The sequence below is a fragment of the Sebastes umbrosus genome, chromosome 4 (assembly GCF_015220745.1).
Source record: "Sebastes umbrosus isolate fSebUmb1 chromosome 4, fSebUmb1.pri, whole genome shotgun sequence".
NCBI classification, from domain to species: Eukaryota; Metazoa; Chordata; class Actinopteri; order Perciformes; family Sebastidae; genus Sebastes; species Sebastes umbrosus.
In genome coordinates this window covers 12,736,137-12,879,023 of record NC_051272.1, presented here as the reverse complement: position 1 = coordinate 12,879,023, position 142,887 = coordinate 12,736,137, and the positions used below count along the sequence as shown (strand labels likewise).

Sequence of the window (142,887 nt, the reverse complement as noted above, 5' to 3'; positions counted from 1 at the left end):
AGAACATAATAAACAGGTTTATTAAGAACATATACAGGCATATTAAGAACATAATATACAGGCATATTAAGAATATATAAAGGCATATTAAGAACATATACAGGCATATTAAGAACATATACAGGCATATTAAGAATATATACAGGCATATTAAGAACATAATAAACAGGCTTATTAAGAATATATACAGGCATATTAAGAACATAATATACAGGCATATTAAGATCATATACAGGCTTATTAAGAATATATACAGGCATATTAAGAATATATACACTAAGAACATATACAGTATATACAGTATAAGATATATGATTGAGGTACTTTTTGTGTGAGAAGGTGTCGTATGAATTATCTATTTAAAAGTCTGATGGCCTGGGGGAAAAACTGATCATAATCATAGAGGGATTAAATTAAAGTTAGCCATTTAAAACATCAATGTATACGGACCACTATAACGACCATCATTTGCTTAGCTCACTGTAATTCTTTTTAATGTTTATTGTTTATTGTTTATTTGTTTAACACATATAAAACGACAATGAAATACAACTCACAGGAAAGAAAGGTAAAATATGTATGAGGGTGTGGTAGAAACCTATGATGGCTCATATAAGAAATCACACCCAAAAGGACATACAATAAGTACAAAGTGCAGTCCAACCAAAGGGTGGTTTTCATTCTCTTTTACTACAAGTACCAAGACAACGAAACCAAGCAAGCAAGTGCAAAAAGCAGTGAAGTGCATAGTAATGTATGTGAGTATAGTGGTATTATAAATAATAATCAACAGCAAGGTGTAGATATGAATATGCTAAGAAAGGCTACATACAGTATTAACCATTATGAACAGTGTGATATGAATGCACCAAGATGTAGAAAGACAAAATATGAACATGTGCAGCAAGTTGGCAAAAAACATAGTGCAGAAGTATAAGTAGTGCAGTTGTATTAATATAAGGTATGTACATGGACAGTAGTATATGTATGGGTTGTCAGAGCATATACGGTACAGGTGGTGAACTCACAGTAGTGTGGCAGTGGTAATAAGTATGAGCCAGCAGCCAGTGAGGCAGAGACAGTCTTAGTGCAAATGGACAGTCACTTTACAACAGATATATTATGCAGAATGGCAAAATAGTTTTGTCTGACACTAAACTTCTTTTATACGGTTTGAAGTTGACTTTGCCAATATACTGTAGCACAGTGGTTCTCAACCTTTTCGTGTCAAGGATCCCTAAATTGCTACACATTAGGTCAGGGACTCCCATTTGATAAGATTTTGTTTCAGGGACCTCCATCTGAAATGATTTTGTTAGTTGGATATGATTAAGACCAGAAATCTATAGTTGTCAACGTCAGTTGAGGAGTGGAGGAAGTGAAACCTATGATCAGAATAGTCCCTCTTATGACTCTTACTCACACTGGGCTGTTGCTGATTTCTACAAATTAAATAGTGAAAATATACTATTCCCCATTTTTCTGGGGACCCCCTGGAACTCCCTCAAGGACCCTTGGGGGGTCCCCGGACCCCTGGTTGAGAACCACTGCTGTAGCAGATGTCATGGCCAGCAAGGGTAAACACAACATAAAAGCATTCTAAGAAAAATCTACTGGTGTTGTCCGACTAACATTTATGACTACATGCTGTGGGGTCACGTTAACTTTGCTCCGATGTGATAACGCTGGTGTTTTTGTTTCGCAGTGGTGGACTGAGTAATCTGCTGTACCTGTGTACTCTGCCTGACTATGTGCAGTCTGTGGGAGAGGAACCTCGCCAGGTGCTCCTCAGAATCTACGGTGCCATCCTACAGGTTGGTCTGTCTAGTAGGGGTCCTCAACAACTTATTTGTTCAAGAATGTGTCTGGCTGTTTATTTATCAAGGGGAGAAATTTCTTTGACACCATTGTAGTCAATCTACTGTAGTCATTTTCCTTCACATGGAGGTGTGAACTAAACCAAAAACGGCATCAAACTGTGTCTGACTGTCTGTCTCTCTGTGACGCAGGGAGTGGACTCTCTGGTGTTGGAGAGCGTGATGTTTGCCATCCTTGCTGAACGAACTCTTGGACCAAAACTTTACGGCATCTTCCCTGAGGGACGCTTAGAACAGTACCTTCCGGTAATATGCACGCATAACTGCACACACACACACACACACACACACACTGTCTCTCCTGCTTCAGCCAAAGTGTTTAAACATCTGTTGTGTGTGGAGACACAGTTACACATATCCTTGACTTTCATAAAGATACAATTTGTATTCTTTTTATTGTGTAAAGCATTCAACATTCAGGGTTAAACTAGAATGTGTAGATTCTATTGAATACATTTTTTGTGCTTTGATTACAAAACATAATAGTTGTAGAAATGCATTCATATTGACACCATCAAATTTGTAGAGATTTAAAGATCCTAGTGTATTTACTTGATATTCTTCCTGATGTAGAGGAAGCATTTGTATCATCTGTATTTCTCTGTTTTCCCAGAATACCCGCATGCGCACAAATCAACTTTCAGATTCAGCCATATCAACTGAGATTGCCACCAAGTTGGCAAATTTCCATGAAATGAGCATGCCATTTAACAAAGAGCCTAAGTGGCTGTTTGGGACCATTGACAAGTAAGGACACCTTGAGATCTCTCTCTCTCTCTTTCTTTTACTAGAACTGTCTGTTTTTAAAATAATTGAATGTACTGTCTGTTTTTTTTCCCCTTCAGATACATGGATCAAGTGATGAAGCTTAAGTTTGTGCGTGAAGGACATGTGAAGAAGTACAACAAGCTGATGAAGTTGGACCTGCCTGCTGAACTGGAGAGCCTCCGGTGAGTTAGATCGCAGGCCTCAAATGCTGTACGGAGTGACTTAATACATTTGGTATGCTGTACATAAAGCCTTAAATGAAACCTCCCCTTGGGGGTGGGGGGGTCTGAACCGAACTGAAGTCCTCGGTTCGGTTCAGACCTCAGAGAGACCATAGTGTCGCTGTTTTGGTCCCGGTTTCAGAACCGTTACACCCCTACTGATAGCTGATAAAGTCAAGTCAGAGGATACATTATAACATAGATACACACACACACAATTCCATGTATTCACATACAAGCATACATAGACATATTTGCATATTTTCACATACTTGCGTATACGCATGTACAAGTAGAAAGAACATCAATACAATTTATATCATATTAATGTCATAGTTATCACCTCTAACAGTCAGTTTGAAAATGACTTTGGAAGCAAGTAGCACAACGATGATGCAATCACTATTGCTCAAGCCGAGTGCCAACAAGAGGTTGTTTGGTCAGAGCCATCTCATATTACCTACAGTAAACCAACGTGGGACAGCAAACTGTGTGTCCTGCCATCCAGCATATGCTCGGCTATATTCATTTATATTTCTCCAACTTGTCCGGGAGTCACAGTAAAAAGCCCAAAGGCTCGGTTGAGTTGTGGTCTTACTTTAGTTGTATTCAAACAAAATGTCAGTTTACAGCATTAAACATACCTTTTGGGATTTAAACATGATGTATACTGATATGAAAAGATTATATGTTCCACGAATAAGGCTATAAGGGTTATAGTTTGAGATTTGTTGCACAAAATAATTTTAACCTTGGGGACAGGACGAGCTGCATTTTTATTTACAGCCTAATGGCTGACCTTTGTCCCAGTGCCTCCACAACTCTACTGTTGAGTCCTCCAGGCAGCCAATAGAAACTCATCCCAGTGTTTATTGTCTCTGTTTATCTATGAGCTTGTCTGTTATCTTGTAGATACGCAGCCGTCTCTGCTGCAGTCATCTCAAGTCCTCAGACATATCTCATTTGATAACATCTGTTCTTTTTCTTACACAGATATAATACTTCAAGGTACTGTGTTCTTGGCTCGCTTTAGGAAGTTCAGTCAATCAGAGTGACATCTGGGTTTGGGTTTTTGTCCTTCCATTATATTCAATATTTCAGTTATATACTCCCAAGCTTCCAGAGAGTTGAACACCACTATTGCCACTTGTTCAATAAGCAGTTCTGGAGCTTTCTCAGTCATACACACTAAAAGCATATTGTGTAATCTAACTGAGTACATACAGCACGCAGATGCTTTGAATGGCTCAGTATATATCGCCTATGATGCCTCTTTATATACCTTCTATCCAGTACAAATAACCACACTAACCTATGGAAATGGAGTTAGGTGTTTATCTCATATATTGTTCCATGTACAGTACGTTGTCCACCAGTAAGAGTGAGATTGGAATGAATTTGATGTAAAGCAGCCTGCTTTGCTTGCAGTAAAATAGTGAGCGTTGTAGATAACATGCCATGTTTGTGTGTCATTACCTCAATGTATTTCCTCCTGTATGGTATCTGTATCTAAGACAGCTTTACTTTTTTTATTCTATACTCAATGGAATGTCTTGGCCTGTATGTGCAGGTTACACTACCTGCCGAATGCAACACTGACAAGCTCTTTCTCTCCTCTCCCGTTGTCCGTCATCACATGCTCCGTTCAACAGCGCGTTGCTGGCAGCGACTCCATCGCCAGTGGTGTTCTGCCACAATGACGTCCAGGAAGGTAAAAACATGTCCTGTCTCTCATCGCTCCCGTATTATCCTCACACCTCTAATTTTGGGCTGGGGTGAAGTTATTAATAGGAGCGGCTCACATTCATATGCATCATCCCGTGAATGAAAATGAGCCTCCGAAGTAGATGAGGTGTCAGTCAGAGATCTAGGTGTCTGAATGAATGGGACTGTCTCACATAACAGGTGAACTTAGCTAAGCTGAACTTGCATTCTTAAAAGTATGTGCACACCTGAACATTATACCCATGTGTGACTGTGATTATACCAATATATTTTATTCCACAACCATATGTTGTGCATTATTTTGCTGCTATAACGGCCTCCACTCATCTGGGAAGCTTCCCAGCTGTTCCGCTGTACAGGCCAGTCACACTTAACTGGGAAAACCACCTTTTATGGACCTGGTTTTGTGAAATGGAACATTGTCGTGGTGAAACAGAAAAGGGCCTTCGTCAAACTGTTTCCACAAAGTTTGAAGCACACTCTATGTCATTTATCATTATATGCCGTAGTGTTAAGATATGCCATAATTGAAATTAAGGGGCCAGAACCCAGAGCAAAAGTACATTTGGGCATTTAGCGTATTTATGAGATAGAAACTTCTCAATTACTCAGCATATATACAGTATGTATTCTACATTAGAGCTTTTTTATTGTACAAAGAAATGTGACTCAAGAAGTAGAAGTTGATATACGATGATATGATTAATATACTAGTTTAAGACAGAGAACAGTTCATTATCGGGCAATGGTGGAATAGTGTAGAACATTATATGAATAGTGTAGAACATTATATGACTTTTCATTTTTTATTTTTCTGTTCTCAAAAATGTGATATGGATGGAGTAAGCTATCCATCCCACTTTATTTGTGATTTTAGTGGATCAGTTGAGTGATTTCTTTTCTCAATTATGCAAGAGATTAAAAAAATCTTAAAATAAATAATTACTAATAATAATAATAATTAATTAATTAAAATGTAGAGCCATCAAATGTGTTAGATAGGCTTTTAGGTGGTGTTGGTTGTGTGTCTTAGTGGTTGTGTTATGTATTGTGTCATATTGTGAGTATGAATGTTACGGATGTGTATTTATGTATGTATGTATTTTCTTATTGAAGTATTGATATAATAAATATGAATGAGGACCCCAGGAAGTGTAGCTAACTGTTGCATTACAGTAGCTAATGGGGATCTAAATAAACTACCACTTTAAAAATAAAATATTATATTAAAATATCCACTTTATTTATACATGCATGCGCACACACACAGACCACTCACCAGTTAAGCTAAACTCTCCTCTGGTCTAAACCTGACCGTAGCAGCAGTAATTAGAGAGTGTGGATGGTGGTGGTCGTTTTCTCACCTTTGTTTTGCCGCTGCAGGTAACATTTTGATGCTGAAAGACGAGGACCACAACCTAACAGATCGACTCATGCTGATCGACTTTGAGTACAGCAGTTACAACTACAGGTAAAGTGTAAACTTTTTTAGCAGATCAGATGAGTTATACCTCAAACGTATTGATATCTTTTATTTCTAAATGAGTGGTTTTGGCTCCAGTTGTAGATTGTCCCCTTGTGTATTAATATGAATAATAGTATATTTTAATTTCTTTAGGGGTTTTGACTTTGGGAACCATTTCTGTGAGTGGATGTATGACTACACCTACAACCAGTGGCCCTTCTACAAAGCCATACCGGATGACTATCCCACCAGAGAGCAGCAGGTCAGTCTAAACCCCTTACAGCTAAAAAAAATAAACAAAGCAGTTTACCTTTCTTTGGCCCGATCCTTGCTCTTAATAGAGGCTCACAAGAAACAAACAGAATGACTTACATTATCTATTATTTATTGATGCTTGGAATAGAATTGCCACACTGCACTATAATGGTAAAACCTAATTTGTGTCAAAGTTAAAATACAAACCTTGAGTGAATATATATACAGAGAAATACTCTAAAGGTCAGAACTTATCATAACAGTTAAAACCTAATTGTGAACGATTAGAGAAAAGGTCAAATTGTGTAATTGCAGGTTAGCCTTTTGATGAAATATAAAACCTGCAGTTACTTTAATTAGAAGCATTACATGCATTAGATTGGGGGTAATGCAAGTTTTCCTGAATATTTACAGTCACGCAGCATCAACGAGTTCAACTGTTAAAACTCCATACAAATATTCCCAATTTTAGTATCACTCTGATAATTACTGTTTGGATGTAGTGTTGATTTTTCCCTGTGACACTCAGACAAATACTATATACTACAGTGCTGATGTTTAAACCTAAGATCTTAGTGATTCTTTTTTTGGCCTGTGTGAAAGCAAACACTGGCCATCTGGAGCAAGACCCAGGTAATCTCTTTAGGAAACAGATGTGACAAGTGCTCTGGTCACACAGGGCCATCTAGTGGGAAAACTTGTTAATGCAATTTTGAGTTCAAGAGACGGCTGTATCCAACGCTGTAGCACGAGAGGGAAATCAAATTAATCAAAATGTTAATTTACTTTTTCCCCTAAGAGGACAGTTTAAAGCTGCAGTGGGTAGAAATGGAGCAAATATGATTAAAAAAAGAAAAAGAGTTATTTTTATAACGCTAAACACTATATCCTGACAGTAGTGCATGAGACAGGTAATCTGAAAAAAATCATGTGCTTCTGTGTCCTCCGGTGCTCCTAACGGCATCTGCAAGATTTCACAGACCGGAGGAAAACAACCAATCAGAACCGAGCTGGAGCCTGCCGTCTCTGAGCAGCTGTCAATCACTCACCAACTCCGATCAAACAATCAAACTACGCAGCGCTGATCAAATATGAATCAATATTTTGTTACTGTAATGCCTATTTCTCGCCTCAAATGTTTTCAGAAACATCTTGTAGTGTACTGTTTCGCTGTAAAATGAGAAAGTTTATGACCCAACAGCCATGTGAGATCTGTTGAGGAAATACCAAGCACCGCCCACCAGCCTGAGCAAGCTTTCTCATTTTACAGCTAAACAGTACACTACAAGATGTTTCTGAAAACATTTGAGGAGAGAAATAGGCATTACAGTAACAGAATATTGATTCATATTTGATCAGCGCTGCCTAGTTTGAGTGTTTGATCGGAGTTCACGAGTGACTGACAGCTCCCTCCGTTGAATGAACAGCCAATAGGAACGCTCTCTCTCTGAAATGACCTGTGATTGGCTAAAGTCTCCCGTCACAGGCTACATTTTTTAAAGCCTGAAAACAGAGCCATGAGGAGGTGCTGAGGTCTAGTTTTCTCTCAGAACACTTGAATTACAATATGCTGAAAGGTTATTATGGAATTTTTGCCCAATGCTGCCAAAAACATTCTGCCTACTGCAGGTTTAAGTAATTGATTTGAACAAATCAATTAAAAAAAAACGAAAAAAAATATTTGGAATGGAACAAAACTAAAACAAATTTAGGGGTTATTTTCTTATATTCACCATTATGAAGGGGAACACGAAAGGCGTAAACAATAAGGATGTAATAAATCCTCAACAGACACTTTACTTCATTTATAAAACATATCACAAATCGTAATACTTTTTTTTTTTATTTCAGCTTCATTTTATCAGAAGTTATTTGGCAGAAAAGAGACGATACTCTGACATTTCCACGGACCAGACGCAGATCGAAGAGGACTTAATAATTGAAGCTAACAGGTAACACATGGTGTTTTATTATTATTATTATTTTTATTTGTTATTAAATGTTATAGCAGAATCACCACAACTCTGGTTTTGTTGTGTTGTTTTGATTTATAGGTATGCATTAGCATCACATTTCCTCTGGGGGCTGTGGTCCATCATTCAAGCAAAGATATCCAAGATTGAGTTTGGATACATGGTGAGGAGATTTATTTTCTTTTACAGTCTGATGCGAACATCTGCTGCATACTACATTTATTTCAATAAACACAATAATGTTGCATTTGAGTAAACCTTGCCTCATAGTCAACCATATTGTTTTGCAGGACTATGCCCTGTGTCGTTTTGATGCCTACATCAAGCAGAAAAAGCTCTTCTCCTGATCTCCACCACGTTTATCAGAATGTGACGTCTCTTTTTTTTGTGTAATTGAAACTCCAGTTCTATGCAGCTCTTCTTATGACAAGCAATGTTGGGTGAAAGAGAGACATTTACATTCGAACACAACGCAGGCAATCTGTTTTATCGACGCACTTTTCCCCATAGTGGGAAATTGAGTTAGAGCAGGTGTAGCTCTACAGCATTGAATGTTGTTGTTTATCATTTGAAGGGCTAAGTCAATCTGATGGTCAGCTATTATAATGGACAATGCTGGCTGCCAGATCATTCTTGTCTTTAAATTTCAGACTGTGAATCTCACTGTTTTTATCATTTTGGTGTACTAAACCAATAGTATTGAGTTCAGCATGGAAGGCTTTTTTTATACATCTCTTTGCTTTAGTGTATTTAGTCTTTCTACCTCACATCTTCAGCAGTAGGGTTATTCTTTCAAGGTCCAATAAAGGTAAGTTAAAGACGTACCCACATTCAGCAAATGATTGCATGAGGGCTATTTTATACACTATCACTGTAGTCAACAATACTGTTAATGTAACCATTACAACTGTTCTATCTACATTCTATGCTGATGGTATTCATTGTATTTGCTCATTTTTGCTATTTAGAATCATAACTTGGAATATCCAAACATGTGTCATTCTTGCCTATAGTATTAGGTTAACTAATACAGTCCATATGTGCACATGCATGTAACCACATCAACCTGAATTGCTTAAATTAGATCCAACAATTCAGATCTGTATTATAGTAAAGTGACATCATGACTTTCTCTTTTGCTTATTTGAATGTGAAGTTAGGTTTTGACATTTTCTGGAAGCTTTTTTTATTTTCTTTTTTTTGTAATTCTTTTACGATTCTTTTATTTATGTAGACTGTCTCCTGTATTTGACGGAATGTACTGCATTCAATTTACATCATGATATCCTTGTTTTACACATACTGTCTGTAGCTACGTCAATTTAAGTATGATAAGTAGCTTAACTAAACCTCATCAACTACCTGTAGCCATTATTATTGTTCCAGTACAGTTTCATTCTGTTAAAACTTCTCTGTATTATGTTTGTCCTCTTTGCACTACTAAAATAAAATTGAAAAGCTAATAAACATCTGTCCTTAGAACCTGTGTCACCTGCTTTTCTTATATATTACAATACATTTTGTGAAACATAATAGTTACTCTCATAACTGTGAGGCAACTTGATTGCCCCATGATGACGTCGAGAGCAGTAAAGTGAAGGAGGCCATGTTTCATCCCAGAGGGTTGACTGTTGTCCAACCTCCATGTGCCAAGAATAGACCAGCAGCCAGAAAAAAACCCACGCTGCTCAAAGATCGAGGGACACTTCTGAATCGACTGGATGTGTCGCAGAACAAACAGGAATTCTCAAGTTGAAGGTTTAGCATTGTGGTGCACCGCACTGTTTTCTTTAACAAGCTGTTTCTGTTGGCATGTGGTCTTAAATCTTTGCTCTCGGCTGTTTTGCTGCCGTCAAAGAGCACGTGACAGTGAGAGCTGCAGCAGGGAAAAGCAGACGGGAGACGAGCCGGTGGACTAAACTTATTGTTCTGTCCTCTTTTTTTCCATTTCACTGGCTGTTTGGAATTCTTCAGGAGACTTGTCTTCCCTTATTTGGTGACTTTGTGAATGTGTGATTGGAGCAGTGGTTGTGTGAGAGGTGCTTTGCATCTTTGGACATTTGGAGTTTTAATAAATAACATATGGCACCAGGCAGTATTAAAACTGTTATAACGGGCTAAACTTGGTCAGTGAGATGAATCCTTTCAGGCAACATTTTATGATACTATTAGAGTGGATAAACTTCTGGCTGAAATATGTTCTTACAAGACTTTGGGGAGATTTTCCAGCAGTCAAAAGTCAGATCGCATCCCCAGGTATCACAGATACGGAATCACTCAAAGCAGACTCAGATGAGTGGAAAACCAATGAGGCACTTCGCACATATCTCCCTGAAGATGGAGATGAAACCACTGTGATAGTCCAAACTAGCACATATGCCTTCCATGTAAGCATAAAATGAAACACAAATCTCCCAACCGTGCAGGTTAATCCAAAAACTAACTAGAAACTTTGGTCTAATAATTCATTATTTAAGGTGGACCTTGGGAGACTCTCGGAGTGCAGCGAGTACTTCCGAGCCTTGTCCCAGTCCAGAATGAGAGAGACCTCGGAGAGCCTCGTCCACCTAGACCACGTGTCCTCCTCCGTCTTCCACAATCTCCTTGAGTTCTCCTTCCATAATAAGTTTAAAGTCCCTCAGGAGGAGTTGTGCACACACATCCAGGTATGCAGACTTTCATATCTCCATGTATATTCATCCCTGTCGCTATCCAGCATCTTATCTCTTGTTTTCTCCCTATCCGACTCTGGAGGTCAGCAGCTATCTCCTGGCCGAGGCCTTCCTCTCAAAGTGCCTGTCGGTCCTCGCAGATGAACTCAACCCAGGTAACTGTTTGTCTTACCTGAGTCTGGCTCAGGAGATCTGCTGTGTGGAGCTGAAGACGACTGTGTTCACCTATTTGAGTAGAAACCTGCTGGAGCTGCCTCACCTCATCAAGTATGCAACACTGACATGAAATCTTTGGACTGTAATCAGGATTTCTTTCTAGTCCCCTAAAACTGATTCACCCCTCAGGTGTCTGAATGATGCAGAGAAGAAAAAAGTCGTCCACCTGAGGATACAAGGAGACCGACGTCTCTGCAGCCTCAGGAAAGAGAACCTGACTACTTGGAAAGACCCAGAAACGGAACATGCCCGACACATGTTCACCCTGAAAGGGTCGGAAGACAGCGGAGATTGGTGTCCAGTTACAGAGCTTCCTTTCAGGGCTGATAAGTGGTGCTTCACTACAGTGGTCCTGTATAACTACCTGTATGTAATAGGAGGCTACCGGCAGCCTGTGAAGAGAGGATGGGAGTTCAAGATGGCTTCCTTCAGGTATAATCCCTTTACTCATACGTGGGTCGCCACAGCTCCTCTGATTAAGGTGATACAGTCTGCTGTCTAACCCAAAATAAAACTTGCCTTCCGCAGTTTTTTCTATGACACTAATGAAAACTGTCACCATGTGTTGCGTCCACAGCGCAGAAGGCACTTCAGTGCAGTGGCCTGTGAAGGCTGTATTTACGCCGTGGGAGGCTGGTACTTGGACTCGCTGGTGACCCCAGACTCCAGCACAGCTCTTTATACAGCTGTGGAGCGCTATGATCCATGGGAGGACACATGGAGGTTTGTGTCCTCTTTATCAGTGTAGTTATGCTGGTATAGGTCTTTTGGGAGGACACTGAACAAAAATAGTTTCTAATTCTAATATATTTCACCTTCAGAAAAGCATCCTTCAATTATGTGTTGGTGTGTTAGTGACTGAATATAATCTCTGCCTCAGGTTTGTCTCCTCGCTGCCGCTCACTGACTTCCAGTTCACCGTGTCCCTGTCCCATGATGTGCCCCTTGTCACCAGCCTTGGACACTGTCTCTATGTGTTGGGGAGCATCCAGAGGACTGGAGAGAAACTGCTGCTGCAGTACAACACGAGGCAAGGTAAGGCCGAACAGCATAGCAAGTGTGTTTGGCAAGAGGAATATGTTTTTTTACAGCCTAAAGCTTAAGTTAAGACCATTTTCTAACACGCTAACCGGGACGTACGCTTCTGTATTCTCTCTGTCTATTAGACTCCTGGTCTGAGCTGCTTCCCACCCTTACCAGAGCAGATGCAGACCTCCCAACTCTTTACTTCCTGGGTGCCACCGACAGGCTGCTTGTGATTGGTGGGAACAACTCAGAGAATGTGGTGACATCATTCTGTTTGCGGTCTCAGAGATGGGGGCAGGTACGAAACAGATTCATTGATAAAAACAAAAACATCGCTATACTTCCTCACATTTAACTGAGTTATCTGAAGCACAAAGACAACTTTCATATTATAATATTTTTAAATAAAATAAAAATTGGTTTTATCCTCTTTAGGTGCACATGGCAGAGAAAGTGGCATTTGCAGGACAGGGGTCAGTTGTAGGTGACCATGTCCTGCTGCCAAGTATAGAGCACAACACTGTTGCAAGGATGGATCTCCAAACTCTCTCCCTCACAGTCCTTCCTCCTCTACCCATCCCCACCCGCTACGAAGCTGTCTTTTATCTTCACTTTTAATGTTATAGTTAGTTGTTTTTTTGCTTTACTGCACATATTTTGTGATTGTTTTTGTGACTGCTTAAGTCTTTCTCAAACATAAGGAGATCAATAGGTGGATTATCATTATATCTTGTGTTTAAAGCTTAGTCCTTTGGCTTAAAGTGAATTTGTAAGGGCAGATTACAGTTTGACTTGTTATTATTATTGAATATTGAGAACTTCAGAACTTGACTTCAATAAAGTATAAAAAAGATAACTGCAGTATAAAGTATAAAGTGTAAATTATAATTGCTTTTAACCATGGTTCTGTTTGGACTTTAGATCTTATTAGACCACTTTAGAAAATGGACTTGGTTCTGTACCTGTATATTCTGTATATATACAGTATAGTCTCTGCTTGTAAGAGATTTTTATTGGTTAATAAGGGTAATTCATGAATCTACATATGGTATCCTGAAATGTAAGACCCAATCCAAGACTGGCGTATAATGTCTCCCTTTCTCTATTCTTGATGGCATGATTTAAACTCTGTGCTTTGCAAAAATGTCACACAAGTAAGGCAACACATTTCGTTTTCTATCCTGTCCCATTTTGTAAACCCTCTAATCGAGGTAAAGTCAGGACACTTGAATCTGCGGATCATAATGTGACATTTGCATGCTGTTATGCTTATCACACCATCACATTAGCATTACCACAGTTAAATACTGCGTGCCACTCTCATCGAAAAGGAAAACGTGATATTGCTCTCGGTTGCGTCCTCATACAGCACTGCAGCAGATTCAGTTACACAGCAGAGACCTCAAGGCACATGGGGTTAGGCTCTGTCTATGTTTGGTGTCTTGTTACAAAAAGAAGCATGTCACGGGTGAGAGAGGGAGAGAGAGATAGAGAGAGAGAGAGTTGTGTTTGGGAAGGGGGAGAGGAGAGAGAGAGGGTAGTTTGAAAGCACAGGGGACAACAGCTCTGATCTCACTACCTGAGGAAAACCACACCAAGGGCACTGGAGTCACACAGATTAGCTATACAAGCCTGAGTTCAGAGGAATTTCACTGCCTCACTGACAGAAAGCAAAGTCACAGCTTTCCTCTGCCTGACTGGATTATACTGACTCTGCTCTGACAGGTAAAGTATGGCTCTGTCTTTTATTTATAAATCAGTTCTGCATGCACTTAGTTGTGTTAGCTGCTGAGGTTTGATACTTGTAAACTCCATGTTTTAATTACATGAGTATAATGTGAAAATGCTAAATTATTGAAATCTTTGAGTGTCTGTTGTGTTAAACCATGTGTGTAAAATATCAGGTGAAAATAATGATGGGGAAGTTGAATGACACAGTTAAGTACTGACTGATACATTTTCACTGTTTGTCCAGTTGTTCAGTAAAATAAATAATAATAAATGCTGATCTTTTAAAGTATCTAACAGCTTTTCACAGTGTTCTGTAATGCTGAAGGGATTATAGCGTTCTTCTGCTGGCTGTATACTCTTGTGTTTATATTTGCATGCCCATCTGAGGTCTGGCGCATGCTCCGCCGGTGTACTGCTATATCTGGCCGTTGAACTTTGTCCCACTTGGTGACTGTTCAGTCATATGACATGGAAAAAGAAATCCTAGACCTGTCAACCTGCCTATTACATTGAGAGGTTTATTAACCGCAAATATTTTAATTTAGAATTCCACAAGGGCATTGCATTTGAAAGACAATGAATTAACCCTGTCATATTTAATATATATATTAATAAATATAGAATATATATATTTCATGGTAAATCTGTGAATCCTATATCAATGACCTTCCCTATCACATTATGAGCAAACACTACAGACAGTGCAACTTTCCTTCAAATAATATGTGAAAGTCTACTGTATTTTGTTACTCTTTATGTTATAATTAGTAAATAAATAAATAAATAAAAATAGAGCTCACTCTTATTTAATAAGAGTGAATGAAATAGCAAAGGATTCTACAACTGATGTATGGCTCAATGGAAATTTTTCCAATGGGGAATTGCTGGTAATAAGAGCGTGCTCTTTGATTTTTAAATATATTATATATATTATTTGTAAATACACTATTATTTTTATTTTATTATTTTTTGTTACTTAACTGTTTTCTTAATGGAGCTTCCCAGCAAAAAGTATTTCACTGTATAACCAGTGTGACAATAAACATCTTGAATCTTGAAAATACTAGGATATTTGTAATATCTTGGGTGAACTATTCAGAGCTGACACAAAATTACATACTTTTACTATTTATTATGTGTTTTATTCGTCATAGTTGATTTGTATTTTTTTTTTTTATTATTATTGTATATTATTGCTTTCAATACTTGATTTCATTCCCTTTCATGTATCAACAACGTGCTCTGGATGGAATGACAATAAAACTTATTGATCCTTGATGATATAAAAACTTAACATTGAAATGTATCATTGAGAAGGTAAACAGTCTCTCATCACCATGAAGGGGGTTCTTTCACAACAATGACCCGCTATAGCTCTACATTATTACCCAACTACTTACTGAAGAAAAATCAATATATTGACACAAAAACAGTCCTCCAGAGTCTGACATCAGAGATGCGCCCATAGCAACGGTCTGGTATACATAGCAACGGTGTGATTGACCAATCAGAATCGAGTATTCAGCACAGCCATGGGATAAACAGTTGTTAATATTTCTATCACATCTTCCACTGAGCTTTTTATTTACTTTTCAGTATCATTATTTCCAGTCAGAGACCTGCTTCCCTTTGCTCTCCACAGTGCTGTTGAGAGATGGCTGAGGCGCATCAGGCGGTGGGCTTCCAGTTCACTGTGCGTCCTGATGGTGTGGACATCAAACTGAGCGAGGAGGTCATCAAGAACATCTACCTGTCTGGAGTCACAGCATGGAAGAAGAGAGCCATTCAATTCAAGGTACAGCAGCAGAGTAGCTTCACATCTGTCTTTGCTTGTCAGTGTTCAAAATGTGGAGTGACAATTTTATTGTCACTCAACAATAAGATCTATAAAGGTATTAACAATGTGGAGTCACTCAATAAGATCTATAAAGGTGTTATTAACAATAGCTGTGCATTTTTTAATTCATTCATTGTCTGAACAGAACATAGAAGATGATTGAAGTTAAGTTAAAGTTATGAAGATGAAGTTAAAGGTGCTATTGATGACATTCAGCCACTAGATGTCTCATTTTTCCATTTACATTGCATTCACTTCACAACAAGTAGTTGCCAGGCAACCGTCAATCTCAGCCAGTTACCTGTTTTTTCCACACTAACTGGCGACCCAGAGATACCACGTGATACCAACGATTGGCACACAAGCCTCATTAGAAGTGGGAACCAAACGTCAGATATCTTCCACAGATATAAACAAAACATTCATTTTGGAACCGCCAAAATTTTTTAAAGGTCCCATATCGTGCTCATCTTCAGGTTCATACTTGTATTTTGTGTTTCTACTAGAACATGTTTACATGCTGTAATGTTCAAAAACACATTATTTTCTTCGTACTGTCTGCCTGAATATACCTGTATTTACCCTCTGTCTGAAACACCCCGTTTTAGTGCATTTCAATGGAATTGCAACGGGATTGTATTGCTAGGCAACCGTTTGGGTCCATGTTTACTTCCTGTGAGTTGATGTTATTTACATACACTGAAACAGGAAATAAACTGGGACACATTTAGAGTGTTTACGTTTAAAACCGTGTAATGGTCTAAATATTGTATATTTGTGACATCACAAATGGACAGAAATCCTAACGGCTTGTTTCAAACGCACAATTTCTGAATAAGGGCTGTATGTATTTCTCCGTTTATTGACTGTTTTGATAGTTTAACAGTATTTATATAGCACTTAAACCTGCTTTATAATGTAAAAGACATGAAAATCTCACTTTTTACAACATGGGACCTTTAAAATGATTAATTCACAATCATAATAATTTTTTTCAGGAAAAGCCATACTTTTATTCGACACCTTTATAAAAGCTCTGTGGATGTTTTTGGGGTATTTTATTAATATTTGTCTACATAAAAATGTCATCAATAAGACCTTTTTAATATTGTTGCTTTTCATTCACAGAATGGTGTGTTGGCTGGAGTATATCCTGCTAGTCCGTCCAGTTGGCTGATAGTTGTGATCGCCATGATGAGTTCCTTGTATATCCGCATAGACCCCTCTCTAGGAATGATTGACGCCATCAAGGAAAACCTACCACACAGGTCAGAAATCTCCTGCAGCCAGTATTATGTCTTTCCTTGTTGTGGTTCAAGTGTTCTACTGGACCGTTAGATGCGCTATGCAGTAAGTCAGCTATTTAAAAACAAATTTATTCTACATTTTGTCTGTTTGATTTAAAACCCTATTGCTGACAGAGGCAGTGTTGTGCCTTTTCTGAGCAGAGACTATGTATCGGTGCAGACCCGAGCGGTGCTGAGTGCCATCCTGTTTGCCACTGGACTCTGGCTGTTCCTCATCTACCTCCTGAGATACACTCTCAAAGTCCTGCTCTCCTACCACGGATGGATTTTTGAATCCCATGGGAAGATGAGGACATCTACCAAAGTGTGGCTGGTACGTCTGTCTTTCACTCACTTTGTCTGAATCTTTAATCGTGCTATGCATGCCATTAAATTGTCTGACTACCTATTAAAGAGGACCTATTATGCTTTTTCCCTTTCCTTTAGTGTGTTATATAGTTTTTTGTGCATGTAAAAGGTCTACAAAGTTACAAAGCCAAAAGTCCACACCAAAGGAAGTTACTCTCCCCCACAGAAACACTGCCTGAAACGCCTTGATTGAAGTCCCGCCTTTTCTTCCATAACGTGATGATGTCAAGAAGTAACACATTTGCATAATACCCGCCTAGCGGCTAGTTTGGAATGCCCTCAAACAAAGCTAGTTACAGTGGAGCTGGAGTAAAGTGTTTTTTGAACATTAAAGCATATAAACATGTTCTAGTAGAAACCTAAAATACAAATATGCACCTTAAAATAAACATAACAGGTCCTCTTTAAACCTTTGCGTCCCTTGCTCAGTGCAGAGGGAATGGTTAATTCTTGTTATAATCTTTAATAAAGGGTCATCTAGTATACTATGATATGTGTATGTGATGTTGTCTGGGTGTTGTTTGTTTGTTACCAGAGCCTGGTGAAGATGTTCTCTGGGCGCAGGCCACTGCTCTACAGTTTCCAGGCCTCCTTACCCAGGCTCCCTGTGCCCAGTGTGGATGATACAATTCGCAGGGTGTGTGAATTACACAGTACACGACCACAAACACACAAGTGAATGTGGCTTCTTGAAATAAATGAAACACACTAAATGCATGCATATTATTTGATATCTAAACATCACCATTTCTCATGTTATCCCTTGATAATCTCAAAACGAATATCACATTTCTAACTTTATTTTAACTTCTAATGTTCACACTATACATTTAAGCCTATCTAGCACAAACCCATTTGTGCCCAAAGATTATATTTAGTATGTTAAGGACTTACTTACTTAATTACTGATTGGACAAAAGTCTTGAAATTTGTTACGGATATACTTTGGGCAAGTATCTAACAGTACAACGTTAATATTTTTAGATCACACGGAAAATCACGCTTTTAATAACAGTCAAAATAAGGATTTTTGAAAAATTAGAGAATGCTAATATTGTGTTCATTAAATGTTTTCCATATGAAATATTTTTTACAATGCATATGTGTGCATATCTTTGATATTCAACTCGTTATGAGTTCATAGATACCAAATACTTGATTGTATTCCTTGTAATTTCTGAGATAAAGCCATTTTCTTAATGTACTTTATTTAGTCTTTGGGCACACGGGACTACTGTTTTTTCCTAAAATATAGTGGAGTTTATTGCAAAAACAGTAGTCTCATGTGTCCAAAGACTAGACATAGTATGATAAGAAAAACGCACCTTTAAAAAAAATAAAAAATGTAAGTTGCGGGCACAAATGGGTTAGGTAAAACTTACACAATGAATTTGATGAATGTAGCTCATTAGACTATACAGACATAGTTCGACTGTACCTCCATCTACTGACCTAGCTCCCTTCCTGCACCCTGTGAAAGCTGCAGTAGTAGATAAAGATCTGCCATGCCCTCTTCTGTTTGTTTGTATCTCATGCTGCTCCATATCAGCTGTGTTTTCTACATAACACTGCTCCATTTTCCTGACAACACACGCCATGTTTTCTCCACAGTACCTGGAGTCGGTCCATTCCCTGCTGGACAGAGAACAGTACAACCACATGGAGATGTTGGCCAATGACTTTATAGACTCTAAAGCAGCCCAGCTACAGAGATGTCTGATCCTAAAATCCTGGTGGGAGACAAATTATGTGAGTAGTGTTTACAAGGGATGCAACATCGGAACTCAAATTCAATTGAATCATACAATAATAATGTGTTATCTTCTCCAGGTAAGTGACTGGTGGGAGGAGTACATCTACCTCAGGGGCAGGAGTCCCATCATGGTGAACAGCAACTTCTATATAATGGTAAGATAAACTGGCACAGCCTGTTATACTAGTGGCGTGTATTGGTAATGGTTTTTTTTTATAAAATCAATACATAAATTATACAGTAAACGGTGGGAAAAGAGTACGTAACATAGACAAGACTTTTTTTACGAGAAAAACTAATCAAACTAGGGCTTCTGTTCTGTTCTGTTGATTATTTTCTCGATTAAACGATTAGTTGTTTGTTGGTTATAGAATGTCAGAAAATAGTGAAACACTTTGATCAGTGTTTCCCAAAGCTCAAGATGACGTCCTCAAATGTCTTCTTCTGTCCACAACGCAAATATATTCAGCTTACTCTCATAGAGGAGTAAAGAAATCAGAAGATATTTACATTTAAGTTGCTGGAATCAGAGAATTTTTACTTTTTTTTTTCTTAAAAAAATGAGTCAAGTTGATTTACTGATTATCAAAATCATTGGCGATTAATTCAATAGTTAACAACTAATCGATTAATCGTTGCAGCTCTAAAACAAACAATAAAAACCTTTAATTCTTGGAATTTCACCTCGCTAAATGCCAGTAACCAAAATAATTATTAGATAATATTTGGAATAAATGTCTCTTTTGTTATGTGTGGTGTTGACTGGATGTGTCTGCTTTGTCTTCGTGGTGAATGTATAAGGACCTCTTGTACGTGACCCCGACACACCGACAGGCTGCCCGGGCAGGGAACGTGGTTCACGCCATGCTGCAGTACAGACGCAAACTAGAACGTGGTGAACACGCACCGGTAATGCTTGCCATGACTTTACTACCACTCTGCCATCACCCAATTAGGTTGTAACCTACATACATACTACACTCTTCTCTGTGATGATAGCTTTTTCTTTTTTCTTCTCAGCTGAGGGCTTTGGGAACCGTCCCTATGTGTTCCACACAGATGGAAAGGATGTTTAACACCACCCGCATCCCTGGGATTGAAACCGGTAAAAAACTGCTGCTCTGTACAGTTTAAAGGTTAAGTCAACACTCGGATGCATGGGGTAGACCTGGGTCGAAACTTGATGTCATAGCACATGTTTTCCATCGGCTGTTGAAAGTTAAATACCTGCTTTGACGTCATTAATTGAGGGTATGAACAGAAGTGCAAACTGGCCCCAGTCCAGAGTTGATTTACCCTCAAACAACTGAGATAAAAGGGAACATTCATCAATCTGTTTGTACAAAAGGGTTACGCCGGTTCGTAATATTCTACATTTTATCTTTGAGATTAGCTATCTGCAACTTCCCTCTTATTTCGTCCTGTGACCACACATGCTTCCTTTTCTTTCTTGTTGGCCCTTCCCTGCAGATATTGTTCAGCACCTGACTGACCGTAAGCACCTGGTTGTCTACCACAAGGGCCGCTTCTTCCAGTTGTGGCTGTACACTGGAGGGCGCCACCTCTTACCCAGTGAACTTGAGACACAGTTTCAAAGGATCCTCAATGATACATCAGAACCGCAGCCAGGAGAACTCAAATTAGCTGCCCTGACTGCAGGAAACAGGTATACAGTCACACACACGCACAGGACACATATGCATACGCAAAATAAGATGGACTTACTCTGACATCCCCTTCTAGGGTTCCATGGGCTCGGGCTCGGATTAAATATTTCAGCCAAGGAGGAAACAAATTGTCCCTGGACGCCATTGAGTCAGCTGCCTTCTTCCTGACACTAGATGAGGAGCCGCAGGGTTACGACCCTGCAAAGACCAAATCACTTGACAGTTACGCCAAGTCCCTGCTTCATGGAAAATGCTACGACAGGTAATAATAATAATAATAATAATAATAAATTTTATTTGGTGGCGCCATTCTGGACACCCAAGGACACCTTACAAGAATTAATTAAAACATAGACAGATAAAACAATATAAAAACAACAGGACATGACAGAGACATATTTGTACAGACACATAGGATGGGTGATGATGAGTGCTAGAGAGAGTATGCCAGTTTAAACAGGTGGGTTTTGAGGAGGGATTTGAATGATGTGATATTTTCAGACTGCCGGATGTGTGGGTGGAGTGAGTTCCAGAGCCTGGGAGCAGAGCAGCTGAATGCCCTGGCTCCCATGGTGCTGAGGCGTGAGGTGGGGGTAGTCAGAAGTCCGGCTGATGATGAGCGGAGGGAACAGGAGGGGGCGTACTCCCGGAGGAGGTCTGTGAGGTAGGTGGGGGCGAGGTTATGGAGGGCTTTGTAGGTGAGCAGGAGGTTTTTGTAGTCAATCCGGGATTTAACAGGGAGCCAGTGCAGCTGGATGAGGATGGGGGTGATGTGATCGGAGGATTTGGTGTGGGTGATGATCCGGGCGGCAGAGTTCTGAATGATTTGGAGTCTGTTGAGTAGTTTGATGGGAATGCCAGAGAGGACAGCGTTGCAATAGTCGATTCAGGATGTGACAAAAGCGTGAACCAGGATTTCAGTGCTGGAGTGGGACAGGGATGGGCGGAGTCTGGAGATGTTGCGGAGGTGGAAGAAGGCAGTCCGGGTGACGTTTTTTATGTGGGATGTAAAGGAGAGGGTGCTGTCCAGGGTGACCCCAAGGCTCTTGACGTGGTTGAGAATGGTACTGAAAAGCCATCAATGGTGAGGTTTTGAGCAATGGTGGGTTGAGATTCGGAGATGTTGTTTTTGGAGCCGATGAGCAGGTAGACAGAGAAGTCAAGGGAAGCTCTCTGGTTAGACTCTTAGTGGTTTGTTTCCCTAAAAAAAAGCTTTGTTCTTTCTTTTTTCACAGGTGGTTTGACAAGTCTTTCACCTTGATCTCTTATCCAAATGGAAAAATGGGTATAAATGCTGAGCATTCTTGGGCTGATGCACCAGTTGTAGGACATATGTGGGAGGTAAACAATACGTGCTGATGTTGTATTTCAAAACGAGGATTCAAAGTTTGCAGAAATCTTCAGCCAGCGTTTTCTGTCTTTGCAGTATGTCCTTGCAACAGACTGCTTCCATCTCGGCTACACGGAGGAGGGACACTGTAAAGGGGACGTGAACAAAGGCCTGCCTCATCCCACTCGACTACAGTGGCAGATTCCAAAGGAGGTAAAGTAGAGCCTTAAATCCTTTATTGGCATTGACCTGTTTGATTTACATTTAAAGCTGCAGTGTGTAGAAATGGAGCAAATATCATTTAAAAAAAAGTTATTTTTATAAAATGGTCACTATATCTGACAGTAGTGCATGAGACAGGTAATCTGAAAAAAATCATGTTCCTCTGTGTCCTCCGGTGTTCTCCGGTGGCCTCCGGTGCTCCTAATGGCATCTGCAAGATTTCACAGACCGGAGGAAAACAACCAATCAGAACCGAGCTGGAGTCTGCCGTTTCTGAGCAGCTGTCAATCACTCGCAAACCTAAATCAAACGGTCAAACTAGGCAGAAATAGGCATTACAGTAACAGAATATTGATTAATATTTGATCAGCGCTTCTAGTTTGACTGTTGAATGAGCAGCCAATAGGAACGCTCTCTCTCTCTGAAATGACCTGTGATTGGCCAAAGTCTCCCGTAACGGTTAGATTTTTTAAAGCCTGAAAACAGAGCCATGAGGAGGTGCAGAAGTCTAGTTTTCTCTCAGAACACTTGAATTACAATATGCTGAAAAGTTATTACGGAATTTTTGCCCAATGATGCTTAAAATAATCTGCCTACTGCCAGTTTAATGGTATTTATCTGTGTTTTCATTACAAAATGAATCCGAACATATTTCTGTTTTCCTCTTTCTTAGTGCCAACACGCCATTGAGACTTCGTACCTGTCAGCCAAGCAGATAGCTGATGACGTGGACTTCCACGGCTATCTGTTTAATGAGTTTGGGAAGGGACTGATCAAGAAGTGCAGGTGCAGCCCCGATGCCTTTATTCAGCTGGCTCTGCAGCTGGCACAGTTCAGGGTAAGGCTTCCCATTATCATGACATTATTGCTCATCTTTTGAAAGTTTGATGATATCATCCACCATCACTAAACGACTTCAATCCATCTGCTTTCTAGGACCAGGGAGTGTTCTGTTTGACGTACGAGTCCTCGATGACTCGTATGTTCAGAGATGGTCGGACAGAGACGGTGCGCTCCTGCACTTCTGAGGCTGTTGCATTCGTCAGAGCCATGGAGGACGCAGGTGCAACAGTAAGCAGAGCACAACAACAACAACACACAAATAAATCAGGAACACACAACATAAAACCAAAGAGGTCTGTTAAATTAAGTTTGATGCTCAATATGCTCATTTGTAGCAAGGGATCCACAGGTGAGTCCAGCAGGGTTGAAGACATTAAAACCCTTTACTGGAGTAAATGCTTAAAAAAATGACAGAATAATCTGACTTTGGACAAAGCTGGTGTCAAATGTGCGTTATCAGTGACTTGGTGTGTTATCAGTGACTTGGTGCGTATGGACACACTCGCTCTAAGTATGAAAGGTCACATTTTGAGAGGTCACATTGTGCTGCTCAGGACTTGGTCACCAGGACCTCGAGGCAATGTGTGTCTACTTGTTAGTGCCCTGGACTCTGAACTCTCTGATGTTCTGGCACGGTTAAATTGACACTTGCATTAACAGAAATAAGGTAAATATTGTATGATATTAATGTCATATACACGGAATAATGGGTGCTATTTGGTTTTGCCGCTTGTTTTTGTGACCAGAACGCCCAGAGACTTGCCCTGTTTCGGAAGGCAGCAGATAAGCATCAGAACATGTACCGTCTGGCCATGACTGGTTCTGGTATCGACCGCCACCTCTTCTGCCTCTACATAGTGTCCAAATACATCCGTGTGGACTCGCCATTCCTGAAGAAGGTTAGAACTATTACAATCTCTCTATCATTTTATTGGTTTCTGATTCACATTTTCTTCTCTTAACCTACCTGTCACAACCTTTCACATCTAGCCCTAACATTCAACGCCTTTGCTTCTAGGTGCTTTCGGAGCCCTGGAAGTTGTCCACCAGCCAGACTCCACAGCAGCAGCTCAATTTAATTGACATCAACAAGTTCCCGAAATATGTCAGTGCCGGTGGTGGATTTGGCCCAGTGAGTTAAATTGTTTTATTTTAGAGAGTTTACACAGTCCTAACGTTTCACCCTGTCCTGATCTGGAAGCGTGACATAAGAGCATTTCTTGTCTACCACCAGGTGGCGGATGATGGTTACGGCGTGTCTTATATCATTGTTGGGGAAAACCTCATCACATTCCACATCTCCTGCAAGTTCTCCAGCCCTGACACAGTAAGAGCACATTATGAGAGCGATGCATATTATAGATCCATTCTGTTTATCTTTCAAAACTCATCACTCTTTCTCTGCTTTTTTTTGTGTGTGACCTGCAGGACTCGTTCCGGTTTAGTCAGCACATTTGTAAGGCCATGGTGGATATCCAAGCGCTTTTCAAACAGCATGAAAACGATAAGAAGACGGTTGAGAACGCAAAGCATGTACAGTGGGAAAATGGGAAAAAGCACATATAACAGACCGTGTGGGGTTGTACTGTATGCTGGATTTGGCTCACATGCAAGTTCTGGTGACAGGTTGCACTGCTGACCTTTTTGGTCACATGATAAGAGCTGGTCATTCCACTCAGTCAGACCAGTTGTTACTTCTCTAATTTATTTCTTTATTTTATATTGTACCTTCCAGAGCGGTGTTGTTTTGGTGCTGAGGGAAAGATGTAATCTTTAATAATTTTGCGATGGTTGTTTCTCCCTCCTTTTTGTCAGTTTATGCCACAGAATGTATATAAAGCTAAAGTAATAAATCTAAATAGAATCTTTATATATGGTCTATGGTTTGTGCATATGAAACTTGTAAATATATCTGCTTATATTTGAAACTATAAATTCTTTGTTACATGCCAGTATTTATGAACTGCTGTTCACTTTAAGTTGTCATTTTCTGATTAAAATATTAATGATTACACATCTATTACACACAGCTCACCATCAGAATTTCTTGTTCAATTAAAATGTAGAAATATTTTCCATTCTTTGCACATTTAAACAATAGTATAAATAATTTTAATACATCAAAAACAGACAGAAAAACAGTCTATTATAAGAAGTTTATTTTAAGAGGTGGGGTGGAGGTCATATCTTGTTCCTGATATCCGTATGAACATTACAGAGGCCTCCCAGACTCATCCAGGCTATTAGGATAAACAAAAAAACATCTGGACTTTGATCAGCTGGAAGCTTCATAACAGTAAGTCAGACTGCTGGCAGCCACATTAAGAGAGCAAAACGAAATGTACCAGATCTTGAACAAAGGCGACAGACTCACGGATTAGAGTGCAATCCAGACTGCTTTTTTACAGTTGCACAATTATGTGACCATATAATGCAAACTCTGTATACACCATATTACCTTAAATATGATGACATATTGGGAATGCAGATGGTAGAGGGTTCATCTCCTGAGGAGGTATGCAGATCTCTTTTCATTTATGACTTAAAGTCAGTTTACAATGAAGCAACATGAAGTTTTATGACGCAGTAGATAATGTCACATTTTAGTTAATTCACATGAGTGCAGCTCCCAAAAGAGCGGGGCAAAAACAAACAATCTTTCTATTTGAATATTTATTAGTTTAGGTGTGGACAATACAAAAAGTCAAAGGAATAAAAAAACAAACCATTCTGGTCACACGGTTTCTTTCAAGGCATCGGTTACAGCAATGAACTAAAACTAGGCTTTATAACTGTACAAAGTGAATGGACAAACAAAAACACCGTCACGCGGTCCGCTTGCTTGATGAGAGCAATTTTAAAAGACCCAAAGAGGCAACAGACACCAGACTTGCTAAGATTCAAAATGAATCAACAGTATCACATTATTGTCTTGGTCACCATCATCACTCTCTTATCAGAAGCTGTCTGCCAATCACACACATTTAACATAACAGAACACAACAGACACGAAAGGCAAATGGATTTTAAGTATGCTCCAATTCTTACCAATATTTTTTAACATGGGGATACTGCAGGTTGAGTCCACTGGGTGATGACATGCCCCATTGGGCCACTGTGTGGGGCTGTTTCTCATGTAGATACACGCCAACCCAGTCTTTTCTGTGTACGTACTATTTTGTGTATATATTTCAACACTCTAGGATGGTTTTTGTAGTTTATGTGTGCTAAAAACACTCAGCAGAGCTTCGGGGTTCTGGTCTGTGATGCAGCAGAGGAGGAGGAGGAGGATTAAGAAGTTGCACCGGGAGTTGGGTTGACATTCTGCGTGGCTGCTTGCGGCGCCACCTCTATGATCCGTGGTTTGTCAATGATGCGAGCAGTGCGGTTTCCTTTCTCTACAATCCCGATGATCCACGCTTGGTGGCCCTCGCCGTATTTTGGGGATTTGATCTCTGCACAGAAGCGGGCGGCCTGCTCCCGAGGCAGACAGATGAGCAGGCCTCCTGGAAAGAAAAGGAGATTTGAGTCAGTCGAAAGGGTCTCAAATGATGTTTTTAATGTGTAGTGATGCTGGCGAGTGCTCAGTTGGATCTAAAGTGCTGCCTTTGATACTGATGCTCAGGCCGCAGGTGGCATTAGATTGAGCTGCAGTGCGGCGGGTCTCATTTATGTGTCTTTTTGGACTCCTCTTTGTGTCCCTCAGGGCTCAATTCTCAGTCCAGGTTGTGTTTTAAAATGGGGGTAGGCAGTATATTTTTGGTGTCATTGGGCAAAAATTCCATAATAACCTTTCAGCATATTGTAATCCAAGTGTTCTGAGAGAGACTTCTGCACCTCCTCTTGGCTCTGTTTTCAGGCTTTAAAATATCTAGCTTGTGATGGGAGGTCACAGGTCATTTCAGAGAGAGAGAGAGCGTTCCTATTGGCTGTTCTAGAAATATAGATGCACATGCACGTCCCTTTCAGATGGTGAAAGCCTGATTCAACGGCGGAACATCCTGCAGGAAAAGTTGCTATTCCAGTATTGACGACAGCTGCCTACACTGACAGACTTATCAAAAAGAGTCGGACAATATCGGTGAAGCGTTTCAGAGATGGAAAGAAAATGTCAGTAGCTACGGCAGTAGTAGCTTGGGGAATAGCATCATTTTCTCTCCTTCTCTCGCATAGTTTAGCCTTCTGCGTGAGCTCACAGCTGCGGCGCAGCCATGACGGTAACAGTTAGCAGAAGGCTGAACTATTCGCAACATTTTCTCTCCATCTCGGAAACGCTTCGCCGATATTGTAGCTCGCTACAGACTTGAATCACAGTATGTCACCTCAAAGGGCTTTACGGGCTCACAAGTTTGCAAAGAAAACAGGACGGTAACTCTTATTGAATTGCCGCAACTTTGCCTAATAACGCCAAAAATAAACTGCATCCTTTCGGTCCAACTTCAACCTTTACTAAGTCATATTCTTAGGAGGATATTACTATATCTTATATTTCTTTCTATTAAGGCCTGTTGTCTCTCTCCATGTTGTAAAGTTAGTCACACTCATCTTGTCGCAATTAGACTACTTAAACAAATTATGACCGGAGAAACTGCAGCTGAATCTTTGTTTTTGTGGCCCCCAGAACATGCGTCAGCTGTACATTGGTGTTTTGTTATGTTGAGCATTTTGTTTTTATTGACCTGTGAAGCACTTTGTGAGGCTCACGCCACAAATGTGCCTTTTACTGTAAATAAACTTAACATTCTACATATATAATGGTTAAGGAAGAAAGAAAACTACAACCATGTATACACACACACCTGATGTTTCAGGACAGGTGCCGTGCATGAGTCCAAACATGTTCCCACAGGCCTTGGACACGGCGGCCATCTTGGCGAGCACTGGGAGGTTGTGGATGACAAATGACACCTCGCTTCGTTGTTGCCGTGCCAACGTCTGAGCGTGGCCAAGGATGCCAAAACCTGTGATGTCGGTGGCTGCGTGAGCGTTGAAAGTGTGCATGAGACCAGCCGCTGGAAGGTAAGAGACAGAGAGAGAGCTGGGTGATTAATTGGTTGATGATGTTTGTGCACAACTCTGCTTTCATGGTTGAAGATTACTAAACGGTACGAACAAATATTGATTATTCAGTTTGTGCCGATATTCACAAAGGCTGTCACTCATTGAGGGCTAAACATTGTGCGCCGTCCGAAAAGCATTTTAATGTATTTTGGGTGTGTTGTAAACATGAAGCTGTAGTATGCAACTTCTGTCTCACATGGAACATTATCTTTTAGTATTTTAAAGTTATCCTGAATGTTTTTTTGGCATTATGTTTTGCATTATTAGCAGAAGCTACTTAGCCAGCGATGGTGCAAAACAGCTGAGCTGCTGCTGTTTACAAAAACATTCCCCCATTCAACATTTCTCTCTGCCCAACAGCTGATTAGTTATGACTGCAAATCACTTATATGGACACATTCTTAGAGGTTTTACCTGTCCTGTTGAGCCGAGCCATGTTCATCATGGCTTCATGGTAGGCCAGCTCTACATCCTCCTGGGTTACCACCAGCTTGATCTTGTTCCACTTCTCAGGCTGAGGGATAAAAAAACATATGCAGCCAATGGCGTTAGTGTGTATCCTACAAAAGAAGAAGTGTCCAGACAAAAGTGTGAAAAAGAGTGAGCAGGTGGACTTACAATATCTAGCCACTGGTGTACTGCAACGGCCACTTGTGTTCCAAGCGGCTTGGTCAACACTAACACATCTCCTGGCACGGCGTTGTCTGGCCTGAGGAATGCATCAGCGTGATTTTTTTTTGCGTTACAACAAAATGATAAATTATTCATAATTATGAAATAATTATTACGCAGTATTGAACTCCTTCCTACATGATAAATTCGTTGGGTTGGCAGACTGTTGTAGCAACTCCTCCCATCACCACCCAGGGGTTGAGCACCGTCTGTCCTCCTGTTACAGATGTGCCTGCCTCCTCTGATGCATCCTTGAATCCCTGGATGACCAGTGGCATGACTTTGTCTCTCTCCTGGAAAGACGAAGAACATTCAGATCAGAGACGGGGAGCGCAACGCAAAAAAAAGAAATAATAGAATATTTAATCGCGATTAATCGCATGATTGTCCATGATTAATCGCACATTTTTTATCTGTTCATAATCTACTGTAAAGGTAGATTTGTCAAGTATTTAATACTCTTATCAACATCGGAGTGGACAAATATGCTGCTTTATGTAAATGTATGTATATATTTATTATGGGAATCAATTAACAACACAAAACAATGACAAATATTGTCCAGAAACCCTCACAGGTACTGCATTTAGCATTACAAATATGCTCAAATCATAACATGGCAAACTGCAGCCCAACAGACAACAACAGCTGTCAGTGTGTCAGTGTGCTGACTTGACTATGACTTGCCCCAAACTGCATGTGATTATCATAAAGTGGGCATGTCTGTAAAGGGGAGACTCGTGGGTACCCATAGAACCCATTTTCATTCACATATCTTGAGGTCAAAAGCTAAGGGACCCCTTTGACAATGGCCATGACAGTTTTTCCCGCCCAAATCTAGCACAAGTTTGGAGCGTTATTTTACCTCCTTCCCGATAAGCTAGTATGACATCTTTGGCACAATGAATTCCTTAGGTTGCCTAGTTTCATAGAAGATACCAGTATCTTCACTGAGCAAGCTATCACCTCGGAAAGATCGATAGCGTTAATGCCTTGAAGAAATTAGTGGCGTTAACCTGATTTTGCGTTAACTTTGACAGCCCTAATAATAATAATAATATCTTTCTTAACACTGTTCCCTTTAATAACTGTTGAATAACATGGTTTGTTCCACCATTAACACAATTGGTTCTTCGCAGTTATTTACCAGAAACAAGATCCAAAAGTGAACGCATCAACTTACCTTCTCTGACATTTTGTTGCTGACTCCCAGAAGCATCAACATGTTGTCGCACTCCGTCACTCCCATGGCGTACAGGTCACTTAGAACATTGGCACAAGCAATTCTTCCCTAGACAATAGAAAGAGTGAAAATTAAGCACATCAAGGGTTGGTGTGTAAAGTAAGCCTCCATCACATCCAATAATACAGACAGAGAGTTATAATGGTAGCATCCTTCCAATTGTCACATGTTATGTATAATTAATAGGACCACAATGGGGCAAAAGTAATAGGCATAAAAGAGGAGATCCATACCATCATGTAGGGGTCATCCACAATGGGGTAGATGTAATCTGTTGTCTGGACCAGAGAAAGGCCTCCGTGTCTGAGGGGGATCACACAGGTGTCCATTCCTATGCCTTCAAAAAGAAAAGAAGAGCTTTATGTTCTGGTACTGTTCACACAAAAGCTTAACTAAAGAGTCTCACAGGGTTAAACACTTTGTAACTTAAGTTATTTGTTATCACATATATATATATAATATAGACTGTGCAATATGAAGATCATAATTACCTAATCGGGGCATAACTGCCCCCAGGAACTGTTCATCCTCTTGATAGTGGTTCTCCTGTAGGGTTTCTAGCAGCTTCTGTAACACATCTTGGGGCACCTGTGACCGAAGACAATAATTATCATTATCATGCATTTTTAATATATCTCTTTTCTTATCTGGCGAAATGCTTTTTAATTTGTAGAGCTATACTAAAACAATAATGCATCCAAGGCAGATTTTGATAAGGATAGCCAACCTTGCAGCCTGTGCCCTTGAGCTCAGCAAAGCGCGTGAGTCTGAAGTTCTTGTCCAGCTCATAGCTTTCGGGGTTAAAGGACTCCCTCACGGACATGTCTGAAGAAACTCAGGGTCTTCACCACTAGAATCACATCAGTGAACAGGACAGAACAAAAACATTGGTGATTAGAAACAGTTTGAATGTCCCAAGGGGCTAGAAGAATTCATTCACCACTCTGCAATGACATCTCAGATTATCCACATATGTGCTCCTTTGTGAATCATGACAAATGAGCTTCTGTACAATCAATGAATCCTTTATGTAGCTCATAATGTTATTTTTAAGACTGCCTCAGAGAGCTGTTGATTTAATTCTGCAGTCATCTTTAGGGCTGCTAACAATAACCAATAATTATTTAAATCATCAATTTATCTGCCATTTATATTCTTGATTAATCAATTAGGTTTTAGTCTATAAAATGTCAGAAAATAGTGAGAAAAGTCAGTAAGAATGTCATAAATGCACCTGCTAAAATAACACCTCTAAAGGTTTCTTGTTTTGTTTCTAACAAACAGCCCAAAACCTAAAAGATTTTCAGTTTAACATTCAGTTTACAATTATATAAAACAAGGAAAAGCAGCAAATCATCACATTTGAGAAGATGGAAAATAATTTAATCAATTAACAAAATAACTGCATAGAAATCTTCTGTGGATAAACTAATAAATGAATTGACTAATCGTTAATAGATTGACTAATTGTTTCAGCTCGTCGTCTTTTGTCCCAGTGACAGAAATAACTGCAGAGCTGAACCAACATTTAATAACATTAAGTAACAATGTTTACAATTAATCTAAATTTTATCTGAATCGTAATATGGCCTCCTGTAATTTTCAAATCGCAGTATCTATTAAAGTCGCAATATTTGTTAAAAGGCAAACTACCATTTTAAATTAAACATTGTCATGCTGCAGAGATGTCCTGACCTACACATCATATTCTACAGACTTAAGAAAACATCTTTGTTTGGTACAGATCCCCGCAAAAAAAAAAAATCACACCATCATCTTTTTTATATGTTTTTCAATGAAAATTAGAATAATGATATAAAATTATCATACCGTGTAATAATGCAAATCATATCGATTGCAATATCAGTCAAAATAATCACAATTAAAAAAAAAATTTTCAAAATCGTGCAGCCCTACTATTAGGTACACTTTAACAAAACAACCCAAAACATGGCCAGAATTAAATCAGCACCTCTCTGACATGTCGACATTAAATGAACAAATCACAAGTGTAGTGTTTATTTTTTTAGGTCTATTGTATTAGACTGAATTTGATTATCCAGATGTATGCATGTTTGGGGTAAAAAATTACATTGATAATGTTCAAATTAAGAAAAGAAAAATCAATTGCATGTGCAATTTCAGGCACAAGGTTTATTAAAATGTGTCAGTTTAGTAAGAAAACAAACGTTATGATACGTTACTAAAGTCTGAAGTGCACACTAATGAACTGTTGCAAAATTACAAAGCATCAAAACTCTTCAGTAACATCACTCTGTGCCTCACACATCACTGGCAACTTGCTCATATTTTTAGTTTAATCAAATGTAACACATGAATGACAGGAAAATGTGAAACACGACCATCTGACAGAGAAGCCAGATGAGTTATTGGTTACTTATAAACCTGGTTTGTTGTTTAAACTGCTGTAAGTTGCAGAAGGGGCCTCGTAATATCACAAATCATATCAATTGCAATATCAGTCAAAATAAACACAATTAGACATTTTTTTTCAAAATCGTGCAGCCCTGCCCTACTATAAGGTACACTTTACCAAAGCAACCCAACACCAAAACATGACCAGAATTAAATCAGCACCTCTCTGACATGTCGACATTAAATGAACAATGAACAAAATGGTAATTTTGTAGGTCTATTGTATTAGACTGAATTTGATTATCCAGATGTATGCATGTTTGTGGTGAAAATTACATTGCTAATGTTCAAATTAAGAAAAGAAAAATCAATTGCAAATGCAGTTTCAGGCACATGGTTTATTAAATTTTGTCAGTTTAGTAAGAAAACAAATGTTATGCTAGGTTACTAAAGTCTAAAGTGCACACTAATGAATTGTTGCAAAATTACAAAGACTCTTCAGTAACATCACTCTGTGACTCATATTTTTTAGTTTAATCAAATGCAACACATGAGACAGAGAAGCCAGATGAGATATAGGTTACTTATAATCCTGGTTTGTTGTTTTAAACTGCTGCAAATTGTCAACATTAAATGAACAATGAACAAAATAGTAATTTTGTAGGTCTATTGTATTAGACCGAATTTGATTATCCAGATATATGCATGTTTGGGGGGAAAATTACATATTAATAATGTTCAAATTAAGAAAAGAAAAATCAATTGCAAGTGCAATTTCAGGCACAAGGTTTATTAAATTGTGTCAGTTTAGTAAGAAAACAAATGTTATGCTAGGTTACTTAAATCTGAAGTGCACACTCATGAACTGTTGCAAAATTACAAAAACTTTTCAGTAACATCACTCTGTGACTCATATTTTTTAGTTTAATCAAATGCAACACATGACAGAGAAGCCAGATGAGTTCTAGGTTACTTGTAACTCTGGTTGGTTGTTTTAAACTGCTGCAAGTTGCAGAAGGGGCCTCTGTTAGTACACAGTGGGGGAGTGTTCAAGAGACCAAATGTTGCCAAGTTCATTCAACCCAGAGTGCACTGGCTGCTAACAACACCAGTGCTGCTAACCAGAGAGGTAAACTAGTCGGTGTATTGTACACCACATTATAAACGCTCATCTGTAAGACCATGTGAGCTAATAGTGACATCTTTCATGTTTGTGTTGCTGAAATCTCGCTTTGCTTGATCAATGCATGAGGTTGATGAGTGTGCAACACAAAGAGCTCAGTGTGTTTTGAATGCAGCGTTACTACATATTAAAAACACACATGTTTGCATACAGACTTACAGCTTAAATGTGACGCACAGCTGCAGAAACATAACACCAGCTAGTTGCACAATGTAAAGTTAAAAAGTTGCAGTAGAGAGCGCCACAGATAAAAATGTCGGCGGCGGAAAAAATTAACCCCTTCCTGTCCGCTCTGCCATGCTCTGTGTGCAACACCAGAGCTCCTATCAATAAAAACAACACTAAACACGACACTTGTGCAAACTTTGTGACGATACGGTGCAATAGAAGTGTTTACAAACGCACTAAATGCGATTTTAGGACCAAAGCGGAGTTATATTCGTGCAACATTTCCCCTTTAATTGCTCCGGTCCAGTTTATCCTTACCAGCTTCACGTTAGCGGAGGGATCCCGACAGAAGAGCGGGGGACGCGACCACAATGCACCGCGGACAGAAACGGGCGTCCGAGGAGAGCGCCTGACGAAAAGCGACACATAGTTGTGTTTTTAACTCGGAACTAGACGATGAAAATATAGCGCTGTCACGTATAGTTGGGTGTGATTTAGTAAATGTACGTATCCGACCACGATTCGTTGTCCTTAAATGATATATTGTTTGAAATACGATGAGGAATCTCGCTAGATCTCAAAGGGTCCTCTGGCTGAACAGTGGCGGCTTTAACATCCCCTTTAATGAGCTGTGAAGTCTGGCAACAAAATCTCTACAATGGAGTGTACCTTTAATTTACCGTTTTCCCTCCAATTGCACCTACAGAACAATTTAACATTACATGGCTGTAATACTAGTACAAAACAACACAACAAAGGCTGAGGCTCATACACTTACATTTATGAACTTATCTTTTGATAAGCCAAGTATACTGATGTATACTTTTGTTTAGTATATCTCTGATAAGTACAAAAAAAGGAAACTTAAAGTATACTCTCTTATTTTAAGTTAAAAAGAAGTATACTAATAGCACACAACAAATATTTTTGTTATAGTGCTTTTTTTTACATTAGAATAAAACTATGTTCATGTAGTCTAACAAAAAGTAAGTACAAGTATAAGCCAAGTATACTTAGACTTTTATACTTGTCAGTATGAGCCAAGTATACTGATGTATACTTTTGTTTAGTATATCTCTGATAAGTACAAAAAAAGGAAACTTAAAGTATACTCTCTTATTTTAAGTTCAAAAGAAGTATACTAATAGCACACTTGAATAAACTTCTTTTTGGTAAGGGTATTAATTTTAAAAAAATTGTAATTCCATCACAATATTAACAACAATAGCACAATAGATATGCATAGCCTTGAGATTATAATAATGAAAAGAACAAAAATATTCATAAAATACTGTATATTTTATATTTTGTACCTTTATACCTTTAATTTACCGTTTTCCCTCCTATTGCACCTATAAACAACATAACATTACATGGCTGAAATATTAGTACAAAACAACACAACAAAGGCTGAGGCTCATACACTTACATTTATGAACTTATCTTTTGATAAGCCAAGTATACTGATGTATACTTTTGTTTAGTATATCTCTGATAAGTACAAAAAAAGTAAACTTAAAGTATACTCTCTTATTTTAAGTTAAAAAGAAGTATACTAATAGCACACAACAAATATTTTGTTATAGTGCTTTTTTTTACATTAGAATAAAACTATGTTCATGTAGTCTAACAAAAAGTAAGTACAAGTATAAGCCAAGTATACTTAGACTTTTATACTTGTCAGTATGAGCCAAGTATACTGATGTATACTTTTGTTTAGTATATCTCTGATAAGTACAAAAAAAGGAAACTTAAAGTATACTCTCTTATTTTAAGTTCAAAAGAAGTATACTAATAGCACACTTGAATAAACTTCTTTTTGGTAAGGGTATTAATTTTAAAAAAATTGTAATTCCATCACAATATTAACAACAATAGCACAATAGATATGCATAGCCTTGAGATTATAATAATGAAAAGAACAAAAATATTCATAAAATACTGTATATTTTATATTTTGTACCTTTATACCTTTAATTTACCGTTTTCCCTCCTATTGCACCTATAAACAACATAACATTACATGGCTGAAATATTAGTACAAAACAACAAAACAAAGGCTGAGGCTCATACACTTACATTTATGAACTTATCTTTTGATAAGCCAAGTATACTGATGTATACTTTTGTTTAGTATATCTCTGATAAGTACAAAAAAAGTAAACTTAAAGTATACTCTCTTATTTTAAGTTAAAAAGAAGTATACTAATAGCACACAACAAATATTTTGTTATAGTGCTTTTTTTTTACATTAGAATAAAACTATGTTCATGTAGTCTAACAAAAAGTAAGTACAAGTATAAGCCAAGTATACTTAGACTTTTATACTTGTCAGTATGAGCCAAGTATACTGATGTATACTTTTGTTTAGTATATCTCTGACAAGTACAAAAAAAGGAAACTTAAAGTATACTCTCTTATTTTAAGTTCAAAAGAAGTATACTAATAGCAAACTTGAATAAACTTCTTTTTGGTAAGGGTATTAATTTAAAAAAAATTGTAATTCCATCACAATATTAACAACAATAGCACAATAGATATGCATAGCCTTGAGATTATAATAATGAAAAGAACAAAAATATTCATAAAATACTGTATATTTTATATTTTGTACCTTTATACCTTTAATTTACCGTTTTCCCTCCAATTGCACCTATAAACAACATAACATTACATGGCTGAAATATTAGTACAAAACAACAAAACAAAGGCTGAGGCTCATACACTTACATTTATGAACTTATCTTTTGATGAGCCAAGTGTACTGATGTATACTTTTGTTTAGTATATCTCTGATAAGTACAAAAAAAGTAAACTTAAAGTATACTCTCTTATTTTAAGTTAAAAAGAAGTATACTAATAGCACACTTGAATAAACTTCTTTTTGGTAAGGGTATTAGTCCTCAAGATGTTTCAGGAAGAAATCCAGCAATATGAAGACTTTTTCTCATTTCTTCTGTTGTTAATTTCACTGTCAAGCATATATATATACATATATATATACATATATATATGTATATATATATAAAACAACACAAAGACAAAATGGCCAGGAAACCATATTTAATGGTGGAAACAACTATTCATATGCACAGTGAGCAAAAATTTAAAAAAAAAATTTAATTCCATCACAATATTAACAACAATAGCACAATAGATATGCATAGCCTATAGAGATTATAATAATGAAAAGAACAAAAATATTCATAAAATACTGTATATTTTATATTTTGTACCTTTATACCTTTAATTTACCATTTACCCTCCAATTGCACCTATAAACAACATAACACTGCAGGGCTGGAATATTAGTATAAAACAAAGGCTGATGCTTATACATTTACATTTGTGAATTTATCTTTTGATAGAAGCATGTTAATGTTTCAACAAATATTTTGTTATAGGGCTTTTTTACATTAGAACAAAACTATGTTCATAGTCTAACAAAAAGTAAGCACAACTACAAGTCAAGTATACATTTCCGTAGTCCTATAAGGCAAGAATAATTGTACTTTTCTTAAGTATATCTCGATCAAATGATTAAGTAAAAGTATACTTAGACTTTTCTGTGTACTTGTCAGTATAAGCCAAGTATACTTAGACTTTTCTGTATACATGTCAGTATAAGCCAAGTATACTTAGACTTTTATACTTGTCAGTATGAGCCAAGTATACTGATGTATACTTTTGTTTAGTATATCTCTGATAAGTACAAAAAAAGGTAAACTTAAAGTATACTCTCTTATTTTAAGTTCAAAAGAAGTATACTAATAGCACACTTGAATAAACTTATTTTTGGTAAGGGTATTAGTCCTCAAGATGTTTCAGGAAGAAATCCAGCAATATGAAGACTTTTTCTCATTTCTTCTGTTGTTAATTTCACCTTCAAGCATATATAAATATAAAAACAACAACAACACAAAGACGAAATGGCCAGGAAACCATATTTAATAGTGGAAACAACTATTCATATGCACAGTGAGCGAAAATTAAAGAAAATTGTAATTCCATCACAATATTAACAACAATAGCACAATAGATATGCATAGCCTAGAGATTATAGTAAGGAAAAAAATATTCATAGAATACTGTATATTTTCAGTAAGTTATAGCCTATCAACATATTTTTGATTTGCAAAATTGGCCAAAAATACATTAGATATTTACTTCTGAATGTAGTATGTAATTACGCTGCACTGCACATTACACTCATTGAAGTACTGGTCACTTAAAAGGCACAATCCACAATGGAAAAACTTCCTGTAAAAAGTAATTTGTGCAAAATATACTGTTACAATACTTGGTCTTGTTTTCAACTCCTAGTAATGACATATGAGTACTAGGCAAGTTAAAGCTGTAGGCTATAATGTAAACAGTAAGTCACTTTTAAACATGAAAATGATCTGAGGTTTTTAACCACTGTATAGTTCAGTGTCTATTGGCATAAAATCCCAGATCTCAGCATCTGTCCAATGAAAAGTCCTAAGGACCACAAAAGGTGGAGCGTGTGTATGCATGTGTGTATGAGGATATAAGCAGGCTTCTTTTTCATTTGGTCCTATTGTTTTTTCCCTTTACATCCCTAACACAGAGCAGATTACAGCTGGTGGCATCAAATGCATCAAGTTAGAGAAGTAATGAAGGCAATCAACAGATCTGCTGTAAGGTCATCGTGGCAGCCCTTGAATCAACCAGTCATGTTCACCACCGTCCCCTCCACACTTGTAGGCTTGTTATAGTCGCAGCCTATAAAAGGAAAGAAGAAAATAATGTTAAGATATAAAATATCACCACCATAAAAGCCTCAGCGCATTTGTGTGCATGTAAAGAAAACTGCGTTCACACATTTGGTGGATTTTATATGGGCCATCCTTGAAAAAAAAAAAACCTGACAGCAGAAAGAGGCAGCGAGGGGAATAGAGAGGTGAAAGAGGGGATAAGGTGCATAGTGTGAACATAATTAGCTGACATTTTGGGAAGCTGTGAGAGAATGTCAAATGTCACAGCAACAGGGGGACAAAGACATATGAGCCAATGAGCGAGCCAGCAACGCCAGTGTGTGTGTGTGTGTTGTGACGGTGAAGTGGTGAGAGGTAAAGACACGGTGGGCTCAGAGGGGGGCTGATGGAAAGATGTTTGAGAGATTGAGTACAGTGGACAGTTACAATGAATAAATGAGTATAGGTGCAGTTTATATGAGGTTCATACTTGTGGAAGGTCCATTTAAGACTTCTTCTACTTCTGCAGCATCTGAGGAGTCAAAGGAAGAACGAGTTCACCTGACACGTTCAAAGAACTTTGTAATTGACTTTTACTAGTAAACTTAATTATTGCCTTAAAGGTCCCATATCATGCTCATTTTCAGGTTCATACTTGTATTTTGTGTTTCTACTAGAACATGTTTACATGCTGTAATGTTCAAAAAAACTTTATTTTCTGCATACTGTCTGCCTGAATATACCTGTATTCACCATCTGTCTGAAACGCTCCGTTTTAGCTAATTTCAACAGAATTGCAACAGAATTGCAACAGAATTGCGTTGCTAGGCAACAGTTTGGGTCCATGTTTACTTCCTCTCAGATGATGTTATTCACATACACTGCAACAGGAAATAAACAGGGACCCATTTAGAATGTTTACATTTAAAACTTTGAAATGGTCTAAATATTGTATATTTGTGACATCACAAATGGACAGAAATCCTGACGGCTTGTTTCAAAAGCACAGTTTCTGAATACGGGCTGTGTGCATTCCTCCGTATATTGAGCGTTTCAATACTTTCACAGTATTTATATAGAACTTAAACCTGCTTTATAATATAAAAGCCATGAAAATGTCACTTTTACAATATGGGACCTTTAATAATAATAAGTTAACTTCTTTTGACCATGCTCATACACCCTTTGCATAATAAAATCGGATTAGGTGGTTAAAATAGGATGCTAGACAAAATATAAGTATATACCGACTCTCAAAATGAGGTCCAGGGACCCCCGGGGGTCTGTGGGACTCTGTCAGGGAGTCTGCGAAATAATTTGCTATAAATTATAAAATTGTGCTGTATCATTGAAAAGTGCATATCTACAGATGGGGACCATTTGTGTATCCATCACTCTCACCCACGTTAGCTTTGGGCCAATATATAATGATGCCATATAAGGCCAACAAAATAATCTATAAATGCTGTCAAGTTGAGTCTAAATGCAATTTGAATAAAATCACCCTCTGTTTAAGGTATATGAGTGGAATTAACGTACTATAACATTGCAAATTTCCCTGTTGTGAGACTAATAAAGGATTATCTCATCTTATCTTAACATGATTCAAACCAAAATGTGTTTTTGTTTGTCACTATCAAACAGGTCTGAAATATTTAGGTTAAAAAGTTTTAGAATATGAATAGTTCCACTGGTATCTAAGTGTACAAATGGTAGTAAGCATATGCTTAATCTGTTTATTAGGGGGTCTTTGGAAAAGTTTCTCCCCTGTGAGGACTCCCTATAGCCCCAAAATGTTTGAAACCCCTGACTACTTCAATAAAAGAAAGATAATAGGGGAGAATTTACCTCTTTTCAGCCTCCTTCTGGCAAGTTTGATCTGATCTTGAAGGATCTGAACCCAGTCTCGTGGCCCGGGCAACTTCTCTATTCTGTGTTCAGTGCAGTATTTCTCTGTAAACACTGGACACAGTTCACACAACTACATTAATGTTTCATTTATCATTTCATTAATGTGTCATTATACTGTTGTACTCTGGTACAAAGAGACTGATTGAGTCTTTTTGTATCTTACCTTTAATGGCGCCCACAATGTTCTGGTCCAAGCCCTTACGGTTGTCATTGAGCCCTCTCTTCCTTTTACCATTTGGCAAGGAGTTAGCCAGAATAGTGTCGTCAAAGAAGGCACACACCTGAACACACAGTAGCTCCATGTTAAAACATTGTTGAGCCTTTTGTGATCTTAGCTTATTAGTGGAGTAAATTACTGGATGTTTGTTGTTGCTGCTGTTTTTAATCAAATGTAAGTAACCAGTGGTGCCACATGACTGCAAAGTTCACCACAATCAAAGGTCTCTTAAAAAACATATTGATGCGCACCAGTTTCCGGAACAGCAGGCTGCCGGAGCGTGTATAGTTGACCAGAATGGAGTCTAGCTGAGCCTTTGAGATATACACGTCATGATCCTCTGCAAGACGCACCTCAGACTGAAAAAGAATCCAATAACACATACTGTGAATTGTGAAGTATTATGGGAAAGTGGTAAATTAAAACACAAGATAAATTCAGTTTTTAGATGGAAAAAGAGAGGACACACAACCTGATCTACAGAAGTCATTGTCATGAGTACTGGCCTAATGTGGGTGTCATTGTAAAATAAAGTATGAGGATGATCGTGCAAAACTTAGTATCTCATACCTTCCCAAAATTATGATTTGAGATCCGAAAAGGTCAGGGGACACAAAGGTCCTCCTTAGCAACAAAGCATGTCACTTGGCAACGGCTTTTAATATATGCACATGAACTTAATGTATTTTAAATTTCTTAAATGGAGACAAACATGGTAGAGAGAGATGCTAAAGAGATCTATAATGTATCTCCATTAAAAGAAAATCTGGAAGAAATTGAAGGCAGCTTTATGTAGTTGGATGAATTCATGTGTATTTCCACCCCACAATTCTATGATTTTTAAGTTATAATACACGAATACTGTTTCTTTGGGAGTGCAGTACACTTAAATTGTAAATTAGAGCTACCAATTAAGCACAGAAAAAACGCATTCATGTACACTAACATGCAGATTACCTCTAACAACTGAGGTTCCCTTAGCTGGTTCAGGAGAGGGTTGTGTCTGCTGTTGACAGTTACTGGATTTTTCTGATGTGGCAGCACAGAAACCTCAGAGGAGACGGGATGACTGTTGGGTGTAGACGAGCCTCGCTCTTTCTCACATTCCTCCCTCTTTCCAGATTCTGCAGGTGCAGCTAGAAGTGGTGGTGACGCCTCCAGAGGGCCAAGAGCAGCTTTCCTAGCGCTAGACACAGTCAGTGGTGCCACCTTATAGATCGGCCTCCTCTTGCGGGGCCGACAGCGAGGAGCGGGGCCTGGACCGAGACGAGGTTGGCATGGTGACGCTGCCTCTTCTTGTCTTTCCAAGGATGCTAGAAAAAAGACGATAACACATTATAATTTGTCTTTCTCACTTTCTCACAGTGTGTGAGTGTTTGTGTTCATCCACTGACCTTTTTGAGTCTGCATCAGCCTCCTCATAGCACGCAGCTCCTGCAAAATAGCCTGCAAGGTGCCCTTACAGTTACACATACAGCAGGGGGCTTCTGGCGCAGCAGGAGGGACTACATCTGCTGGAGAGACAGTGTTGTGTTGGTAAGTCACTGACAACAAAGAGTGTATATGTGTGTGCATGTGTGTTTGACTGTCTAAGTGTGTGCCTTACACACAAATACCTCTATATATGTTTGTACCTCTACAACAAAAAGCTTGTCTGGTGTTCAGCACAAGACACTTTCTCCTCTCTGTTCTATCAGCATAATTTTTCTTGAAGAAATTAAAGTTGTGTTTCTCCTCGTCAAACCTGCTTTGGCACCCTACCGTTAGCATCATTCACTTTGATCAGATCCTTGGTATTGTTGAGCATCCTCAGGGCTTTGGAGCGGGTGCTGTACTGACCACAGCCTGGACCGTTGGGGATGGGGGTGGATATGGATGAAGGTGAAGGTCCCGGGTCCCCTGCAGAGTTCCAGCTGTTGCTCTGGTGATCCTCTGACACCAGAGATGACAGTGCAGGCTGATGTACCCAGGTCAGATGCCTATCCTGGGGCTCCTTTGTTAAGCTGTCCTGCTCAGTTACCACGCGCTGATACACCCTGCCGGTCTTATCACTCAGAAGCCTCATCATTCCTGTGATTTGCCTCTTGATCTCCACGCCCTCGTCCCTCAGCCAAACTACGTTGAGAAAGAAGGGTGTCGGTATAATAAGTGAGATCTGCCATGATACGTCATAGAAATTAATCCTTTACAATGGCACATACCATCAGGCAAAGCAGCATCTTTAGGCTCTCCATTGACATCTTTGCAGTTGGAATTCATCATATATGAAGCGGCGGAATCTGCAAGAAAAACAGCAAGGTTTATGTTTTGGTTATGTTAAGGTTATGAAATAGTTACAGCATAGCTGTGATGAAATTAAAATGTAAAGCTTCAGGAGGCAGAAAGTTTTTGGCATCATTGGGCAAAGATAACCTTTCAGCATATTGTAATTCAAGTGATCTGAGAGAAAACTAGACTTCTGCACCCCCTCATGGCTCTGTTTTCAGGCTTTAAAAAATCTTAAAAAGCCTGTGACGGGAGACTTTGGCCAATCACAGGTAATTTCAGAGAGAGCGTTCCTATTGGCTGTACTGCGGCAGGTGGGCGGTGCTTGGTATTTCCTCAACTGATCTCAACATGGCTGCCGGGTCACAAACTTTCTAATTTTACAGCTAAACAGTTCACTACAAGATGATTCTGAAAACATTTGAGGTGAAAAATAGGCATTACAGTAACAGAATATTGTTTCATATTTGATCAGCGCTGCCTAGTTTGACCGTTTGATCGGAGTTTGCAAGTGATTGACAGCTGCTCAAAGACGGCAGGCTCCAGCTCATCTCTGATTGGTTGTTTTCCTCCAGTCTGTGAAATCTTGTAGATGCCATTAGGAGCACCGGAGGACACAGAGACACATGATTTTTTTTTTAGATTACCTGTCTCATGCTCTACTGTCAGGATATAGCAACCGTTTTATAAAAATAACTTTTTTTAAATCATATTGACTCCATTTCTACCCACTGCTGCTTTAATTTTACAATAACACCATGATAGTTGCAGAAGGATGTTGTGGCCTTTTTTTTTTTTTTTTTTTTACAATTGCAATGATGAATGTTGTGCAGGCTGATAGAGACTGTGATGTCAACCAAAGCAGAACCACCCCCCACTCCTCCTCCTCCCATCCCATGCAGAAACCACCACCTGTAGGTGGTATGAAGAAGAAGTGTAGAGGTGGCTTAAAGCTTACTGCATATAGCTTCAGCAGAAAGTGAGATCTCAGCTGCATGTTATATGTTCATAATGCGCAACATGTTTTCATATTTTGGACTAATTTATTTATTCTTGAATCTATGTTGAGACTGAGGAAGGTTTTTTACATGTAAGACTTTATAATCATTAGCTTGTTGGTTATATATAATAACCGAGGCACACACAGACAGACTATGTGGGCATTGTGTCGTTGTGGCCGTCGCTTTTGTTTACAGAGTCGTCTCTGCTGGCTCACAGCAGCCAGACAAACACCCAGACACACACAGAGACGCGCGTCTTGCAAGGTCTCTCTCTCATTCATCCAGCAGCCTACCTTCATCTTCATCCGTGACCAGTTTAAAGCTCTGAGACTTCCTTCTCCTTTTCCTTTCACTAAACTCCATCTTCAGTAAGTCGTGTGCAGTCGCAAAATCGATCTTCAGATTCAGAGAGACGAAAATCAGTGACAATATGATCCACTGTCCTCCTGCTGCCTTATTAATCAGTTAAATGTCTCCTCAGGCTGCAGATTCCTGTCACCGTGTTATTATAAGCTTCATTATAAGGACCCTGATAATAAACTGCTATTGTGTCTATCTATACTCCCGTTGCTCAACAAGGATGCTGGTTCTTCCCTCTCTCCTCCATGTAAATAAATTAATGACTTTAATATTAAAAAAATCGTCACATATCCCTTTGCGCCACCTGATGGTATGTTCTCATCTCATAAGGTCGAGTCACACATTTGGTGTCCAAACAATAGACTGGCATTTGAACAAAGAGACCAGACTGCAAACATAAACTTTTTTTATTTATGGATTCTCAAATTAATAAAAAAAAAATAATAGTTAATTGTGCATTTATTGTTGTTAGGGTGACTCCTTATAATGAAAATAATCATATGACCACCTCTGATGTTGGACTGAGTAGCAGATGACTGAAACTCTTGTTCAGTTAATTATAATAGATATATTATGGCAGACAGGCAAGGCAAGGCAAGTTTATTTATATAGCACATTTCATAAACAAAGGCAATTAAAAGTGTTTTACATATATAAAAGCAAAATAAAAGAGCACAAAGTGCATAAGATAAAAACGAATAAAAGAATATAAAAGTATAAGTTAAAAGAAAAAAATTAAAAGGATAATAAAAACAATCAAAAGACAGTAAAGTGCAGCATTTGATCAATTAGGAAAAGCGTCTGAGAACAGTTTGGTCTTGAGTCTAGATTTACAGGAGTCAGATTGTATAAATGCTCTTTCTTTAGTGGATGTCTATATAAAAGCTTATGTTGTGCATCAATGGATGAATTTCCCCTCACTCCAGTCTTGACCTCACTTCAGGCAACAGTATAATTTCTGAGTCACTGGCAGAAAATAGGAGGTAGTGTTGAGTCACTTATGACAAGTGCAGTGCAGTGAAGTTGGTGCTACTTTTTTTCCATAATTTCATCATTTCTCCCTTCTCAACCTAAAATGATTTTAAAAAAAGATCTAATCATTTTCAATCCCCGTTCTTTGCTAGAAGTGACTCAAACACACTCTATTTGGTACAATTTTGTACCAGCTTGGAAATAGCCTCTTATTGCATTGAAATAAAGTGAAGCACCAGCAGTCAGTTTGCAATTTGATTTAGTCCTTTATATTGTAGAATAGATAGATAGATAGATAGATAGATAGATAGTAACTTTATTGATCCCGAGGGAAATTCAAGTTTCCAGCAACACAGTTCCATATTGCAAAACATGTTAGTAAAAAGGCAGTAAAAAAGTTAGTAGTGCAAAGTACAAAAAAAAAATACCAGATATAAAAATACAAGGAGATGAAGAAAACTGTTAAAACTGAATATAGTGCAGGGTATGGCTGTGATATAGGACTATTAAAAAAGTGAATATAGTGCAGAAGAGACTGTTAAAAATGAGTATAGTGCAGGGTAACTCCAGTAGCAGTCTATGAAAGTGCACTGTGTGCATTATTATCTGTCCTGCAGATATATATATATATATATATATATATATATATATATATATATACATACAGATATATTTATGCACCAAAATGTAGCAAAATGACAATGTCAGATCAGATAAACTTTAAATGTTCTGAGTATATAGGTATTCAAACAGTGCTTTAGCAAAACACATCTAGTCTAAAGCAGTATTTTTGTTGTTTTATTATGCTCAAAGGAGAGTTCTTGGTTTTGAAATGATAAGCTTGATATTGGTAGCTGTACTAAACTCTCTAAGAAGACTAAATGCTTAAGACACTGACTTAAATAATAATAATAATAATAATAATAATTATTATTATTATTATTATTATTATTATTATTATTATTATTATTATTATATTTATAATAATAATAAATTTTATTTATGGGCGCGTTTCAAAACACTCAAGGTCACCTTACAGGGCAGAGTAAAAATGGATAACAATGTAACAATAAATAATAAAATTAACAAAACAAATTTACAGTGTATGAAATCATTATTAAATCACTATGTACAGAGGATTCGTGGGACCAGATTGATAATGATTAAAGTGAATATGCCAGTTTAAAGAGATGTGTTTTGAAACCAGATTTGAAAGTGGAGAGAGAGTAAATGGTCAGTGAAACCAAGTTACATTTTATTATTATTTTATTTTGAAACGAACTCAAACAAAACAAAGTGATTCAATGGAGACTCTTATACTGAAATTCCGTGTTGGGCTTTTTAAAGTGAACTTCCGGTGGTTTAAGCGTTTTAGCTTGTTGTTGCTAAAGTCTTAACTACATGTGTTGATATCTGTCGAAATAAACCGAAATAAACGAACAACGACCACAGAAATGGACATACTGAAAGCTGAGATCGCGAGGAAAAGAAAACTCATCGAAGACAAAGAGCTTGTTGACGTGAGGAGGAGAAGTTCACTGTTTGTTAGCTTAGTTAGCTTAGCATAGCTAGCTAACTCGTTTCAGTTAGTGCTGCCTTTTCCAGAATCATCTTTGTTTGTTTGATTTACATGTATCGATACATACTAAGATATAGCAAACGTTAATGTCAAACATAGTACGACTAATAAAACATTTAGGTGAAGGTAATTAAACCAGCTGGCTGATAACGTAGTTAGCTTTAACGTTAGCTAGCCATCCTGTTTAAACTCATCATTATAACTTCAGCTGTGTTTGCTCTCCGCTGGTTAACACTGCCACCATAGAAATAGATTATAGTTTAATACATTAATATGTTATTTCTATGACTGCCACACATAGAAGAACATTCATTCAGTTAATCATCATCAGTGTAATGTCTGTCAGAACAGCAGGAGTGTTGACAGCCTTGTTATTTTAGGCAAACAATTCCCCCCTTGCAATGTTAACAGTCCCCCTATCTATCTATCTATCTATCTATCTATCTATCTATCTATCTGTCTATCTGTCTATCTGTCTATCTATCTACCTATCTGTCTGTCTGTCTGTCTGTCTATCTATCTGTGTATCTATCTGTGTATCTATCTGTGTATCTATCTACCTATCTTCCTACCTATCTACCTATCTACCTATCTACCTATCTACCTATCTGTCTATCTGTCTGTCTATCTATCTATCTGTCTATCTGTCTATCTATCTACCTATCTGTCTGTCTGTCTGTCTGTCTATCTATCTGTGTATCTATCTGTGTATCTATCTGTGTATCTATCTACCTATCTTCCTACCTATCTACCTATCTACCTATCTACCTATCTACCTATCTACCTATCTACCTATCTGTCTATCTGTCTGTCTATCTATCTATCTGTCTATCTGTCTATCTATCTATCTATCTATCTATCTATCTGTGTATCTGTCTATCTGTGTATCTGTGTATCTGTCTATCTGTCTGTCTGTCTATCTATCTATCTATCTGTGTATCTACCTATCTATCTATCTGTGTATCTGTCTATCTGTCTGTCTGTCTGTCTGTCTGTCTATCTATCTGTGTATCTACCTACCTATCTTCCTATCTTCTTATCTATCTATCTATCTGTCTATCTGTCTATCTGTCTACCTGTCTACCTATCTACCTATCTATCTATCTATCTATCTATCTATCTGTGTATCTATCTGTGTATCTACCTATCTACCTATCTACCTATCTACCTATCTACCTATCTACCTACCTTCCTACCTTCCTATCTTCCTATCTATCTATCTATCTATCTGTCTGTGTATCTATCTATGTATCTACCTATCTACCTACCTATCTATCTACCTACCTACCTACCTACCTTTCTATCTATCTATCTATCTATCTATCTATCTATTTACCTACCTACCTACCTACCTACCTACCTACCTACCTATCTAGGGGACAATGCAGTATTGTATATTTGTTCATCCTGTTATCAAACAAGTTGAACACAGCTTTGGACAGAGGACACAGACCCTAATGTGACAGCACATTTCATTCTTCTTTTATACAGATAAAATGTTGGAAACATTAGACTAATTCCTGTTTTCAATATACCATGTCTCTCTTTTACTCATGTTCTTCCTTAAATTTGAAATGGTAAATGGACTTGCATTTATATAGCAACCACTCAAAGCGCTTTACACTATATGCCAACATTCACCCATTCACACACTCATTCATACACTGACTGATGGCAGAGGCTGCCATGCAAGGTGCCAACCTGCCCATCTGATCTAAATAATCATTTACACATTGATGTCACAGCCTTTGGGAGCAATTTGGGGTTCAGTATCTTGACCAAGGACACTTGGACTTGTGGACTGAAGTAGCAGAGGATCGAAATGTCGATCATTTGATGTGGACGACCTGCTCTACCTCTGCAGCCGCACCACCTCTAACTCAAACCCACATTCAGTAAACTGTAAACTTCAAAATTGCTTGAAAACAATTAGATTTATTATATTAAACAACAAGATATTTTCTCACATACAGTACAGTATGCGGTCACATTCAGTCCAACTCAGAGGAAAGAAAAGAATAGTTGTGTTGTGGAAATTACTAGCTGTTTTATATAAAAGATAAACACACTACAATCATAGTAAAAGAGAAGGAAAAGGTTAGCATTATGTCATCTTTGTTGTGAGAGTGTTATGTTATGCCACTCTAGGCTTCACCACCAGTGTGATCTTTTCATTGTGTTTTCATTGAGTTTGATTAGAAATGTAAAACCATTCAATTATCTTTCTGCTTCCAGGACTCCAAAAAATTCTTCAAAAGGTCCGATCTTGCACGCAAGGAACAAGAAGACTACTTCAGAAGATGTGGATATAAGGTTGATGTCAAGATCACTCTCTTTCTCTTACTCTCTCACACAAACAGATATAAATAATTGCCTTTCTTCAGTTCAGTTTTATCTCATGTTAAGTATGACACTCTTAATACTGAAGTTAAACTTTTTTGCAAGGAAACAAAATAAGGTCAGGCTTTGATGCTCAGGTGTGCATTAGTGTTTGTGTTTGCTGTTTTTCCTTCAACCTGCCTCTGCTGCCTGCATCTGTAGGTTCAGAGAGAGACTCCTGAGAGCCAGGTATGGGATTGCACAGTGAAGTAGCTGACAGGATGCATGATAAAAGAATTAAACACGCTGTGTCCCAAAGGCTTCCACTTCCTTGTCACCCTTTCTGAAAGTTCAATATCTAAAGCCAGTGGGGATAAAAGCAGAAATAACATGGTGGAGGTATCTTTACTTTCCAGTGCAGGTTTCTAGAAATAACCCCATGAGGGCTGGGTATTTTGGTGAGATAAATGGAAAATGTAACCATCTCTCCTCTGTTTATTCAGCATGATACATTTAGTCTATTCATTTTTAATTTTGAAAAGTCATGTATTTTTCTTTTCTTTCATAGTCTAGCCAATTACAGAAAAGCATTTGAAATTATGAATTTATTCAAATTCACCTGCATTATATGAATTTGCTGAACCGCCTTGTGATTCCAATACGCCACCATTGTCAATATTTATGCTTTTAACAATTCATTTTTATATGCAGCAACCACTGTGACAACTAGACTACATGCTGCACCAGATATGTGTTACAAACTCAGTAACAGTCACTTGTCAGAAAGCAAGGGAACAAGGAAAGGAATCCACAAAGCCAAAATGGGACACAGACATGGTGTTGATTTCAGCATGGGATACTGAACTGAAATAAAAGATAATTCTGCTGCACTTCTTATATTATTTTGCACATAATCTGTAACAGCAGCTTCAATATTTAGACCAATTATAAGTTTCCCCTGGTTTTGTGTCTCTAGTTTGCATTGCCTTGTAACAGATGCTTTATGGAAAACTGCATTTCTGTTCTACTTTGTGCAAGGCTTAAAATGTCAAACGTATTAAGCTATTCTCTTTGCAGACATGCAGTATACTGTGTTTATTGAGCCATTGTTTGTTTGGAAGGCTTTTTGTAATCAGTTTCTGTTTGTTCTTTTAGATTGTGCTACTTATACCACAATCTAAGAGTGCTGAGATGCATGTGCCTATGAAAGCATGATCTAGAAGCATATTTTGAGTTTCTTTTTTGCAAAAAAAAAATGTTTTTCCTGTGATTAGGCTTTTAGGTGGTGCAGGCAGCATTCAAATAACACAAAATGAAATGAGATAAATGCTTGCTTCTATTGGTAAGTTATTGTGTGACTTGTCTTTATAGAAGAGCTGTAGGTATGACAGGGATGTGAACGTGTGCAGTCCAATGCATCATAGTGACACACATCCCTCTTCATTCCTGAGGTCTCATCTCATGAAGACATTGCTGATGCTTTTCACATATCCCAGTTGTATTTGTTTCACTTGCATCGACCCTGAAAGAGCAATCTTTCGATATTATCAAATTCTGGACCTTTAATAATCCCGTCAATAAGTATAATTATGTTCCCTCCATGTTGTCCGAAAGATTGCCAAGAAAGAAGAAGATGAGCCATCCACGTCAGCTAATCCAGTGTTAGAACTGGAACTAACAGAAGAGAAGCTGCCGATGACACTGTCACGACAGGAGGTGAGTCAGTTTAAAATATTAACGCTTCCCTCAAAGTATTTTTTTTTTCCATATTAAAAGTTAATGCGTCTTTCGCATCGCTGTGTTTTGTTTAGGTAATTCGACGACTCAGAGAACGAGGGGAACCAGTCCGACTGTACGCAGAGTCGGATTATGATGCTTTCCAGAGACTCAGGAAGATTGAGATTCTGACCCCAGAAGTGAACAAGGTAGGACTGAGTGTGTCTTGGAGTGGGACACATCATCCAGTAAATATATGCTGATTCAAGTCCATCCTATCTAGGAAAAACAATCACACAGTAACCTCTACATTGGAAGAATTGCATGTCACTACTATTTCGATGTACCTTAACCGTCACTTTTCTATGAGCCGTCACCAGAAGCAGATTTGATTGTGTTGCTTTCAACAAAGCTCCAGACAAGTTCTGTGAAGCAGTGAACATGAGTGATGTTGCTCTTGAGTGAATAAGTGATTCTTTTAATGGTGTCGGTATTGTCGTAATTTTTAAGCACAATATACTCATTGACTCTGTTTAACACTGTCTCTGCATCTAGGGCTTGAGGAATGACCTTAAAGCAGCCATGGACAAGATTGACTTGCAGTACCTGAATGAGATTGTCGGGGGAACAGAGCCAGGAGAGGTGGACACACAACACGACCTGAAAGTGCATGAAGAACACACCACGATAGAAGAATTGGAGGTACATTGCAAAGTTAACAGGGTTGAGTTTTACTGTTAGATCAAGTTATTTTTCATCAGGTACACAGATTTTAAAGTTAAGGTTATGATTAAGTTTATGTCTAATACTGAGACTCTCCTTCAGGTTCTCGGTAAAACTCTGGGCAAAGGAGATGACAATGGAGACCAGGATCTTATCGACAAGTTTTTGAGGGTAAGGCAAGAAAATCCTGCTCTACCTTTTGATCTAGAGGGAGCTGTTGGCTGAAAAAAATGTTTTACACTACTTTGGCTGCTATTCATGTTGTTGTTCTTCATTTATTTACTGTGCGTTGTCGTTAAATAGATGAGATGTTACGTGTTATTTTGATGATGGGATGTTTTGTGCAGTGTGTTTTTAAAGCGACCATTAAAAACGTCCAAGTAATCGTAATCTATCTAGTGTCTCTCACCATTTCAATCATTGGTAATATTTTTGTCAAGGAAAAAAGTTGCACACACGTAGCCACGATGCAATTATTTACCAATGTTTCAACATGACAGGCTTCTTCAGGGTATTGAGGGACAAAACAGCTCTTTGTTGAAAAGAGAGACTTGGCCTAGAATGGCCTAAATGTTGATTTTGATTTAAAACCCTTTATCTGACTTTGCATAGAGTTTATTGAAATGTATAAGTACATAGATAACTAGATGTCTTCCTGCTATCTTTCTATAATGGAATTGTTTTCTCTATGTAAAAAATGTTTCCCATACTAAGTTGTTTTTTTCTAATATGTTCATTCTACATCTACTGAAGATATTATGTTGATCCCTTGAGGTCTCTTCCTTAGGAACCCCGTCGGCGCCAGGGGTGTTTTAGTTTTCCCTTAAAATAGTCTCTCTTAATATTATGTGTCTTTATAAGGCTGTAATCTAGACACTTAGCTTTTTTCATATTTATAAGGAGACTTTTTTGATACATTGTGCAGCAACCCTTTATCAAATATACTGGGCCTATCTTATGTTTAGCTGTTTTTCGATAGTTACATAGATATGTTCTTTGATACACTGTACAACCTAAGCTTTTGATCACATTGCTTTACCAATGTGTTTTTTTTAAATGACATATGAATCAGGTAGCTACTTGCTCCTCCTACAATATGTACATGTAATTGAAGACATTCCTCCCCCTGAGAGAGCACACCTGTGTCTTATCCTCTATTTAATGTCTGTGGAGCTGTTTTGTCAATACCCTGAAGAAGACTGTCATCTGGAAACATTGATAAATTATAAAATGTGTTTTTTGCATCGTGACTATCCTTCATACCTGTATTTTCACAGCGGTCTGCATATCTCCAACACTGATGTGCATTCCTCCTTTCTCTCAATATTTTGTTAATATCCACATTTCCTGTTGTATTCTAGTTTCTTCTTGGTGTTTGGGCCAAAGATCTGAACAAACGAGAGGACCACGTGAAGAGAAGTGTTCAGGGCAAGCTGGCCAGCGCAACTCACTCACAGACTGAGTCGTACCTCAAACCTCTCTTCAGGAAGCTCAGGAAGAAGGTAACATTTGTGGAGACAGTAAAACAAGCTGCATGGATGTTGTTTATATGGTGTGGATTTTCTTTTTCATTTCTTACAGTTTTAATTTCTCTATTATCTCTTTTAGAATTTACCAGCTGACATCAAAGAGTCAATCACGGACATCATTAAATTCATGCTGGAAAGAGAATACGTCAAGGTATGTTATTATTAGGGCTGTCAAAGATAAGCACAGTTCATAGTATATTTGTGTAGGTATATAGAGCCTATATTGGATACCCTTTTCCTGCCTTTTAGTAAGAGATGTTGTGAATGAGGAAATAGAGTGATTTAATATGACATTTGTGCTTTTCCCTGATCCCTCATTGAAATTATTAATCGCATGATTGTCCATAGTTAATCACACATTAATCACACATTTTTTATCTCATCAAAATGTACCTTAAAGGGAGATTTGTCAAGTATTTAATACTCTTATCAACATGGGAGTGAACAAATATGCTTGCTTTATGTAAATGTATGTATATATTTATTATTAGAAGGTGTGTCAGTGTGCTGACTTGACTATGACTTGTCCCGACTGCATGTGATTATCATAAAGTGGATATGTCTGTAAAGGTGAGACTCATGGCCAAATGGCCATGGTAGTTATTTATCCTCCTTCCCGCCAAGCTAGTATGACATTGTTGGTTGGTACCAATGGATTTCTTAAGTTTTCTAGTTTCATATAATCCTAATACCAGTATCTCTTCTCAAGCTTTAAAACTCATTTGCTACAACCTAAAAATCGAAAGGTGTGTTAATGTATTAAAGAAATCAGTGGCGTTAAAACGGATTTGCGTTAATGCGTTATCCCATAAACTTTGACAGCCCTAGTTATTATCTGTATAAATGTGTTTCTGACCATGTTAGACAATTTTATTCTACAACAAATTGATCAACTTTATTCAACTTTTTGTCCAGGCAAATGATGCCTACCTGCAGATGGCCATTGGTAATGCTCCCTGGCCTATCGGTGTGACCATGGTGGGTATCCACGCTCGTACTGGGCGAGAAAAGATCTTCTCCAAGCATGTGGCCCACGTTCTCAACGACGAGACGCAGAGAAAATACATCCAGGTGAGACCATGAGATTACCCCCTACAGATAGTGTTTAAATCTCTATTAAGTTGGGATTTATTTTTTAGGGCAGTGACCCCCAAGATCAGATGTAAGCTAATAATGATTGCTAGATCATTACCCTGACAGTGTAGGAATTTATCTTTTTCATCTTTGTTGCATCCTCTAGGCTAGATTAAATCCATGTCTGGTTGGATGCCAGATTCAGGATTATTTTAAACAGCAAATTAGAGTTATTTTGATTACTTGGGTAGAAGTGCACTATTTTTTAGACCTAACATTTCTGTGTTTTTTCATCGAAGTGTTGTAATACTAAAATCAGAAATATGCAGGTTTGGGTTGAGGTTATCGGCTGGTCAAATACAGTAGTGACTAGAAGTCATCACATTATATCAGTATCCCTCCCGGAAGACTGTAATCATTACGAAAAAGCTAAATATCAGGTGGGCTATACTGCAGTTGACCCATGTTTATACATTTAATCACCAACTTAATTGCCTTCTGTTTTTAATTTTTTGTTCTACAGGGACTGAAGAGGCTAATGACGATCTGCCAGAAACACTTCACGACTGTTCCATCAAAGTGTGTCGAGTACAACGCTCTTTAACTTCTAACTTCAGCTAAGCTTATGCCGAGGCTGTCGGGTATCAAGAGAGGTTTTTTTTTCTCAATTATGGTTCTGGCATGACAGTGTGGTTGTGGGAGAAATTTCTCAAAATCTTATATATCAAGGGCCTTCAAGTACATCTGGATTTTGTGGCCTTAGAAAGTAATTTAAAGAGATGTTGGGTGATTAAGACCAGATCACAATTGTGCTCTATGAAGAGATAAATGAAAATATCTCAGATTTAAGAGGAGAACACTCAACAACCTTTAAGTCCTATTAGACTTGTCCTTGTGAACCACTGGGAAAATGGATGCACCTGTCATGTCATTGATAGTCACAAGTCTAACTGAGAACATGTTTGTTTATGGATCCTCTAAGGACATCCAAACCATTGTTGCAGGAAATTTAAAACCCTAAAAAGGGTTTAACTTATTCTGTTAATAATTGCTTTCACAAGTTTTTCAAAGATTAAATTTCACGATGTAGGATAGACAAAGTGTCATTTGCCAAGGAAGATCCAGTCGTGTGAGTTTTATTACATCTGAGATATGCCCGTTCTTAACTCTTTATTGACACGCTGAAATCAATGCAGCTCCAGTTATATGTGTAGGTTTGAGTTCTCAGCAGATATTTCAACCAATCAATGTGTCTTTGTACTATCTTAGTAAGAAAATAAAGAGTTGTTTTGTTATACCGGCTGTTGGGATTGTTAGTTTTTATGCAGTGTGAAAAGTTAATTTTCCTTCTTCAAGATAATTTTGTTCTGTTGTAGTTGTTGAGATTTGCTCTCTCTTATCTTCTGCAGCTGGACTGCTGAATGGGACTATTTTTAGCCACCATAGTTTTTTTTTGGTCATTAGAAAATGTGTCTGCAGGGAAACGGTTTCTAATAAAGGACTCTGTAAATGTGCAATGACATGCTTCAGTAAAATGTTGGATTGCTCACTGTGTGACTTAAAGATTCATTAGGAATGTACTAGTCAGATGAAAATAGGCAATTAAGGAATCAGTGTGCTCTTCTGGACGGCAATCTGAAGCCACAGAAAAACCTAGATTTGCAGCAACTGATTGCTGTTGGAAACCTTCCAGTAGTTTGCTAAGATGGTAGCATCCAGCGTCACACACTGACCTTATTACACCGAGTAACCATGGTGATCTGATCTGTTCCTTGTGGACATGGCTGCCTGAACCCACGTCACCGCGGTTTCAGTCCGTCGGCTTTGAACGCGTCACTGCTCGAGACTCAGCTGGACAGGTTGACAGTTGGTAGTGCAAATACTGTGAATTAGTGCTGGGAGTTCCTCTGCCAACTTTCAGCACCCACATCTAACCCACAGGCAAAGACTTTTCTTTTAACACATATAGTGTTAGAAACATTTCAAGTTCAAGAGTATGAAATAACCCAGTAAGAAGTCATTACATTTGTTCACCCGTGGAGTCGTTTATCTGCCTGTCCTTGAGATAAACTAAGCTAAATATTTTGGCGTCTGTCCAGTCAAATGTGTTGTGTCACTGTCAGCTGCGACGTTTGCTTAGCCAAGGCCTTGAAATGATGGTCCAGTGGAAAGTATTCGCAGCTGTAAATTAACAAGCAACCTCTGCGTGTTATCATACCTGGGTGTCTGTGTGAATCCGGTTACCTTCCAGACCAGTGCTATGCCCCAACAGAAAGGAACTAATTAATTCAAAGTAGACATAAAAAAGGAGTTAAATTGAATTTCTAAACCTAATAAAACTGCAAGATTCACTTTGAGATCATTTTGGTGAGACAGGCCATGAGAAAGAGTACTTAGTCAGACTGATAAGGACGACATGTCTGGCTTAGAACAAGCACAATGGGAGTGTGTGTGAAGAATAGCTCCCTGAGAAAGAAACGGGACTAAAAAGGCATTGCATTGTGGATACACGGCAGTTTTTGGATGCTTATGGTTGTAACAAGTTTGCAGTTACGTGTAGCAGTACACTGTTAAGAATTTCACAGTAAAGAACTGGCAGCAGGGTTGCCTTTATGTTACTGTAAAATCAACATTATTATACTGTTGCTGAAATTTACAGCTTTGTACTGTTAATGAAAAATACAGTTTGAACTGGTTGTTTTTTATTAATTTCACAGTATTTTACAGTTAATTTACTGTTTAAAGATACATTATATAGCTGTTTTTCACCTTTCTTTTATCTTACTGATTTGTTTTAATGCACTATTTAGGTTGTATTTTTTACATACATTTTAATAAACATAATTTTTTGCCTAGATGAATAGACTTAGCAGGTTACAGACATAGGAATAGTCACACTAAATACAATTAAAGGCACTTGTTAGGAAAAAGGCTATAATAGACTTGTTGACACTTTTCCCAAAATGTCTGTCTAGCTGGCTACAAGCACAGAATGCAAACCAGAACAACATGTGAGTGAAGAACAGAGCTAATTCACTGATTTTACAATCATGTACAATGTACAAGCCTCACATGTGCAGATCAGGTCCCAGAATTAAAACAATACTGCATGAAACTGTTACTGATGATACTTTAGACAGTTGATCAGCAGGAAAGTGCTGTTTTTTAAGCATTATAGTTCAGTTAAAAAACAGGTTTTCTTTTGCATTAACAGTAAAGCACTGTTTTTAGCAATAACAGGTTAATACTGTTGAAATCCTGCTGTAAATTAACAGCAATTGTTTACAGTGTACATGTTCTTGCTCCTAACATTGATGCATTTTGCATCAGAGCAGCTGACACTTTCTCCTCACTGTGAATTGTGTTTTGAATCTCAAAACATGATGCTCTGATTCATGTTGATTCTCTTCCTTTCACTTCAACTCGTCCACACTATTCCAAGATGTTATATCGACCGCAAACTAATAGGTGGCCTCATCCCATTCTCTTGTCAGAGACGCTGTATGTGAATATGCTGATTTAATATGACCTGAACTCCCTGACAACAATGAGGGTTTGTATTCATTATGTGGGGGCCCTAACTAGCTTTTTTTTCCCTCTAATGACCTCAGATCTATGCATGGCCCCATTACTGGCCATAAGATGTGGACAAGCTGATAGAAACCTACTCTCTGTGCTCCTTTTGTGCAGGCGTAGGATTTTTGTGTCAGAGCAGGACGTGTGAGGGATCCACTCAGTGTCATTATCACATTGATATCCCTAGGATTCGTGGAAGGATTATCTCTATCGTCGCTGTGTAACTGCATATATTAGCATGCCAATGTGGAAATCAAAGCAAACGTGGTGCTGCTTAATTGTTTTCTAATGTATTATGTCATGCTACATCATGTAAGGTAGGTGAGATACTCCTCAACTAATCTCAATTCAGGTGAAAAAAACATCTATCCACAAACGAGTAGAAACATTATTTAGTCTGGTTATGCATTTTTTCAAATCCTTTTGCTTTTAATTAGTCTTTAACCATCCTTTCAACTAATTAAGATCAGTTTAGTTCTATAAAGAGATCATCTGCGCTTCATTATGGAATATTTCAGCTCATCATTTTGTTTCCAGGTGACCGCGCGCTCTCCATTCATTTGCAGGTGGACAGATGCCTCGTCTGTGGTTGCCTGCCAGGTCGCAGGTCTTAACTGAGCTTCATTTCTCTTTTCATCTGGACTGGCTGGACAGTACGGTCGTTGCCAGGCACCTGCAGAGGTGGAAACCAATCACCGGTGTCTCACACCAATATGCCTCTCTCTGTCTGTACGTGTGTGTGTTTGTCTTTCTCCCCTCAGTTTCTCTCTCTAGATCCCCAGAGATTTAAATGGATTTTCTCACTTTCCTGTTATCGTCATAGACGCCGAGACAAATATGAACCTCCCTGTCAGTCTCCTGCGAAGGCTTCGGCTTATATCAGGAGTCATTACCACCTTCTAATTTTATTAGCGTGAGGCTCAAAATGGGCCTTAAAGGTCAGAGCTTTATTTAAAATGCTAAACCTTCGGATGATTGTGATGCATTGGGGTCATTCAGAGGAGAAAAGGGAAGGAATATGGCACTGAATGCTGTTCTTTGGTAACAATATTCATTCATTTATTCAGCTTCTTTATTTGTTATTGTTAGAAAATTGAAGTTTACGCAATATAAGAACAAGTATTTAAAAAGACATAAACAGGTGCAAAGACAGTAAAGTGCATGTCAGTGCAGCAAAGGGAACCCTTACTGCTGTGTGTAGGAGAGGTCTGGACAGGTCACTTGTCCATCACTGTGCATAAATAAATTGAATTAAAACGAATAGAGCCAGTGCCGCTGCCTCATCATCTCTGTTCTGCTACTTTTCAATGTACCATTACAATCCATTTTTAGCAGCCGCAGCAGCACATAAATGGATCTTTTCATATAAATTGGCCTTGTCCTCTGAGGAGCCATCACCATGGAGAAGTGTGTTCACGGCCACTGCTCCCTTTAGATCAGAGAGGACAGGAATGGGAAGGAATAAGGACATTTAGATGGAGGCCGTGGAGAGATTGAGATGTAGTCAAATGAAATGGCAATTGATAGAGAGGAGAGATTAGCGAGGATGTGAGGCTTCTTAATCTTTTACCAGCAACTTTAGACTGACTCTGACTGGCTCTCATCATGCCATCACATTTGTTCTGCTTTTTACAGCACTTGTTTCTCCATTCCTAAGAGAGCATTGTTGTTGGGAATTAAGAGTAGATGTGTCAACACTTTGTAATCAGTCCTTTGGGGATTATACAGTAGGTTTGCTGTGCTGCTGCATGACCTTGTGTGTGAGGGAGGGAGAGAGAGAATCGACCTCTCTTGTTTTAGCAACAGTAAATCAATAGTTTCTCAGAGTAAAACCAAAGCACATCGTCCTGTGCCTCTGCAGTTTGCTGTTAAGCATCTATTGGATTTTTAGGAACATGCCTATATGGCTCGACTTTATGAAGTCCTGGCACTTTTCAGGAATAGGACTGGTTTGAACCCCTTTTACGCGCGTAAAAAGGGTTCCAATTTAAACCTTAAAACCAAACTTTATAGCCAAATCAAAATCTGCGCGAAGATCATTGGCCAACCTGTGACAGCCTCCTTTCAGATCAGCATCTCTTCTGATCCCTTACATGTTTCAAATGGGGAATATCAACTTCTGCCCTCCAATAGGCGATTCAGAGTCCCTACATTTAACCGCATCAGGCTAAAGAAAGCTTTTGTCCATCAGTCCATCTTGTTGCTAAATAATAATTATTGTGCTGCTAAAGAAGACATGTAGATCCAGAGGACAGATGGTCATTTTGTAATGAGTTATGCATGAAAAACTGTGATGTGTTTTGTTTTTTGTCTGATGGGTCTTGCTTGTCTGTCTGTCTATGGTAACAGTATGTCTATGGTAACAGTATGTCTATGGTAACAGTATGTCTGTAGTAACAGTATGTCTATGGTAACAGTATGTCTATAGTAACAGTATGTCTATGGTAACAGTATGTCTGTAGTAACAGTATATCTATGGTAACAGTATGTCTATGGTAACAGTATGTCTATTGTAACAGTATGTCTATGGTAACAGGATGTCTATGGTAACAGTATGTTTATTGTAACAGTATGACTATGGTAACAGTATGTCTATAGTAACAGTATATCTATGGTAACAGTATGTCTATGGTAACAGGATGTCTATGGTAACAGTATGTCTATGGTAACAGGATGTCTATGGTAACAGGATGTCTATTGTAACAGTATGACTATGGTAACAGTATGTCTATTGTAACAGTATGACTATGGTAACAGTATGTCTATGGTAACAGGATGTCTATGGTAACAGGATGTCTATGGTAACAGGATGTCTATGGTAACAGTATGTCTATGGTAACAGGATGTCTATGGTAACAGGATGTCTATGGTAACAGTATGTCTATGGTAACAGGATGTCTATGGTAACAGGATGTCTATGGTAACAGTATGTCTATGGTAACAGTATGTCTATGGTAACAGGATGTCTATGGTAACAGTATGTCTATGGTAACAGGATGTCTATGGTAACAGGATGTCTATGGTAACAGGATGTCTATGGTAACAGTATGTCTATGGTAACAGGATGTCTATGGTAACAGGATGTCTATGGTAACAGGATGTCTATGGTAACAGGATGTCTATAAAGTTGTACCTTATCTTATTACTGATACATTAAACTGCTCATTTTGTGCTGACGCTCTCTAGACACCATACTTAAGGCTGGAGAGAGAGAGAGAGAGAGAGAGAGAGAGAGAGAGAGAGAGAGGAGAGAGAGAGAAAGAGAAAGAGAAAGAAAGAGAGAGAGAGAGGAGAGAGAGGAGAGAGAATACAGAGGAGAGAGAGATAGAGAGTGATAGAGAGAGAGAGTCCAGCGTGCTGCTACAGCTCAACTTGCAGCTCAGAGGAGCTCAGAGGAGCTCAGAGGAGTTCAGAGGAGCATGCTGGAGAGTCTCTGGTCTGGTTTTGTCTCTGTGTGTGTAAACTCTGATGGATGGATGTAAAGCTCGTTTCTCTCTCAGTGAACGCATAGATGACTAGAGGACGCTCAGCTGGTTGATAATCTGCTGTCACAAACATCCCAGTGAGATCTCCTCCTCCTCCTGCTCCTGCTCCTCCTCCTCCTCCTCCTCCTCCTCCTCCTGCTCCTCCTCCTCCTGCTCCTGCTCCTGCTTGTCGGTATGGACGGTCTGCAGCCTCCGGACCCTGCTGCTGGAGGAGTGAACCCGGAGGAGAGGTACCGAGCGCTCGCCTTCGACACCGCGCTGAGCACCCTGGTGGCCGTGGCCGTGTACGTGGTGGTGAAGGTGAGCCTGGACGGCATCAGACAGTGGCGGGCCCGGATCTCGGTGCTCGTGGTGGGTTCCGGTCCCGTGGGTCTGACGGCCGCGCTGGTCGCTGTCCGCTCCGGTAAGGTGCTGAAGCTGACCGTGCTGGATGAACGGTACCGGACCAACCTGCTCTGCCGGCCCCAGCAGATCGCTCTGGATCCCCGCAGCGTGAAGTTCCTGCTGGGACTCGGAGTGGACTTTGACAACATGGAGGGATGCTGGCACAACGAGCACTTCTTCACCAGGATAGGAGTGTTTCAGGAGTACCTGCTGAGCATCCTGGAGCAGAAGAAACACAAGGTGGACGTCAAGGTGCAGCTGGGGACCAAGGTACAGCATCCTCACTGGTTTATATTCTCACAGTTTGGCATCACATACTGCACGAAGGCTTTTAAGTCTATAATAACAGGTATGCATGCTCAAAACAATCCCCAGGTGCTGCTCTGGCAATTAACTTCAATTCCCTTTATCATGCAATATTATCAATAATACACAGAACACTGATCTGAAAGTATAATGTGTGATGACCCACTACTCATTTCTATTCTTACAGTTTGGCATCACATACTGTATGTTAGTGGCACCTCATAATAACAGGTCTTCATGCTCATAATAATCCCCATGCTGCTCTGGCCAACTAAATCCAACTTCAATTTTCCCTCTCATACAATTTTATCAGTAGAACACTGATGTGAAAGTAATGTGTGATGACTTTTGTAGAGAGGAGAGAGATAGACCTCAAGTCTCACACTACCTCATTTTGTAATTTATTTTTTTATTTTTTTATTTTTATATTTGCACATATATAAAACTGCACAAAATCCAGTCAATGAAAAAAAAAAAAGCAAGAAATGTGTCAGTAGAGGTCAAGAAGCCTCACAGGCTTATACAAAGGACCTCCCCCCCCAACCCCAGGAGAAAAAAACAATAACAAAAAAGGAAGAAAGATCTAAACTAAAATAGTTTTCAAAATACAACAAAAGTTAAACAACAACAAGAAATACACAAAATGTGCAGAAAAACCTAACCAAACAGTGGAAAACAATCCAATAAAAACAATGAGATACATACAAAAGAAACAGTACAGAAAAAAAAGAAAATGTATCCAAACATATCAAAAGATAATTAGACATCATTAATTAAATGTGATGATAATTTCCTTTCTAAATGTTCTAAGGATAACAAGCTCTTGATAACATGTATTTTGGTATACTGTATATCACGATATCTGAAGGAGTACTGGCCTAAGTACTAATGTTTTGTTTTGTAAAAAGGCAGGTGAAGATGATTAACCTGTCTAGTATTATGTGAATGAATTTGATAATTAGATTTAAAGAAGTTGCTAAACTATGATGGTAAAGAAGAAGGCAAGAACATATATTTATATATAATGACTGCCTTCACACTGTAGTCTGTCAAAACCTGATAGAATAGAATAGAAAGTTGTATTGTCTTTGTATTGAATACAACGAGACTCACAGTTTGCCACTTCTGGTCAGTGCTTTAAAACAAATACTTGAAGAGACTAAACAAGGCAGATAAAACATATAACAGGTAAAACACACACACAGTTATATAAAGCAAATAAAACAGGTAAAGTAGATGTAATAAATAAATATAAACAGAAGTCTTACACTAGAAGTATAAAATATAAAAATAGATGAAATATAAACAGAGGTAATTGCATTTGTAAAACAGGTAGGGTAGATGTAATAAATAAATAAATGAATGTAAACAAAGGTAGTTGCAGGGGGTTCATGCTCACAATAATCCCCATGTGCTGCTCTGGCAACTAAATCCTATATAACTTCAATTTCCCTTCTCATGCAATTTTATCAATAATACGTAGAACTGAAAGTAATGTGTGATGACTTTGCAGAGAGGAGACCTCAAGTCTCACACTACCTCATTTTGTAATGACTGCCTTCACACTGTAGTCTGTCAAAACCTGATCCTCCCTAAGTGGGCAGCGGTCAAAGAAAACAGGCTGGTGTGTGTGCCTCCACTTCAGCAGGGGTCTGATAGCTATCAGCAGTCATGGTGACAGAAATGTCTGTTTCTATGTCCAAGCAGAAGTCCACTGAGCAAAGCTGATGTCTAATACTGTATAGCTCAATGCTTCCTTTTCATGCTCTCAACATGTCAACATACAGAACATGCTGTATTTTTCTTACCTATATAGCAATTTTATCCATTTGTCATTGTTGGTTGTAAATCTATACTGCAGCACAGACATGATCCTTACATTTGACTTTCTGTAGATCCAATTCCTTGTCTACATCAGACATACTGTGGATATACTATCCTACAATGCTCTCTCTCATAACACAACATTGTATAATGTCAGACTGCAAGCGGGCTCATCAGTTGAAGTAACCTGTTATGTAAGCTGACCTCAAACCTAAGAGAATCCTCGTTACAGTTTTTAGGCCAGCCAGTGGAGAGGAAAAGACAGAATATAGTAAACAAATCCCAATCCCGACGTATTATATCATCAAATGGATTTAAAAATATAATCCTATTTGGATTGCAAAGGATTTAATTACAGGTTTCTACAACCGATTTATTTGAGGGTTTCCCCCCCTAAGCCAAAATGCATATTCAATGAAATGTCACTGTGTGTTGTGGCACCAAATTATGATGAATGCATTATGATCAAATCAAAATGTTTATGTTTATTTGTATGGTCCTCTCTGTGGGCTTTGTAACACCCTCACCAAGTGAACAATAACACAAGAACAAAACCTCCCAGCCAGACCTCAACTTAGCACAAAGAAATAACCTACTAACACAAAAACCTCCGAGGGGCTTCTCGGAGTGAGGCAAACAATTATGAAATGTTCAGTGAATATTTGTGTCATGGCTGGAAACCAGAGACTTTGTTCCTGCTCTATTGAGGCTGTGTCACTGTGGATGCTGTGACAGTAGAAAACAGCTATCTTTGTGCTGTGGCCAGCAGCTTCTCTCCTCCTCAGCTCCAGTGTCATTCCTGTTAGCTGCTGCTGTCCTCTCTCTGCTATCCAGTGACTCACCAACCTTTGGAGGATGGAAGACAAGGTCAAGAGGGTCCTTGATCACAACAAACTTCAGTTTCATTTAGAGTCTCTGCCAAGTTTGCCATTTCCTCTTGATTAGACCGGACATCGTGCTTGATGAATTACTTTTTTTCTCCCTCCTATAGCCTGTCGGTGGTCAAAGGTCTGAGCGTGTTAAAGGGGTATTTTAAATTACCTCTTCTCTGCAGTCTAAATGGATTTAACATAGATCTCTTCGGCTCTGAGCCATTACAGCCCCCGTAAGGTCCTTTTTATTCTCCCTTTCATCCTGTCAGTCTTTGTCCTGCTCTGTCTCCTCCTCTGCTCAGGCTCAAGTACCTGGTGTTTTACGGAGGGGCAGCGATGCATACGCAGGCGTAATAATAAATCTCTCTGAGAGATGCACTGTTGCCAAGCCAAGCACAACCTCTGGAGCGCATTTTAAGGGTAAATTACAATATAACTCACCTGTTTCTCACATTTATAGGCAGTGGAAGAGGGAGAGATCAAATCCTTTGGTTAAATAAAAGTTGTAATAATGCAAATTGTAATTTTAGAAGTATCAGCAGTTACATGATATAGAATTAGATTGAAAATAAAATTAGACATTTTCAGAATATAATTTTTCCTTGTCTGCTGCTGTAACCTGAAATAATTAAACAATTAGTAATAATTATATTATTAATAATAATTGTAATTATTATTAATTGTATATTAAATAATAATTGAGAACTGATTGATCCTTTAAGTGTTTTTTTTCCATTTAAAAATACCAAACAGTACCTAGTTCCAGCTTCTCACTTGTGAGGATTTGCTAATGTTCTTGCAGCTAACTTGCTAAGTATACTGTGTTTCTGTTATTTGTCCCTTCAGTTATCTCTATTTTATTTTAAAGGCTGTGTGGTGAATAATAATCATTTATACAGTATACATAAATACATTTTATTTTATTTTATTCTTTTTAATTTTTGATTATTTTGTTTTACTTGTGTATATTCTTTTTATTTATGTATTTATTGTATATAATATGTTTTTCCTGTATCTATACTGGCTTATTTTATATTAATATTAAGTGTGTTAAGTTTCTTTGTACCGAAAATGTTATTATTGGGGACGTTTATGAATGTTTGTTCTGTTGTTTCAAAATGAACAAAAAAACAATAAATATAGTATTGAAAAAAAAAAGAAAATAATAATTAGTTGCAACCCTATAACCTCAAAAAGTCTTTAAAACTTGCTGTTGGTCTACATAAAAACATAATATGCATACTAATATATATTTTATGCAAATCTTTTACGTTTTACAAGTAAACCCTCATTTTACAAAATACTTAATAACTACAGCCACAACTGAAAAATACAATATTTATGCTTCAGCACAGTGAATGTGCTGTGTTACATGAAGCTATGAAAATGTAAATTCAACTATAATTGAAATTCTAATATCTAATAAACATTTTTTTCTTCTTCTTTTCATCTCTTGTTGTTTCAGTTTACAGAGGAATACTTGCGGCGGATCCCACGGAACGAGTGGCCTCGTGTGATCGTGGTGGCCGACGGGTCGTGTGGCGACTCCTGCTCGGTGCTGGGCATCAGCTCTGACTACACTGTAGAGTCCTGCCATGCCTACGGAGCTAATGCAACTATAGAGAGACTAGACCAGAGACAGGTCACTACACACACACACACACACACACACACACACACACACACACAATCTGTATACGCATACACTAATGCATGCATTCACTCATGTGCACACACTGAGGCAATAACCAACAGGTTGCTGTTTGTGTAAAGAATGAAGGCGGTAGAAACAGGATATTGCCGGATATTACAGTGAAGGCGACTTTATTTGTCCTCATAAAGCCGAGATGAGCAAACAGTGATGTGGACCTGCCAATAGCAGCTGAACACAATATCTGCCTCTCATGTAAACAGCCAGATTACAGCAGACTGTTGGATCTCGTCAGCATCAACACTGGCCCTGTTTTGATTCACTCATTGAATTCGATAAGAGCAGCTGTTGTTCTGATGGAGGCAGGTGACGGCGATGATAAAGCTGACGATTCATTACACCCCCCCGGCCAGACTCATAATCTGTTCCCTGCCGGGTGAATATGAATCAAGATATCAAAACATCAGCTGCAATGTTTTTCACATAGTGCGCCAAAGGTCACTTGACATTATAAGACAGGTGGTTTTCTTGAATGATGACTCTGCGATGTTACCAAGAGGCCCAGCAAACACAGAATAGATAACTATGGAACACTCCCACAGAGAAATATTGATTTAATGCATTCTTTCTTTGACTGTCTAACTGCTGATTAAGAAATAAAGACAGAAAACAGTGTAATATTTGGAATATGGTGCAGCACATACAGCTGATCAGCTGTATTCAGGCAGAAGTAATGTTCAGACAGACTGAAGAAACAAATGTCACATCCAATTTGAAAATGCAAACGAACGGTATTTGCAGTAGTATTTGTTCATCATCCTGCACAGATCACCAGGCATTGATGATAATCGTATCGTTCATAGAGAGTGACTCGTCTAGATGAAAGGTTGCTCTGATGATTATACACAGTGACAGTCTGTGCAAAATAGATAAGAAACAAATAAACAAGTTGAGCTGAAAAACCTTCCAGGCTACTGTCTAATATCTGAACACAAGCATAGTCCCCCCTGGCTATTTTATGGCACCATAACCATTCATATCACGTTCTCTTTAGTGGCTGTGTGGCTGTCTTTTATTGGCCCCTTCTCTTCCCGGCTGTTTCCTGTAGTGATTGAATTTACCTCCTAGGATATGACCTGGTCGTCCCCACCATCCCTTCCATCCCCTCCCAGTCGCTGCTCTGCTCCCTTAATGGCACTAAACGCTGTTTGATCCCACTTGGCTGGTTTATGTCATCGAAAAGAAAATTGATCCATTCTGGCTTGAGGGGGGAAATGGAGAGTCACTGCTGGATTGAACCACTGAATATCAAGTTTATATCTTAATCTCCACTCAAGTGACAACAGCCCTGCAGGCAGACGTGCTGTACAAGTAATGTTCAATGTTTCTTCATCACATACACAACACATCACAGGGTGCATGTATGTTACGATTTACTAAGCAGATGTATTGGTAATCTCCAAATAACAATATCAAATGTGACACTAATCTCACTGTCGGTCCTTGTATGTTTTATTATATCTGAATTTATTTGATCTAATAATAATACATTTATTTAGTATAGCACCTTTCATAGAACATGAGTCAAAAAGTACTTTACGAGAATAATAGAATAGAATAGAAAGCTTTATTGTCATTGTACATGGTACAACGAAATTTGGAAAGCTTCTCCAGCTCAGTGCGGGTAAAAATAGGTAAATAAAAACAAACAGACAGCTACAATACGCATTCATTCCTCCATTTTACACATAACATTCACAACATTCACAGTACCCATTCGTTCCCCACATGATAAACATCAATTTGGAGTGCTTCTCCAGATCAGTGCAATTAAAACTGTGTAGAAAAAATATTAAAAAATGATTATTGCACAAGTATGAGGTATTTACTGTTTGACAGAGTTTAGAGTTCTTATGGCCCAGGGAAAGAAACTGTTTGTGAGTCTGGTGGTGCGAGCTCTGATGGCCCTGTAGCGCCTGCCGGAGGGCAACAGGTTAGATAGGTGATGTGCTGGGTGGGAGGAGTCCTTGATAATGTTTCTGGCTCTGTTGAGGCAGCGGGAACTGGAAATGTCCTCCAGGGAGGGCAGAGGGCAACCAACATAAACATAATTCAAAACAATAAAACAGTAAAATCAATCAATGAACCAGATATTTAAAGCACAAATTTACAACAACTAGATGGCGCAAGATGACACAAAGGCCAGTTTGAATAAGTGAATCTCAAGTGTCTCTCTTTTTTAACTTCAGGTACCCACTCCTGAGATCCGTGCCCACAGCCTCTACTTCGACCTGTCCGCTTACGGGATGGAGGCCCTCCGAGAGCACCGAAACCCCACGGCCAAACCGGGCTTCCACCTGAAGATCTATGGCACCTTCAGAAACCGCTACATGGCCCTCGTCTGCCCCGCCTCTGACACCAAGATGGTTCGCTTCCTCAGGCACACGGCCAACTCCTCTGTGAGACTCTTTTTCTGAGCTTTGTTTACTTGCTGTTGTTGATAAAACCTCTAAATAATACACAGCTGTATTTCCATGGTAATGCAGATGAAAGACAAATAATAACAATGACTGTGGCCACAGTGCTCAGTGCTGCCTTGTCTGGCTACTTATTCCTCACCTTTCATTCAGCAAATGGCCTTTGACTGCACTATTGTGGGAGGCCATTAGTGTCTGTATGTTTGCGTGAGTGAGTGTTTAAGTCTGTGGGTTTATTCAAGTGTGAGTGTGTCTGAGCCAAGGAAAGCATGAGATGAAGAAATGGGTAAAGAGGGGGAGGAGAAAATAGACCTCACCAGTGTGTGTGTGTGTGTGTGTGTGTGTGTATGTAGAGGCCATCTGCACCCTGCTGTTACATATCAGTGACTAAATGGAGAGCAGGATTTCTTCTTCCTCTGCTAAACAACAGGCTGTTGGTGCATTTACAACTGACAGGCAGTCTGTATTTTCTTTAAACTCTCTAGGTTTTCATGTCAAGTACGGCTGCTCTGGTCATGCTCAGCCTGTAAGCCGCAGCATGTAGTACACACAGGTACGTAACGAGACCATCCTTGGAGCACTTGTTGCTATGTGGGTGGCCATTTAGATGCACTGTTACTTGGTAACAGATGACTGTGCAAGTGTGGGTCGAAGAAGAGCAGAGTTTAGCAGAGAGCGACAGAGGCGGAGAGAGGCTTGTCACACAATACCCACAATTACTGTGGAATCAATGAGAAGTCACACAGACGCTTTTCTTCTGCAGTGTTCATGCATCAACATCAAATGACAAAGTGCTTTTATGAGTCACAGCTTTGGTACAGATTGAAGAAAGGATGCAATAAAACCTGTCACTTAAGAAGGTGTGACTTGGTCTGGACCTACAGCACACTATTAAAAGACAACGTCTGAAATAGAACTGCAACTAATGATTATTTTCATTATTGATTAATTGTTTTCTGGATCAATTGCTTTGCTTATGAAATATCAAAAATAGAACAAAGAAAATGTCTATTACAATTTACTGGAGCCCGCAACGATGTCTTCAGATTGGTTGGTTTTTCCAACTAATATTTGGAAATCAAAATCAAAAGATTTTATATCAATTTAATATCATATATGACAAAGAAAAGCTAATTTTGCTCGAGACTGAAATAATTAATTTGATGATTACAGTAGTTCAGATTGATTTACTGTCGATCAACAAATCGATTAACTAGTCGTTTCAGCTCTGAATCAATCACGATGCATTTTTTCCATTTATCTTCCCAGCGTATAAACTTTATATGTAAAGTGACCAACTCCTCAATATCATCAAGGGTCGATAATCACGCTTCCAGTGACTTGTTGTGGAAGAACTCTGGATGAATTTTTGCAGATTTTTGTTATAATCTTATGCCTTATACACCATTCAATTATCACAGTTACAGTTATTCCCTGAACTCCATGGGGAAGGCTTTTTTACCACCACAAATCCTCTGCAGTCATGGTCCAAGACATTGTTGTTCTTTCTTCTTTTACACAAAACTAAAAGCACACTTTGGTGCTTCTTGCTATACAGTTCCACTGTGGCAGCATGATGAAGAGTAGGATATACTGTAGGGTGGCAAATTGAGCCTTAATAAATAGTGTAAATGTAATGGTGTTCATAAGCGAGTCACTTTACAGGAAGAGGTTAAAAACTGGTGACCTTGGCGACCTTTAACGATGCTACAAATGATCTCTCTCTGTTTCGCTGTCCAGATCATGAAGAACATTTTCCACCAGTCCTTCAACGTCTATAAGACGGACATAGAGCCTCGTCTCAACGATGTGACGCTCCACCACATGCAGTGCAGCCGCCGTCTTTTTGAGATTCAGCTATCACACAGACGCATCAGCGCTGCCTACATAGAGGGGGACAATGTGGCGGTGACCGTGGAGGGGGAGGCGGCACGCGTCCTCAACTTCGACACAGGTACACATGTCTATAAAACACCAGTTATTGCATTGCTGAGAATAGGAGGGGATCTAAAACACAGTACAATATTCCAACATGTGCCATCTTTTCTACCCTCAAAGTACTGCTGAAGGTGAGATGTAACATCAAGCAGAACACTGAGTCCTTTGAATAAATGAGACGGAGCGAGATGGAAATAAAAAGAGATGCAAGGAGAGAATCAATTATTTTTTTATGTGTGTGTGACTCATTACTGCACTCGACTCGATGGCCTTTCAGCTGAAGCTTATCTGCTTTTGTCTCCATGCTGCTCCATGTTTATTTATGTGCTGCTGTTTTCTTTTCATTTAAGCCATAACTATAACCTCAAGGTTACATTTTAGTATTTGTCTGTAAAACGAGGAGCAGTATACTTCTTATCATAAGTGCGTTGTATTTGATGCATGTATAATGTCTCTGATTTATGTTTTTCCCTTTCCTTTTCTTTCCTCTCCTTTTCATCCTCCAGGTAGTGGGGTAAATCTCGGTATGCGGGGTCTGGAGTCAATGGGGACGTTCATTTACCGGACGGCCAGCGCCGTGGACCAGAATGACATTCTAGAGGCGCTGTCAGCTAAGATGCAGCACTCCAGACAGGTGGCGGAGACCTTCAAGCAGGCAGGCCTGGTTCAATCGGTGTATGAATGAAACTCAAGGGCAAACTGGTGAATGCATAATGCCACCTGGTGGATAGTGGTGGTGGGGTTATTTGTGTTTACAGTGAATGTTTACAATGAGTCATGAGTCCGAGATGGACCACTAATGGTTACGCACCGAATGGAGCTGAGCGAGCGTAAGCTGTGAACAGATGGATAATGGATGTAAAGATGAGACCATAAGTCTTTGTGACAAACAGTGGGCGGATCTATTCATAATGGATGGAGCGAGAACAATCAAGGCCACATTTGGTGCAATGCATTTCAAGCTGTTCTGATTTTTCAGGTTGCAAAGCTTCGTTAATACAGCAAACTGTGGCAGAAAGAGATAAAGAGAGATATAATCTTTTACCGTTGCAATGAAACCATATACATTGACTACTAATGCACTGCACTTTGGATTTCTCTGCAAAGTGAGAGAATGTAGCGGAAATAAATCCAGCCCTGAGAGATTAGGAGTGGTTGGAGTAAACGAAAACTCCTCCTCTAACTCCTGTGATCCTTATCATGTTCATCACTGTCGTCTTCGCCTTTTATTGGGGAAAGAATTAACTTGATTTCCCAAATCTAGCGGATTGTGCTCTCTGGACATCAACGATGCTAGAGGAAATGAGACGGTGCCGTAGCGTCATCGGCTAGAACTGAATGATGTATAAAACTGTTAACATCCATGATTTAACAGAAGAACACACGTGTAAGTCCAATGTGTTATTATCAAGCCTTTTGTCTTAGTGTTTGTTTGACAATGTGGTGATAATTGTGGTGATGACGTCCTAAAGTGTTCGCTGGAGTGGCCTATTTTGTGTGCTGCTTTGTAAAAATTAAGATTTTTTGGCGTATTTCAAAATGTTACTGCAATCATAGTATGAGCCAACTGTAATATCACAGATTAGATTTGCTGGTGTCACATTTTTATATTTTGCTCCAGGTGATCTAAAAGGACTCGAGTATCACCCCTAAAAGTATATTTCGGATGAAGGAGAGTATGCTGATGATGATGTCCTGCTCCTGTTGAAGTGCCAATAAAGATGGTGATTTTGTTAAAGTGATACGGTTAATCTTTACATGAAGCGCTTACATTTGTGTAATTACAGATTAAATGCAATTTGATAAAGCTGCAGTAGGCAGAATATTTTTGGCATTCCATAATAACCTTTCAGCATTTTGTAATTCAAGTGCTCTGAAAGAAAACTAGACTTCTGCTCCTCATCATGGCTCTGTTTTCAGGCTTTAAAAAATCTAGCCCGTGACGGGAGACTTTGACCAATCACAGGTCATTTTAGAGAGAGAGAGCCTGCCGTCTCTGAGCAGCTGTCAATCACTCGCGAACTCCGATCAAACGGTCAAACTAGGCAGCGCTGATCAAATATGAATCAATATTCTGTTACTGTAATGCCTATTTCTCTCCTCAAATGTTTTCAGAAACATCTTGTAGTGTACTGTTTAGCTGTAAAATGAGAAGGTTCGCTCTGGCTGGTGGGCGGTGCTTGGTATTTCCTCAACTGATCTCAACATGGCGGCCGGGTCACAAACTTTCTAATTTTACAGAGACGGCAGGCTCCAGCTCGTCTCTGATTGGTTGTTTTCCTCCGGAAATCTTGCAGATGCCATTGGTAGCACCGGAGGACACAGAGGCACGTGATTTCTTTCAACATGTCTCATGCACTACTGTCAGGATATAGTGACCCTTTTCTTAAAATAACTTTTTATTAATCATATTTGCTCCATTTCTACCCATTGCTGCTTTAAGATAAAAATAATGACAGCCTCAAAAACAGATGGATCTTTTCTGCTCTGTCGGCTTCTAATCACTCTGCAAGAATCAAACCGTTTTACAAGCTGCTGTGTGAAAAACATGATCAATATTTGTGATCTGCACCCTATGCAGACAGTACAGTATCACACATTGTTTCCATAATGGCTGATATGAGGCTGCACTGTCCTCTAGTGGTGTAGCCTGTCTATTGCATCTGCAGCTCAGCCTCAAACTTCAACACCTCTCAGTTTTATTTGTATAAGTAGGACGCTTTGCTTCATTGCAACTGCATGAAATACCTCAAAGGTGGAGTTGAATCTCCTCTCCTCCTGTGTGCACAAATTGCCCTACATCTCTTAGATTACACATATGCACATATTTGACATTAATTGATATTAGGCTGGCAATAAGAGTAAGATGCTATAACTGGCTACAAATATGCTGCCTGAACTTACACGATTGTGCCACATGTTTACAGTAACATCTCAATCAAATTTAGCTCACTAAGAACTTTTTCATTGGATGATGTCAAAACTTTGTAAAAATGATGAGCATAAATAGAGCTGCAAATAATAATAATAACAATAATAACAAAATTACCTGTTTGAATCAGTACTGTGATTATTCATATTATACTATGACTTGTTTCGACACATTATACTATCTTTTTTTTTACATAATATGCCATAACTATTTTTTTTACCTTTTCGTACATACTTTACTATGACTTTTTTATGAGTTTATTTGACATACTATATAAGGAATTTTTTTTACTTTTTCCAAAATACCATAGTTGAATTTTTTTTTTTTTCTTTACTTTTATTGAATTAGTGTGACTTTTTCGACAAACTGCACTATGACTTTTTCACAACTTTTTTTTACATACTAGAGTATGACACTTTTCGACATACTATATTTGGACAGTTTCACTTCATATCACTTTTGCAATATACTATACTTTGACTTTAATATGACTTTTTTCGGCATGCTATGATATGACTTTTAAGACTTTTTTCGACATATTACACGATGACTTTTTTTCGGCACGCTATACTATGACTTTCTTCGACACATATACGATGACTTTTTAAAAAACTTTGTTTCGACACTATACTATGACTTTTTCATGAAATTTTTCAATATACTAGGCAAATAATCATCAGTCTGTGGATCAGGCTGAAGGTCAGACACAGGTTCCCAGTAACACGGTTCCAGCATACGGGGGATCAGAGGCTCAAACGCAACAAAGCAACACAGCAATTTTTTAATCTTTGAAATGTTGACAATCTGGCAACAGAGAATGAGTCATCACTCTGCTCTACAATACCGTAAAATAGCTGTACACACACACAAATATATACAGTATATACACACAGACACATTTTAACGCCACTAATTTATTTAATGCATTAGCAAAACTTGCGATTTTGAGGTTGTACCGGGCTCAGTTAAAGCTAGAGTGAAGATACTGGTGTCATATGAAACTAGACCACAACCAGAGGTGACTGTAACACAGCCTGACATCACAGCCCCCACAACCACTGGAGATGCCACTGCAGGCGACTGGTTACCGCTGTTGGACCCAGAAGAGAGGGATGATGACCATTCCTCTCCACTTACACCTTCACCTCCACCTCCATCTCTTCCATCACAACAACCCCCCAGACCTCAAAGACTTCTGAGGAACACCACTAGGAGACCAGACAACACTCCCTCTGCTGCTGCTGCTGCTCCTCCACCTCCACCTCCTCCACCTCGACCAGTTCCTCCACCTACTAACGGGACGGTGTCTTCAGGAGGTGATGAGATACTGGACTTGACAGAGGACAATCTAGACACACTATTGAGCCTGACAGAGAGGGGACTCAAAGAGGAAATCCTCCTACGCGACTGACTGACCTTGTGTCAAATGTATAGTAATAAAAATAAATAAGATTGTTAGGTTAAATGTTCTGTATAAATAAAAGCAGTCTTAATGCCAGCGTAAACCAGATTATTGTACAGCTGAATTATTGCACTAAATGATTGTACTGTGAAATCAGTATTGCACAGTTGAAGATATAATAAATGATGGGGTTAAAGCTGCTGATAGGGTAAAAAAAAAATAATAAATATATGTTGTATATATGTATATCGCTACCTTTTTCTACACTAGATATTTTATCCTAAATACAATCTATTTAAATCTATTTACTTTAACGTCTGTATGACAATAAAGTAGAGTAAATTAAATGTCTATCTTAGTAACCATCTTGCTGGGTGATCTCACATGACATTTTTGTATCTTCATACTTTTAAGTTAAATGAACACAGCAGCATCTAGAAGGCTGCAGCATAACACGTAGAATATTTCCATTAGTTTTAAAAGTGTGCTGCTATTTACAGCTGAAAACTACTCACACAGTCTCTCTCACTCTCTCTCTCATTCACACTAACAGCCTCAGGCTAAACATTTGTTTCAGGTGTGCTGTTACCTGCCCAGGAGTGTTCATTCTTTCAGTGTGGCAGCAGAGGCAGGTAGGCTCACATTCACTCTCTTTTTTAACACAAACTCAGTTGGTGGTCCTTGCTGTCATTTGACCCGGATAAGTAGAAGACCCCATGGTGATTTATGATGTTTGTGCTGTCTAATAGAAAGATATAGTAGACTGATGATAAAGTAAAGTGTTATCTTTAACATCTACATCGGCCATTATTTTACATGTTGCGGTGTTGTTGTGGTGTCCGTATATAATAAAATCTAAAATCTGATAAACTGAGCTGATACTGCTGTGTTGAGCTTAGAGTGCGATCTGTCAGGCAAATTATGCATGAATATGCATCTGCAACAAGAGTCCTGAAACAATCAGTTTACCTGCAGCTCCCACACACTCAGCGACATACTGGGAAACTGTCAATCAAGTCATAGGTGTCCTAGTGAGACAGCAGGTGAAGGTGGCAGTGAAAGTGTATGAAAGACTGTAACGGTGATCTTCCTGTGGTCTTGCTTTCAATAAGTTTAAGGAGGTTGTTACAGCTTTCTTCATGGATGAATGGATGTGTGGTATTTATCAGACCATTATTATTTTAAAAGGTGAATGGGTTTTGTGCTGCATATATCAGCTGACTTAGAGCTGGGTGAGGGTTAGAGGTCGGGGTCGTTTGTTTTGTCCCCAATGAATCTTTGTTTTGTCTTGTGAGCATTGAGGAACCATTAACATAACGCCCACTCCTGCTATGGCTGAGATCAAAAACAAAATGCTCCATGCGGTGAAAGCCCGTAACAATGCTGAGTTGGTAGGACAGACATGAGCATCAATAAATATCTGTTGAATAAAACACCACAGAGTGAGAAGATCTGATGATTCACTGTTCTGTTTGATGGATTCAAACAAAGACCAAGGAGCTTAATAAAACAGTAGATGGTTGCAGTGTTATTCCTCTGTGTAGGCATGTATGTTCAGCAGCATCAGTGATCATGGCTGTCAGGCTCACAGTAACAAGATGCCTCCCTCAACAAACATTTCTACATGGTCTGTGATTTTAGTGTGTGCACAGCCAGACAGCTTAATGACATGCTACATGCTTATTTTACATTTTTAGAAGCGATGACTAATGTCTCCCTTGTCAGAAATATAAATTTGTTTATTATATTAGTGGTGTTGGAGTGGAGAAACATTGTTCAGGTTATATTAAAAGGTATCTTAACAGACCAAAGAAAGGAGTGAAATAATGCTTTCATGTGTTGTGGAGCTCAATGATCTGAAGCTGACATTTTATAGTACAAAAACCTCAAATATGTAGTTAAACACAACCCTGGAAGAGATGAAGCTGCCTGTGTTCATTACTGAGCTACACTCTTATTTCATGTCTCACACATCTTACCGTCAAAGCTGCACCTTATGAACTAAATCTAACTGCTGTGAGTGTGTGGATCCTTCACATTGTTGGAAAAATACAAAACCTCAGCAACACTAGCTGACAAACTAGAAGATTTCACCAACACATTTCAACGCAGGAACTTAAATGGTTGTTGATGAGGTTCCACTGGTCTTTGATCATTTGCATTACACCTGAACATTTATTCTCAGGTAGATGGGATGGTGCCTATATATCTTAGATGGAGTCTTTAACTCTAAGATGGTCTCTTTACATCTTAGATGGAGTCTTTACATCTTAGATGGTCTCTTTACATGTTAGATGGAGTCTTTACATCTTAGATGGAGTCTTTAACTCTAAGATGGTCTCTTTACATCTTAGATGGAGTCTTTAACTCTAAGATGGTCTCTTTACATCTTAGATGGAGTCTTTACATGTTAGATGGAGTCTTTACATGTTAGATGGAGTCTTTACATCTTAGATGGAGTCTTTACATCTTAGATGGAGTCTTTACATGTTAGATGGAGTCTTTACATCTTAGATGGAGTCTTTAACTCTAAGATGGTCTCTTTACATCTTAGATGGAGTCTTTACATCTTAGATGGAGTCTTTACATGTTAGATGGAGTCTTTACATCTTAGATGGAGTCTTTACATCTTAGATGGAGTCTTTTCATGTTAGATGGAGTCTTTACATCTTAGATGGAGTCTTTAACTCTAAGATGGTCTCTTTACATGTTAGATGGAGTCTTTACATCTTAGATGGAGTCTTTACATCTTAGGTTTCACCACTACAAAGTTTTAAACATATTTTCTGTCTGTCTAACAGCAGAATTGCAGTAAAACATTCACATCGCTGCTGCTCACAGAACCATATGCATTGTTTTAAATGTCAGCACAGTTTGTACTCTGAGTTTAAGCAGAAACACGCTGAAGTTCACTAAATCCCCACATTTACTGCTGAGGCCCAAACATTCCCTTTAAAGTTCATTAGTCCCTGCAGGCTACTGCAGTGGGGGGGGAGTCTGACGGTCTGATAGTCTGATGGTCTGATGGTCTGATGGTCTGACGGTCTGAGAGTCTGATGGTCTGAGAGTCTGATGGTCTGATGGTCTGAGAGTCTGATGGTCTGATGGTCTGATGGTCTGAGAGTCTGACGGTCTGAGAGTCTGACGGTCTGAGAGTCTGGCGGTCTGAGAGTCTGACGGTCTGGAGGTCTGACGGAGTGGAGGTCTGGAGGTCTGGAGGTCAGAGCTGTGCTCCTCTATATTCTGTATACCGACGAATGCCGTTGCAAGAGATTCATTTTAAAGTTTGCAGATGACTCTCTGGTCATCAGGTGAAAACAGCCATGATCCTGTTGTTGATGAATTAGTACAGTGTTGTTGACGACGATGATTATGATGATGATGATGATGATGATGATGATGATGATTATGATTATGATGATGATGATCTATGCCACCAATGATGACAATTGTGTTATGATAGCAGAGATGTTGTTTCAGCCTGTTGTCATTCCCAGGGCGTCAAATACCGACGCTTTGTCATGGCCGTCGGTGTTCGATAACGCCACATAAGGCACCCTTTAGTGCCTCTATGAGACCCACCAGGCTTTCACTTAACTACAGTGTAAAGCCATTACGACAGTAAACGCTCAGAGAAAGAGCAATGGGAGTGACTGTGGTGACGTAGTGAGCAAAAAGACACACTAAGGGCAGGTGGTAGGGGAGGTGGACCGGTCCAACAAACACAAGGCTTTCTTCCAGGAGACTGTGACTTAACCCTGTCTTAAGTTTCACTTTCACTTTACAGTCAGCTGCTTGTTTGTGTCCCGTGTTCACAACAAATGTTAATATGTTAAATATTCTTCTCTCAAATTAACATTTGAGAGAAGAATATTCAAGTCGAAATCTTTGGTTAATACAATACCTTTGTTGACTTTAGATCTGCGGTTGCTTACTGTTTTGGGTTGCATGACGTCAACCCCGCTGAAACACTGGCTTACTGGATGTGGGATTGTTTGGAAGCCACTGTGGACTCTGTGGACTCTCCGTTTGCGGCGGCTGTAGTCGGTAGAGCGGGTTGATCATGTGACGTACGCAGTCATTGCAGATGCATGCAGGGACGTGACATGGATGGACGCACACACACACACACACACACACACACAAGTCTGCAGTGTCCTTGAGTGAGGCACTAAACCCCATAAAAGCTCCACAGGTGCTTTATAGCCGCCCACTGCTCCTGATGCTGAGGATGGTTAAACCCAGAGGTCAAAGTTCATGTTTGTATGTGATGATTCTAATGAAGTTTAAGTTTGTGCTTTCTGTGTTTGGGGAGATGAAACTGACCTCAGATCGGCCGTCAGACAGTAGACTATACAGTTTAAGTTTGTTTGTGCTCCACAGGAGGGACTGAGAGAGTCCACCAGAGACCAGAGTCTATCAGAGACCAGAGTCCACCAGCGACCGGAGTCCAGCAGAGAACAGAGTTCAGCAAAGTCCATCAGAGTCCAGCAGAGACCAGAGTCCATCAGAGACCAGAGTCCATCAGAATCCACCAGAGACCATCAGAGTCCACCAGAGACCAGATTCCAGCAGAAACCATCAGAGTCCAGCAGAGACCAGAGTCAACAGGCGTCTCAACACATCATGATCTTCATCTTCTTCATAGGTGACTTCAGCTTGTTCACGTCACAATTCTGCTCATTGGCTTGTATTCCTGTAGAAAGAGAGCAGGTAGAGAAACAGGGTATTGATCCAGGTAAGATTTATCAGGTGTATTGACCAAGATCCAGGTATGATGTATCAGGTGTCTTCATCCAGAACCAGGTAGGATGGTATTGGATTTATTGATCCTGAGCCAGGTAGGATGATATTGGGTGTATTGATCAAGATCCAGGTACGATGTATCAGGTGTATTGATCAAGATCCAGGTGCGATGTATCAGGTGTATTGATCAAGATCCAGGTGCGATGTATCAGGTGTATTGATCCAGATCCAGGTACGATGTATCAAGTGTATTGATCCAGATCCAGGTACAATGAATCAGGTGTATTGATCCAGATACAGGTACGATGTATCAGGTGTATTGACCAAGATCCATGTATGATGTATCAGGTGTGTTCATCCAGATCCAGGTAGGATGGTATTTGGTGTATTGATCCAGATCCAGGCTCGATGTATCAGGTGTATTGATCAAGATCCAGGTATGATGTATCAGGTGTGTTCATCCAGATCCAGGTAGGATGATATTGGGTGTACTGATAAAGATCCAGGAACGATGTATCAGGTGTATTGATCCAGATCCAGGTGTAATGGTGGGGTTTGGAAACTTATTCCTTTTTCTTTTAACACTGTCTTGATTGGGATGTACTCCTTTCATTTCAGCAACACTTCAGTTGCATAGTCATGGTCGAAAGATGCTCGTTTACCCTCAAATGTGATCGGCTTCTTCTAGGCAGCGTGAAGGACTTTCTCCTTAGTTGCAAATTTCAGAAACTTTATAATGATAGATCTTGTGTGGCGTTAACTGGGGGCTTTGTGCCCAGAGCTCTGTGTACCCGCTCGTTACCTAAATCCATTTTCAAGTCCTCACTCAGTCCGGTCCTGATGAGGTTCTCCACAAAGGTATCATGAAGGTACCTTCTGCAGTTTCTTTTACGCTGTACAGCCTAATGTTGTTCCTCCGTAAGTTTCCTTCAACTTCCGTTACTTTGGCTTATAGGTGTACTTTACAACATAGAGGTTATTCCGTCTTTTGCACCTGTGCCCCATGTCTCCACATTTCAGACCCGTTGTTCGGCTTCTTCCAGCCTTTCGGTTGTGTCGTCTCCTCGATCTTCTGATTAACTGTACTCGTTCAGTTGTTTCGTAATGTTCACCTGGAAATTACTTTGGAAGTCAGAAAGTGTGTGATATCACTCCTGAGCTCTTGCATTTCCGTAGATATATCTTTCAACACTTCTCGTACAGTAATCGGTACTGCTTTCTCTCCTGCTAGCTCAGTAGCATCTTCGCCGCCATCTTCGTCTGTGTTGGTATTTTCTGTAACTGTAGGGTCTTCATCCAAATTTCTACCTCTTCTTTGTGTCTCAGAACGACCTTTATCCTTTCCCCCTCCCACCTTCCAACTCCAACTTAATTCTAGTTTGGTATTAACTCTGTTCTGTTTTCAGACGTGTGATCACTTGTTGAACTCTGATGGAGAATTCCACTACTTGTTGTCACTTGTTTTTCCTCTCAGTCTCCCTGAAAGCTTCTAATCTATACCTGTCTTTTATAAAAGACAATTCTCCACTCTCACATATAATATCTTATGTTATAACATTTATATATTTTATCATGGACTTTCATATATAATAAGATATGTACTGTGTATGATGTTGTTCCAGCTCTTTATTGAAGCTCTCTGATGTTTCAAACCACGTCTTTATTATTATATCAATTGGAAATATTCCTCATATCTGCTGAAACATGTTATACATAATTACTTGAAAATAAATCTTACCGAACCATCTGTCCTTCTGCAGTTTTTCTTCCAGCAGCTCGGCTCCAGGACCTCCAGGACCAGTGTCCCGGCGGCTCCTGTAACCCCCAGCTGGGTGACCTGATGGTGGGTCGAGCGGCTCAGCTGTCGGCCTCATCCACCTGCGGTCTGGATGGACCACAGAACTACTGCATCATCGGATACCTGGAGGTCAGAGGTCACCTGATATCATGGGAGGGTTTCTGTCTATAATCAAAGTCTCTACAGAAGGTGAAGAAAGGCCCTAGCCCTCTCCGATGAACTCAAACTGTTTATATACACCGATCGGCCATAACATTATGACCGCTGACAGGTGAAGTGAATAACATTGACTATCTCATTACAATGGCACCTGGCAGTGGGTGGGATATATTAGACAGCAAGAGAACATTTTGAACTTTGCACTTTGTGTTGGAAGCAGAAAAAAAATGGGCAATCGTAAGGATGTGAGCGACTTTGACAAGGGTCAAATTGTGATGGCTAGATGACTGGGTCAGAGCATCTCCAGAACTGCAGCTCTTGTGGGATGTTCCCGGTCTGCAGTGGTCAGGACCTACTAAAAGTGGTCCAAGGAAGGAATACTGGTGAACCAGCGACAGGGTGACGAGTTCGAGGTGTTGACTTGGCCTCCAAATTTTCCAGATCTCGATCCAATCGAGCATCTGTGGGATGTGTTGGACAAACAAGTCCGATCCATGGAGGCCCCACCTCACAACTTACAGGACTTAAAGGATCTGCTACTGACAGCTTGGTGCCAGATACCACAGCATACCTTCAGATGTCTAGTGGAGTCCATGCCTCGACGGGTCAGGGCTGTTTTGGCGGCAAAAGGGGGACCTACTCAATATTAGGAAGGTGGTCATAATGTTATGGCTGATCGGTGTATATACAGTATATATTGTGTATATATATATATATATATAGTATATACTATATATACTGTATATACAGCATATACAGTATGTTTATATTAGAGAGAGATAGAACTGAACTCTGTGAACTGTGTTCTCTCTCTGGTTTTAGTATTCTCTGTGTTCTTCTGTGTGATTGACGTGTTTCTGGCTCGCACTCTGACTTTCATACAGAAACATGTTCTGATCTGTCACTTCATTATCTGACGCTGTACTTTCCACCCTGAGGAATTACTTCTGCTCATTACTGCATTCTTCCCTCTGTCTTTTTTCCTCCTCCTGCAGTCTCTCATCTCTTCATTCTCTTCCATCGTTATTCTGTCACAGAAATGTTCTTTACTGTTCTGTGCTGTCAAGTTTTTTAGCTTTGGGGTAATCACCTGCTTGATGTGTACTCGTCTGACTTATATGATCTGACATATACTGTGTATATATACAGTATATACACCGATCAGCCATAACATTATGACAGCATGGGAACCCTGACCGGTCTGCGGCTTCGCAGCCCCATATGCAACAAACTGCGATGCACTGTGTGCTCTGACACCTTTCTATCGGAACCAGCATTAACTTTTTCCGCAATCTGAGCTACAGTAGTTCTTCTATTGGATCGGACAACACGGGCCAGCCTTTGCTCCCATCCATCAATGAGCCCTGGGTTTGGGTCTCACTCTGTCGCCGGTTCACCGGTTTTCCTTCCTTGGACCACTTTTGGTAGGTCCTGACCACTGCAGACTGGGAACATCCCACAAGAGCTGCAGTTTTGGAGATGCTCTGACCCAGTCGTCTTGCCCATTTTTTTCTGCTTCCAACACAAAGTTCAAAGTTCAAAATGTTCTCTTGCTGTCTAATATATCCCACCGACTGCCAGGTGCCATTGTAACGAGATAATCAATTTTATTCACTTCACTTCACTTGTCAGTGGTCTTAATGTTATGGCTGATCGGTGTATATATATGATATTCTCTACACTGGACTTTAACAAGTCCTGCAGTCTTATCTTCAACACTTCCAGTATTTTTTGTGTTGATAATTCTACTTGTTCACACATCAGCTCATCATGACTCAGTGTTTGACAGAATAAATCAGAGACTTGTACTAATCAATAATCAATATAGTGAAACATTGTATACGATGACGTATTGATGATGGTGATTATTTATCAGTTTGGTTTAATGTGTCTTCGTCCGTCAGGGGGAGCAAAAATGTTTCACATGCGACTCTCGGCTGCCGTACAATCGCTATAGCAACCCCGACAGCCACTTCATCGAGAACGTCATCACGACCTTCGACCCCGAGAGAAAATTGAAGTGGTGGCAATCTGAGAACGGTGAGTTTAAAACCGTCCAATCAGAAAAATCCAATGTTTTAAACCGAATGGTTTTTTGACTGTTTTTTTAATGAAGCAGTGAATCACCAGATGAAGCTGATTTTCCAAAAACACCTAAAGACAAGTTTCCTCACAGTTGTTAAATATGATGCTCAGTTTTCACTTAATTCAAACAGGTCGGAACATCAGGTATTTGTTTAGGTAACCTTCAATAATCATTATATGAATCAGTGAATAATCACCTGCTGTGTTGTCTGCAGGAGTTCATCAGGTCAGCGTCCGGCTGGATCTGGAGACTGTGTTCCAATTCAGTCATCTGGTCCTCACCTTCAAGGTAAAAACTGACCTTCATACATGAGAGGGAATGATCATATTTATATCATTATTCTCATTTTCATTGAAAAACCTATTAAAATGACTATGGTGTGATTTTGGAGGGAATCTGTACCAAACATAGATGTTTTATTAAGCCCTCTAGAATATAATGTGTACGCCAGGACCACAATATTTAATTTCTCTCTGCAGAGTTTCCGTCCAGCAGCCATGTTGGTGGAGCGATCAAAAGATTTCGGACGCAGCTGGAAGGTTTTTCGTTACTTTGCAGAAGATTGTTCGCTTCACTTCCCGTCAGTATCCGACCGGCCGGCCGACAGCATTGATGATGTCGTCTGTGACAGCAGATACTCCGGATCAGATCCGTCCACTGACGGAGAGGTAACACATTCAACTCAACTTCATTTAATATAGCCCAATATCACAAATCACTAATTTACCTCAGGGGGCTTTACAACCTGGACGGCGTACGACACCCTCTGTCCTTTTTGACCCTTGCGTTGCCAAAAAGAACAGGGGAAAAAAGTGTCAGTAAGAGCACCAGAACAGGGATTCCTCTTCAGAACGGACAGATGTGCAACAGATGAGCAGACCAACACAATAAAATTACAACAAAGCATAAGCGCAGTTTGACCTTTAAGTTTGGGGCTTCACAAAAAAACATCTAGAGGGAATGTGATTCCATTCATAAAGCCATAAAGTCGTCTTCCTGCTACTTCAGAAACTCCATTGACTGAGTGTTTGAAGGGCCGATTTTCATTTGGCTGTGTGTCGCTGCAGCGCTGGCAGTCGCCTACATGCAGAAGAATGCCACGCGGTCTCCCTCCACGCCGCAGCGCAGAACTCTCCCCGCTCAGAACACACCGGCAAAATCCGCAGACTTTTAACGGCGGTCATCTGACAAAAGTCCAAGATAAGCTTGAGTTGAGGCCAACACAACGTCAAAGGTCACCGCCAGCCTAACACACCGGCAAAGGTCCCCCGCCAGCCTAACACACTGGCAAAGGTCACCGCCAGCCTAACACACTGGCAAAGGACACCGCCAGCCTAATACACCGACAAAGGTCACCACCACCAAAACACACCAACAAAGGTCACCGTCAGCAACACACACTGACAAAGATGTGTGAAGTTTTTACATTCGTACCGCTCGTTGTTCTTTTACAAACACAGTTTATGTTTGTCTGTTTATGAATCAGTTTCATATTCAGATGTTTTTATTGTGTTTGTCCACCAGGTGGTGCTGAAAGCTCTGGATCCCATCTTTGAGATTGAAAACCCATACTCACCGAACATCCAAGGTGAGTACTGATCTTCACAGTAAATCACAGCTCAAGGTGTAGTAACCTGTAGGTATCCATGGCAACAGGACTGATGAGTTAACTAACTGACAGGTGAAACTAAACCAGTTAACCTGAACACTGACAAGGTGACCTCTGACCTCTGACTGTTTGCTCAGTCGACAGAAGAGATGGAATGAAGTCTCAGGGGTTAAAATAGAGAAAGATTCACCTCCGCTGGGTCTCATGTGAGATATATATATATACAGTATATGTATATATATATGTATGTGTGTGAAGAACATGTTTATATCAGACACTGAGAGAAGAACACATTAACACATAAAACCTGTTTTCTACTGGTCCTCCTCAGATCTGATCACCTTGACAAACATCCGTGTTAACTTCACTCGTCTCTTCACGCTGGGCGATACGCTGCTGGCTCGAAGACGCAGGAACCCTCAGGACAAATACTACTACGCTCTCTACAACATGGTGGTCCGAGGTAGCTGCTTCTGTAACGGACACGCCAGCCAGTGTACGCCTGTGGACGGAGGACGAGGGGACGTCTTCACCCAGACCGGCATGGTAAGGACCAGCACTGGTTCTGATCAGCAGACACATATCCCCCTCAGGTGTTTGTGGTGATGCGTCTGTGTTTCTGCTAATTTCCTATAAATATTAATTTCGCTCTTGTGTGTTTCTCAGCGGGGTTGTATGAGGTCCTTATCGGTCGGCGTGCCCCCAGCATAGGGAAACAGACAGGAGAAACCGGCACCGAAGCAAAGCAATACAGTGCTGTGGACGGGGACGGCAGAAAAACTTATTTTAGCACTTATTGAAAGGCACCTAAAAGAATCAATATCTGTTTAAGTGTACGCTATATCTAGAATATTTTCACGGCTTTCTCTTACCGTCAGACAGCCCTTTACTTCTCTTTTCCGACATGGAACTAAAGTAGATGTAGCTCAGTGGCTAGATAAGTTTTACTTTCAGTTCAGTTCGCCATCAGAAAATATTCTAAATATAGCGTACACTTAAAGTGATATAATTTTTTTAGGTAAGCCTTTAGGTGCTAAAATAAGTTTTTTTTTTGCCGTCCCCGTCCACAGCACTGTATTGCTTTGCTCCAGTGTCAGTACTCCTGTCTGTTTCTTGATGCACGCCGACCGTTATCTACTGTAATACACCTACTATGGAGAAATACCTCATACAACTCCACTGAGAAACACCTGGACTACAGAGTGACTTTACAATCAAATGTTGTGAGATGTCTTTTCTCAGATTAATGTCTGAAACCAAATGTCCACAGTTGTTGGAGCAGTTAAAGAGACATTTTTCTGTTCTTCAGGTTCACGGTCGATGCATTTGTCAGCACAATACAGCCGGAGAGAACTGTGAGAGATGTCAGGATTTTCACCATGACATCCCCTGGAGGCCTGGAGGAGAAAACACAGCCGACAGCTGCAGGCGTAAACCATTCCTCTTTATGTTGATACCAAACATGAACAGGGCAGCGTAAGGGTGAGGGTTCTTATTCATCTTCATGTGTCTCTCAGGATGTAACTGTTACGGTCACTCGGAATCGTGTCACTTCGACGCCGCTCGTTTTGAAGCGACGGGCGGCCAGAGCGGCGGCGTGTGTGACGACTGCCGCCATGACAGGACGGGGCCTCAGTGCGAACGATGTCGACCTTTTCTGTATCAAGATCCACAGAGAGCGGCTGACGACCCTCACGCCTGCATACGTACGCTTCAACTGCTTTCATTTACTTACTATATGTTTTTAAATTAAAAAAAGGGACATAAATAACATCTGCACCTGCTTCCAGATGTGTGATGTATTCTGTGTTACTGGATACAGACAGGTTAGATTTACTGTCGCTGTTTGACAGACAGTTGATCACAGTGAAACAATGAAAAACAAAATTATTAAAACAACTTTTACCAACACTAGAGAAGGCTTTAACTATTGGCAAGAAACACAAAATAAAACCAAATAAATAAATATATATAAAACATAAACAGTCACTGAAGAATGAGCATTCACTGACTCCACATTGGATTTCAACTGAACACACTGTCGTCGTAGAGAATACCAAAGAGATGCTGTTGACTGGAGTTGACATGTTGCCACTGCCTGGTGTAGATTTGGCGTAGAGTTGAAACTACACCTCAGTAACCGTTGTTCAGCTAAACGCTGCCACCTGCTGACAGAAGATACAAACAACAGTTAAAACTGGTTTTGCAATCCTCTGTACATTACTCTGAAGGGACAAAAAACAAAACTGAGAATACAAACAAGTTCATCAACAAGTTTCTGAGCTCTGGTCAGAAAAGTGTATGAATATGACCTTCAGGTTATGATGTCATAGTTGACCTGTTTCAACCTTGCTCTGACCGTCACTGTGGTCTAAATAGAAGGATACCCTCGAGGTTTGTCCTCCAGACCAGATGAGAACTAAGTCCTAACTTGTTAACCTAAAAGTGGGGTCAGCTGAGTCAGCTCGTCCTCTTTGCCTTCCTCACCTCAGAGACAGGTGAAGGGAGGAAGATGAAGTCTGTCTCACCTCAGAGACAGGTGAAGGGAGGAAGAGGAAGTCTGTCTCACCTCAGAGACAGGTGAAGGGAGGAAGATGAAAATAAAAAAAGAGAATGATCATACAAACAAGTGGACAGCCAGAAAAAAAGTAGTATTTACATACGATGAAAAACATAAGTAAAAGAAAACAAACACTTGATGCCTTGTTTTGAATATTCGAAAAGGAGTGAGAAGAAGTACAAACTTATTTAATCCCACCTCTTCTCCATAAATCATTCATTAATAATTAACCAGCTTCTTTATTGAGATATATATATATACTCTAATTAATTTTCCTAAACTTGTCCAACGATAATTATTACCTTTTATCTCTGTCATACAGAAATATAAATTATTTACTGATATAATTATCCTTCAGTCCAGAATACCAATTCATTACTTATAATGTATCTTAATCAATATACAAATTCATTACTTACATATTTATCTTAATCATATTGACAAGTTGTTATCTTTTCGTGTATGCACATATTATTATTTATAATATACAATACGCACATGAAATGCAATATGCAATATATATAAATATATATCTATATATATAGATATATACATATATACATATATCTATATATATATTTATATATACAATACACAGCATCGGACCATGCATATAAAATACAATATAAAATATTTAGATTATACATTATTTTTATACCCAAAATCCTATATATCTACAAATTTACATTATTCTTTACAGAAAAAATAGGAAGATAGACTAAGAGAGAATAAATATTAAGTAACAACATGTGCGTGTGATTGGAGGAGAGTATTACCTGTAGAGGGCGGAGCCTGTGTGAGTTAGAACTTACGTGTTCCTGTGTTCCAGCGTGCGACTGCGACCCGGCCGGTTCTCAGGGTGGCGGCCTGTGTGACCCTCTGAGCGGCCAGTGTGTCTGTAAAGAAAACGTGGAGGGTCATCGTTGCGATCGCTGCAAACATGGCTTCTTCAACCTCAGACCGGACGACCCCACCGGCTGTCAGGGTGAGAAATAATTTAATTATAACATTTCATTGACCTTTATTATAGCTTTTTTTTATAAACAAACAGCAGTGAAGCTTCAGGTTCGTGTTTAAAGGTCCCATATTGTAAAAAGTGTTGTGTCTTTTTTATTATGAAGCAGGTTTAAGTGATATATAAATACTGTGAAAGTATCAAAACGCTCAATCCACAGAGAAATACACTCGGCCGTATTCACAAACTGACTTTAAACAAGCCGTCAGGATTTCTGTTCATTTGTGATGTCACAAATCTACAACATATAAACCATTTCACAGTTTTAAACGTAAACATTCTAAATGTGTCCCAGTTTATTTCCTGTTGCGGTGTTTGTGAGCTGACAGGAAGTAGACATGGACCCAAGCTGTTGCCTAGCAACACAATTCCATTGAAATGTACTAAAACGGAGCATTTCAGACAGAGGGCATTTTTATATATAATACAGGCATATTCAGGCAGAAATTAAACAACATTATGAACCTGAAAATTAACATCATATATTTGGTATATAATATATATTCTAATATGGGACCTTTAATGCTAAAGTAGTCATGACAACAAGTATGAGATGATGCTGATTCTTCTTCTAGAAACGTTGATGCAGATTCGTTCATCATGTCTGTCTGATGGTGTGTGTGTGTGTGTGTTTCAGTGTGCAGGTGTCATGTTTTGGGAAGTATCGGGTCATGTGATCAGCAGACAGGAAGTTGTGAATGTGACCATTTGGCAAGCGGACCGCTGTGTGATCGATGTCAGGTAGGTTTTATCCAGAGGTCAACCTCCAGGTCTGAACAGAGTCTTAAACCTGTCTAAATAGAGTCTAAATCGCTAGTTTCAAGTCTTCTTCAATACAGCATGATGTTCATTTAGTAAATTATGGTCCCGTTTAGAGTCAAATAGACCATAAAGCAGAGTATGCTTTAGGGCGGGGCTACCTTGTGATTGACAGGTCGCTACCACGGCGTTGTCCGGTCTGAGGATTCAAAACCGCCGTCCATAAGTCAGTGGGTGACGTCACGGTGACTACGTCCACTCCTGAGGCCTGTACTACGAAGCGAGTTCAACATACCCAGGGTATCTTCTCGTTATCTGGTTTAACTAACCCTAACAAACGAGATCCCGCTAAGCGGTCCTACGGAGGTGGTTATCATCTCCATCTGGCTGTGAGCGCGTTCACATGAAAGGGGCGTGTTTGCAGCATATGACCAGAATTCACCAGAAACAACAGTTCGATCAATCAACCAAGAAGATGTTTTGAATCCAAGAAATATATTTTTTATTCTCTGTTTCTAACAAACCAATTAAAGCTGAGTCTGAGTTTCTGAGTTCATTCTGAATATTGACTAATTAAATATATAACATGAATAAACTGTGGTTACAGTGATGATACTGAACAACAGCAACATCTGACAGCCAAGTGAAGAAAATAATCAGTTAATTTAAAATGTTTCTATGTTTGTTTTGTGGTCAGGCAGGTTTCTGGGGTTTGGGAAACTCCGTGTTCAGATGTTCACCCTGCGACTGTGATATTGGAGGAGCTCACGGCACCATGTACGTTTCCTCTGATTTTATTTTGCTTTGAAAATATTTAGTCTCAATCTGCTTTTATACAACAAGTTCATGAGTGAACTAATGATAAAGGTCAGGTGAGTTTCATTTTTACGGATTAGTCTGAGAAGTGTTAACAATACAACACCCGATATGAGATAAAGAAAAACTACAGAATAACCCTTTAACAGGAAAAAAAACACAGAGGAATGTCAGGGAAGTAAACAGAAGAGGAATCCCTCCTCTGGACAGACAGAGTGATGGATGTCTCCGTTACATCTCGTGTACGTGACATATCGTGAATGTGAAACCTTGTGTACGTGAAACCTTGTGTACGTGACATCTCGTGTACGTGACATCTCTTGTACGTGACATTTCGTGTACGTGACATTTCGTTTGCGTTACATCTCGTGTACGTTACATCTCGTGTACGTGATATCTCGTGAACGTGACATCTCGTGTACGTGACATCTCGTGAACATGACATCTCGTGAACGTGACATCTCGTGTACGTGACATCTCGTGTACGTGACATTTCGTGTACGTGACATTTTGTTTGCGTTACATCTCGTGTACGTTACATCTCGTGTACGTGATATCTCGTGTACGTTACATCTCGTGAACGTGACACCTCGTGAATGTGAAACCTTGTGAACGTGACATCACATACACAACCTCTGGACAGACAGAGTGATGGATGTTTCCCTTACATCTTGTGAAAGTGGCATCTCGTGAACGTGGCATCTCGTGAACGTGGCATCTCGTGAACGTGGCATCTCGTGAACCACTGATGTTAAACGCGGTGAACACAAACACAGACTGAGGTCAGATCTGTGACCTTTGGGGTTTTCAGTTGGTTTGACTCCAGATAAACAAGAAACACGTGATTTCATCATGTCATGATTCAGACACGTCCAACAGAAAAACTCTAAAGCAGCTCAAGTGTTGCACTTTCTGTCTCCTCAGGTGTTCTCCGGAGGACGGACAGTGTCACTGCTTACCCAACATGGTGGGTCGGCGCTGCTCTGACCCCGCCCCCGGCTATTTCCTGCCTTCATTGGACTACTTCCTGTACGAGGCGGAGCTCGCGGCTCCGCTGGATGGAGGAAGCTCTTCTTCTCCTTCTCCTTCTTCTACTACTCCTGCTCCTCCTTCTTCTTCTCTGGTGTGTAACGATGAGTAAATGTGACTATCAGAGAGATTAGTGACAGTATCGGTGTGAATACTAACAATATTAACGTGTATTTATTTTTGTGTATTTCCAGTTGAACCCAGTAGTTTTACCACAGTGTGAGAAGTATTACAGAGAACAGGGTTACGACTTCAAGTTCACTAATGGACGAGTCGTTCTGGTTCGAAGGACTCGACAGCTTACTCGCCGGAGGAGACAGGGACAGGTGGGACGTTTCATTCATTTCCTGCTACACTTTTGTTTTGACCAATGGGGGGTCCCAGCCTGACCTTTCAGCCAATCAGATCATAATTTTTTCTGTCTTGCAGCGCTACAGTCTCCCTCTGGAACCAGGTCATGCCCTGCAGATTATTCCCCGTCAGACAGCTGGTCAGCCGATCACCTGGACCGGCCTGGGATTGGTCAGGGTGTTGGATGGGGCGGGGCTTAGGTTCACTGTGGACAACCTCCCATCATCGATGGATTACCAGCTGGTGATTCGTTACGAGCCCGAGGTAATGACAACTGTCAGGGTTCTGGTCCTGGTTCTGGTTCTGGTCCTGGTTTCGGTTTGAGTATTTACAGGCCAGGGTCTCATTTATAAACATAAACACACAAAAAAAGGGGTTGAAAATTGCAAACACCACTCTAAGCATAAATTGGGATTTATAAATAAAAAAAAATGAAAACGAGGAAACTCTGACCGATGTGTACGCACATTATTGAGACACCGATGGGGTGCTGAACTGAAGCCAGATTGTAAAAATTAAATGTGAGCTTAATCATTATACGTATAACGATGTAGTCCGGCGAGGAGAGGGCTGGACCGAATGCTACCGACACTCATGGTCAGCTGTGGAGCACAATTATTCCTTTCCAAAAACGTGTTTTGGGGTGTTAATTACATTGCCACCACGAGCCCGATTGGGGTCATACTTCTTGGAAAGCATTTGCACATCATTTCAAGTTATTGGGCCAAGTTTCATGTTACTAGCTCGTTCCAGCTCACGGCAATTTAAGCCGCAGCATGAGAAGACAAAAAATAATAAACCAGCCCAACCTCAACAGGGTTCTGCCCCTAAATAAGTAGTAAAAGTAAACTTTGCCTGCATGATGACTTTCACTTTCTGTCTGCTTTAATGTGATTTTTTTTCTTCCTGTAATATAACGTCAGCTGATCTTCTTCTGCAGTCTCCATCTGATTGGCTGGCTTCAGTCAGCATCATTGCAGAGTCACGGGGTGACGGCCGTTGCAGCAGCGACCCGACAGGAAGCAAAACTGTGGTTCTTCCTGGAAACAGCAGGTGAGACACCGTCGGTGAACAACAGAGAGTCTGTTTGCTGGCTGAAAGGTCCCATGACAGTTCAGGTGAAAAGTGCATACAGTATACTGTACACACTGTATATATACATATATATATAAAAACTCTTAAAGACGCAGAAACTGACTATCCTCCATAATGTGTTGAATGGCTCTATACCAGCATAGACTGCTGACAGACAACAGTTATTATTCACATAGTGACCACTAGAGGTCGCTGTCAGGTAAACGTCACCTTGTACTAATGATGTACAGCTTGGGGCCCTTCTGTGAGGAGTTTGCATGTTCTCCTCGGTTAGCGTGGGTTTACTCCGGGTTCTCCAGCTTCCTCCCACAGTCCAAAGACATGCAGGTCAGCGTGGGTTTACTCCGGGTTCTCAGGTTTTCCTCCCACAGTCCACAGACATTCAGGTTAGTGTTGATTTATTCCGGGTTCTCCAGCTTCCTCCCACAGTCCAAAGACAGACAGGTTAGTGTGGGTTTACTCCGGGTTCTCAGGTTTCCTCCCACAGTCCAAAGACATGCAGGTTAGTGTGGGTTTACTCCGGGTTCTTCGGTTTCCTCCCACCATCCAAAGACATGCAGGTTAATTGTTGACTCTAAATGTCCAGTAGGTGTGAATGGTTGTCTGTCTCTACGTGTCAGACCTGTGATAGTCTGGTGACCTGACCGCCTTCATCCAATGTCAGCTGGGATCGGCTCCAGCCCCCCCACCCCCCCGACCCTGAATGGGACAAACGGTTACAGATAATAGATGGATGGATGGATGTTATATATGTGATGACATTAAAACAACAAAACTAAAACCAGAAATCATGTGACAGTTCAGCTTGTTTTATGTACAGATGTGTGTCGTGCCATTTACTGTCAATTGTTTGTTTGTTAACTGTTGTTTGTTCTGTATACTGTCGTCATTTGATTGATTGTTTGATTGTTTGATTGATTGATTGTTTGTTTGTTTGTTTGTTTGACTCCAGAGGGGGTGTTCTGGACTCTCCGGTGTGTCTGAACGCAGGCGGTAGGTACTTTGTGGACGTCGTCTTTAACAAACAGCCCGAATCTGACGGTTCTCCCAGCTCACACATCCTGATAGACTCGGTGAGTAACTCTTCATCTGTTCAGCTTCAACTCATTCTGAGTGATTGACAGTCTGACTGTCCAATCACAGCTTAGCAGCAGTTACTAGTAACAGCGGGTGTGTCAGTGTTTGTATATCTCCACATGTTGCAGCGTTATACATGGTGCTGTACCTAGAGAGAGACTCTTTATTAAAAGAAGGTTGAGTCCATTTATCACCTTTCTAAAATCAAAAAAACACGAGAGCAAAAGTGAACCTGAACCTAACAAGTATCAATTAGATGCTTTTAAGATGGTTCATTAAATATTATGTATTGAATTATTTACTTATATGTTTGTTTGTTTTTCAGATGGGTCTGATTCCCAGCATCGAGTCTGTCCAAGATTTCTGCTCCCAGAGTGATCTTGACTCTTTCCGACGCTTTCGCTGCATTGGATTAGCTGCCGAGCTCGGTCCACAAGAGTCGCTACCGGAAGTCTGTGAAGGACTCATCAAGAGCATATCGGCACGAATCCACAAAGGGGCTGTTGGTAAGTACTTCATCACATATCAACAACGGAGCTGTTAGTTAGTAGTTCTTCAAATATCAACACCAACAACAGAGTAAGTAGTAGTCATAAGTAGTTCAACACATCGCCTCTAATCCATAACTGAGCTGTTTGTTTTTATAAAATTCAACAGTTTTTGTTTCACTTTCATCACATTCATCTCTGTGTTTTGCCGGTTGTCAGTTTGCAGGTGTAACGCCGTCGGCTCTCTTGGACCATCCTGCAGTAAACTGGGAGGGCTATGTGAATGTAAACACAATGTGATTGGCCGTTGCTGTGATACCTGTGCACCACTGACGTTTGGCTTCGGACCTGATGGCTGTAAACGTAAGGAGTTCTCACAACCGACATCCGAAAGCACATGAAATCCTTCTAAGTGTGTGTATAGTTTTTAGGACGAATTAAGGAAAAAATCAGTCAATGATGATTATTCTGTGCTTTTTTTTTGTTTGCAGCATGTGAGTGTGACCCTCGTGCTTCGGTGTCGGAGTTTTGTGATCAGGTCAGAGGTCAGTGTACGTGTCGTTCAGAGGCAACAGGCCGAAGCTGTGATCGCTGTCGGACTGGATTCTGGGGTTTCCCATCCTGTCGACCCTGTGAATGTAACGAACTGTCCGAGGTGTGCGATGAAGAAACCGGCGAGTGTCGGAACTGCAGGGAGCACGCCACCGGACCAAATTGTGACAGGTAATATCTATATCTATATATAGATATAGATATAGATATATATATACAGTATATAGATATATTAAGAATTATATCACCTGTCACAGTGTTATTTCATTAGTGTTCAGAAATCTTTTCAGACTGGATCTTCTGGATATTTTACTCTGAGAATATTAATATATTTTATATTATATTTCCATACGTTCTAACATGTGAAATGTTTGAGTTCTGTAGATGTTCTGGTTCTGATGACACCCCTGTGTTGCTGATGCAGGTGTGTGGAGGGTTACTATGGTAACCCTATCTCCAGACAGCCCTGTCAGCCCTGCCTGTGTCCAGACGTCCAGGGCAGCGGAAGATTCTTTGCCACTTCGTGCCAACAAGACCCACAATCCCTCAGTCTGACCTGTACCTGCAGGGAGGGGCACAAAGGTAGGAGCTGACCTCTGTGGTACTTCAGCCAGCTGACTTCTTTTTCACAGACAGGAACCCTGTATTCTGAGAGCAGAGTCCTGATTGGAGTATAACATTTAAGGAGATCAGGCAGGTAGGTTACAATTTTGTAAGTCATCAAAAGCAACTTAAAGTCTGATCTGACATGGATAGGGAGCCAACAAAGCGAAGCTAAAATGTACTCAAATTTACTACAGTTTTAGTTAAAATTCTAGCCGCAGCATTCTGAACCGTTTGAAAACTTTTAGTCTGGATGATACAAAGATGTGAATTAGAATCTCAGCATGAGCCAAAGACCTAATTTTATCTATGTTGCATGGTGAAAAAAGGCAGTCGAGGAGATTTCTTTAATGTGCCGATGAAAAGAAAGAGTTGAATCGAATGTAACACCAAGATTGTTGGCTGTTGGGATACAGAAGTTTAAACTTCTAGTCGACTAGTCTAAAAGACAACACTCAGAAAACGTCAAAATAGATCACAAGTTAAAGGTCCAGTGTGTGGGATCTAACCCTATCTAGTGAGGTGAGAAGATTACAACCAACTGAAGCATCTCCGAGCGTGTTGGAGAGCTACGATGGCGAATGTTCCTCTCTAGAGCCATCCGGAACAGAGCCAGTGTGTATGTTCGTATGTATGTGTTTGTGAGTGTGTGTACGAGGGAAGTGAGTGGTGAAGCGAGAGAGAGAGAGAGAGAGAGAGAGAGCGGCGGCGACGGGAGCAAGTAATGTTATCGACTCTGGTACAATCAGGAAAAGTTAACAGAGTTATGTTTGTTCATTCTGGGCTACAGTAGAAACATGGCGGTGCAACATGGAGAGGACCCGCTCCCTACGTAGATATAAACGGCTCATTTTAAGCTAACGGAAACACAACTTGCTTAACTTCTTAGTATCAACAAAGTGCCTGAACACACCTCCTTTTAAGACCTTGTAAGATAGGGTCCATTGTTTTGTGTATGTGCATGAACCGTTGCTACATTTACATTAAACATGTGACCACAGTGAATATGTCCCAACAGTTAAATCTGACTGTGACCGTCTCAGGTCCGCGCTGCGACCGATGCAGCCCTGGTTTCTATGGTGACCTGGCGTCGCCAGGCACCAGCTGTGAGGAGTGTCCCTGCAACAACAACATAAACCCGGATGACCGTCACGCCTGCGACAGCCTGACAGGAGAATGTCAGCGCTGCCTCCACAACACGATGGGACCACGCTGCCAAGACTGCAAACTTGGTTACTATGGCAACGCTCTGGACCACGACTGCAAAGGTGAAGTCAAGGGTATAAAATAATAACAATAATAAGAAGAATAAGAATGGAAAGAAAACGTTATAAATATTGAACATTTTGTACAAAAAATGCAATACAATGTCCGTCCCTGGGTTCCTCCCAGTTGGACCTGCCCAGAAAACCACCACAGGGAGGCATTCAGAAGGCATCAGGCCTCACCTGACCCCTGTCAGCAAGGAGCAGTGGTTCTCCTCTGAGCTCCCCACCCGGTCACCCTGCCTACTTGGATCCACCATCTCATTTTTCACTACCCAGAGACCAGGACGGACCAGAATCAGCCACCAGTCTGGTACAGAATCCACATTCCTGCTGACGCTGCACCAACCCACCCAATGATTTGACGCCCCTCACTGGTGAACCAGACCCTGACATACTTGAACTCCACCCAGTCTTCACCGGAGGTCCCTGTGTTCACCGTAGGTCCCAGTGTTCACCGGAGGTCCCAGTGTTCACCGGAGGTCCCAGCCTGATGAAGTTAACAGAACCAAATCACCTGCTAACCCCCCGCCCACACACATACGGCCTCATATCTGATGATACGACTACAAAGCCAATCGTCGATCTTTGGCCTCAGGTGTTCTGGTACCAGGTACAACTGTCATTCCCCATCAGTCTCTAACCAGTACAGACAGGTTCAGATCCGGTCGGCTGAGTTCTCAGGCTCCACCCAGAGAAATGGCAGAAATGTAAAGACGAGGGATTGAAGTTTGTGACTGGTGAACTAATATGTTTTTCTTTATCTGATTTATTTCATGTATTTAATATATTTATTGTGTATTTCCTAGAATGCTCTTGTGACCGGCGGGGGACAGAGGTGACTCAGTGTCCTCTGGAGAGTCCCTGTTTCTGTGATTGGAGGACGGGACAGTGTCCCTGCAGGACGGGGGTGGTGGGTGTCCTTTGTGACGAATGTGAGGACGAGTACTGGAACCTGGACGGAGCGTCGGGATGTCAACCCTGCAGCTGTGATTCTGTTAACTCTTTCTCCAACATCTGCAACAAGGCAAGAGGCACTAACCACTATTCATGTTATTGACCTCACACTACAGAGCTGAATCACATGAAGCACACGTAAAGTTCCGTGTTCAGATGAAACATGTTGTAATCGGTAACTTAAAGGGATAAAACAACTGAATTTGATCAGTAAGTAACATTTATTTATACGGCACATTTCCAGTTTAGTGTTTCTCAATAAAAGACAAAAGAAAGACATGATAAAGGGACACACAATAGAAATAATAAATAATTGCTTACAGTAAAACATTGACTGAATAAAGCAGTGATGTGTTCAGGTGACGGGACAGTAAAACATTAACTGAATTAAGCAGTGATGTGTACAGGTGACGGGACAGTGCCCGTGCCGTCCTGAGTTTGGAGGAAGACAGTGTGACGAATGTGGAGAAAATCATTTTGGGAATCCAGACCTGCAGTGTATCTGTGAGTAAAGACGCTTTCTTTACCCTTCTCTGTAACAGAGCTCCAGCTTGTTTTTATCTAAACTCATCATGTCTCCTTCTCAGCTTGTGACTGTAATATGGAGGGAACAGAGCGTCCGTCATGTGACCCTGAAACCGGCGAGTGTATGTGTCGGATCGGCGTCACCGGTATCTTCTGTGACGAGTGTGCCCCTGGCTATGACTCAGCGTTCCCGGCCTGCAAGGAGTGCCATCCATGTACCGTCGTCTTGGCCAAAGACGTCACCGATGTCCAGCGAGCTGCCCAGAGGATGAGAACCTTTGTACCCAGCCACGGCGATGACCTGCGGCCCGGAGTCAGTCGCCACCGGCAACGGATGCTGGTAATGCACTCCAAGATGGACGTCCTTGCCAACCTCATGGGACTCTCCCCGTCAAAGGCGGAGAAGGTGGAGAAAATGTCTGCGATGATCAGGTAAGTTCTGCGGGTTTTAACTTGTGGCCTCACAGCAACATCTGCAAACATCTGTAACACTGTCAGAGTTCATTCAAACACTTTAACATGGTGTCAACATGGTCCACAGTGTTAATTTAATTATTGTCACTACTCACTCTGTGTGGAGTTGAAATTTAAAGACTAATCCGTGTTAGTGTCAGTTTGTTCCTCTTCCTCAGAGACTAGCCTTTTTCCTTCGCTCCTTTCACCATCACCCATCTACAGCCTCATCTGCTCTGCAGTTACCTGGCTTCCCCCGCCCACCTCCTCACCTGCATCTCATCATCCACTACATATACCCGTCCACTTCCTTTGTCGGTTCATCCTCTTCGCTGTGTGGAGTTTTCATTACCTGTTTGCCTCTGTACCTGTATAATGTCATCAGGCAGCTGAAGGGAGACCGGGATGGTCGTAGCACCTTTTGTCTGAGCATCAGTAACTCAGATCTCTCAAACTTGTATACATGGTACCATAATTGTCTAATACAAAAAAAAAACTCACTTGGACGTCTACTGCACTATCACTCATCATGTGAGTTAATATCAAATGCAAAAAGTTCTGTTGTTACAACCTACACCACTACTGGGTGAGCTGTAACATTAGCTTTGGTGTAGATGTAACAGTAAGAGGTTATTTGTAGAAATAAGATCCACGCTATTTATGCAAGGACTTTATTGACAGATAAAGAATATATAGTTTTGAATAAAGTGAAAAATTTAAATTGACTAAAGAAATAAACTTTCATTTTAAAGTGAACTTTAAACAACTGACTGTATCCCTGAATGTGCATGTGTCACATAGGCTTTAGTGTTCAATCACTGTCAAGTTTGGGGGGCAAATGTAGATGGCTGCCGCTCTGCTCATTAGGACGTTTTTGGTCTGGCCATAAAGACTCAAATAAAGAACCTGTTTAACACAACAGCATCGGCATCTAGTGTGTAGTCCCGCCATGCCGGCTGTCCCATTCACACAAACGTCGACTCTGCTCTGTGACGACCTCTGCTGCCGGCTCAGCAGCAGAACAACTCTGTTCCACCATTCTGCCTCTATACCTTTCATACAGAACAGCGAGACGGCATAACGGCGCAACAGAAACAGTCCCGCCTTGAGTAGGCTGTGTGAAAGGGGCTAAAATGTTAAAAAAAACAGTTAAGAATGGCTGATTTATCGGAGTACATGAGTCTTTCACAATGCAGTTGCAGACTGTTTTAAACATTTTCTTCCTCACAGGAAGCTGAAAGACGCCATCGACCCGAACGTGATCTTGATAAACCCGTCTCCTCTCCTCAACACTGAAATCGACAACATTCATCTGGAGTTCAAGAAGCTCCTGAGCAACCTGAAGGAGAAACTCATCGAGGATCAGGACTATGACGATGAATACCCGGAGGGTAGAGTGATGTTGTTGTTGTAATAGTTTAACTCACTAAAAACATGGCTGATCCTTCTCTGATTCACCTTCACGCTCTGCACACTTGAGATTAGAATTTTACCCACATTCAATCAGTGACTGTGACCAGATCATAACTCACCTCGAACCTTGTTTCCTTCGTCATGCAGTCTGCACTTAAGTGTCAGGGTCTAATCCTACAGCCTGTTTATTATGGAGGCATCTGGTGGACACAGATATCCTGCTTCCCCCTATATCTGTAAGGTGATTCCACCTTTCCCTGGATAAAAACCTCTGTTGTTCACCATCTGGAGGAGCCCCTTCCCAAGCAAGCAAGGGACAAGCTAATCCTAACCATGACCCCTGACCCCTAACCCTAACCACTTCCTCAGCAAGCAAGGGACAAGCTAATCCTAACCCTGACCCTTGACCCTTAACCCTAACCCCTTCCCAAGCAAGCAAGCGACAAGCTAATCCTAAACCCTGACCCCTAACCCTAACCCCTTCCTCAGCAAGCAAGGGACAAGCTAATCCTAACCCTGACCCCTGACCCCTAACCCTAACCCCTTCCTCAGCAAGCAAGGGACAAGCTAATCCTAACCCTGACCCCTGACCCTAACCCTAACCCCTTCCTCAGCAAGCAAGGGACAAGCTAATCCTAACCCTGACCCCTGACCACTAACCCTAACCACTTCCCCAGCAATCAAGGGACAAGATAATCCTAATCCTAACCCTAACCCCTAATCCTAACCCCTGACCCCTAACCCCTTCCCTAGCAAGCATGTGACAAGCTAATCCTAACCCTAACCCTGACCCCTGACCCCTAACGCTAAACAGGAGGAGAGGGCCTCCTGTTCCTCTCCTCTTCCTTGTTGTAAAAAAACTCGGCGCCGTATGGCCCTGAATGAAACCCAGTCAACCTCCCTCACCTCATGTCTCCTTGGCCAGTCCTGCTCGATGTCCAGCTTCTAACTCGGTAGTGTTTGGCTCGTTAAATGTCAGATACCTTGGTTAAGTAAGGATATCATGTGGTGGTGTTGGACTGGCTGTGATTCACAAACATCATTTTAAAAGTTCCTCACACTCTTTTGGGAACTTTTCCCCATTTTAATCACTTGGTGGTTTGATGACAAATGGCAAGGTCCCTTTACTTTGTGTTTTAATCTACAGACTCTGGTTGTATTCAGGTGTTCTCTGCGCTTTTAGCTTTCATGATGTCTTGATTTTAACATACATGCATGCTGTCACTCTGGCTCTTCTCTTTGTAAACATTGTGAAATATTTTGATCTTGCTCAGTCAGTTGAGGGTCCCGCTCACTTAAATGGGAACACCGTGGACATTGTTCTCTGGTTTTATTCTTGAAAGTGTTGATCTCTGTGAAGCTAGCTAATGTGTTTCTGAACACAAAGCTTTTATTTTGAAGGCCCTCCTTCAAAACATGAGAGGAAACAGAAGTGTGGGAGTAGGGGGTCTACTCCCACACTTCTGTTTCCTCTCATGTCCTCAACACTAACTCTGCCTTCACCACTGCATCTACACATTATAGCAGTAACTAAAAATAGTCTGCACAGGGTTTTCTAAATAACTTCAAACAATACATGTACTTGATTGTATACCTGCCTTGGCTTAACAGCAGCAGTAGAGAAATGAAGAGGAAATGCAGACAAACTGAATGGAAATGGAAAAAGTCTGCCGGTGCCATGAAGCCTGGTTCTCCTGTTTGTCTGAAATCATTGCAACAAACTGTCATAACCCTAGAGTCCTTTTCAAAACCTTCTGCAACACTTTATTTATTAATTCATTATTTGCATCTGCATTTATTGACATTGTGTTTTTCTTTTTTTTAAATGAAAGTGTGCAGAAAGTGAAGAAGTCAGAATACTTTCAGAAGCTACTGTTTCAGATTATTTAAATAGAAACGCAGAAGCGCCATTAAACCTGCTGAACTCAACATTTTATTTTGAAACAATGACTTTATCAGAACAAACTGGTTTATGCTCCGTGTCTCCTCTGATCCTGTTGTAGAGCTGGAGGATGAGATCCAGAAGTATAATAAAGCCTTCATGTTGGACGAGAAGATAGTGAGAAACGCCAGCAAAGCCCTGGATGACTCCATGAACACCAGACAGGAAGTCAAACACAAACTGAGCATGCGCAGTGGCAAAGGAGACCTGGCACCGCTGGAGAAGAAGGTCAAAGAGCTCAGCGTGGTCGACCTCAACCAAAAGGTGAGTAATAACCTACAGAGTCACCGGTGTGTGTGTGTGTGTGAAGTTGCTCCTGTATTTCAATGACTAGTGTGTCTTGATGCTGTGTGCAGCAGTGTCACTAATAATCAGTGATTGATAGTCACAGTCAGGTGAATGAGCCTCTTCATGTGTTGTGGTCTGATGCAGGTCTGCGGAGCACCAGGTCTAGAGGACTGTACCGGATGTGGTGGAGCTCTGTGTGGTCTGGATTTGGGAAAAAGGAAGTGTGGAGGTCCAAACTGTGACGGAGTCGTTCCTGTCAGTCAGGAAGCTTCAGAGACGGCAGAGAGAGTGAAGGACCAACTACTCACACTTCCATCCAGTCTGCACGAGTCCAAGAACAAGGCAGGTTTACACTGGGAGGACTGGGAGGACCGGTGCTGGTACTGGAACAGACTCAGAGATCCAGTCCGGGTCCAGATAAACCAGCTTTTAATTTGAAGAATGTCTTTTAAACCCTGAAACCAGAATAAATTAGTGCTACTGAATGAGAGCTGTTATAATAAGGGGTTCATTTTGACCAGAGCTCAGAAACAGCCGTTCTAAAGCCTGGTTTAAATGTCCACATTACTAAGTCAAGAATTACATATGAATGGCAGACCGGGGTGGTGGTTCCCATTTTTAAAAAGGGGGACCGGAGGGTGTGCTCCAATTACCGGGGTATCACACTGCTCTGCCTCCCCGGGAAAGTTTATTCTAGGGTGCTGGAAAGGAGGCTCTGACTGACTGTCAAACCTCAGATCCAGGAGGAACAATGTGGATTCCGTCCTGGCCGTGGAACAGTAGACCAGCTCTTTACCCTCATGGGGCTGTTGGAAGGGTCATGGGAGTTTGCCCATCCAGTCTACATGTGTTTTGTGGAATTTGTATAACCAAAGTGAGAGCTGCGTCCGTATACTCGGCACAAAGTCAAACACATTTCCGGTCTGCAACAGTTGTCTCTTGTCACCGATCCTGTTTGTGATTTTCATGGACAGGATCTCAAGGTGCAGCCGGGGGAAGGCGAGTGTCCGTTTTGAGGACCTCAGAATTGCGTCTGTTACAGGTCCCAGAATGTGGTAACATAGAAACAAAGTACGAATCTGTAAAATACTACTGACGCTGCACCGCTATGCGGGCGCTGTACCGGACCGTTGTGGTTCAGAGGGAGATGAGCCGGAGAGCAAAGCTCTCGATTTACTGGTCCATCTACGTTCCAATCCTCACCTATGGCCAAGAGGTTCAGGTAGTGACCAATCGCTGATCGCAGATACAAGCGGCTGAAATGAGTTTCCTTCGTAGAGTGGCTGGGCTCAGCCTTAGAGATAGGGTGAGGAGCTCAGACATCCGGAGGGAGCTCAGAGTAGAGACACTGCTCCTTCACCTCTAAAGGGACCAGCTGAGGTGGTTCAACATCTGATCAGGATCCTCCTGGACGCCCCCCTTTGGAGGTTTTCTGGACACGTCCAACTGGTAGGAAACCAAAAGAACCAAAAGAGTTGTTCATGAGTCAGTTCACTAGTGGCAGGTGAATGACAAGTACTGTGTTTCTTAAAAGAATCGGCCCTCTCATCACTATTGCCAGCTGTGGAGGTGACACTGGGGCCACGTTATCAGATTGCTGGTCACTTTACTGCTTCACTGTTAACTAAATATTATAACTGTGTATTTTGTGTCAGATCAATGATGCGAAACGTGCAGCTCAGGACACCAAAGACCAAGCCAAAGACCTCCAGGACCGGATCAACAACAACATAGACTCCCTCAAGAGAGAGAAAAATATAACCAAGGAGCTCATCCAGCGTGTCAAAGATCACCTGATAGGTCAGTGTTAAGGTGATACTACAGGAACCTGGTCTTCACCTGGAGGACTCTGGTTACAGTTTGATCAGTTTACAGATGAGATATTTTTATAATGGGAGGCGTCCATGTTTTGGTTTTCAGACACTGTATTATTAAAAGATAACTAGCTGAGTAAATGAAGCTTCTGAAGTTATTTGTAAGGACTAATTTTGTGTTCATATCGTGTTGGAGTTACCGTATTTATAAGTTTCAGACTTGTAATTGTCATTCTAATCATAATTACCACTGAAGTTTTTTCTGAAAGCTCTGATATACTGTATATATGACTTGGAGCTTAAAGGATAAATTTGCCAATTTTCAACCTAGAACCTATTTTCCCATGTTTTTGTGTCTACGTGTCGAATGGGGACAACACTTTCTGAAAGTGGTCCAGTATTGAGGGAGAACGATGCAGCCTGCAGTCGCTAAATGAGCTGTAATGTAATCATTTGGGGCCACGTGGCACCGTCAGTTTGCGTCCACTAAAAGTTCTTTGGTCTGAAACTTATAAATATGGTAACTCCAACTTGATAGGAACACAAAATTAGTCCTTACAAAAAGCTTCAGAAGCTTCATTTACTCAACTAGAGTAGAGTAAATGATTCTGTGACAGGAAACAAAAGAAAAATCGCATCCTGCTGCAGCAGATTTGAACTCTTAAAACACGACAGAGTGATGAGTTTCTGTCTGCAGGAAACGTCTTTGTCCTCACCTGTACCTGTCTTATATGTTTTTTATGTTTGGTTGTAGCGTCGGTCAGACAGTTCACAACACAACCAGTTTCTTTTTATATAAAATGCTGACTCCACCCAACCAGGACGGTGTTGGTGTGCTCCGTCATACACTGCTCACAAAGTCTCATCGTAGATAAAACACAACTAAGCTTTTAACAGATTAACACGCCTGATGATATGATATGTAACTAAGTTCATATAGTTTTATACTGGTTTTATACTTCAACTGCAACATAAGTAATCATGTTTCCTCCCTGACAGATGAGATGGTTCCTCCAGAGGACATTGAGAAAATGGCTCTAGCTGTTCTGTCCATCAAGCTGCCAGGATCACCTGACCAGATCCGATCAATGATCAATGACATCAATAATCTGCTGTCTAACAAGCCCAATTTCCAGAACGACCTGGAGAACCTGGAGGAGCACGCCAAGACCGCCAAGGACCTGTTGGAGAAAGCTCAAGAACTCAAGTCAGTGTCTGAAAGCATGAAATAACATCCATGGCTCATAGGGCTGTACCAAATAGTTTGAGGCTTCAATCATCTTTGTTGTGTTTTTTGGCATATCTATTCTTTGTGTTTAAAGCCGGTATTTCTGCACAGTTGCAGATAAAGGTTAGGCTATACACTAATCAGTGTTACCCTTATATTCACTCTGCAGCATTAATGTCCTCTGCTCTGGTGTTTCACCGAAAGGGTTTACAGGCAGGCAGGCTACATTGAACTCATAGTGTATGTGGAGGTGAAGATAACGTTGGTACCAGTTTCTAACAGTCTCAGAAGTAAATTGCATTATACTATTAGTAGAATTAGATTTCAGTGGTGGCTGCGTAGGATTGTGTCTGACTGTCTGTGATCCAAACATTTCCAATAACTCCAGAGCATTTTTAAAGTAAAAAAAAAAAGTCACAATTTCTTGAAAAAGATAGATGTAATCATTTCCAAAATTCAAAACCTATTTTTATCCAACAAAATATTCTGCTTCAAATGATGTGGGCTAGGAGAGACAGCTGTCATATCTAGAAATCTGACAGAGTTTATTAGTGAACCTAATCCATAACAACGTTTGAGACCAGGGGCCTTTCTCAAACCGGACACTCTCCACTCCCACTCTGACGGAGGGATCGTCTTTAGTCCTTCTCGCAACTCAATGAAGCACCCGTCTGTAAGGTGGAGGGTATAAATTCAATGGCAAGCTTTAAGACCAACTTCCCTCTCTCCGACGGAAACAGAAAACTGATGTAAAGTTTTGTAACCATGGTTTCGTATCAAGCGGCAATTGTTATACACAGCATTAATAATAAGCTACATAAGCAACAGTGTGGGCAGTGAGGTGACAGACTCATTACATTTACTCCAGATGGAGAAAAGTCTGAATCAGAATCCGGTTTATTGCCAAGTTGGTTTTCACATACAAGGAATTTGCTTTGGTGTTTTAGAGCATAAACAAGATATAGAAAATAGATCCACCATCTTATCGTGGTGGAGGGGTTTGTGCGCCCCAGTGATCCTGGGAGCTGTGTTGTCGGAGACTTTAGCTCCCGGTAGGGTCTCCCAAGACAAAGTGGTCCCAGGAAAGGGGCCAGACCAAGAGCGATTCACAACCTTTATGAATCGGCCAGAAAAGAGTTGTGACACCTCGCCAAGAAAAGGGAAACAGGGCCCCCTTCTGGACCTAGACCTGGGAGGGGGGCTCGCCAGCGATTGTCTGGTGGCCGGGCCTTGGGGGCACATGGGGCCCGGCCGGGCACAGCCCGAAAAATGGACATGGAGCTGCCACCCATGGGCTCACCTCCCACAAGAGTAGGCATTGGGATTGGGTGCAATGTGAGCCAGGCAGTAGGTAAAGACAGGGATCTATGCGTCACCCCGGCATCGCAAACTGGCTCCATAGGGACATGGAACGTTACCTCTCTGGCGGGGAAGGAACCGGAGCTGGTGCAGGAGGTGGAGCGGTATCAACTAGATATAGTTGGGCTCACCTGGTATTTTGATGCTGTGTTGTTCTTGTTTCTTATGTTGAGGGAGCGGACAAAGAACATTGATGTGACCAAAATCAGCAATGATGTTTATGAAGCAGAGAAAGCTCAGGACCGAGCCAACAACGCCCTGCATTCAGCCAGCCAGGACACAGACATGGCCAAAGACCGAATCCAAGACGTAAAGATCAAAAATATTTAAAATGTCTCAAACATCTGGCACTTCAGTTCAGCCCTGCCTGACGCTGATGTCTTTAAATAAATTATGTTTAACCATGTCATGTTTCAGATGAGAGACAAACTGAACAGAACGGAGACAAAGCTGATGAATCGTCGACCTGAAGAACTGCAGGACGAGATCAAAGACCTGAAGAGGAAAACTGAACAGAACAGAGAGACGGCCAGAGACGCCATCGACGCTACAGACTCTGCTTTACAACACACTAATGAAACTAAACCAGTAAGACTATGCAGTATCCAGATCACTTCCTGTTAGTACATACTGATGGAGTATACAGTATGTAGCACATACTGAGGGAGTATACAGTATGAAGTACATACTGATGAAGTATGCAGTAGGTAGTATATACTGATGTAGTATGCAGTACGTTAGTATGACAACCTGTGTCTCTGTAACAGGGGCTGGATGAAGTGATGAGGCAGTTCGAGCTTTTGAAGCATAAAAATTTGACTCAGACGGATCAGGGTGAAGCTGGAAAGCGACTGAAGACCATCATGGAGGAGGCGGAGAAGATGAAGAGCCAGATGGAGGACAAACTCCGACAGATACAAGGTAGTATTAGTACTTTTATTTCTATTATTTAGTCTGGCAATTGTACATTTATAAATGTGGTATAATGACAGTAATTTTAGCAACACATGCATTCGGAGTAGCGGGAGTAATACTTGCCGCAGCAGTAGTAGTACAATATTATCTGCAGTGATAGTATGTGCAGTACTATAGTATATATAAATTATGGGTATTCTGTGTTGTCAGATCTGGAGGGGAAGATCCAGAACCTGATCAAGAATAAAGAGGAAAAAGCAGCTGAAGTAATTTTGTTGTTGGATAAGGTGGATTCACTTCGACGGGACATCTCCAAAAAAGCTGAAAGTTACGCCACCTGTATCTAATAAATACTACTGAGTACTACATACTGAAACACAGGTCCTCTTAAATACTACAGAGTACTACATACTGAAACACAGGTCCTCATAAATACTACTGAGTACTACATACTGAAACACAGGTCCTCATAAATACTACAGAGTACAACATACTGAAACACAGGTCCTCATAAACACTACTGAGTACTACATACTGAAACACAGGTCCTCATAAATACTACAGAGTACTACATACTGAAACACAGGTCCTCTTAAATACTACAGAGTACTACATACTGAAACACAGGTCCTCATAAATACTACAGAGTACAACATACTGAAACACAGGTCCTCATAAACACTACTGAGTACTACATACTGAAACACAGGTCCTCTTAAATACTACAGAGTACTACATACTGAAACACAGGTCCTCATAAATACTACAGAGTACAACATACTGAAACACAGGTCCTCATAAACACTACTGAGTACTACATACTGAAACACAGGTCCTCATAAATACTACAGAGTACTACATACTGAAACACAGGTCCTCTTAAATACTACTGAGTACAACATACTGAAACACAGGTCCTCATAAACACTACTGAGTACTACATACTGAAACACAGGTCCTCTTAAATACTACAGAGTACAACATACTGAAACACAGGTCCTCTTAAATACTACAGAGTACTACATACTGAAACACAGGTCCTCATAAATACTACAGAGTACAACATACTGAAACACAGGTCCTCATAAACACTACTGAGTACTACATACTGAAACACAGGTCTTCTTAAATACTACTGAGTACTACATACTGAAACACAGGTCCTCATAAATACTACAGAGTACAACATACTGAAACACAGGTCCTCTTAAATACTACTGAGTACTACATACTGAAACACAGGTCCTTTTAAATACTACTGAGTACTACATACTGAAACACAGGTCCTCTTAAATACTACTGAGTACTACATACTGAAACACAGGTCCTCATAAATACTACTGAGTACTACATACTGAAACACAGGTCCTCATAAATACTACTGAGTACTACACACTGAATCTGTAATCTAAATACAGAAAAGTTTATATGTTATTTTTTATCTCTGTAAACTTTTAAAACACAGTTCTGAACTTTCAGAGATTTGTATGTTTTCATATATTTGTTATTATTTCTTTCTATTACATGTATCTTTTCAAGTTATGCAACTATTCTACATGTATACAATAACATTACTATTCTTCATTAAATAATTTGTGTATTTCAAAATGAACATTTGTCTGCAGAATCTCATCTAATATTATAAAATATATCTGCTGAATACATCTGTGTCTCCCAGGATGGCTTCAACTGTTTGTTTAAATCATTTTACTTTTTAAAGGACCAGTGTGTAACAATTTGTGGGCAGAAATGGAACATGATATTAATAAGTATGTTTTCTTTAGTGTATAATCACCTGATAATAAAGTCATAAAATGTTCCTGTTCCCTCGTCTGGAGGGCAATGGGTTTTTAGTTAGATGTCTGAAATAAGGTCTGTGTTTAATACAAGCTGAAGAGATTTTAACAGTTTGTTCTACGATATAAAATATGTCAGTAAATATCCCACTGGTGAATTTTGAAGCATTTACGTGTTTTAAAAAATGCTAAATGAGACGACTAAACGCCATCACGCCAACTCGTCCTCCTTTACAGCCTCGTTGTGTTTACTCGCGCTAATGTGACCGTGGGGTAGCTCGTTTATAGCCTAACGTTAACTTTTTACTTCTGCTGATTGCATTCACACTTCATAAATCATAACGTGGTGTTCATTTTTGGAGATTATCTTGATGAACAAAACTGTGTCAGTATCATAAACGTGTGTTTGTCACAGAGATTATTTTCTGCAATAATCCAAAACCCAATGGAACAATCCCATTGGCTGTTAGTGGAGGGAACCAGGGAGATTATCACTTCCTGTTAGGGGAGCGAACCAGGGAGGTTTCTGAGCAGTTTACACAACAGAAGTGCTCGCCATCCAATCACTGAAAAATGCAATTCTTGCAGAAATCTCCAAATGTCAAAAGTTTTTGATCCTAAATCCAAGCATGGCTTTTTCTATGGTGTTCCTCGAGGTCTGTGTAACAATCTGGCCACATTGACCAAACAACCATGCAAGGTTTCTGCTACCCTTATTTTACAGACGTGACGCTTCCTGTGTGTGTGTGCCTGTGAGTGTGTGCGTGTGTTTGTCTATGTGTCTGTGTGTGCATGCGTGCGCATGTGTTAATTCTGTTTCCATTCAGTTGTTAATGTTTCTCCTCAGACAGATGAGCTGATCTCTGACTCAGCTCTGCAGGCCACCACACGTTCACAGTCATTACCCATGATGCACCGGGGCAGCAGTCCTGAATGAGTCTTCAGATGTTCAGGTGGGGGGTCACATTCCCAAACACCCCTCCTCCCCCAAAACACACACACACACTCACACACACACACCTCCTTTGTTGTTGCAGGTGAGGTTTAACTCTGTGGGGGAGGGCTGTGTGTGGTGTGTGTGTATGTGCGTGTGTATATGTGTGTGTGTGTGTGTGTGTGTGTGTGTGGTGTGGGGGGGTTCAGGAATGTCTTTTGTCTGTAGAGCCGGAAGGGGGGGACACAGAAAGACTTTTTCAGAACTACACTGTTAAGAATTTCCCAGTAAAATAACAGTAAAGAACTGGCAGCAGGGTTGCCTTTATGTTACTGTAAAATTAACATGATTATACTGTCGCTGAAATTTACAGCTTTGTACTGTTAATGAAAAATACAGTTTGATTTTTTTTTTTTTATTAATTTCACAGTATTTTACTGTTAATTTACTGTTTAAAGATACATTATATAGCTGTTTTCTTTTACCTTTCTTTTACATTATCTTATTGATTTGTTTTAATGCACTATTTAGGTTGTATTTTTTACATACATTTTAATAAACATTATTTTTTGCCTAGATGAATAGACTTAGCAGGTTACAGACATAGTCACACTAAATACAATTAAAGGCACTTGTTAGGAAAAAGGCTATATTAGACTTGTTGACACGTTTCCCAAAATGTCTGTCTATAGCTGGCTACAAGCACAGAATGCAAACCAGAACAACATGTGAGTGAAGAACAGAGCTAATTCACTGATTTTACAATCATGTACAATGTACAAGCCTCACATGTGCAGATCAGGTCCCAGAATAAAAACAATACTGCATGAAACTGTTACTGATGATACTTTAGACAGTTTATCAGCAGTAAAGTGATGTTTTTTAAGCATTATAGTTCAATTAAAAAACGGCCTATGAGCGTAATTTAACAGGTTTTCTTTTGTATTAACAGTAAAGCACTGTTTTTAGCAATAACAGGTTCATACTGTTGAAATCCTGCTGTAAATGAACAGCAATTGTTTACAGTGTACAGAAACAAACTAACTAAATCCATTTAAAGTATAAATCTGTTAATAACTTTATAGAAAATCTCTGCAGATAAATCTGAGAGTCACAACAGATCAATTATAAATACTATTGTATAATAATTGATCAATAATATAATCAGAGTTCCTTGTTTAACCCTTTCCTGACAGACTGTAGTCTCTCTCTCTCTCTTCTGTGCTTAATAACCACCTCCTGTTGGTCGCATCCAGTTTTATTTTGAAAGTCAGCCCGGATGTCTCGTGCTGAGGTGGAGGTGAGGAGGAGTCCGAGGAGGTCTCAGTGAGTCTGCAGAGTTCAGGACGTCTGGTGGTCTCTGCTGGGTTTCACTGGAGGTCTACAGTCCGGAGGTCTGAACCGGTTCAACACTCTGAGGTTCTGCTCGGTTTCCAGCTGGTTTTATTCTAGTTTTTCTTTTTGAGGATCAGCAACATGTTGGAGCTTCAGCTGGCTGTGCTGCTCGGTGAGTTTACTGCAAATACTGCAAATACTTCAAATACTGCAAATACTGCAAATACTGCAAATACTTCAATAGCCTACCTCAATCCTTCAATACTGAAATACCTCATTAATACAATACTTCAATACTTCAATAGTACTTTAATACTTCAATAGCCTACCTCAATACCTCAATACTACAATACTTCAATAGCCTACCTCAATACTGAAATACCTCAATACTACAATACTTTAATACTTCAATAGTACTTTAATACTTCAATAGCCTACCTCAATAATACAATACTTTAATACTTCAATAGTACTTTAATACTTCAATAGCCTACCTCAATACCTCAATACTACAATACTTCAATAGCCTACCTCAATACTGAAATACCTCAATACTACAATACTTTAATACTTCAATAGTACTTTAATACTTCAATAGCCTACCTCAATAATACAATACTTTAATACTTCAATAGTACTTTAATACTTCAATAGCCTACCTCAATACCTCAATACTACAATACTTCAATAGCCTACCTCAATACTGAAATACTACAATACTTCAATAGCCTACCTCAATACTGAAATACCTCAATACTACAATACTTTAATACTTCAATAGTACTTTAATACTTCAATAGCCTACCTCAATAATACAATACTTTAATACTTCAATAGTACTTTAATACTTCAATAGCCTACCTCAATACCTCAATACTACAATACTTCAATAGCCTACCTCAATACTGAAATACTACAATACTTCAATAGCCTACCTCAATACTGAAATACCTCAATACTACAATACTTTAATACTTCAATAGTACTTTAATACTTCAATAGCCTACCTCAATACCTCAATACTACAATACTTCAATAGCCTACCTCAATACTGAAATACCTCAATACTACAATACTTTAATACTTCAATAGTACTTTAATACTTCAATAGCCTACCTCAATACTTCAATACTTCAATACCTCAATACTACAATACTTCAATACCTCAATACTACAATACTTCAATACTTCAATACCTCAATACTACAATACTTCAATACTTCAATACTGAAATTTCAATGGTTCAATACTTTAGTCGTAGCCTACCTCAATACTGAAATACTTCAGTAGCCTAACTCAATACTGAAATACTTCAATACTTCAATACTGAAATACTGAATTACTGAATTAGTTTAATGCTGAAATACTTTAATGCTGAAATACTTCAATACTAAAATACTTTAAATCTGAAATGCTGAAATACTTTAATGCTGATATACTTCAATACTGAAATACTTTAAATCTGAAATGCTGAAATACTTTAATGCTGATATACTTCAATACTGAAATACTTTAAATCTGAAATGCTGCAATACTGAAATACTTTAATGAAAGTAATTGTCAGATTAATCGATAGGTTAATGAAAATAGTCGTTCACTGTGAATCATGAAGCTGGGAGAAATGTCTAATACAATTTAGATTTTAAATTTAAATAATTAGAAAATTTAATTTCATTAAATTTTGATTTTTAATTTCATTCATTAGGAAATTTAAATTGATTTCAGAAGAAAACATGTTCTAAAAGTAAAAAAACAATGAAATGAAAAGTAAAGGTGAAGACAGGATCAAAGTTTCCCATTAAAGATGATGAGTTCACTGATTAACTGCTTCCTCAGAGAGGGCAGCAGTGAAATCTGATCAGAGATCAGTCTGTTTTCTTCACTTCTCTGTGAAGTTGATGATCAATACAAACTGAAGCTGCTTATCACCAACGTATTCTAACAATGGTCCAATCTGATCCAGGATCCGTAGACTGTGGATCACTGAGCAACTCTTAAAGACATAAACTCATTCAGCGGTCCACAGTCTAAATTATTATTCTTATTGTTGATGAATCTGTTAAAGCTGCAGTAGGCAGAATATTTTGGCATCATTGGGCAAAAATCCCATAATAACCTTTCAGCATATTGTAATTCAAGTGTTCAGAGAGATAACTAAACTTCTGCACCTCCTCATGGCTCTTTTTTCAGGCTTAAAAAATCTAGCCTGTGACGGTAGACTTTGGCCAATCACAGGTAATTTCAGAGAAAGAGCGTTCCTATTGGCTGTTCATTCAGCAGTGGCAACTGTCAATCACTCGCAAACTCTGATCAAACGGTCAAACTAGGCAGCGCTGATCAAATATGAATCAATATTCTGTTACTGTAATGCCTATTTCTCGCCTCAAATGTTCTCAGAAACATCTTCAGTAAAATCTGTTCTGTCCGACAGTCCAAAGATATTCACTTTGCTGTGGTAGTTAATGTAGTATTTAATATCATATTTCATATTATATTTAACGGTAGTTCATATAATATTTAAGATAATAAGTAATGATATTCAAATCATAGTATAAAATGCTTTTGTTTGTCAGTCTGATGAAACTGCAGCTTCATGTTTGTAACATCTGACTGGAGATCAGTTGTGTGTCTGTAATAATGTTTAGTTGTGTGGTTAAATGTTTTCTGTTAAACAGGCTTTTAATAAAATCATCAATTAAAAAACATCAAACAGAAAATCTGTAACAAGCTGCGAACTTTGATTTAAAAATTACTTTTTGACTTCATTCAAGTCAATTAAATTTTATTTGTATAGCCCAAAATCACAAATTTGCCTCAGGTGGCTTTACGACCTGTAGAGGATACGACACCCTCTGTGCTTTACAGTGCGACCCTCATTGATTATCAGTGATTATTTTTCTGCCAATCAACTGATCACTTTATCAGCTTGATGTGTCATCTCTGATGTAAACAGTTTGACTTTTGAAAGCTTTTGTTTTGTCCATCATTAAATCTTAAACTCAGAATAAATTTCAAATCAGAGGGAAGAACTTAACACTGTTCTTCGTTGGTGTCATTACGGGGCTTTAGTTTTATCTAACGTCTGATCTCAGATCATCTCTGAGTGTTTCGTAGGCGACGCTAAAAATGATCGCTGAAAAAAAATTACAGAGTTTACAAATTTAGTCTTCAACAAAATCATAATGAACCAAAATGCTTTCTACACTTCTCAACGATGGGGTCCACGCTGTCTGCCCGGCCCGGTGTGGGAGGCCCGTACCTGGCGCCCTATGAGTGGTTTTATCAAGCTGTTTAGAGAGTTTCACAATAAGAATCTCTGCTCTCAGCCCTGCAGGTGTGTACCTGCGCTCAGGAAGGCGGGGCCTCGGTGGGAGTGGCCCAGTATGATGTCAGCCTCCCGGAGTTCGGTGACGTCTGCACAGAGGGCAGCTGTTACCCGGCAACAGGAGACCTTCTGATTGGCCGAGCCCACCAGCTATCGTCCACCTCCACGTGCGGACGGAAACGACCCGAACCGTTCTGCATCGTCAGCCACCTGCAGGTAAACAACACGTGAACAACACGACATACAGGTAAACAACACCTGAACAACACGACATACAGGTAAACAACACCTGAACAACAGGACAGTAAAGATTGTCAGAATCAGAGACATAAACTAGTCTAAGAGACAAGAATATCAACGTTTTTCTTTCACTGACTGATCTTAAAGTTGATAAGATAATAGGTACCGATATTTGTGTTATTGTTATTCTAAAATATAGTTGGAAGGTTTTTGTTCATTGAGAAGAGAAATAGGTCTCCTTCATCACTAGCAGTATAGCCTTTGGAGGTTAAATGTTTGATTTTATACTTTTCATGCACACATTTTCACTACAAATTGGTGCTTTTTGCAACAAATCGTACCATTTAAAAAAAAGTTCTGCCGCTCATCACTGCTCAATCCAGACACCAGTGAAACAAGTTCAGTCAAAACCAGACCAGCACCCGTGGGAGAACCAGAACCAAACACTGCTGAGATCAGTCTGTCGATTAGGAAATGAGCTGCACCGAGAACAACTGGTAAGACGCTGGAGAGATTATATATCTGGTCTGGTCTGGTCTGGTCTGGTAACGCCTCTGGTCCCCCACGAAGAGCTGGAAAACGTTGCTGGGAGAGAGGGATGTATGGAATTCCCCGCTAAGCCTGCTGCCCCCAAGACCCGGATAAGAGGAAGAGATTGGATGGATGGATGGGAGGAAGGAAGATGTTTTTCTTTAAGAATAACATCTTCCTTCTTCTTTTCTTCAACACACACATACAGACACTTTGTTGTTTGAGCGTGTGCAGTGTTTCTGTTTCACTCTGATTGGACGCTCAGTGTGTTTAGTTAAAGTCTGTCTGCAGCGTTTCCTGTATAAAATGACCTCCCTAAAAGGAAACACTGAGCTCTGACAGCACACAGATGTTTGTCCAGATGTTTCAACTTCAAAGATCAAACCGAAAGAGAGAGTAAACTGAGCGTGCTCAGTGTGAAGCTGTCTCTAAAACATGCTCACATTTATTTTTTACATTGTTTGCTGATCATGACGCAGCAATCTGACGGTCCTCATTTATTAAATCAGTCAACAATCAGTCACAGATCAGTCATCAATCAATCACAGATCAGTCATCAATCAATCGAAGATCAGTCATCAATCAATCACAGAATCACCGACTCAACGTTTCTTCTTATCTCCACTAACTGAGACACCAGGAATCTGAGGTATTCACCTCATTATTATTAACCCTTTACTACCCCGTCTGTTTCTGTCTCACTCTCTCTCTCTGTCTGTCTGTCTGTCTGTCTGTCCCTCTCTCTGTCTCTCTGTCCCTCTCTCTGTCTCACTCTCTCTGTCTCACTCTCTCTGTCTGTCTGTCTGTCTGTCTCTCTGTCTGTCTCTCTGTCTGTCTGTCTGTATGTCTGGCCCTCTCTCTGTCTGTCTGTCTGTATGTCTGTCCCTCTCTCTGTCTTTCTGTCTGTCTGTTACTTTCTCTGTCTCACTCTCTCTGTCTGTTTGTCTCATGAACCAGGAGGAGAAGAAGTGTTTCATCTGCGACTCGGCGACGCCGTACGACAAGCTGACCAATAAGACGAGCGGTCATCGCATCGAGAACGTCGTCACCACGTTCGCTCCGAACAGACTGAAGACCTGGTGGCAGTCTGAGAACGGTGAGAACACACACAGGTCAGAGGTGAAACTCTGAGTTAGTTAACACCTGATCAGTACCATTATAATACCATTACACCACCAAATATGTCTACCGCCGGGACTGCTGCTGTGAAAACAGACTGTATACATTGATGTAGAGGATGTTATTGATCAGTGTACTAATGTCCTACTGTGTAAACAAACTGTCAGTAGATTATTGATTATCTATTGTGTTAACTGTCTGTTGGTGGTGCTGTCTGCAGGTCTGGAGAACGTCACCATCCAGCTCAACCTGGAGGCAGAGTTTCACTTCACACATCTCATCATGACCTTCAAGGTGAGTTCTACACAGATACACACAGCAGGGGATTCTGGGTAATCACAGGCTGACACAGGAACCAACCTGCACCCGTTTAAAGGGGGATTCAAATATCACACAACATCCAGTCGCCCTCAGCTCAGAATAAAACTTCTGCTTGTCCTTCTTCTTTATAACACTGTGACTCTGAACACAGACGGCTGTCACTTTGTTAGAGCAGCTCCACTCACATGTTTATTGCTCATAATGTGTAATCTCTGTTAAATAGTAAAAGTCTGTATGAAGCTGAGACACGTAGGATTAATGAATCGCTCATGATGTGACTGCTCACACTGATAATATTGTAGATTATATGTTGACATTTGTGAGTGAGCATGATGTCGGTGCAGATGTTAGCACTGTCGCCTCACAGCAAGAGGGTCGAAGGATCGAATCTGGCTTGGGGTCTATTGTGTCTAGTGTGGGTTTATTCCGGGTGCTCCGGCTTCCTCCCATGGTCTAAAGACATGCAGGTTAGCGTGGGTTTACCCCAGGTGCTCCGGCTTCCTCCCACGGTCTAAAGACATGCAGGTTAGCGTGGGTTTACTCCAGGTGTTAGAAAGTGAGTTTTTTAAAGTATGTTTTCTAACATCAACGCTCTCCGTCCTCAGACGTTTCGACCTGCTGCCATGGTGATCGAGCGTTCATCTGACTTCGGGAAGACATGGGAGGTTTATCGTTACTTTGCCTACGACTGTGAGTCCTCATTCCCATCTGTTTCCCCGGGTCCAATGCAGAAGGTTGATGATGTCATCTGTGACTCACGTTACTCCGACATCGAGCCGTCCACTGAAGGAGAGGTACGGTGGTATTCTGAGGGTTCACTCACTGATAGCTGGTCTGATAACCACGGAGTTAAAGAGGAAATGATGTCATAATGAGATAGACGTCACTGTGATGTCATCTTTTCAACTGTTCAGCTGTTAATGAGCGTCGGATCATGTGGTGAAATGTCCGTTTTTTTCCAGGTGATTTTCAGAGTTCTGGACCCGGTGTTCAAGATCGATGATCCCTACAGCCCCGGAATCCAGAGTATGTCTCCTAACACCAGACAAAAACTATTGATCAGTTATTATCTATCATTTACCTGTTGTCTATCTGTCGGGGTTATTGATCAGTTATTATATATTATTTACCCGTTATCGATCTTTTGTTCAGACATGTTGAAGATCACCAACCTACGGGTGAAGTTCACCAGACTGCACACGCTCGGAGACAACCTGCTGGACTCTCGTATGGAGATCACAGAGAAGTATTATTACGCCATCTTCGACATGGTGGTCCGAGGAAACTGCTTCTGCTACGGACACGCCTCCAAATGCGCCCCGGTCCAGGGAGCTGGCCAGACCAGTGAGGGCATGGTGAGTCTTGAAGTGGGCATTGTGAGTACTGAAGGGAGTATGGTGAGTCTTGGAAGGGGGCGTTGTGAGTCCTGAAGGGAGCAGGGTGAGTCCCGAAGTGGGGATTGCGAGTTCTGTAGGGGGTAGGGGGCAGGGTGAGTCCTGAAGGGAGCAGGGTGAGTCCTGAAGGGGGCAAGATGAGTCCTGAAGGGGGCAGGGTGGGTCCTGAATGGAAAAACGGTCAGTCCTGAAGGGGGCAGGTTGAGTCCTGAAGGGGGCAGGTTGAGTCCTGTAGGGGTCAGCGTGGGTTTACTCTGGGTTCTCTGGTTTCCTCCCACAGTCTAAAAGACATGCAGGTTAATTGTTGACTCTAAATGTCCCATAGGTGTGAATGCGAGTGTGAATGGTTGTCTGTCTCTATGTGTCAGCCCTGTGATAGTCTGGTGACCTGTCCAGAGTTTACCCCGCCGTCACCCAATGTCAGCTGGGATCGGCTCCAGCCCCCCCCACTACGCCGAACAGAAGATCCATACAGATAATGGATGGATGGATTATAATATCAACTCACTATTATATCAGTTGTGTTCTGTGGTGTCTGTAGCCAGATGTATTCAAGAGTTTCTGTTTATGTAGGTTCACAGTCGCTGCATGTGAATATTGATTGATTATTGATTATTGATCAGATGTGACTGTGTGTGTATTGTGTCTTCAGGTTCACGGTCACTGCATGTGTAACCACAACACTAAAGGTCTGAACTGTGAAAAGTGTCAGGATTTCTACCACGACCTGCCGTGGAGACCAGCTGAGGGACGCAACACCAACGCCTGCAAAAGTGAGTCCATACTGGTCTATACAGGTCTCTGCTGGTCACTACTGGTTTCTTCTGGTATTTACCACTGACTGCTGGTCTCTGCTGTATCTACCTGTGTCTACTGGTTTCTTCCAGATTTTACTGCTGACTGATGGTCTCTGCTGGTATCTACTGGTTTCTACTGGTCTTTACCACTGACTGCTGGTATCTACTAGTTTCTTCTGGTCTTTACCACTGACTGCTGGTCTCTGCTGGTATCTACTGGTTTCTTCTGGTATTTACCACTGACTGCTGGTCTCTGCTATATCTACTGGTTTCTTCTGGTCTTTACCACTGATTGCTGTTCTCTGCTGTATCTACTGGTTTCTTCTGGTCTTTACCATTGACTGATGGTCTCTGCTGGTATCTACTGGTTTCTTCTGGTCTTTACCATTGACTGATGGTCTCTGCTGTATCTACTGGTTTCTTCTGGTCTTTACCACTGACTGCTGGTCTCTGCTGGTATCTACTGGTTTCTGCTGATCTCTACTCTCTAGTCTCTACTGGGGGACAACCAGTACAAACCCAGTCCCTACTGGTTTCTGTTGGGCTGGGACTATTTCATAATGTTTGACAGCAGTACTAAACTGATACCTGAGGTCCTGTTTGTGTTTCTGAACTGATCCTGAAACCAGTGGAGAATAAAACAGCTCAGACGTCTGCTGGTTGAAATCCGAACTGACTTCAGAGTCAAATTCTGCTTCAGGCTCTCTTTATATAAATTAATAATCAATCTGATCAATAATCAATCATCATGACCTCCGTCTGAAACAGCTGCTGCAAATGAAACAGGAATTTAACTTGAGGTCTGTCGACAGGAATCTCTGACTGAATCTCATCTCTTCTTCTTCTTCTTCTGTGGTGTCTGCAGAGTGTAACTGTAACCAGCACTCAGACTCGTGTCACTTCGACATGGCCGTGTTCATGGCGTCAGGAAACATCAGCGGAGGAGTCTGTGACGACTGTCAGCACAACACGGACGGATACAACTGTGAGCAGTGTAAACCGTTTTACTTTCAACATCCAGAGAGAGACGTCCGAGACCCCAACATCTGCCAGCGTGAGTCCACACCGATCTGTGTTTGACAGCAGGGTCAACTAAATGTATCTGTGAGCTGTTTTTAAATACTAACTTCACACTAAATACACTCACTTCAGTCCCTTTATTACAACATCTGTTGATCCTTATTACAGCAGAAGTTATTGAGCTGTAATTCTGTCCTTTACATCCCAAAAAATCTGTAAAACATCCATGGAATACTCCCCTGAATTACAAGGCAAATAAACACTACAATAGTAGTACTAGTAGTTCTGACTTGACTATAGTGACTTTTTAGAACCTGAAGTTTCAGTTTAAACCTGTTTCTTGTCTGCAGTTGATCCAGATGAACGAATCCATCTTTATTAAACCTCTGCAGTGAAGTCTTCATCCTCACAATGTACTTCGTCCTGTGTGTGTTTCCGTAGCTTGTAACTGCGACCCTCTGGGCTCTCAGAATGGAGGAATATGTGACCGGATGACTGATGGTCGAACTGGTCTGATAGCCGGTCAGTGTCGCTGTAAAGTCAACGTGGAGGGAGAACGCTGCGAGCGCTGCAAATCGGCGCATTACAATCTGAGCGACGAGGCTGACGGCTGCACGGGTACGACACAATACACAACACCTGCATGGGAATACACTCAACACCTGCATGGAAATACACTCAACACCTGCATGGAAATACAAGCAACACCTGCACAGAAATACACTCAACACCTGCATGGGAATACACTCAACACTTCCATGGAAATACACGCAACACCTGCACAGAAATACACTCAACACCTGCATGGAAATACATGCAACACCTGCACAGAAATACACTCAACACCTGCACAGAAATACACTCAACACCTGCACGGAAATACACTCAACACCTCCATGGAAATACACTCAACACCTGCACAGAAATACACTCAACACCTGCATGGAAATACATGCAACACCTGCACAGAAATACACTCAACACCTGCATGGGAATACACTCAACACCTGCACGTAAATACACTCAACACCCGCACGGAAATACACTCAACACCCACACAGAAATACACACAACACCCACACAGAAATACACACAACACCCGCACGGAAATACACTCAACACCCACACAGAAATACACACAACACCTGCACGGAAATACACTCTAAACTTGCTAGGAAATACACACAACACCTGCACAGGAGCAAGATATTACACACCTGCAGATACAAACAGACAGACAATCACACACACACACACAGATACACTCACACAGCACCTGCATGACAGGAAGCATAACACAGTTCCAAACACAGGAGAAGATAATATGGATAAATATACTTTTACATCACAGCATTGGTCAGCAGTACTGTATAGTATTGTTATTGTGTGTATTATTACTGTGTTTCAGCATGTACCTGCAGCCCTGTGGGAACACTTCCTGGAGGAAATCCCTGCGACAGTGATACAGGAAGCTGCTTCTGTAAACGTCTGGTGACCGGACGAGACTGTGACCAGTGTGTGGTGAGAACATTACTGTTCATTACATTACCGTGAGACCACCAGTTCAACCACCAGTTCAACCACCAGTTCAACCAGCAGTTCAACCAGCAGTTCAACCAGCAGTCCTGAATCTTGAACTGGTCAGACTGGACTGCTTCTATAAAGACTTAGTGGTTCAGTCTAATTCAGAGTAATGATGTGCGTGCTGTTCTCTACCTGACAACTGAGCTGCTGATAACATGAACACAATACATAATATTGTAATATCTTATATCTCACAGGGGAGTTTCCCTTTACATTATCATATGTAAAGTCTCATGTCTGTGTGTATATATATATATGTATATAATATTAAGATAATAAGATATATAATAATCATTATAAGTCCTAAGTGTATATATAAGATTACAGAAACGGAGATTCTGTTTTACAAGAAGTTTTACAAGTCAGATTAGAAAGACGACAGGAAATACTGAGTTTACAAGTGTGTGTGTGTGTGTGTCTCTGCGTGTGTCTGCGTGTGCCTGCGTGCGTGCTTGTTTGTGTGGGGAGGAGATGAAAGCCTGAATGACTTCCTCTCAAAGCTTTAAATCAAGTTTTACAACCAGAAACGAGCAGGGAGGTTTCTAACATCTGCTCAATGTGTGTGTGTGTGTGTCTGTGTGTCTGTGTTTGTCTGTCTGTGTGTGTGTGTGTGTGTGTGTGTGTGTGTGTGTGTGTGTGTGTGTGTGTGTGTGTGTGTTTGTGTGTTTGTGTGCGTGTGTGCGTGTGTGCGTGTGTGTGCGTGTGTGTGTGTGTGTGTGTGTGTGTGTGTGTGTGTGTGTCTGTGTGTGCGTGTGCGCGTGCGCGTGTGTGTGTGTGTGATTTCAGTCTGAACACTGGGGTCTGAGTAATGACATGGACGGCTGCAGATCATGTGATTGTGACCTCGGAGGAGCCATCAACAACCAGTGAGTTCACATCCAAATCCCTGCTAACTGCTAACTGCTAACTGTTAACCGCCAGCTGGGTGGATTTACGGTCCGATCCGATCCGGTCCGGTCTGCTGAGTTTGTATTTTCTGTTTTGTTTAAATTCCAAATAGTTTTAGATTATTTTCTTTTTGTCTTTCCTGGATTTTAAGAGTACATTTTTATATTATTCAAAAGTCTAAAGGTAGCCTACACGTACTAGGAATTAATCCGATGCAGTTGGAGTCTCTGTCTATCATCGTTCTCAGTTGTTTTCTTCCTGATGTTCTTACTGCCTGTCATCCTTTGCTTTATTTTCTTCAGTTTTCCCGACACGTTTCCTTCCTGTTATTTGCTCTTTTCTTTTCTTTTCTTCTTCATTTGTCCGTTGTGACGTTTTCCACTTCCTGTCTTCCTGCAGGTGTGATCAGGTGAGTGGTCAGTGCGTCTGCAGAGATCACATGTTCGGTCGACGTTGCGATCAGGTCGAGTCTGGATTCTACTTCATTGGCCTGGATCACTACACCTACGAGGCCGAGGACGCCAAGTTTGGACCTGTGAGTCATCTTTTTTAACCTTTGCCCACTGATCACCTGGAAGATGTCACTCATCACCTGACGAAACTCTCCTTTATCTTTTTAACTTAAAAAAATTTTTGTCAGTATTTAAGGGCATTTTTAAAATTCTCATTAAATTTCATGTGGTATTACACGGGGTTCAATATTTGTTCCACTCCTATTTTCATAGCCAAATTATATTATTCATCACCATCGTGTCACCATTTCTACGTTGATGACACCCACTTGTACATGTATGTAATAATCATTAACCCCAACAGTCTAAATCATTTCAAAAACTGATTGTTTGTGAATTTGAACTGGACTTAAAACTGAAAGCTCAATCTGAGTCAAGTTTGATCACAACTTAAAACACACTGACTGTGTCAGTAAGACTCCCTCTGCTATTTACACTATACATGACTGATATTTATTTGCCGTATATCTTTATCTTTATGCTGATGATACTGTCTTTATTTTTTTATCTTTATTAGCTCCACCACAAACAAACCAGGTTGCTGCTGACTACCTCCAGACATCTTTTATTATTTAAAACCTTTGTTTTTCACTCCAAAAAGACAAAATGAGCTCGGAGCTTAGAAAGTAGTTTTGTCTTACTGTGATTATTTATAATATTTTCAGTTTTTTCTCTTCCTGATGAAAGTTGGTTTCGTACTTTTCCTCAATGATTGTTGTTAAATTATGAGAATTATAAAAACAAAAGACTTCAGAATCACAATGAGCTGGTCAAACGTCATTTCATCCCTTTTCATGTCTTCATCTCGTCCCTTTAGGGAGTGACGGTAGTCCCGAGGCCCCGCCCTCTGGACCGCAGTCCCACCTGGACAGGTATTGGCCTGGTCAATGTCCCAGAGGGGGCCTTCCTGGAGTTCTCTGTGGACAACATCCCCCACTCCATGGAGTACGACATCCTCGTCCGCTACGAACCTCAGGTAGGATGCTGTCAGCAAGGTGTAGCCCCGCCCACCAGCAGAACCCAAACCATATAATTGGACACTGGCGTCACTCTCAGATTGAGAAATTTGTGTCGTTTGATCAGACCTGTTGATGGACATAATGAGCAGACATGTTAAAACATCTGTCCAGTACTAGAAACTGGAGTCGGATCAGGATCAACCGTGACAGGTTATCAGTCCTCTCAGATCAGCAGCACATAGATCAGATACAAAGTCTGGATCGCTTCTCACCCAGTCACTTCTAATAATTATCAAAAGAAATTAACAAAGAAAGATACAAAACAATACATGTGTGGTTAAAGTTAAAAGTCAAGTCAAACTTTATTTACGTAAAACAACCGTTGTGCTAAACATGTACATAATAAAATGAATACAAAGCAAGCGTCAATAAGAGCAGAGTAAAAACAATCATGTGCACAAAATAAAAGTGTTGCAGCACAAGTCTTAAAAGTTTGAACCTGTGATGTGTTTGTTGGTCCTGCAGCTGCCTGACCAATGGGAGGAGGTTCTGATGACAGTGATGAGACCTGGACCAATCACAGCAGACAGTCGCTGTGTCAACACCGTGCCCGACGACGACCACCAGATGATCTCACTCCATCCCGGCTCACGGTAACATTCAGCAACCAGCTCGGGTTCCTAAAAATACATTTATGTACACTTTAAAAGGAAAATGATGGCACCTGCATAACATCAACATCACAAGGAAACATTTGAATAAGCTAATCTTACATATTCTAACGTATCTGGTAAATGTTAGCCGTCAACATATTGAATCAGAAAGAACTCGCAGCTTGAGCCGGATAAAATGATTGGACGGTTTATTACATCCCAGTGACAGCCACAGATAACAGATTTTGTCTTTCGTTTGTCAGAGCGTTTGATTTATTGATTGCTGTCAGGATGTAAAGAGAATTTCTACAAATGTAACAGAACTGTTTTTGAAGAGGATTATCAACCTCAGCTTTGAGTTAGTTGCCTGTATTACTGGTCTTGTTTTTATGTGCAGCACTTCTTTAGTAATGAATTGATTGTATTACTACTTACTGCGTCATAAAAGCAGATTACAGGAGTTTAAACCAACCTGTGTGCTGTTTCATGTCTGTCCCCTCAGGTATGTGGCTTTTCCCAGACCGGTTTGTTTTGAATCTGGTCTGAACTACACAATCCGCCTCAGTCTGCCACTGTACTCGGCCCTCAGTGACGTCCAGTCTCCATATACACTCATTGACTCGGTGAGGAAACTCTAATGTGATCTTCAAACACACTGAGATTATTTTCTTGACCACAATTATGTCTTTAAATGTCTTGTTTTGTCCAAAACCCAAAGAGAAGAGCTGGAACCAGCCAATTATTTTATATTTTGCTTGAAAAATGACTGAATTGATTAATTGGTTAGTAAAATTAAGATTAATTTTCTACCAATCAACTAATCGATTAATCTATGTATTGTTATATTTCTGTTTAATACACTGTATAAAGCAAACAACATGTTCACATGACATTCAGTAGTTCAGTCGCCAGCTCAGGTGGATTATTACGGAAAGGTAAAATGAAGGTGATGTTTGCTGTCTGGGCTCTGAACTCGGCACTCTGAGCTCAGCACAGCAACAGAGTGTGAAGAAGAGGCTGCTGTCTGCTGGACACAGACGGGTTGATGGAGAGGCTGCAGTCTGCTGGACACAGACGGGTTGATGAAGAGGCTGCAGTCTGCTTGACACAGACGGGTTGATGAAGAGGCTGCAGTCTGCTTGACACAGACGGGTTGATGAAGAGGCTGCTGTCTGCTGGACACAGACGAGTTGATGAAGAGGCTGCTGTGTGCTGGACACAGACGGGTTGATGAAGAGGCTGCTGTGTGCTGGACACAGACGGGTTGAAGAAGAGGCTCCTGTGTGCTGGACAGCCCATCTCTCCTCTCTCTATAAAGACACCTGTAGACAGGGAGCTTTCAGACAGTCTCATGGCCTTTTTCACCCTCAGATCGTGTTAATGCCTCATAAGAATCTGAACATAAAGACACCTGTAGACAGAGAGCTTTCAGACAGTCTCATGGCCTTCTTTCCCCTCAGATCGTGTTAATGCCTCATAAGAATCTGAACATAAAGACACCTGTAGACAGGGAGCTTTCAGTCAGTCTCATGGCCTTTTTCACCCTCAGATCGTGTTAATGCCTCACTGTAAGAACCTGGAGATCTTCACAGCCTCAGAAGGAGGAGACACCAATGGGAACAGTGGCTGGGAGACTTTTCAGCGGTACCGTTGTCTGGAGAACAGCCAGAGCGTCATAAAGTCGCCGATGACCGACATCTGCAGAAACTTCATCTTCAGCATCTCAGCCATGTTGCACCAGGGACCTAAAGGTACACCAGTCCACCTTAAATCTGATGACCCCAACTTAATAATATCACACTGTCTATCTAAGGTTTGTTTGTGTAGTGAACACAAAATTAACATATCATTATTATTATTATTATTTCCATATCCAGCAGCTACAACAACATGATCGTTCATCAGGAGTCTTTGTGTTTTGTTACCTGATGAATGTCAGTCCGATCATCTCTCTCGTTTAGCTCTGTTTTTTTGTCTCCACCACCTCCTGAGGGGAAATATCTCTCACTTCACCTGCTAAATATGGAGTCATATCAGTCTCAATATTAATGAATGCACACAGGATTCGCATGTATTTTGTGATTTGTATATAAATGACTCTCTCCACAAAAATATTTTTCAATGCACAAAAAAATAGTTATCGTTGTATATAAATGTTCAAAACATCTATATATAAAGAAATAAGGTTCACAAATATATTTCTGATGCACACACAAATATTTTTTTTTTTTTTAAAGGAATCTCGTTTCAAATAAATGTAATAGAAATTCACAAATATGTTTATTTAAAAGTATTTACAATATTTATCAAAAACATATTTGGATGTTGTTACATTTATATACAAACTGTTGAACCTGCATTTACAAACTGCTGTCATGTGTGAACTTCACCGTGTTCATTTGTTTGTGGGTTTTTTGAGACTCCCGGATGTCGCCCGATCCACAAATGCATTTTTTTTTCATCAGATGTCTCCCTCCTCTTCACCCAATCCCACGAGGGTGTGATTTGCGTCATGCACAGGGTGAAACTAGTTTGACTGCTAGCTTTGGGGAGGTGGTCCAAACATTTGACTTGTGGATCCATCTAAGTGTTAAAACAATCAAGAGTTCTTTAATGAATGAGGTTGATTTTCTGAGCTTTCACACCGCGAATAAAGGCACTGCACTAGCTATAAAAATACACATTATAGCTGCTTTTAGGAGGCATTCCAGGTTCAGTTTCATGTTGTCTGTTTTTAAACTGAACCACAAGGTTTCAAACTCTGACCTACTCAAGTGCTCTTGGGCAACACATTGAGCCTCATGTAAGAACCGATTCACAGGAACAGATTCATTTTTAGTGATTTCAGAGAATTTGTACCATTCATCAGTTTTCTCGTATTTCTCTGAGGTATGAACCAAATTGGGGGTTTGTTTAATTTGACTCATTAATTAATTCAGGAGAAGAAGATGAAAATGATACTGAATGTCTCTGCCGTTCAACTCTGACCTTTCAACTCTGACCTTTGACCTCCTGTGGAACGACAACAGAAAGGAGGAATTCCCCTCAGGGTTTAATTAAACTAGCTCTGAGTCTCACACACAGGATCAGATTAGCGGATTCAGATGGAAATTTTCATCACATCACTAGTCTGCTCACTCCTCCCTTTCCAAGTCCGCGGTAATGCTACGTTACCGCAGTTTCACAAGCATGTCGGAGAACTACGGTGACGTGACAAATATGTATATATTTGTTTTAATTAATGTTTCCGTATTGTAGATCCTCGACAACAAGACTTGACTGGTATCTTATTATCCACATTCCTCAAACGTCTTCAGACCTTCTGGCTCATAAATCTGTCATCATCACTCGCTCAAACAGGATCTGTGGAGGATGCATTGTTTTCTTGTAGTGTTGAACCTTGTCGGTTTTCTAACGCATCTCCCGTGTTGGACTCCATTTCCCAGAATGCCAGTGTGATCCTCAGGGGTCCCTCAGCACAGTGTGTGATACCAGCGGCGGTCAGTGTCAGTGTCGCCCCAACGTGGTTGGCAGAAACTGTGACAGATGTGCTCCGGCCACATTTCAGTTCGGACCCAACGGCTGCAGAGGTGAGAACCCTGATCATGTGATTTATAATCAATACATATTGATAATGATCATCAATATATACTTGAATATATTATATATGACTTACAATAATGTACTTTATATGTGTTTTTGTGATTTTCAGCGAAACGCTGTGTGTGAAAAAATACTTCAAATTGTTGTCACTATGTGACTGTAGATCCAGATGTTTGTATGAGGACCAAGCAAAGGTTTAGGCAAAATAATGATAATGATATAACAATGTGTTGTATAATGTGCCTGGTCCCCTGATGATACCTCTTAATTTTCAGGTTTCCCTACAGCCATGAACATACAATCTATACAAACTGTATTTCTGTGTTTTTGTTTGCAGCATGTGCGTGCGACCCTCAGGGTTCACAGAGTTCGTTCTGCGATCAGCTGACCGGTCAGTGTGTTTGTGTTTTGGGAGCGTACGGTCGGCAGTGTGATCGCTGTCTGCCTGGTCACTGGGGCTTCCCCGCCTGCCGACCCTGCTCCTGCAACGGACACGCCGACGACTGCGAGCCCAGCACCGGACGCTGCATCAACTGCAGGGACCACAGCACCGGACACACCTGTGACAGGTGAGTTATGGTATGGTATGGGACTTTTTGCAGAGGTCTGAGCACAGGCATCCCTCATCACTCCTCTCTCACCTCTGTTCAGGTGTCTGGATGGTTACTATGGCAACCCAGTGTTAGGATCAGGTGACCATTGTCGTCCCTGCATGTGTCCCGACGGCGTCGGCAGCCTGCGGCAGTTCGCAGGAAGTTGTCACCGCGGTGACAACTCCCAGCAGGCCATATGTGTCTGCAACACGGGATACAGAGGTAAAAACTTTATAAACACTGATGGAAAATCTTTATTAACACTGAGTTCTATACTGAGACAAAACTTTATTAACACTGAGTTCTATACTGCAAAAACATTATTAATATTGAGGTAAAACTTTATTAACACTTGGCCCAACACAGTGGTAAAAACTTTATTAATATTGAGGTAAAACTTTATTAACACTTGGCACGACACAGTGATAAAAACATTTGTAATATTGAGATAAAACTTTATTAACACTTGGCTCGACATAGTGGTAAAAACTTTATCTATACTGAGGCAGATAAAGAAGTAAAAATATTAACATCGGTGTTGGTGTAAGTGGTAAAGTGATGCATTTAAAACATTTTAACCCTTTTTAATTCAACCTTTTCATCAGTTTTATTTGCTGATGAAAGAGTTTTTCAGTTTTAAAGCAAAAACAGGATAAAAAAACAGCAGATGTGACAATAAAACAGAATAATTACAGTTTTAATATTAATTAATGTTCTGGATGTTCTGGTTCTCAGCAAGAGTCAAAGAGCAGCTGCCTTGCAGAAACACACAGGGGTTTAATTAAAGAGAAGCTTTGTGATTTAGTGTGATGTAAACAGAGGCTGAGAGCAGGAATGTGATGTGACTCTGTTATTACAGCAGGAAATGAAATGTTCAGGATGAAATCAGCTGCTGCTGACAGATGCATGCATCACAAACTCTGCCTTTTTGTTTCCACTTCGAACTTCCAACAGTCTGGAAAATATTTTACTGACACAGTTTATTACTATACTTATCTTTAGAAAACTGCAGCGCTTTTTATTTAGTTATTTATTTTTCCTTTCCTTCTTGGTATCGTTATGTTATGTGTCTGTACATGTATGTATAATAAAAAAAAAAAAAGGAAAACTGCAGCATGACAACACTGGTTTCTGATCGGTTGTGATGTTTAAAGGTGCTCTATTCGATATACAGAGCATTAATATATCATTAACAACTATTGTCTATGTAAAGATATAGAGGAGTAATGTCTACCTGAGCAGAGAATGAAGTCTCTCTCTGTGTGTGTTGGAATCAGACCTTCTCTGTGCATGTTAGTGCATGTGATCGTGCTCCACTGTCTAGCTCATGGCTGCCGCTCTGCACTGCTCTCATACGGCGGCTACAGCTGATAACGACGTCCCGACTGACGGCATAGCGCCCACCCTTCGGTCCCCCCCCCCAGTTTAACACTGTTAGCTCTGTCAGCACTGTTAGCTCTGTTAGCACCGCAGGTTTAAACATTGTCAACAGGTTAAGGTGTGTGAGGTGTTGTATGGGAGTAAGAGTTGAAGCACCAAAAGCAAGTTTGGTGTCAGTTGAAGTTGAAACTGAAATTGAAATTGAAAGTTTAGTTTCACACTTAAACCCTGTAAAATTAAAGCATCACTTTGTATGTAAATACTGACAGCAGATGAACTGTCAGCTGAAGGGTAAGAGGTCAAAGCAGCTGAGATTTAGTCTAAGCTGTTGAAATGTCAGTTGAAGAGTTAATTGAAGTGTAAACTCTATCAGTTGAAGTGTAAGGGATGTAAAGCAGTTAAAATTTCAGTTGAAGTTGAAGTGCTCGTGATAGTTGAAGCATCAGTTGTACAACAGGCACGCTTTACAGTACATTTGCAGTTAAACTGATGAATGAGCTACAGATATAAATACTGTAGAAATTGAAACAATGAAAACATTCAACCTGTCAGCTGATGAAAATAGAAATTCAAACTGACTTTTACTTTCATAGATAATGTTACGTTTTGTATGATGTCTGTAAACCCGTCTCCTTTCTGCAGGTGCTCGCTGTGACGAGTGCTCATCTGGTTACTATGGAAACCCTGGTGAGGTTGGGGGGCAGTGTCAGCCCTGTCAGTGCAACAACAACATCGACATGTTGGACCCGGAGTCCTGTGACGCCCGAACGGGCGAGTGTCTGCTTTGCCTTTACCACAGCGAGGGTGCCGCCTGCCAGAGCTGCAAGCCGGGTTACTATGGCAACGCCCTGCTGCAGGACTGTAGGAGTGAGTACACTGGGTTTACTGGGTTACCATGGCAACGCCCTGCTGCAGGACAAAGTCTTGACTGGAATCAAGATTAAACTCTTGAGTGATATCTTGATAAACCCTGATGAGGTCTGGTTTCTGTCCACAGAATGCGTTTGTAACCAGCTGGGCAGCGATCCCTCCAGCTGTCCATCATCCGGTGACTGTCACTGCGACCTCAGCAGCGGTCAGTGTAGCTGCCTCCCCAATGTGATTGGTCAACACTGCGACCGCTGTGAACCCGACACCTGGAACTTGGCGAGCGGCCGCGGCTGTCAGACCTGTGACTGCGACTCCAAACATTCGTATGGGACGTCCTGCAACGAGGTGAGCAGCAGACTGTCGTGTGAAACTCAGATCTTTAGTGGAAAACATCATAAAGTCAGAAGGAAATTCTCTAAATTCATTAAAGGTCATACCAACATACCAACATAGTGAGTCCAACTTTGTTCCGCTGTTAAGTCCCCATGTCTTCATTTATTGAACTTTCTCCTGATTTTAGGTAATTAAAACAAATTCTAGCTTTAGAGAAATCCGTTTATTGTTTTTGCTGGACTTCTGAATGTGAACAGTCAGTTTGGTCCACAGGTCAGCGGTCAGTGTTCCTGTCAGCCTGGTTTCGGAGGAGGAACATGCGGAGAGTGTAGAGAGCTGTTCTGGGGAGACCCAGAGGTCAAATGTCACGGTACGTTCACTGTCTATATGTTGGCTACATTAAAGCAGAGATGTGATGTTCAGGTGTGAAACGAAGGACAACAGAGAGAACATGAACAGAGTCGTTGCCCCACTGCATCGTGGGAACATTCCTGCTCCCAGCATCCTCTGCTGTGATCTGCTGTGACTCGTATATCAAGTCCAGATGTTCCCTGAGGCCCGGAGGTCCCGTCGCCACGGAGACGGGACCAGAGATCTGTTTGAACCTCCATATAATCCCGAAATCCACAAAGAGGCTTTGTTAGTGTGAAGCAGGGCTAAAGGTCCGAAACTGAGACGGGTCAACATGTCTGTCTGTCCATCTCTCTGTCTGTCTCTCTGTCTCTCTGTCTCTCTGTCTGTCTCTCTGTCTATATCTCTGTCTCTCTGTCTCTCTGTCTCTCTCTCTGTCTCTCTCTCTGTCTCTCTGTCTGTCTGTCTGTCTCTCTCTCTGTCTCTCTGTCTGTCTGTCTGGTTCAGGTTTGTTGTTTCTGCAGCTTGAAGGAGCTCCAGATGTGTTAAATACAAACCAGATGTTTGTTAACACACACACACATGAAACTCAGACAGCTGATCTGAGGCATGTACTACAAAGCTGGATTTGCAGTTAGCGAGGTAACTTCAGGTTTAACCCTTCAGGGTCTTTAGTCCTACTACGGTGGATCAGTTCTGACCGGGGTAGATCACCATGGTAACTTATGCTGAACACATTCATTTCCTGATGGAGCTGGGGAAATCATGTAAAGCATCGCCATGTCAACCACATGTTACAGATCGCTTCCCTCACGACAGTTGATGTTCAGCAGATGATATAAAATTTGTTTATCTTTTGAATGTGTACGAAAGTCAGAGATGTGCTGTCATAAAGTCCTGTGTCTCACAGTCTGACTGAATCCAGACTGAGATCCTCCTCTTCAGGCCTGCAGGTCCTGGTAGTCCAGGGTTCACTTAAACTGAACCGGACAGAAGGTCAGGCCTCAGGTTCAGAGTTGTTCACAGCTGGTTAAACCACAGCAAACAGCTGGAACATGATAAACTGTGATGTACGGTGAACTTCTAACCCTCGATGTGTTTGTGTCTCAGCGTGCGACTGCGACTCCCGCGGTATCTCACAGCAGCAGTGTAACAAAGCCAGCGGTCACTGCGTCTGTGTGGACGGTGTTTCCGGCCCACGCTGCGACATCTGCGCCCGCGGGTTCTCTGGGACCTTCCCCGACTGCACCCGCTGCCACCAGTGCTTCGCTGATTGGGACGACGTCATCGGCCAGCTGACCAATCAGACGCACCGCCTCGTCAACAAGGTCAACGCCATCAAAGCCAGCGGAGTCAGCGGACCGTACAGGAAGTCCATCGAAAGCATGGAGAAGAGCGTCACCGACATCCAGGTCATCCTGAACCAGAACCCAGCCTCACAACCACTGACCGAGATCCAGGAGCTGCTGCAACAGGCCAGGTGAGATTACCTTTAATCTGGAGTTTGAACCTGCTGCAACAGGCCAGGTGAGATTACCTTTAACCTGGAGTTTGAACCTGCTGCAACAGGCCAAGTGAGATTATATTTAATCTGAAATCTAAACCTGTTGAAACAAACCAGGTGAGATTAACTTTAATCTGGAGTTTTATTGTGCTGCAACCGGCCAGGTGAGATTAACTTTAATCTGGAGATTAAAGCAGTTCATATTAATGTAAACCATGACCACTGACCTATGTGATCCACTCAGTGACCTGATGGGGGCCTTGAGCCAGAGGTTGAACCACACCGAACAGACTCTGGTCCAGGTGGAGGACGAGGACTCTGCTGCAGAAACTAAACTGGACTCTGTGACGCCGGACGCCCAGAAACTGGAGCGGACGGTTAAGGAGCTGCTGGATCAGGTCGAGTTCATCAAGAATTCTGACATCAGAGGTGAGAAGGGTTAAAGGTCAAAGGGTGGGGGGGTATCAGGTCATTTACTGTGTATTTCTCTCTTATGGTATCACGTCATTTATAAAATCTTCACTAGAATCTAAATAAAGTTTTCTTCACTGCGGATCTCTCTTCATCTGAGTTGTACTTCCTGTGTGTTGCCAGGAGCGACGGACAGCATCACTAAGTTCTTCCTGCAGTCTCAGGCGGCTGAAGTTCAAGCTAACGCCTCCACCGTGGACCCCGGCAGCGCCGTGGAAACCTCCAGCACTCTACGGCAACTCACAGAGGACAAAGTGAACCGAACCAGAGAGGAGTACCTGAGGAGATCCATTGAGCATGCTCAGAGACTGGACGAGCTGGCAGGAGAGCTGCAGACTCTGGACCTCTCAGAGATCAGCCACAAGGTGGGAGACCAGAATCACTTCCTGTTCAGGGTTTGTCGTGTTTATATCAGTTAGTTTAGTTAGAAGGTTCCATCAGGACGAGAGTCAGAAACCGCCTACAGAGCACAGTCAAAGTCTGCTCCAAAATTATTGGACTTCCTGTACACACAGCCACAATGATAATAATAATAATATTAATATTATCATTGTGGCTGTGTGTACAACATTAATATTTTATTACAACAATGTACTAGTGTTTAACATCTCATACGATTCTACCCACAGGGGGAGCTACAGTAACAATATAACATGATACATCTACATTTCTTTGGTCTTTAATAAGATGAGACTTTGTGTGCAGCTTCTCTATGAGCATGTGCACCACATACTGAAGCACGGCACCAATAACTCCACCTTGTGGCCATTAATAAAACACCAGCCTATCTCTTGAACGCTTTATTCAGTTCCCACCGAGTGTGGGTGGTATCTTCAGACGTGAATCACCAACACTTCTTACTGGGACACTTTCAGACGCTGGGCCGGGGAGCAGCAGCAGCGATTCTAGTGTAATAAGTTATTACATTATGAGAAAATTATGACTTTATAAACTAAGCAAAAAAAGTGGACATATGAGAACCTCTACAGAGATGAAATTATGTGTGGAACAATTATTTCACATGCTGAGAATCACCAGTATATTAAATTCAGCATCATCTCTGTAAAGGTTCTCATTGGTTCAGGTCACTGGATATCTTGTAGTCTCACATCCAAGAAGCTTCATCAATATATGGAATATGGAAAATGTGACCAAACAGTTAAATCATCTACTCCACTTGTGTCATGTAAAACTAAAGGGTTCTTCTGCTTTAAGAGACAAGGAGAGTATTCTTTTTTTAAATTATTACATTATGTGTTTGTTTATTTTAATTTATTACATTGTTCATTTTTTTTTGCTAAGTTTATAATGTAATAATGTTCTCATAATGTAATAAGTTATTACATTATGAACAAAACTGTTATTACGGTATGCGCTTATGGTTTTCTTACATTATGTGCAGTTATTACATTCTGAGTTGATCCAGTTCCCAGACCAGTTTACTCTGGATATAAACACAATCACTATTTAGACAGAAAAAGATCCAAACTGCATCCAAACATTTGCAGTATTTAATATTTTAAAGTTTTTATCACATGACACAAAGTGATATAAAACTTTTTGTTTTAGATATTAACAAGCAAAATGTTTCATTAACTTTCTTCTTTTTTATCACATACACTTTATTTCCTCCCATTGAACATAAAACCTTCTTCACGACTGTTGACTTCTTCTGATTGGATGAACATAAAACACCAGTTTGAAGAAAACTTCAGAGAAATAAAGATTTATTATGTGGAGTTTGGAGACAAAGTCATTTATCTGCTGTGATTGTTTTCTTCTGTTTTAGGTGTCGTGTTAGTTCACTTCCATGTGTATAACACAATATATAACACACCTAAATACATTTAACTAACTAAAATATACATAAACTCCACTTTTTTAAAGAAAACTGCTGCAGTACTGTTTCCACAGATTTTCTTAACTTTGCTTAACAGAACTGGACTAAGTGCATTATTTTGGATACATACACATAGTTTATTATACTTGAGGAGTATAAATGTCAGTATACAGATGAGTTCAGTGTAAATCTGAATATTATGTTATTATAATTTTTATTAGATTTTATTTGAGTTCAATAAATAGATCTTTATTTTCTGGTCTGTCCTGGTTCTTCCAGACCTGCGGCAGTCCAGCATCGGGTCAGGACTCGTGCTTGTCCTCTCCCTGTGGAGGTCTGGGCTGTGTGGACTCTGAGGGCCGGACCAAGTGTGGAGGTGAAGGATGTGACAGCGTGGTGACGATGGCCGACAGCATCTGGAGGAAGGCCAGCGACTCTGAACAGGAAATCATCAGCGCCATGGAGGAAGTGGAGAAACTCTCCAAGATGGTGAGTCTTGACGGGTCCTGGTCTGTGCTGGTTCTGATGGATCATGGTCTGTGCTGGTTCTGACGGGTCCTGGTCTGTGCTGGTTCTGACGGGTCCTGGTCTGTGTTTTGTGTGCAGGTGTCGGAGGCCAAGCTGAAAGCAGACGAGGCGAAGCTGAGTGCTCATGACGTCCTGATGAAGACCAACAGAACCAAACAGAAAGTCCAGCAGAGCAACGAGGAGCTGAGAGGTCTCATCAGACAGATCAGAGACTTCCTCACACGTAAGTCTCTCATCTTTAACACGACTAAACACGAGGACCTCAGGTAGCTCAGGTGTTCACAGTAAGAAGAAACACTTCAGATTCATTCTGGTTTATTAGAATTGTGATGTTTCTATCAGTACCTGTAGACTACAGGTGAACACGGCGGCATTGACAAGATCTAAACAGAATAGTGATGATCTAAAAATCATCTAAACCTAAACCGTGCACTATAACTAAAGCTGGGAACACTCCAAGCCGACGTCAGAGAACTAGCGGCGTTGAAAGCCGACAAGTTGCACTCGAACACACCTCAAAGACGACAGCCAACGGCCAGTTAGCACGAACGTTCTGAGAGGAAATAACTCTCCACGCCAGCAGGCGTATCCCTGTGGTACTCCAGTGGAGGATTTACAGAACCTCCTATCAGATAGTTAATAAAAACCTAAAGCAGCCACTGGTGGCTGACCCAGTGATCAGGATGTTCACTTCAAATCAAGTGCTCTGCATCAACAGCTGCAGTGAGATCTAAAAGCAATAAAAACAGATGTTTGTCCACCGTCAACTTCTAAAAGGAGATTATGAGGAGTCCTGAGAAGATGCTGCGTTTAAGTTATCAATGAGTTATTTCAGATGGACTCATGTCTCAAGGACAGTGTGGATCAGACAGTTTGTTGTTGTTTCAGAGGACGCTTCCGACCTGGAGAGCATCGAGCTGGTGGCTAACGAGGTTCTAGCCATGCAGATGCCAACCACGCCGGCCCAGCTGCAGAACCTGACCGATGAGATCCGACAGAAGGTGGGAGAACTGGGAAACGTGGAGAGCATCCTGCAGCAGAGCGCCGATGACATCCAGAGAGCCGAAAACCTGCTGGACCAGGCCCGCCGGGCCAGGTGAGTCCGACCTGGTCATCCAGGATGCAGAGACACTTGTTTTTTTTTATTGAATTTATTGAATTAGGACAGTGCACATTAATGAAAATATCAGCAATACGCATCAATATAAATATGCCGGAATTAGCACAATAGCTAAATTTCATCCGTAGTCTTAAAGCAGGTATTTACAAAAACATAAAACAAATTTTACAATGACAGGACACCTCACAGGACAGTCCATGAGACAGCACACAGAAAAGCTCACTAACAGTTTTACATACAAAATGGAAACATTAGTTATGTTTGAGGGTTTTTTAAAGGTTGAGTAGTGGTCACAGTCCCTGATACATGCTGGTAATTTGTTCCAGGAATGTATGCCTCTAACAGACATCACCATCTGACTAAATTTAGTTCTACGCCACGGTACATTACATTCTCCCCTAGTTTGTGCTCTGTTTTTTTATCGTATTATTGTGTTTCTTTGGGATTAAATCATTTAATGGTGGGGGAACTTTAAAAACAAGACAAACATCTGTGAAAGTTTGGTAACTGTCAATGTTTAAAATGTCATACTTACTTATGATATTGCAGTAATGGAAACGAAAAGGTCTTCTTGAAGACAGACATTATGTCTGCTTTAGTCAGCGAGGGGAACTCAAAGACTTTGACGAGGTTTAACACATTTTATTCTTTCTTTCAAATGTCTGTGATACACTGATGAAATGTGACTTCCTGTGTTTGTCAGTGAGGAGGCAGCAGATGTGAAGGACTCTGCAGAGAAGGTGAAGCGAGCTCTGGAAGAAGCTCAGAGAGCTCAGACCGCCGCCAGCAGCGCCATCCAGCAGGCCGCCGCCGACATCCAGAACACCAACCAGCTGCTGTCTTCTGTCAGTACTGACCAATGCTTTAAAACGTTAACTTCACTGACATTGTGTTAAAATAATAATAATAACTTTATTTATAAGCGGTTACAGATAATGGATGAATGGATGTTCACTTAGTAAACTGACGTTAGAAACATGAAGGTAACATGCTGCCGGTCCATGTTGCGTTCAGGTTGAGTCAGAGACGGCTGATGCAGAGTTGAAGCTCACTAACGCCACCCAAAGGCTGCAGAGGCTCGAGCAGGACGTGACGCTGCTGAAAGACAAAGGTCTGAACACCACTGTGAGTACCCAACGGACCAATGAGGACGCAGCGAGCATCAGAAAGATCGCAGAGGAGGTGAAGAAGGTGAGTTCACCTGTCAGACTGTTAATAAGTTAACATTTAATACACCAAGCAGGTCGGTCACAAAGCAGCAGCTTTAATCTTCACCCTGTGTGTGTGTGTGTGTGTGTGTGTGTGTGTGTTTAGGACCTGGACTCGGAGCTGAAGGAGAAGTACACCAAAGTGGATCAGCTGATTGGTCAGAAGGCAGGAGGCGTGGCTGATGCAAAGAAGAGGGCGAAGTCACTGCAGCAGGAAGCCAAAGAGCTGCTGCTGAAGGCCAGCGATAAACTGCAGCTGCTCAAAGGTGACATCACAATGACATCACAATGATATCACACTGACTCCTGATGTAAAACAGATAAAGTCACGAGCAGAGTGGAGACGTTTGAACGCAACAGTCCACCATTGGACTGCTCATTGTTTGTATTTAAGGTTCAAACTATTTGCAGTTATTGTGCCTACATGAAAGTTGGCCCAATAACTGGAAATGATGTCCAAATGCTTCTCAAGGAATATGACCCCAATTGGCCACATGGTGGCGCTGTAATTAACGCCCAAAAAACGTGATTTCGGAAAGGCCATGCTCTTATGTACGATTGACTTGAAATTTGACACACGTGCAGCTCCGTGTGCTCTACAAAAGATTTCCATCTGTAGTGATTACATTTCTGTGGGTTTTTATTTCAGACCTGGAGAAGTCGTACGAAGACAACCAGCGGACTCTGGAGGTGAAGGCGGAGCACCTGGTGGAGCTGGAGGCCGCCGTGAAGGAGCTGCTGCAGGAGATCAGCCACAAGGTCACCATCTACTCCACCTGTCTGTCCTAGGGTCAAAGGTCACATCTACACCTATCTGTTCCAGGGTCAAAGGTCACCATCTACTCCACCTGTCTGATCTAGGGTCAAAGGTCACATTCAGAGGGTCAAAGTGAGCTGAATTAAAGGAACATGACACATATTTTAAGTTGAATTTGTTAAATCTGACCTGTTGACCTTTTGATCTTCTATTTTAACAATCAGAGAAGAAAAAGACCAAAAATAAAAGATTCTACTGTTTGAATGAAACCAAAGATATTCAATGTTTAAAGAGTGAAAACAATAGAAATGTTCTTATAGTTCATCTGTCTGGAGTCTTTTTGTTGTTACATGAACATAGAAATAGGAATACAAAAATTCTATTTCTGTGTACATGAGCTTCATTTCCATTTGTTGTGTGAATACAACAGCAATTTTTTCCAGGAATGTCACTACAGTGACTATAATACTGCAAATCTATAAATATTGCAATATTCATGCGATGTTCATCAGTCGGCCATCGGCTCATCATCATTTGGCTATCGATAGTGACTTACAGATATTCATTTAAATGAAAATCTTCCAGATTGCCACTTTAACTTTCAGCTAATTTACAAATTGGACACAGAGCCTTGTCATTTTTTTAAAAATGTGCAGTCAGCTGAATTCACACACAAAGATAATGGAAGTATTAAAAGACGTTAAGTAGCTAATGAACTATAAAAACAACATTTTCATCTTTTAAGAGTTGTGAAACTCATTAAATCCATTAAAATGTGAGTTTTGAAAATAAGCGGGAAACAGCTGAAGAACCTTTCTTAAATCTTCTTAAATTTTGAGTTTTGGGTTTCTATATCAGTTGAATGTCCTTGTGAATGTTTAAACCATGTGACTGCAACTTTTTTTACTTCCTCATTTTGTTTTTGTATGTTTTTTTCATTTGCAACGCCGAAACTTTGAACCAAAATGATTTTTAATAAAAGTTTGTAGTTAAAATCACAGAGTGCACTGCTCTTTATTTAAAACCAGTTAATATGTCCGTTATGTATCTGTTTATAGTTACTGACCACCCTGAACACATTTACATTGCTCACCTGTTTGTATATCTTTATTTAACAATAAACAAGGGCGGCACGGTGATGCGGTGGTAAGCACTATCGCCTCACAGCAAGATCGTCGCAGGTTCAAACCCGGATTGGGGCCCTTCAGTGTGGAGTTAGTATGTTCTCCCGTGTTAGTGTGGGTTTACTCTGGTTCTCAGGTTTCCTCCCACAGTCCAAAGACGTGCAGGTTAGCATGGGTTTACTCCAGGTTTTCAGGTTTCCTCCCACAGTCCAAAGACGTGCAGGTTAGCGTGGGTTTACTCCAGGTTTTCAGGTTTCCTCCCACAGTCCAAAGACATGCAGGTTAGCGTGGGTTTACTCCAGGTTCTCAGGTTTCCTCCCACATTCCAAAGACGTGCAGGTTAGCGTGGGTTTACTCTGGGTTCTCCAGCTTCCTCCCGCAGTCCAAATTTTTGTCATGGCTTGCTGGCAAGTGTGTCAATGTGAAATTGAAACATAAGTTTTGGGTCCAGCCAGATGTCGAGGTATTTATACTCCGAGACCCTGTCAATACTGGAGGTTTGGAGGTTTTCTGGGCACGTCCAACTGGTAAGAGGCCCCGGGGTGGACCCAGAACACGGAGAGAATCTGGCCTGGTCTGGTCTGGTAACGCCTCGGGGTCCCCCAGGAAGAGCTGGAAAACGTTGCTGAGGAGAGGGACGTCTGGAATTTCCTGCTAAGCCTGCCGCCCCCGTGACCCGGATAAGAGGAAGAGGATGGAGGGATTTTTCGTGAGTTTGTAAATTTTCATTTCCCATTTTGTTCAGTGGCTGCAAGACTCAATAAGCTCTCTAAATCTAAATATTAAAAAGTCAAATTCCATAATATTCTCCAGAAGGAGGTATGTTCTGGATTATTATAGTGTGTCAGTAGAAACACTGAGAAATTCAATTGGTATAAACATATTAATCTTATTTGGAACAAAAGTATGAATTCCCTGGGAATCATCAACAAACAGCAAAGTTTTATTAATGACTTTATTCTCGTAATGTTACAACTTTTTTCTTGTAATATTCTGACTTTATTCTGTAAATCTCAGATGTTTTTTCCCTCAATGTGGCCCTAATACTCCGTAGTACAGTTGCACTTTGGCCCTCACCGCATTAGACTTATATACTATATACTTAGACTATAAACTGTGTTACCTTCATCACAATGCTCAAATGTTTTGCGGCTCCAGACAGATTTTTTTTTCTTGCCTAAAATGGCTCTTTTGATAGTAAAAGGTTGCTGACCCCTGATCTATCCCTATTTGATTTATGGAAACATAGTTTGGGAAAATACCCTCCAATCTTCATAAACTTTATTTGCTGCAAAAATGATTTGTAAGGTTGGCAACGAAACTTCTGCTCCACTATTCAGGGAAACAGAATATTCTCTCAGTATATGGCATTAATATTCATCATATGTGTGTGTGATGGTGTGTTTTGGTATTCCAGCTGTTCTTGTGAAATCTCAAAAACAGGATATTCCATCTGCCAATAATGAGAGGGGGGGGGGTACGGATTTCTAGTACTCTTACAATTTTATTTAATATTGTAGGATTATGCTAGATTAATCTAAACAATGTCGTGAAATTGTTTTCAACACAAACAAAATGGGTAATATATAATCTATCCTTTATTTTCATGTAAGTATGTTGAGTATTTTCATTGTTGAACCCCCCTGTTGAACTGTGGTACATGAAGATGTCAGTCAGTGTGTTTGGAGCTGACAGAAACAGGTATGTTGACGGAGAATTACGTTT

The 142,887-nt window shown here is 40.5% G+C and overlaps 9 protein-coding genes across 13 annotated transcripts in view; 7 read left to right on the top strand and 2 right to left on the bottom strand.

Moving 5' to 3' along the window:
- chkb (choline kinase beta) overlaps nt 1-9,766 on the top strand; it is an 11,681-nt gene extending 1,915 nt beyond the window's left edge. The window contains exons 2-11 of the mRNA XM_037767811.1: nt 1,706-1,814; nt 2,010-2,123; nt 2,491-2,624; nt 2,723-2,827; nt 4,519-4,577; nt 5,975-6,062; nt 6,210-6,318; nt 8,163-8,263; nt 8,366-8,447; nt 8,575-9,766. Of these exons, the coding sequence (XP_037623739.1) occupies nt 1,706-1,814; nt 2,010-2,123; nt 2,491-2,624; nt 2,723-2,827; nt 4,519-4,577; nt 5,975-6,062; nt 6,210-6,318; nt 8,163-8,263; nt 8,366-8,447; nt 8,575-8,631 (958 nt within the window). The 3' untranslated portion in view covers nt 8,632-9,766. The remainder of the gene's footprint in view (nt 1-1,705; nt 1,815-2,009; nt 2,124-2,490; nt 2,625-2,722; nt 2,828-4,518; nt 4,578-5,974; nt 6,063-6,209; nt 6,319-8,162; nt 8,264-8,365; nt 8,448-8,574) is intronic.
- A 155-nt stretch (nt 9,767-9,921) lies between these two features.
- LOC119486736 (kelch repeat and BTB domain-containing protein 11) lies at nt 9,922-13,633 on the top strand. The gene is made up of 8 exons (XM_037767058.1): nt 9,922-10,671; nt 10,762-10,950; nt 11,039-11,223; nt 11,302-11,653; nt 11,750-11,895; nt 12,053-12,207; nt 12,339-12,496; nt 12,634-13,633. The coding sequence occupies exons 1-8, from the start codon at nt 10,420-10,422 to the stop codon at nt 12,814-12,816; spliced, it is 1,620 nt and encodes a 539-aa protein (XP_037622986.1). The 5' UTR covers nt 9,922-10,419; the 3' UTR covers nt 12,817-13,633.
- A 150-nt stretch (nt 13,634-13,783) lies between these two features.
- cpt1b (carnitine palmitoyltransferase 1B (muscle)) lies at nt 13,784-25,106 on the top strand. Of its 2 annotated transcripts, XM_037767057.1 has the most exons (19): nt 13,784-13,923; nt 15,572-15,724; nt 16,895-17,034; nt 17,215-17,386; nt 17,957-18,058; nt 19,033-19,170; nt 19,252-19,329; nt 19,976-20,083; nt 20,195-20,279; nt 20,645-20,840; nt 20,918-21,103; nt 22,077-22,182; nt 22,268-22,384; nt 23,067-23,231; nt 23,330-23,464; nt 23,983-24,135; nt 24,255-24,368; nt 24,471-24,563; nt 24,665-25,106. In XM_037767057.1, the coding sequence occupies exons 2-19, from the start codon at nt 15,584-15,586 to the stop codon at nt 24,800-24,802; spliced, it is 2,367 nt and encodes a 788-aa protein (XP_037622985.1). In that variant the 5' UTR covers nt 13,784-13,923; nt 15,572-15,583; the 3' UTR covers nt 24,803-25,106. The 2 variants fall into 2 exon arrangements, with proteins under 2 accessions (XP_037622985.1, XP_037622984.1); XM_037767056.1 differs by lacking the exon at nt 13,784-13,923 and having other exon boundaries at nt 15,461-15,724.
- Nucleotides 25,107-25,894: 788 nt separating this feature from the next.
- On the bottom strand, nt 25,895-34,402 carry sephs1 (selenophosphate synthetase 1). Of its 2 annotated transcripts, none has more exons than XM_037767061.1 (10): nt 34,258-34,402; nt 30,940-31,062; nt 30,704-30,800; nt 30,446-30,549; nt 30,153-30,260; nt 29,108-29,262; nt 28,916-29,006; nt 28,712-28,811; nt 28,036-28,248; nt 25,895-26,742 (listed from the first exon to the last, which is right to left on the bottom strand). In XM_037767061.1, exons 2-10 carry the CDS (start codon nt 31,033-31,035, stop codon nt 26,528-26,530), a joined length of 1,179 nt encoding a protein of 392 aa, XP_037622989.1. In that variant the 5' UTR covers nt 31,036-31,062; nt 34,258-34,402; the 3' UTR covers nt 25,895-26,527. The 2 variants fall into 2 exon arrangements, with proteins under 2 accessions (XP_037622989.1, XP_037622990.1); XM_037767062.1 differs by lacking the exon at nt 34,258-34,402 and adding an exon at nt 33,931-34,217.
- Nucleotides 34,403-37,869: 3,467 nt separating this feature from the next.
- bend7 (BEN domain containing 7) lies at nt 37,870-44,639 on the bottom strand. The gene is made up of 10 exons (XM_037767059.1): nt 44,345-44,639; nt 42,987-43,064; nt 42,547-42,900; nt 42,180-42,296; nt 41,743-42,098; nt 41,037-41,144; nt 40,732-40,849; nt 40,506-40,619; nt 39,148-39,189; nt 37,870-38,685 (listed from the first exon to the last, which is right to left on the bottom strand). The coding sequence occupies exons 1-10, from the start codon at nt 44,412-44,414 to the stop codon at nt 38,627-38,629; spliced, it is 1,416 nt and encodes a 471-aa protein (XP_037622987.1). The 5' UTR covers nt 44,415-44,639; the 3' UTR covers nt 37,870-38,626.
- A 2,075-nt stretch (nt 44,640-46,714) lies between these two features.
- Nucleotides 46,715-55,870, top strand: prpf18 (PRP18 pre-mRNA processing factor 18 homolog (yeast)). Of its 2 annotated transcripts, XM_037767616.1 has the most exons (11): nt 46,715-46,903; nt 49,198-49,275; nt 49,504-49,530; nt 50,896-50,997; nt 51,093-51,206; nt 51,553-51,699; nt 51,823-51,891; nt 53,082-53,222; nt 53,329-53,400; nt 54,165-54,320; nt 54,847-55,870. In XM_037767616.1, exons 1-11 carry the CDS (start codon nt 46,838-46,840, stop codon nt 54,925-54,927), a joined length of 1,053 nt encoding a protein of 350 aa, XP_037623544.1. In that variant the 5' UTR covers nt 46,715-46,837; the 3' UTR covers nt 54,928-55,870. The 2 variants fall into 2 exon arrangements, with proteins under 2 accessions (XP_037623544.1, XP_037623545.1); XM_037767617.1 differs by lacking the exon at nt 49,504-49,530 and having other exon boundaries at nt 54,847-54,984.
- A 5,222-nt stretch (nt 55,871-61,092) lies between these two features.
- On the top strand, nt 61,093-72,578 carry si:dkey-234i14.6. Its single transcript, XM_037768752.1, has 6 exons — nt 61,093-61,491; nt 61,545-62,038; nt 66,236-66,412; nt 68,671-68,880; nt 70,639-70,852; nt 71,343-72,578. The coding sequence occupies exons 2-6, from the start codon at nt 61,559-61,561 to the stop codon at nt 71,519-71,521; spliced, it is 1,260 nt and encodes a 419-aa protein (XP_037624680.1). The 5' UTR covers nt 61,093-61,491; nt 61,545-61,558; the 3' UTR covers nt 71,522-72,578.
- A 6,992-nt stretch (nt 72,579-79,570) lies between these two features.
- On the top strand, nt 79,571-109,684 carry lamb4 (laminin, beta 4). Its single transcript, XM_037768708.1, has 34 exons — nt 79,571-79,818; nt 81,677-81,843; nt 83,778-83,913; nt 84,174-84,247; nt 84,439-84,627; nt 85,484-85,547; nt 85,900-86,114; nt 86,878-86,998; nt 87,086-87,274; nt 88,958-89,113; nt 89,781-89,884; nt 90,600-90,679; nt 91,643-91,841; nt 91,942-92,073; nt 92,177-92,362; nt 93,039-93,151; nt 94,146-94,266; nt 94,596-94,776; nt 94,978-95,121; nt 95,250-95,481; nt 95,735-95,892; nt 96,957-97,181; nt 97,988-98,205; nt 98,543-98,639; nt 98,723-99,092; nt 100,344-100,504; nt 102,530-102,732; nt 102,901-103,098; nt 104,412-104,556; nt 105,570-105,777; nt 107,331-107,466; nt 107,575-107,745; nt 107,925-108,078; nt 108,283-109,684. Exons 1-34 carry the CDS (start codon nt 79,797-79,799, stop codon nt 108,417-108,419), a joined length of 5,406 nt encoding a protein of 1,801 aa, XP_037624636.1. The 5' UTR covers nt 79,571-79,796; the 3' UTR covers nt 108,420-109,684.
- Nucleotides 109,685-112,091: 2,407 nt separating this feature from the next.
- Nucleotides 112,092-141,038, top strand: lamb1a (laminin, beta 1a). Of its 2 annotated transcripts, XM_037768125.1 has the most exons (34): nt 112,092-112,309; nt 115,464-115,678; nt 117,191-117,329; nt 117,573-117,646; nt 118,279-118,467; nt 118,636-118,699; nt 118,826-119,028; nt 119,720-119,840; nt 120,730-120,918; nt 121,326-121,502; nt 122,293-122,405; nt 123,255-123,334; nt 123,756-123,891; nt 124,686-124,844; nt 125,353-125,480; nt 125,983-126,103; nt 127,030-127,231; nt 128,927-129,070; nt 129,421-129,652; nt 129,735-129,898; nt 131,699-131,923; nt 132,054-132,271; nt 132,533-132,629; nt 133,721-134,090; nt 134,359-134,543; nt 134,709-134,950; nt 136,705-136,914; nt 137,032-137,176; nt 137,842-138,049; nt 138,777-138,918; nt 139,088-139,264; nt 139,388-139,547; nt 139,931-140,078; nt 140,151-141,038. In XM_037768125.1, the coding sequence occupies exons 1-33, from the start codon at nt 112,279-112,281 to the stop codon at nt 140,068-140,070; spliced, it is 5,400 nt and encodes a 1,799-aa protein (XP_037624053.1). In that variant the 5' UTR covers nt 112,092-112,278; the 3' UTR covers nt 140,071-140,078; nt 140,151-141,038. The 2 variants fall into 2 exon arrangements, with proteins under 2 accessions (XP_037624053.1, XP_037624052.1); XM_037768124.1 differs by having other exon boundaries at nt 139,931-141,038.
- Nucleotides 141,039-142,887: the final 1,849 nt, after the last annotated feature.

What these genes read in the sequence shown, in the direction of transcription:
- LOC119486736 (XM_037767058.1), top strand. Translation starts at nt 10,420, where the DNA reads ATGAATCCTTTCAGGCAACATTTTATGATACTATTAGAGTGGATAAAC. An exon ending in CTAGCACATATGCCTTCCAT is followed by an intron (nt 10,672 to 10,761) that starts GTAAGCATAAAA and finishes TCATTATTTAAG; the next exon opens with GTGGACCTTGGGAGACTCTC. An exon ending in CCACAGCTCCTCTGATTAAG is followed by an intron (nt 11,654 to 11,749) that starts GTGATACAGTCT and finishes TTGCGTCCACAG; the next exon opens with CGCAGAAGGCACTTCAGTGC.
- cpt1b (XM_037767057.1), top strand. Translation starts at nt 15,584, where the DNA reads ATGGCTGAGGCGCATCAGGCGGTGGGCTTCCAGTTCACTGTGCGTCCT. An exon ending in GCCCTGACTGCAGGAAACAG is followed by an intron (nt 20,841 to 20,917) that starts GTATACAGTCAC and finishes ATCCCCTTCTAG; the next exon opens with GGTTCCATGGGCTCGGGCTC. An exon ending in TGGAGGACGCAGGTGCAACA is followed by an intron (nt 23,465 to 23,982) that starts GTAAGCAGAGCA and finishes TTTTGTGACCAG; the next exon opens with AACGCCCAGAGACTTGCCCT.
- sephs1 (XM_037767061.1), bottom strand. Translation starts at nt 31,035, where the DNA reads ATGTCCGTGAGGGAGTCCTTTAACCCCGAAAGCTATGAGCTGGACAAG. An exon ending in CAACCCAACGAATTTATCAT is followed by an intron (nt 29,007 to 29,107) that starts GTAGGAAGGAGT and finishes TGCATTCCTCAG; the next exon opens with GCCAGACAACGCCGTGCCAG. An exon ending in GGCTCGGCTCAACAGGACAG is followed by an intron (nt 28,249 to 28,711) that starts GTAAAACCTCTA and finishes CTTACCTTCCAG; the next exon opens with CGGCTGGTCTCATGCACACT.
- bend7 (XM_037767059.1), bottom strand. Translation starts at nt 44,414, where the DNA reads ATGGAGTTTAGTGAAAGGAAAAGGAGAAGGAAGTCTCAGAGCTTTAAA. An exon ending in GCTGATGCAGACTCAAAAAG is followed by an intron (nt 42,099 to 42,179) that starts GTCAGTGGATGA and finishes TCTTTTTTCTAG; the next exon opens with CATCCTTGGAAAGACAAGAA. An exon ending in CATTGTGGGCGCCATTAAAG is followed by an intron (nt 40,620 to 40,731) that starts GTAAGATACAAA and finishes AACTGTGTCCAG; the next exon opens with TGTTTACAGAGAAATACTGC.
- prpf18 (XM_037767616.1), top strand. Translation starts at nt 46,838, where the DNA reads ATGGACATACTGAAAGCTGAGATCGCGAGGAAAAGAAAACTCATCGAA. An exon ending in TCAGAAGATGTGGATATAAG is followed by an intron (nt 49,276 to 49,503) that starts GTTGATGTCAAG and finishes CTGCATCTGTAG; the next exon opens with GTTCAGAGAGAGACTCCTGA. An exon ending in TGACACTGTCACGACAGGAG is followed by an intron (nt 50,998 to 51,092) that starts GTGAGTCAGTTT and finishes TGTTTTGTTTAG; the next exon opens with GTAATTCGACGACTCAGAGA.
- si:dkey-234i14.6 (XM_037768752.1), top strand. Translation starts at nt 61,559, where the DNA reads ATGGACGGTCTGCAGCCTCCGGACCCTGCTGCTGGAGGAGTGAACCCG. An exon ending in GGCACACGGCCAACTCCTCT is followed by an intron (nt 68,881 to 70,638) that starts GTGAGACTCTTT and finishes TTCGCTGTCCAG; the next exon opens with ATCATGAAGAACATTTTCCA. An exon ending in CGTCCTCAACTTCGACACAG is followed by an intron (nt 70,853 to 71,342) that starts GTACACATGTCT and finishes TTCATCCTCCAG; the next exon opens with GTAGTGGGGTAAATCTCGGT.
- lamb4 (XM_037768708.1), top strand. Translation starts at nt 79,797, where the DNA reads ATGATCTTCATCTTCTTCATAG. An exon ending in GCCGGAGGAGACAGGGACAG is followed by an intron (nt 92,074 to 92,176) that starts GTGGGACGTTTC and finishes TCTGTCTTGCAG; the next exon opens with CGCTACAGTCTCCCTCTGGA. An exon ending in CTGCAGGGAGGGGCACAAAG is followed by an intron (nt 95,893 to 96,956) that starts GTAGGAGCTGAC and finishes TGACCGTCTCAG; the next exon opens with GTCCGCGCTGCGACCGATGC.
- lamb1a (XM_037768125.1), top strand. Translation starts at nt 112,279, where the DNA reads ATGTTGGAGCTTCAGCTGGCTGTGCTGCTCG. An exon ending in CTGCAACACGGGATACAGAG is followed by an intron (nt 129,899 to 131,698) that starts GTAAAAACTTTA and finishes TCCTTTCTGCAG; the next exon opens with GTGCTCGCTGTGACGAGTGC. An exon ending in TAAACTGCAGCTGCTCAAAG is followed by an intron (nt 139,548 to 139,930) that starts GTGACATCACAA and finishes TTTTTATTTCAG; the next exon opens with ACCTGGAGAAGTCGTACGAA.